The sequence below is a fragment of the Grus americana genome, chromosome 2 (assembly GCF_028858705.1).
Source record: "Grus americana isolate bGruAme1 chromosome 2, bGruAme1.mat, whole genome shotgun sequence".
NCBI lineage: Eukaryota > Metazoa > Chordata > Aves > Gruiformes > Gruidae > Grus > Grus americana.
Genome location: NC_072853.1, coordinates 155,915,341 through 156,059,519, shown reverse-complemented (window position 1 = coordinate 156,059,519; position 144,179 = coordinate 155,915,341). Strand labels below are relative to the sequence as shown.

At 38.1% G+C, this 144,179-nt stretch overlaps 2 protein-coding genes and 1 long non-coding RNA gene across 8 annotated transcripts; 2 read left to right on the top strand and 1 right to left on the bottom strand.

Moving 5' to 3' along the window:
* Positions 1-40,301: 40,301 nt before the first annotated feature.
* PFKP (phosphofructokinase, platelet) lies at positions 40,302-88,351 on the top strand. 5 transcript variants are annotated; one of them, XM_054815364.1, is made up of 23 exons: positions 40,302-40,403; positions 40,575-40,781; positions 49,271-49,344; positions 55,849-55,926; positions 58,177-58,366; positions 60,871-61,036; positions 62,734-62,778; positions 62,878-62,986; positions 63,414-63,509; positions 64,943-65,035; positions 65,405-65,530; positions 66,126-66,190; positions 66,893-66,962; positions 70,403-70,549; positions 71,416-71,486; positions 71,914-72,001; positions 78,859-79,011; positions 82,661-82,825; positions 83,863-83,924; positions 84,924-85,035; positions 86,473-86,572; positions 87,204-87,309; positions 87,820-88,351. In XM_054815364.1, exons 2-23 carry the CDS (start codon positions 40,697-40,699, stop codon positions 87,971-87,973), a joined length of 2,355 nt encoding a protein of 784 aa, XP_054671339.1. In that variant the 5' UTR covers positions 40,302-40,403; positions 40,575-40,696; the 3' UTR covers positions 87,974-88,351. The 5 variants fall into 5 exon arrangements, 4 of the variants coding, with proteins under 4 accessions (XP_054671339.1, XP_054671341.1, XP_054671343.1 ...); XM_054815366.1 differs by lacking the exon at positions 78,859-79,011 and adding an exon at positions 72,928-73,080; XM_054815368.1 differs by adding an exon at positions 72,928-73,080 and having other exon boundaries at positions 40,356-40,781.
* A 635-nt stretch (positions 88,352-88,986) lies between these two features.
* PITRM1 (pitrilysin metallopeptidase 1) lies at positions 88,987-119,074 on the bottom strand. 2 transcript variants are annotated; one of them, XM_054816412.1, is made up of 27 exons: positions 118,827-119,074; positions 118,316-118,418; positions 117,358-117,464; positions 116,237-116,388; positions 115,689-115,803; positions 115,478-115,574; positions 114,891-115,051; positions 113,507-113,633; positions 112,658-112,746; positions 111,967-112,095; positions 110,062-110,175; positions 109,527-109,623; positions 104,215-104,349; positions 102,138-102,276; positions 100,909-101,025; positions 99,679-99,811; positions 98,845-98,965; positions 97,986-98,062; positions 97,509-97,674; positions 97,296-97,396; positions 96,243-96,363; positions 95,369-95,440; positions 93,935-94,047; positions 93,262-93,387; positions 91,860-92,005; positions 90,065-90,167; positions 88,987-89,464 (listed from the first exon to the last, which is right to left on the bottom strand). In XM_054816412.1, the coding sequence occupies exons 1-27, from the start codon at positions 118,871-118,873 to the stop codon at positions 89,371-89,373; spliced, it is 3,102 nt and encodes a 1,033-aa protein (XP_054672387.1). In that variant the 5' UTR covers positions 118,874-119,074; the 3' UTR covers positions 88,987-89,370. The 2 variants fall into 2 exon arrangements, with proteins under 2 accessions (XP_054672387.1, XP_054672388.1); XM_054816413.1 differs by lacking the exons at positions 112,658-112,746; positions 113,507-113,633; positions 114,891-115,051; ... (4 more) ...; positions 118,316-118,418; positions 118,827-119,074 and having other exon boundaries at positions 109,527-109,618.
* A 163-nt stretch (positions 119,075-119,237) lies between these two features.
* On the top strand, positions 119,238-126,767 carry LOC129203681 (uncharacterized). The gene is made up of 3 exons (XR_008576109.1): positions 119,238-119,662; positions 120,524-120,653; positions 121,887-126,767. It is a non-coding gene; the product is annotated as an uncharacterized LOC129203681 (long non-coding RNA).
* Positions 126,768-144,179: the final 17,412 nt, after the last annotated feature.

The window sequence follows — 144,179 nt, the reverse complement described above, 5'->3', positions numbered from 1 at the left end:
TGAACTCCAGAGGTCTTTCCCCATCTATTTTATTATATTAAGAAGATAGATTCCTCTATAGACCAATTTATTCCATCTGTTCTGGGATGAAATGACTTACCCTAAAACATTTACCTCTCTTTTGCCTAGAGAAGCAGCATCAAAAATAGCTTATATAACTGCTAACTTGTAGATGGTAATTATTACACAAAATAAATTAATCCTTTAGTATTCTTCATCTAGGAAATTGCTTATAAAAAACCTCTATACAACTGGTGTGTTAGTTATTTAATGCCCAGAACAATCTGTGAACTTAAAAGAGAAATTCTGGAGAAAAACAAACTAATTCTTAGATGACAAGTATGAAGATTAAGAAAATGAAGGAGCAGTAATTCTATAAAAATATACTTGCTTGTTTACAAAATTAATTTTAGATATAAAAGTCCATAGACTAGTAAAAATCACAAGCTACTAGTCTATGTATCAGAAATTATAAATGTGTTACAGAACCACTCAACAATGATTTCTTTAGACACTTAAGCCTTTGAATAGATCCATTAGGAGGTGGCTTTGGCTAAAAACCTCAAACACTTGACAGCTGAGATGATTGATCAAAGAAAATGATGTTGATCTATTTGAGAATAATAGATTTATTTTAACTCTTAAGGTGATCTTTTTTTGGAGCAACTGAATAAGATACTTTCAGCAGGCTGATCATCTTTTATATATTAGTGAGGTTGGATCCTAGCCCAAAGCTACCATTTCAGCTGTCAGACATCTAAGCCTAAGCTACTAATTGTAGATTCCTTTTACATCGATAAACAAATAAACATTTCAAGACATCAATCCTGAGAGAGTGTCTAAGTGCCAATAAATCACATTCTGGAGTTACCTATTTACCTTCATCGATTGTTAAAGAAACCTCAGATGAGTAAGTCAGACGAAGGGCATATTAGTGTTTTGGGCCAGGACCATGTTTCTAAAACAAATCTCCTGATCGTAAGTGGGGACAATGCTTTCATCTGCATCCCAGAGTCATCTTGCTGCATGTGAAATAATTAATTCCTTTGAGAAGAAAGTAAACCAGAAGATACATTCCAGGATCACAACTGAATACTTCTTTGCTCATTATTTGACAGAATGAGACTAGAGGTAATCAGGAATAAAAACCCCAAAACTTGCATAGTGTAGATGTCCACTCCTCAGAATTAATTGTTTTGGTTCTACAGATTCATTCCTATTGGTTGCATCATTTTCTAATGAAGATATAGCCCATGACTGAATTTTAGACCAATACATTTAACAGAAATTAATCTCATTTTAGGAATCCAGTCCCTAACAACTTATTCATGTTCAAGACTATTCATTTATTTCACTATGAGGGTACAGCTTGCCATCTAGTTTTCAGAATCAGATGTCACTGAAGAAGAAATATGGACATAAAAATTTTTATCTGTAAATATTACTGGATGTGCAGAGGCCTGCTACTGACTGAAAGTCCCCATGAATGTCATACTAACGTAGGCTTTAAGAGCCAATTGCTTCCCAGAGGACCCTTGGGAAAGCAGTATTTTTTCTTCTTTTCCTCTCAAGAGTTCTTAATGGTTCTGTCTTCCGCTGCACAGGGAATCTGAAAATAAAGTAATTTTTCTATGACAGACAACGCAGAAGACTATGATTTCTCTTGCTCCCCATGTTCCTCAGTGAGATCCTGTCTTGTAGACATGATAATAATTCTAATGAACTATTAGGTGATTAAGCTTCACGTCAGGGAGGAACAGTCAATCAGGTCTACAAGACTTGAAACAGTTTCAAAAGCTGTACACTCCTGGTATACAATTCAGAAGAAAGTAAACGATAAATGAAACAATTGAATCAAAATAATTTTACTTACTGGAAATATCACTGGTAGATCACAGGGAATTAGATGGGGGCAGAACTCACTAGTGATGGATTTAATAATTAATTTCCATATGACTTTGTTGTATGTTTATATTTAAATTACTGCTTATACTTTTGTTATAATTTGCTTCATTTTTTCAAAGTTTATTCAAGTTTTGGTGTTCCTTTTACATTCACTGTGTCATAGATTTGTATAATAAAACAAAATAACTCCACTTATTAAAGATGTACTTAGTTTTGTCAGGTGACATTATTAGTTTTACCTCTCATGACATAATTTTAAAATTTATATTTTACTATTTTTAGTATCCAGTGGAAAGTATACACAGCAATGGTGCTAGCCATTGTATGAGTTTTTCAGTCAAACTACATAGGCCAGTGAGAAAGCTATGCAAGTCCTGTGCCTTAGTAAAGTAAAACCTAAATGACTTATTTTTCAACTCAGTTATATACCAGGAATATGAAGAATAGCCATCAGTTGCAACTGGCAAGATCCCTCAAGATCAGCCAGTGACAAACACACCAGTCCTACATGAAAGACAGTGTTTGGACTGCAGCCTTGAAACCAGGTTTGAGATGGTCAGTAGAAATTATGAGAATCTTGTAATGCCACAGGTTGCAACTCTTCCAAATGTATGGCTTCTCCTAAAGTATTCAAAGGTATTCTCTGGGGTCTTGAATCCCTCACAGACCAAATCAAGCAGCTGCCCTAAGGGTTACAAGGTTTTCTTCCAGGCTACACAGCCCAGTCCTTCCTCCTGAATTCAGCATACAGCAAGGAAATGGCCAGGGGTACTCTGGAAGGAAAAGAAAGTAAATGTGTCAGGCTTTATCTCAATCTGGAGTCAGGAAGTGCGGGGTAACTGTGAAATTCCCCAAGTTTCGCTGTTAAGTCATGGTCAGAGAAGTTCCACTTACTGCCAGGAAACCCACTAATGGAATTAAGTGAATTAAAAAAAAAAAAAAAAATCAACCCATTCTGTAATTGGCAGCAATACCGTGTACAAGCAATTTTCAATTTCATGAAATGGAACTATAAAACAAAACAAAAACTGAGCTGGGCATTAAAAAGCTTCTGGAAATTATTGTGAAGTGAGGTGTCCAGCCACTGGTTAGAGTAAAGTGAAACCACTCAATGCTACTCTGAACAAGAAAAAATGAAAGTTAGGAATTGAACATTATGATTTTGCAGAGTGGGAAAAAAAAAATCTGTTAGGCAACTGGAACAATCTAAAGCATAAGAACTTAGAAAGTTTGCTACATAAGATGTTTTAGCTGTGTATATATAGGCAGATTGTATATAACTATCCATGTCACACTAGTACCACTGCTTTCAAAGCCCACAGTAAAGCTGACTGAACTTTTATTACACAAACATAAGTTTTTCTACTCAGAATTAAAGTTGTATTTTAAAAACTTGTAGCTTTTTCAAACTTATTTATTGGTTTTCTTACCAGCTTCAGGCTGTATTTATCAACAAGTTGTGACTTAAGGATTTTTAAGATGTCATTTTCCTCTGTAGTTAAAAACAAACAATCACTATTAAAGCTTGGTTTAAAAATTTTAACAAATGCCATTCTCAAATCTTCTTGCAAATTACTTATTTTTTCTGTATAGTAAATCAACAGTGCAACTAATAGTTTTATGTATATGTATATATTTATATACATACACAGCAGTTTATAATATCTCGCAATTATATATTCACCATTTAAAACACCTTCCTGAATTCTGATAACAGCACAAATGAAAATAAACATATCTCATTTATCTTTGATTAAGAGATATGTAAATGTGCTACTTTATGCTGCTTTGAAAGATTCTGGAATTTGGGGAAAATTGTATTTGTAGCAAACTATGAAAATCATAAAGCTTTTAAAATACCTAATAATAAAATGTTATTTCAAATACCTCTTCTAAAAACCCATTAACAACTTTGTCCTAAATTTTTAAACTCATTGAAATTACATTTGTTATATATTTTCTATTCAGAAATAAAAGTTTCATATTTTAAGTTTCTAGGTTGTGTGAAAAGTCAGGTAGAGATTTCTAAAGGCCAGACTTTACGAAATGCCTTTGCAATGATGATGCATTTCCCCCAAAGTACCCTGTTTAAAAAAAACCACCACCAAAAAAGATGACACTCAAACTTGTGATTGTCACTGCAAGTCGAGACAGAGCTCCTCAGTACTGACAATCTAAAAGATTAAGTAGACTATGTATATCTTCTAAATGTCCATTTCTGGGAACCGAAAACAAACCGGCTTTATTCTCTCCACATTTATTACCTCCACTTCCCATTCATTTTGCACCGAAGGTAAGCTTTCCTGAAGTACCATGACTGCAAGGAAACAGAAACTGCAGAGTGCTTAATATATGTGTAGCAATTTAAAAATTATCTTCTACAATTTTGCCATCTGCAAATGATTAAAAAATGTTTATGAAAATCTCATGAATTTAATTCAGTCTTGCTGTACAATCAATGGGTGGAGGTAGTCCAAACCCCTGTATTAACAGGTCCCAAACTACCTTGGTTCACTTGCCACATTGTGAAAAATCCGTTTTATTATACCGATGTACTTGCCTTGCGTGCATCACTCTGTAATTTAAGCACACCGCACACCTGCACAAGTGCCGTAAACCTAAAATATTGCGTTACAAAGGAGGCTGGCACTGTCTGGATTAAGAGGCTGCACTATGTTAAAGAGAGGAGAGTTCTGACCTTAGGTCTCCTACATTTAAGTTGCAGGTTTACTCACTGGGCTTTACATAAATATGAGTGACTTGCTATGAATTTTTGAAGAAATAAGTCCCAAGTTTTCCCAAAAAAGCAAATGAAGGTGCTTAGTCTCTGGAGACTTTCAATTACACTGTATGGCAGCAAAAATAAGGTATTTGTTTTTTACTACGCGCTCGGCTAGTTTGTTAAATCTACAGATAAGAATGGAAAACAGGAGAAGCAGTCATCGTAACAGAAACAATTTCAGATATGTCCTTACTCTTCTGCTATATTTCCATAGACACAAAAAAACTCATTCTGGAGATGTACTTGAGAACCGAGGACATTAAATTTTTACTGGAAAAAAACCTTTTCTTTTTATATTGTATTATCCATTCTTCCTGGTTGCCACCCTTTCTTTTTTAATCCTCAAGCTTTTCCATGCAATAATTAGTAATTAACTACCAGCTTCTAAAATGCTGGAAGTCCTCATGACATCTCTAGTTTCATTCACCATTTAAATGTCTGAAATTGTGTAATGAAATTTCCCTGCAGGCGTGTGGAATCTTGTGAATAATGGAGTTTTTTGAAGTTACAGGTTAATTCACACTGACCAGCTATTACAGTGTACGTTACACATACATTCAGAGGAGCAGAAAAGTAGCTGTAACAGTAGGCAGTAATGTCTGCTTCTATAAAAGGGATTATTTTGGAACAATTCCAAAAAGGATTGAATTAATCTTGAATTTATGCATTATACAGTTATGTTCAAAACTTCAATTCAGGAAGCCTTAGAGATGCCTGAATTTAAGAGAAGCTCAGCTTTTTGATATTTGTTTATTCCAGCCATTTAATGTTCTCCTGTACTCTACTGAGGCTGTCCAGCATCTCTCTCATGTTTAAGCATGGCAGGGATCCAGTGTCGGAAACTCTCAAGGGAGTCAGTCAAACAGATATGCTTCGGGAAGACAAAATGGACCAGCGTTCTAGAGAAGCCAATGAAGTTTGCTTTTAAAGCGTATCTGGGGAAGAAGAGTGCCTCTTCCCCTTTGCATGCTAACAAATGAAACACTTATTCTTGAACTGGGAGGCTACGCACCTCTCGCATTGCCTGTAACTGCCTTAGTAAGCAGTGGGGGCAGGCACAAGACGTAACTAAACAGAACACTTAACACAAGTTGGATGGTTATTATGTTCATCTCTAGTTGGTACAGCCTTCCCTAATCACCAGGCTACGGTTAATTCTAAACTGAGGGACATCACCCATGTTTCTGGCTGTTCCTCTGTACACATACATTTCTTTGGAATAGAGGGATCAATTTAACATAATGGTTAACATTCCTACGTGGATGAGGGTGACGTTCTGTTATAGCATCACCAACAGTTTATCTGAGGCCAAGTTCTCTGAGCATCCCTACTGTCTAACCTTTGCAGGTCGTGGTTTGATCTACCACAGGGTAACGTTTAGGAACACTGAGCCTTTCTAGCATTTGGCAAAGGGAGCCCATCAGCCACGTTGACAGCCCACTCTGTGGAGGACTCTGCCTTCAGTCTCCTAAATCCACCAACTCATATACCACAGCCATATGTGACGACTTAACCCACCACACCACCTGAAAACCCCCGTTGTCCTGTGCCCTACCTATGACATGCCTCTGCAGGGTCTTTGCTGCATAGGCACACAGCATCTCGTTTATAACAATGCAATCACAATGAATGAGAGATGTCAATTAACATGAACACGTCAGCCAGCCAGCAGAACAAGTAATAAACCTTCACTCTCCTCTCCATGTGTACGTGGTAGCCTCAGGAGAAGTCTGAGATCAGCACCAGCACGCTCCAACAGAAAACAAGTTTACTGATGACCAGTGAGCGAAGAAGATGAAAAAGACAAACAATGCCTGCCCACGTGGGCCCTTTATGTTTGTAATCTACACTGTAAAGCAAAGTAATTGTTCTTTCCCAATAATTGGTCTTGAATCACAGAATCATAGAATAGCTGAGGTTGGAAGGGATCTCTGGAGGTCACCTTGTCCAAACCCCTGCTCAAGCAAGGCCACCTAGAGCCAGTTGCCCAGGACCATGTCCAGATGGCTTTTGAGTATCTTCAAGACTCCACAACTTCCCTGGACAACCTGTGCCGGTGCTCAGTCACCCTCACAGTAAAAAAGTGTTTCCTGATGCTCAGAGGGAACCTCCTGTGTTTCAGTTTGCGCCCATCGCCCCTGGTCCTGGCACTGGTCACTGCTGAAAACAGCCTGGCCCCATGCTCTTTGCACCCTCCCTTCAGCTATTTATGTACATTAATAAGATCCCCCTGAGCAGGCTCTTCTCTGGGCTAAGCAGTCCCAGCTCTCTCAGCCTTTCCTCATAGCAGAGATGCTCCAGTCCATTAATCATCATGGCCCTTCACTGGACTCTCTCCAGTATGTCCACATCTCTTTTGTGCTGGGGAGCTCAGCACTGGACACAGCACTCCAGGTGTGGCCTTGATAGCGCTGAGTAGAGGGGAAGGATCACCTTCCTCAATCTGCTGGCAATACTCTTCCTAATGCAGCCCAGGGCACCCTTAGCCACCTTTGCTGCAAGGGCACATTGCTGGCTCATGTTCAGATTGGTGTCCCCCAGGACCTCCAGGTCCTTTTCTGCAAAGCTGCTTTCCAGCTGGGTGGCCCCCAGCATATACTGGTGCATGGGGTTGTTCCTCCGCAGGTGCAGGACTTTACACCTCTCCTCGTTAAACTTCATGAGGTTCCTGTCAGCCCACTTCTCCAGCCTGTCAAGGTCCCTCTGGATGGCAGCATGACCCTGTGGCGTACCAGCTGCTCCTCACAGTTTGGTGTCATCTGCAGACTTGCTGAGGGTATACTCTGTCCCATCATCCAGATCATTAATGAAGATGTTGCACAAGACTGGAGCCCGTATTGACCACTGGGGTACTTGGCTAGTTACTGGCCTACAACTAGACTTTGTGCCACTGATCATCACCCTCTGGGCCTGGCCATTCAGCCAGCTTTCAATCCACCTCGCTGTCTGCTCATCCAGCCCATACATCAAGAGCTTCTCTATGAGGATATTATGAGAGACAGTGTTGAAAGCCTTACTGAAGTCTAGGTAGACAAGATTCACTGCTCCCCCACCATCTACCAAGCCTTCAGGATCCTTCACATGGATTTTAAATCCTGCCTCTTTTCAACTTATATTAACCTATTTCTTTATTTGATGGAAAGCAATGGAACTTGCTGCGTGCCTGGGAATCTGGCTGCACATGCAAGCGACACCTGTCCCCCAACAGCAGGAGTAAAAGCACAGCTCAGTAAGTACCAGACGTGACCCATCTCAAGGAAGAACGCCCATATTTCCTTTTTAGCTTAGTCTCACAGTGTACCTCATGTTTCAGAGCTGTTTTAAAGCAGCTGACTTCTCCAGGTACTGTTTCTGGAACCTTTGTGCCCAGCTCAGGAGCTCAGACTTCACATTAGGAATCATGCAAAGGTAAAGAACATGACGAGGCTTAAGAAGTTTGTGGGGATTTGAAAATTGGTAGAGTTTTCCTCTTAATAACTTTCTTCCTAGTTTTAGTTCTGGTTCTGTATTTGATTGGCCTTTCTGCTCTTTCATTAATTCTTTTCCAGAGCAGGAATTTTATCTGCCAAACACAAAACATGAGGTTTTCTAATGAGATTTTAGTGCTTTTCCACCATTTTTATACTCCCATAGGGCCGTATAGGTATTTCATGTATCCTGTCATAAATGTCAGTCTTTTATGTTTTCAACACCAAAGTACATGGCTAAATCCATCCATGTTTTAATTGCATTTACCTTTAAGTAAGTGAGAAATTATATGGAATTTGATGGGAATTAAACAGCTAATTGAACAGGATCTTAATTTTAAATTTTGAATGATGAACTGTCACACTCTGCTGAACAACTGAACTGTATAGCTAATCAACAGATTTTTCAAAGAATTTTGTATTATTTTCTGACAGAACTGAGTTATTTAATAAAAACTAAGTGCTGGCAGGGCTTATTTTCATGCACATTTTCATACAAACAGGGTGGATTCAAAGTAAGTTTTAAGAAAAGGTGCAAGGTTAGATGTGGCCATAATTTTTAAAATAATTTATTTTTTTCATATTTTAATTATTAAAACCATGATTTTCAGAGACTGGGTGATCAGCACTTCCAGGAAGCCAAGCCTTCTCATAGTGCCTCAGTATGACAACAAATAAAACGCTTTGTATTACAACATTGGTGAAGAGATTATATAAACCACAAACTTCTTCCAAACATGAACTGAGGAATATCTGGCACATAGAGCCGTGTCATTGCGTGAAAAACTGTACACAGAAAGGAGTGAGTGAGAATTCTATGAGAAAGGCAAAAGCTTCAGGAATAGAAAGCAGTGAGTATTAAAAGCTATGGAAGAAAATGATACCAAAAGTGGTAAGGATTAACAATTCTCAAATGAGGTTCAGGCACAACCAGAATGTTTAACTAATCTGACAGTTTGTACAATTATCTTAATTAGGGGGTGACGTGGTTGTGAGAACATCTGAAAAAGAGGCAGCTTTTATTTTACTGCCATTTTCTGGCTTTTGGATCACAATTCAATCTGGCAGTGTTAAAACATTCTGAAGGATGTCTCCTCCAGCCCACAACTTATAAAAAATATGAAGAAACTTCTAAAATCACCAAACCCAGCCTCCAGCTCTGGCACACATTGGATTACATGATACTTTTCATCAACTTATAAAGCTTGTATGTTAATACGAAATATACCTTATCATGACTCCAATTAGAAAATTGTTCCAGAATCCAAGAGCTCCAGAGGTTGGAAACCTTCAGAATGACAGTTAAATATCAGTATGTTTAAAATGGTCTCTCTGTAGCAGAGTATCTCTCAAAACAGCTGGGCTAAGTACACTGGAAGACCTGTCCCCTAAGGAAATCAGGAAACCATCAGTCATCTGCGCTATTCTTTAAATACAGGGAGGTTCCTTCAGCTTCTTACAAATATGAAGGCACCTGACTTGAGATCTGAGGAGTGACATCTTCAGGCCATGTCCATAACTGTCCCTCTCCATAACCTACCCCTGCCACCTAGTGACACCACGTACTCAGAGCTTCCGTATTCAAACAATATCTTGCTTTCAAAACAAATAGAACATTGGTATGCAATCCAAATTTAATCACATTTGCATTTTTTTCCTTACTAAAATGTAGCATGCTGAATCAAGACAATACTGATGGCCAAAAAACCCAGAATTAAACCCCCATCATCTTAATGCCAGGTTATGAAATCACCATTGGTCTTCTCCTTTCACTCTCTGTATTCTTACATATCTAATGTCCTAATTGTTACAAAAATATTACAACCTGTTACAAAATTTCATTTAAGTTAAAGTGAGACAATTTAATAAGCAACCGGAATTTATTTCCCATGAAGCATCAGGTACCCATAGCTGTCAGAAAATACTAGTATTCTCTCCTCTTCCTGGTAAATATTTTAGGTTTAGGGTTTGTCATTCTGAGCTATGACAAATTTGCAGGACGAGCACTTTGGGGAAACCAAAAAGAAAAATGCGTCCTGTGTAAACGCGTGCATGGTTTACATCATGCTGCAGCTGTCTCCACTAAGAATGGTACGAGTGGTTAAATTACGATAGGAAAGCGCTTACCCATGTTCACCCTGCTGAGTCTCCAGAGAGCTTGCTTCTCCTGGCTACGCTGCTAATACAAGCTCTCACCTAGGTTTTTCTGCTCTACCCTGTAACAATATTCAGGTAGCTTTCTGCAGACACCCAAACCTTCTGTTAAACTCCTCCAAATCAGCACAATCCTAACTTTCCCTGTGGACACTCTTCTAGAGATAAAAATTGAAGTACTAAGGAAAAAAGTGATAGCACACAGGTCACCAAAGTAAAGTCTGGATGTCCAGATCTTCCAAGTTCCATTGTGGTACCTTAAAGGTGATTTATAACCTACATTTATACCAGGCCTAACAAGGGTTAATAATTTGCTCACTATCCACCTTGAACTAGTGAAAGTAAATTTTTTCTGAGAGCTTTGATGCTATCATTTCATTTACAGGACTCTAGTCTGAAATTCTAAGCGGTGAGGTTAGCTGTTTAACTTCCAAACTTTGGGGATTACTTTTTCCTGATCAGCAGGAAATGACTTTCAGGCGTGGCTTTCACTTTCTGCAGATACGCTTTAAACAGTAAGGTGTGCCTTTTCAAAAAATCTAGTTCACGCCCACACTAAAAAGAAAGGAGGCAGGGTGGAGCGGAAACACCTCTCCCACACACAGCGGGATCTTCCTGTGCAAGGAATTTTTACAGTCACCTTCTGACAGAACTGAATTACCTCACTTGGAGAAAACTAGCTGCTGCTTCCTTTGGCAAACCAGCAGAGCCGGGCCAAAACATAAGAAAAATGTGGTTCCTATGTTCAATAAATATTCTGTGAAATATTTTTCTTTAGTTAATTCTTTTACAGGTCTTTTTGTTTGCAAATGCTTTAATTAGAAACACAGCAGAGCAAAAGTTTTATGACATCTTTGCTGAGCATCATGTAAAAGGAAAAACACAACAGAGGGAGAAAACGTTAAAGGAAAAGAGCATTTCAGATGCCTAGCCTCAGTCCCTCATGGAGTTCCAGTGCACAAAAGGAAGGGGCAACATTATCCTGAAGCACGAAGCCTAATGTTGAAAGCTAAGCAGTGTAGAAAAAGAAATGAAGTGGCAAATTTTCAAACACAGAAATCTGTCAGTCATCTTTCAGACCAAGAAAAGTTCATCACTCTAACAATGATGTAGTAGTATCTATGCTGTTCTCACTAAGATAGTCTAATTTTACAGGGAAATAAATTTTTAAAAAAATCTGATACTCAAAGATTTTTAGGTTCAGATAAAATTATTTACACAGCTAGAAAAAAAGTGATGTTTCCTCTCTTCATTTTCTTGCTGGCTTTTTTTTTTTTCTTCAAAAGAACATATTTGAACTCTTTTTGTAGGTACAGTAAAATTTTAGAAAGAATAGTTATGATTTAGTCATGACATACTACACAACAATCACTGTGCATCTTCTATTCCGTAGTCCTGATCTCTCAAGAAGCCACATTAGGTAAAGGAAGAAATGAGAAGACAAAGATAAGGAGCGAGAGCAATATTCATGCAACACCTCCTCCTCCCCCAAAATGCCTGTGGAACGTCCTTTGAAGGTGTATATGTATATTTTCCAATTTTTACTGATGTTGAATCAAAAGCAAATGTGATATTAAATATCACACGAAAAAATTTAAAGATATTTACATTAACATATATAACACGTATGTTAGAACCTGAAACCTAACCAGCATGGTTCCCTATACATAGAGTAATACATATTTAGCACCATCCAGACTATCTAAAACATTTTACAAAGTAACTCAGTTCAAAGGGAAATGAATATTTTCAATCTTACAAACAGGACTCACCATTTTAGAATTTCAGAACTTTCTTTATATGGTTGTTCATTGAAACTGAGTATCTAACTAGTAAGCAATTTTCTGTGCTGAATGCTACGAAATGCACGGTGAAGTTTGCACACAACTTCAGTGGTCTAAAATTTCATTCTTGCAATTTAAATTAGTAATCAGTAAATTATCGCCTTTCTTATTTTTTGTTAGGCACTGAAAAGTCAACACATCTGAATATAAATGAATCCCTAAGGTTTAGGTCCACATCTGTAGCATTAAGTTAGGCAGCCAGCAGCTCACACTGAAAGGTGTGATCACACTGAAACGAGCAATCAAGTGCAAAAATGTTCCAATTTCCAGTACTATTCTGTTCCCTATGTCCTCTTTGTCCTGTTACCACTGCTCTCGATTCAGTCCTGGCATGGCATTATGCTGAGACAGCAGACCCTGAATTTTACCCTTCCCTAGTGACTGTATGTATCTTATGGTAAATATTTAAGCCCTGTATCCATAATCTATTGCTGAAGAGATATTCATGAAACATCTCCAAGACAAGATAAAATGAGGCCTGTCTTACCAAACCCATCTAGCTACTCATGCTCAGAAAAGTGGCAAAATTTGCCCTTAATTCCAGATGTTAGGTTTCTTATTACGATTCCTGAAGAGTTATGAATGGCACATAGAGAATAAACATCCACTAGCATTAGTAAAGTAAAATCATTACAGCTGGGGAGGTATTCTGTAAAGGGACAAATTGACTAAATTCTACAGATGAAAGATACAAATACGATCTTACTGAGCTTTCCAGAAGCTGGATGTTAGATATCTAAAGGCTTTTAAAACTACAAGCCAATTCATCTAAAAAAACCTTCTAAAACCCTCGTGCAAAATCCTTTCTGTCTGCAAGTAATGCAGTGCTTGACATATAGACAAACTATCACAGAGAAACTTTGGGCAGGAAGATGAAGGGGCTCAGACAGGTATGAAGTAACAAGAACACTACATCTGGATGCTAGAGTTGCTTTGAGTTTTAAGGGGATTTAAAAGCCCCAGGGAGAAAATTTAATGAAAATATAATATTATGAGTAAGACATTTTCTAATTTGGTAGGGATTAGCTCTCTTGGAAGTTAATTCTCTTCAGTACCTTTGAATACTGCAACCTACAGTCTATGAAAAACTTACGCTGATTACTTCATAGAACTTGGTGTAACTTGGGGAAGTATCGTGTATATTAAGTACATACATGTAGGTATGCAAATGTGTGTGATGTATGTATGTGTGCATATATGCATTCGTATATTAAGTTTGAAAGTAAATATAGTACTTGTGGAATTGTAAAGTTAGATGTTCACACAGAATGAGTGCAGTTAAACTTTTTTACCGTTATGTTCAATATTACTTATACAAGCAGAAACCCCATGGAGTAAGTTATATGAAATTGTACATTCATAATGCAAACACAGAAAACAATATTTGTTCATACTGAAGAACAGCAAGTTTTATATTTTCTCACCTGTACGTGAATAGATAGAAACTGTTAACTATGAAGTTGATATAAAATCAAGTAAAATAAACACAACCATTTTTTTCTACAGACTTCAGCCATCTAGTTTTCATCTGTTTGAATAAAAACTTTAAAACGTGGCCACCCACATACTACCTGGAAATCAGCATACCTGAAGAGATGGAATACTGAAAGAAGGAAGTTTCACTTTGCATCAGCTGCTGAGAGGAGGTGGTCAGGGATTTGCAGAAGTGGGAGAAGAGCCTTTAAAAGGGACTGAGATAGCTGACAGAATGGTACCCCAGGAGCCCTACAGAAGTGCACAATCAGGAGCTGCATATAACCCACAAGGTAGGTTTCTTTGATTTTATTGCTGATATTTCTAGATGAGATTAATTTACTCATTTCATTTTTCATTTTTCCTTCACTAGTATAATACCAAATGAGTTTTATGAAAACAAAATCTGACTAAAATATACCTTACATTTAGAAGTAATTGCTTTAAATCATGTTACAAGTTACAGGTAACAAGGTTACAGATATTACTATGCAGCACTACTGCTGGGGAAAAAAAAATCTATTTTTTAATTTATTATTTAGTGGGCAATAGTTTACATTTAGTTAAATTTACTATGGCAAATAATACCAGTTTTCGAGACACTGTATATGTTTATCTGTATAGAAACAATGGGACAATAAGTATTCCAGAAAATCGGAATTGGATTTTTTAAAAAAACCACATACAACCATTTACATATTATATTAATACTATAAAAAAAAGATTTCCTTATATGATTTTTTTCCTATTTATACATTGGATAAACATAGTTAACTTTCAAATGTTCTACCATACAATCTGCACTCATTAGGCCTATCACAGCACATCAGTAAAAACAGAGTAAAAGTGACAAGCAGGAATAAATGATCAGCTGGGCTCATATGAGTCTACAAAACTGTAAAACCATCCTGATTCCATTAAGCCTTCTGTCTTCTTATTGTTCCAGAACTAGACAATGTATTGCCCCAGGAGCTGCTTCTTCCTCTTAACTGTCTGCCTTATTGCTACATCCCTTGGTAATCACCAAAGCAACAGTCATCAGTGCTTTGAAAGCGTGCAGTGGAGTGAGCTTTTAAAGGAGATTGAGAAACTGGTAAGGCAATGTGTAAAATATTGACACAATCTATAGATGTTGTTTTCAACCTTTCTTCAGTTTAGGTGTAAGGAATTCTTAAATGCATAATAATTGCCTGATTACATTTTCTTTTACATTATTAAAAAATTATGAGCCAGATGTCCCTTCTCTACAAAGCCAAAAATCATCAATTTAGGTTTTTTTAATTCAAACTCATCCTGTTGAAAATATGACATTTGTCTTCCCAAGAAGAGCTCCACGTCCTCCACACAGAAGTCCCATATTTTAGAACACAGAGTCATCTGTGATTCCTGCTAATTAGCATCAACTGAAACCATAACGTCATAAATTACTTTACCATGACATAATTCCATTCAAAGAAAAGGGCATCCACAATCACAAATTTTTTGGTACAAATATCACTGAAGGTGTTTTTGGAAATTGACTATGTGGAAAACATGCTTCCTTTCCCAATTTGGCTTCTTTTGTGGCCTGCCCTTTCCAGAACATCATACAGACAGAGCTCCCTGAGAAAAGGTGAAATAGGTAACAAGCAGCTATTTCTTCCATTTAACTAGGCTTGGGAACATGTAAGTGAATGAATCTTTTTCACACAACGTCGTGAGATATATAGTGTCCTCTATTGATATAGTCATTCATAGACTTCATTGTCAAGAGACTGATTAGTGAACTCTTCTATGAATTGTTTCGATAATAAACATGGTTTTGCACATGCTTAAAATTTATACGCTAATGTTTTCTTTAAGAACAAAAGAGGCTTTTCTTTGGAGTGTGAGGAAGTGAGCAACGAAGATTTGTGTTTCCCTGAGCAGATGCTAAAAGCAGTAAGTAGAAACAGATATGTACTTCACATTATCTCATTGTAACAGCTCTACCTCACACTGCCTATGCACCTTGCCATGAGACATTTACATGAGAATTACGACATACTGAATCACAGGTTTAAATAATAAATCCGACCGTTGACTTTTCAGTCCAAATTCTTCTCCCTGAGAGGTTGGTTACTTAGGAAAATTGCCATTTTCTTGCTTTTCCTATTATTTAAGTTACGACAGCACTTTTACAAGAAAAGGGTTAGATGCTTTTCTGTTAGTCCTGCTGTTTGAAGGGGAAAATTAGTTGGAATCAGTCTGGTAGCCTGGAAACTACCAATACCTCATGCCAACTTCAATCAGAAGCAGACCCCATAAAAGTAGCGCAGGGGTAATGTGATGTACTACCCAGCACAGGCATGCACTTTACGTGCCCACTTTGCTTTCAGTCCAGGTCTGCAATTCCACAACATAAGGTGGTACTGGGTTGAGAGTGTGCTACTGCACCAAAGCAACTCATTCAGCCCGCTTCCAGCTCCTCTCTTCAATGGAGCTTCTAAAATGCAACCATGGAACAAAAGGGACAGACAGCGTTATCAGCCTCTTCTGTATTTCCATCTTCTCTGAGACAGAGGGAGCTCCCCTTCATCAGATATGTCCTGCGGTTGGGAGGAAACAGCTGCCCATTCTCAGTCTGCTGTCTTGCATCTGACTTCAAAAGATTTGCTTTTGACTCTTGGCCTCTTATTGACTATTCCTGGTACATTGTACATATCCAAGAATATCAATGCAGTCCAAAAATGCAAGATATACTTACATTACAAAACAGGGGTCCACCTTATGACAGCAAAAATTGCAACTGGAAAATGCACATACAATTCCCGATTTTCAAATAAATACTGTCTTTGCAATTAATATTACTTTCTATAATTTTTGTACTAAAAAAATTAGAAAAGCACAAGAAAATGGTGAAAATTATTGAGGAACTTATGATAAATGGACTCAGGCAGTTGAAAAATATACCATTAACTGAAATTTAAGTGCAAACTTCAGAAATCAAATTTGTCTATATTTGTTTTTTGTCATCACAGGTTAAATATGATAATGCAGCCATTGTTCATATAGTGCATGAAATTGCTGAGTTTTTCAACAGAGCAGACACTCCTTTTCATAATAAGAACATTTTTCTAAGAGGAATGTATGAGGCTCATGCTCAGCTCAAGACTTGTGTAAGTATAATTTTTTTTTCTTTTTTTACACTGCATGATATTCAATTCAGATATTCATGGTGAATAAAACTGATAATATATATGCTGAAAATGTGATAGAAAACTTTAAAGACTACACTTATAAATAAGGGCACCTAAAACATCTGTATGCAAGTAATGGCAGGCATCTTCCAGCAATTTTACTGACCTGTATGATACAAGCAGTTTTAAATTCACACATATATATTTGTGTGCTAATTTTGAGATGTGATGCCTAAAAATGTGGTTAAGTCGGTATTTAAATTGCTTCTTCTTAAAGACTGCACTACTTCTACACAGAATTACTTACTATTCTCACTAAATACCAATTTCACGTGCTTTTCTTCAACTATTTATGGCTTCTGTCAAGACAAGCTAACATAAAGAATTACAAATTGTACGCAAAACACTTCATAAAAATATTTAGATCTGCATTCAGCCTATTTCAGCTGAGCAAACTACCTAAACATATGTGCAAATAGTTCATTTACTTGGGGTCAGCGTAAGAACTATCTACAGAGGGTGAAGCCTCAGATTTACTATAGCTTGCCTTGGAACTAATGCCTATGCCAGGCAGTAGCTCTAAAACCACAGTGCTGCTTCTGATCAGGCCAGACCCCAGGACAAGATGTGTATAACAAAGGATAATAACTAGTGCTTACTTAAGCATGTTATTATTTTTTTTTTTAAATGAATGAACATAATCACACAGGTACATCCGTAACATCGTATGTCACGTGACCACCAGTTATTCTGAAATCAGTTTCCTTCAAAGACAATATACATAAACAAAACCACTATTGTCACAGAACAAAAAAAAAAATCCATAGACCCCTTACCTTGCTTTGAACATTGATATATTCATTTCCTGATGTCTTTGTAGACATAGCAAGTGTGTGCTACACTACCTTTGACATTAACACATCTAGCAGGCTTGCATATGACAGAAGCATTACCACACTCTGAGTCATGACCATGTCTATCAGAGGGTACTGTTTTACTGAGTCATGTTGAACTTGTATTTTCTTCTCACTGTTCAAGCTAACAGTTTCTTTTCTTTTCCGTTAAAATAACAGCTGAAGTCCAGACTTAATGTAATCCATGAATCCATAGTGAAAGACTGCTTCAAGAAAATGGACAAATTTGTGGCCAAGGTAAGCAGGCTATTTCTTTACTTCCAGCTCACTTTAAGGAATTTTAGATCCAGAAGAACTTCTTATGCAGCCAGGCCCACTGCTGATCAAAGCTGTACAAATCTGTGGGGTTGTGCCCCATTACCAAGCACTATGGATTTTCACTCACACAAAATCTTTTGGCCCACATCCATTTCAAGGTCAATGTATCATCACAGGCTTTAAAAAAAACCATTTAATTTTAATTCAGTACCAAACCCCATAGCATTCTGTGCCTTTTTAGAAACACTTTACATCACATGGGTCAGGAATAGCCATGGATCTGATGATACTTATTTCACCTGGAAAAGCGATGATCATTTTATCTACCAAAGAACATTTGAATGTTAACTAGACTTTCTAAAAATTCTTAATTTTTTGTTAAATTTATTTTGAATAAATTATTACATGCTTGTTCTCAATTGACATTTTGCTTGCCATAATATTGGATGTCATTTTTTACAAAACAGTTAATAAACATTTCTTAATAATCTTTTCTTCACAGTCAAACGATCACTGCGCTTGGCAAGAGATCCATGCACAATCCAGAGAGGTACTTCAAAGAATTGAAAACTACTCTTTCAAGAGAAGAGCAACACATTAGCAAAGTCAGTTTTCATCAAATACTTTGAGGATCTACTATTATATCAAGATAAATTGTCCTATTTTTCTAAAAATTAAAGGAAGAAGTATACGCATAGTTTCTATTTAAAACTATAAATTGCTTAACTTATTTTTGTCAAGATATTTTTTCTAAATTACTATAATAACTTTAGCCTTAATAAAAAGGATGCAGAAGAGCATGTAAATATGTTCATGTTTATTTGGTTTTTTTTTTAAAAAAAAAGGGACACACACACATATACACATTTTTCATAAAATAGATATCATAGATACAGCCCTCCAAATCTTGTGTTCAGGCTAAAAAGCAAGCATATCAATCACACTACTTGATTTCACAGAACATTCATCAAGTTATGGGAATACGAACCTATGACAGCCTAATGCTTTTCCAACGCACATCTCACACCACACATTTGCACTGCTGCACTTTTACCACTGCAATTGCAAGGCTACCTAGCCATTCATGTGTGAAAAGATATGCCTGTTTCCACAATGCTGTGCCACCAGGCTTCCAGAACCATTCATGAAGAATTCTGAGATTTCAGTTTGATCACCCATATGTTAATTACATATATAAAAAACCCTAAGAACAAACCGAACAAAAACCTCTGCATTCCATTACATAGACAAGACCCTGAAAAGCAAAACACCTTTAAATGCTCGCATGGTATCTAATAGGCACTGGCAGCACTGCACACTGGCACGTTTTTCCAAACAGCTCACTGATTATTTGAAAGCCTGTAAAACAAGATAACATCTATGCAACTGACAGTTTTGAAGAAGAGAAAGGAGAGGTACTGTGAATGAACAGTGTTTCATAACATCTTTTGGCAGTGAGATAAGCCTTATTCCTGCAGTTCCAGATTTCCAGTCAGTGGTTTTCAACCTGCCTCTTCAGAGAAACACAGATGTTAAAACAAATTAGGAGACTTTGCAAAAGATTCTCATATTCATACTTAATTTAGATTGCACAAGGATGAAAAGAGTAAAGATATTTGTAATACCATATCTGTTTCATTTCCTTACCATTCTTGAACTTTTTTTTTTTTTTTTTAAATCTGGTTTGAGTCTTCACAGGCAGCCTAGCACCTCACTTCAGTATGACTTCCCCAAATCTCCAAGATCTCCTCAGCTCTCCTTTCAAAAATTGCTTGGGAAAAAATTCCTATCTTTTAGAAAGCAAAATAAGAGTAATCAGGTAATCAATATGAAACCTTTTAGACCTACTGCTTTGTCGCCAAGTTTAAGAACAAACACAGTTTTGATGTTTTGATCATCTTTCATAGCATATTCATTATACTGCCTTATTCATGCATCGTCTGAATTGGAAGCTGTTCACTCAGCTGAGACCTGTGTCACAGATCAGTGTGCGAATAGAGTGCAGACAGTGTTCCAGCAGGAGAAATAAATAACCCCTTGAAGTCACAGAGTAATCAATAAAAAAATCAAACTTCTTCAATGAATAAATTCAACTAAGACAAATAATAAATTAAAATAATGAACAAAATTCCCACATCTTTGAACTGAGGAAGTGCTTTTGCATCTACCACATTCTAAGCCAGATACTAATACATATTACAGTAGTTTGGATGTGGATACAACCTTTCCATCATAAAAGGTACATTGCTAGTGTAAGCACATTATATATACTGATAGCATTAAATATCTAAAAAGAAAATGTAAAAAAAAAATTAAATTGTCTTACCCTTACCTTTCCAATGTGATCCCTTGAATATAGTTTAAAAAATAAATTGTTTTCTTCCTCAACATGTAGACATTTGCAAACTGAGAATAGGATCGTTACGGTAATACATCTGTCTGAATATTTATTTTAACAACAGTCATAACCTATTTTAATCAGATTAGAAAGAACGCCAATGCAGAAAATATAAGCACACAAAAACAACTTTCCAAAAATAAAGGAGCAGAGAGATGCGCTGGGCTTTAAAGTCTCAGCTAATGAATCATTTGATGAATGCATCATTTTTACAGTATCTATCCCAATCTTGTACCATAGAGGAAGATATATGAGGATTAGGAAATCTTTAGGCATCTAGCAGTGATACTGTGCATTTCAAGCAGGAGCCAAAGACAGACATGTTAATTCCTGCTGGTAAACTTGGCAACTTTTAATCTTCTTAGATGTTCAATGAATAAAAGAACCTGTGTTCTCTTCATAGGAAGATATTTTTCTGTGTATTCACAGATATGCAGGCAAGTCAAGGCAATATATGAAACTAGGAAGTCTCTATCTTCTATCTGGGGGAAAACAATCACAAACCATGGCCACAATACACTGTGTATGCCAGATAGAGACAAAAAGTTTGAACTAGCCTGGGCATAAGGTTTCCATTAAGGACCATCCTCAGGACATCTCTCTGCAGCACAGGGTAGTACAAAAATACTTTGGCTAGCTTTAAAACATTTGGCCATAACATCATAAAAACTCAGGCTAGAGATAATTGTATCAGTTCTTCACTTAGGCAACAAAGAGCAGATTAACATCAATACTGATTTTATACAGCAAAACCACAACATGAGTCAAAAAATGCCAATGCATAACTTACTATCATGAGTGGTTTTTTTCCTGAAAAACAGCATTAGAATTGCTAAAGGTTTTTCTGGTTTGGAAAAAGACAGAAGTTATTCAGCAACTTCTCAAACACTAATTGTGTAGTGAGAAAAAAAGGAGGAGGCAGGAGGAAAATTTTTAAAAGGAAAAGAAATAAAAATATGAAAGAACGATCATGCTAAACATCCTATACTTTGTCTCAGAAAGGTGTAGATACAGGATTAAATATGTTGTCTTATTTAGCATATTTTTACGAAGTATTTCAACATGAAAGTATTTCAGAATATAAATAAAGCAAGCAGATTGTATACACTATAAAATAGCACTTTTGGAATAGACTAGATTTATTTTCTCTTCTATTTGAAGTCACTAATATGAACAAACTTAAAATATTGTTTTCTATCACAACTATTTGAGTCCAGCAAATTTGATTTTATCTGCCAAGAGGAATTCATAATAGCAAAATTTAAGAATAGTTACTTGCACCAGTTGAGTATTCACACTCAAAATCTCACCTTAAAAGCATGTCTGTAAAATCTCATTCCTGTGTAGTAGCCTTGATAAACACAAGACACGTGTATATCCTCAGATGTAGGAAACACAATCTTTTAAGTAAAGAACATATTTCAAGGGACAATACTGAGTCAGAGGTTGTATTAAATAGCATTTTTACTGACAGTAGATTTATTAATGAGTCTCCAATTCCAACATATGGAAGAGACAAGAGAGCTGTCACTCTTTCCAATATGAATGTAGCTCCACGATGACTTTGAAGATTTGTATGCCTGAATTCTTATTTTCACAGGCTTTTTCTAATATCATGCCATGTAATTTGATCTTAAATTCTTCCTCATTCTATATCAGATAACTAATACCACATTAAAAGTCTAGTGGTAACCTCCTTATAGCCTGAACTAATTAATTTAATGAAGCACCTTACATCATTGGGTTTGTCACTCAGATTCAGCCTGTATATTTTAGTGCATCCAATATGCTAAGAGCTTGTAGCTGTCCTTGACCCAGCTATTACTCAGGAGAAAAGGACCTGGTGGCATACAGGAATGGCAAGAATAGCAGGCACAAGTGAAAACGGAGAGATTTATGTTATCAGCATATGACAAAGAAAATATACACCAGTTATTTAAAGTTTAAAGTTTGCAAACGTTCCCTTTGCACAGAGGCATCTCAAGAGGGATGTGGAAGAGCAGTAGGAGACAAAGTAATGAATGGGAGACTTTTTCCTACTGGTGATTTTATCCAGCTACAGCAACTGAGCTGTTTAGGCGACATTAGGAAAACAGTAGTGTATCAGCTTTTTAACCTGAACTTACAACTGAAAACAAGGAGAAATGAGGACCATACACCAGTTTCTATAATTTAATGACAATGCACAGCTTTCAGTTTAAAGACCTACATGGTGCTACGAGCATTCTGAGCTAACCACAGCATCAGAAGAAAGAAGCCCTGCATTGCCGTTTTATGTGATCTTTGCTCTGAGACATACTCACAAGAGAAAAAAACTTGGTATAGCAAGGACTGTCACAAACTAGAGAAGCTATTTGTAGTTAATAAGAAAAAAATAGCTGCTCTGGTTTATACTCTAGAGAACCCTCCTTCTCCTCCGATTATAAGAGTTTGCCATTTAGCTTAAGGAGCTGAAGCTTCTATGAGGCAGACTCCACCTTACATATCAAAACTCTAATACTCTATGGTAGTTTGATGAAGGGACAATTTTGTATTGTTTTATTGGACTTTGTTAACAATACACACTTCATGTGACAACCTGTTGTGGTTTAGCCCCAGCCGGCAGCTGAGCACGATGCAGCCGCTCGCTCACTATTCCCGTGTAGTGGGATGGGGAGGAGAATTGGAAGAAAAAGGTAAAACTCCTGGGTTGGGATAAGAACAGTTTACCAGGACAGCAAAGGAAGAGCAAAATAACAACAATACTTATAACAGAATATACAAAGTGGGTGATACACAATGCAATTTCCTCACCACTTGGAAGCCAATGCCCAGCCTGTTTCCCCCAAGCAGTGACTCCTCCTCCCCAGCCAGCTTCCCCCTTACATACAGAGCATGACGTCATATGGTATGGAATATCCCTTTGGCTAGTTTGGGTCAGCTGTCCCAGCTGTGTCCCCTCCCAGCTTCTTGTGACAATTAAGTCTATCCCAGCTGAAAACCAGGACACAACCTTATTGCCATAATCATCTTAAACCAAAGTGTTTAGTCTACTTTAGATAATTTAAAATATTCAGAGAAAAAGATTTTAAGGATTTTAAACAAATATGTTGCTCCTTCCAATTTACTTTTACTACTTCATTCACTGTGATATTACAACATAATTAAATTTCCACTTCTTGAAAAAACACTCCAGTACAAGTTAATAGCCCCATTGTCTGTAGCTACATTGGAATATCAAATTGTTTCTTTCTAATGGAAACTATTCACATACAATGCCATTTCTGACAAACTGGATAGCAGTTCTGCAATAACAAGGCTGTATTTTATGGTAAAAGCTCTTGTCTGCCTAGTGGTGTTTTCATCTTTCTTCCTGCTTCACATGCATTTTCCCTGCATATACCACAACCGCATATCAGAAAAACATAGACAAGTCTAACTTAGATACCAATTCCTTTTCCAAGTAAGGCTTTTATTGCAGCACTGAAAAAAATTCTGTCACCTGTGATCTGAGTTCATAAGACTGCTTCACCAGAAATACTGAGCTTAGCTAGGACCCCAGCTTTTCCATCTAGAATGGGAGGCTGAACACAGAAGACCACTTTTACCCTTTGTCCAGCACAACAGATTCTCAGATTCTTTTTAGACTCCGCCTTGAAACTGGCATGGTAAGAGTTTCCTCTCTTTTGTCATAGAGCTATTAAAGCTGTTAGCTAGAATGAAAGCATTACTTCAGATGGTTTTCCTGATATTTAACCATTGTCCATGTTTTTGTTTTGTGGATCACAGCTGCCTCTTAAGAAACGATACAGATAATCCAGGTAAAATGCCAGTGAATAGTATACCTATTATACATAAATACTAATTATTTATACTCTTAGTATAAACAACAGCCTGCTCTAAATTTCTAGTAGGTTAAAATTCAAATATAGCCCCATGAATGTGAACAGAAGTTTAATTGTGTTCAATGTGTTTTCTTTTTGAATAAGCAAACTTAGCTCCAAAATGTGACTTACGCATAAAACCACAACACTAGCACTTAAATTTTTACTCAACTAACATATGATATCTTCTCACATCTGAATTCTTGGTTTCTGGTCAAAGAAAGTTTCTTCCTAAAGTCTCATGTCCTTGAAAGAGAAAGCCAAATGCAACTTTTATTTTTCAGTGCAATATCTACCTAGCACAATTACTTAAGTTGGAACCTATTTCAAGCCCATCTGTTAAACCATACAGCTGTGACATACAGAAATTTTAGAACATGTATGTGCATGTCACGAATTATTACTGGGAAGGGCAGTTGCAATCACAGCACAGGAAGCAACACAAATAAAAGTTGGCAATGTGATACTATTATCCTATTTCCATGTTTACATTTATATCTTACAAAGGAAGAGGTGTATTTCTTGTTACATTTCACATACAATCAGAACTATAAATGAACAAGGTGACTTGAAAATAAACCTATCTTGGAGCGATTTCAAAGGGTGAAGAACATGGTCCAGGTCACTGACACAAAAATTATAGAACAGTGGTGGCCAAGGGCACTAGAAATAGTGCTTAAAGTGTTAAAGTAGTCTTCAATGAAAGAGGAATGAAGACTGAAGATAGCTGCATTTTAGATGAATATAAATTATTGTATAGCTGTAGATTCAAGAAGAAATAAGTATCAGTATCACAGAGCCTAAATTTATGTATTCAAGTCACTGACAAAAACAACTTTTCTTAAAAAAAAAAGGAAAAAAGAAAAGAAAAGGAGAAAAAAAAAGCCCAGTATCCCAAACTTAGCACTGGTAACAACACTGTTACTATTCACATACATCTCAAAGTAACTATGGGGGTGAAAGACTACTATCAGTCAGTTTTAACAGTTGTGCTTGTTAATTAAATACAAAGTTACTAGAAAATAAAGTATGGAAGATAATTTTGTATCATGGTATCAGGTGGCCTTGCCAACCATTTCTACCTCAAACTTCTATGATCTTATGAAACTGCACTTCCATTGTGAGTGGCATAGGGAAAAAGGAAGTAAGAAATAGTTTATAACTTCCAGGTAACTGACTGTTATCTCATGCAAATGAAGTTTAGCTTGAAGCCCTAACCCACACCACAGCAGAGCGCGTGCTGCAAACATGACCATGCCAACTCATTACAAGGTTGGAATGGTTGTAAAACTGAATTAGCTCCATTACTAAAGAACAGAGTACAAATCTCCCCTCATATGCCCTCTTCATGTGATCCATGGGCTGGACACGTGCTCAGCTGTCTCTCCCTCCAACACCCATATTACGTCTTTGTTATTAAGGATGATTATTACATTTTGCCCGAGTGTTTGCCAGCTGACGGCTGCCCGAGGGTACCATGTAAGGCACTGCTGCTCCAGACTTGGCTGCCTACTGTCAGACTTACTTTACATCTGCAGTTTCATTTTCACTACTGCCCTGACTTTATAGCAACATCCTATCACTTGATCACGTCATCTACAGTAGCACAGACTCTGCCCTCTTGCCAGTGTGCACGGCTTTCAGGGAAATTCTGGCCCTAACAATTACAAAGAGAATGACTGCAATTTCAGTTATTTTGGCCTCTCCATGCTTCTAATGATTTTTTACTGTGGACATCCATCCAGGTACCCCCGGCTTTGACCCTCTTCAAACTATGAAGTGCTCCCAGTTTGCTCATTGATCACAATCTTGCGCTGACTCGTATTACTCACCTTGTTGGCTGCATAGCAAGAGTTTCCTCTCAAGATCCCAAGTTTCTAAAACTACACTGGTTCTTTCTGAAAACAAAAATATTTTCAGAGCAGCTGCAACTTGGCTGGCAGTCTAACCATGTGCGTGAACATCCTTCAGATGTTTTAGCATGTAACTGACACTCTTCTCTTCATGCAAGACGTTACACCATACCCCAAAGTACCGCCACATCCTACAATGGGACACAGGGGAAGAGGTCAGTCACATGGACCTTCCAATTCCCTGGGAAAAGAAAAGTTGAAGATAGCTGTACCATAACACTTGTGAAAGCAATGTTGAGAGACCTGTGCCAACCTTCCCTCATCAAATAAACTTAAAAAATAAATTAGAGCTTCACTAACCCAAATCTGTGACACTGGTAGGGGAACAACCTCTTTCTGGGTCGTCCTGGAGAAGGTTTCTCCATGCTACAGGGTTCCAACACAGGACTCGATCCATGGCACTGGACATTACTGTTAAGGAAAGCTACTAGAACCATGTTTCCAACTTTTACAGACGCAAAACAGTACTTAAAACAGAGCTTCTGATAATAAATTTCTATTTAAATTTTTCTGTGAAAGCATTGAGCCCAGTGACAGCTACAGACTGAAGTCCAGTGAAACAATAATAAAAGAAAACTATTTTCAGAAGGAAAGTACAAATGACAAGAAGCATAAAGAACACAACTATGATCAGTAGTTTTCTCGTTGTCTTGGAAAGAATTTTCTGCACCACTGTTTTTTACAGCTACTTCTTCATGCATACACTTGGATAAAATGAACTTTGGAAACGAGAAGAAAACAATAGCTTCTGAATACTGTTAGTAACTAAAGCTTTTAACTTTCCAAAATAAAAGAAAAACTGTTCAGAAATTTATGCCTTCAATCATCTGCTTATTTGTAAATGCACTTAAAAATATATGAATACTTGCCTTCTAATCCATACAACTAAGAAGCTATTACACACATTCATGCTCTTAGAAATTTACAAAATTGAGTAAAATACAGAATTATAAAGTCATAGAATATTTTAGGTAGAAAGGGACCTCACAAGACCTAAATTCAATCTCCTGCTCAAAGCAGAGTCAAGAGTGAATGCTGGGCTTTGTCCAGTCAGGTCTTGAAAACTTCTAAGGTAGAAGTTGTAAGAAAAGTGAATATTCCTCAGAGCAGTTCACATTCTTTTGTGATTCTTGATAAATTCTTTTTATTGGTGGCAATACGAAGGTTAAGAAGGCATTAAAATGTTTTCCCTAACAGACATTATCTCTGCTGTCTCTGTTCCTGCCTTACTTAGCCTTACATAATTAATTTTGCCCTCTGTTCTGCGTATTTAACTTTCAGTAATACACCCTGGTCTGGCTCTACATACTGGAAAATTTCAGGGTTTCCTAAGGCAGCCACCTCTTTCATTTATACGGTACATGCTTGACACTCAAGGACTTGCAGATCCCAAGATAAGGACAATGGCATTGCAGCAGAATTGTTTCTGGGATGGGAATTCCAATCCCTCTCAGTCACCTAGCAAAATGGAAGCACTTTTCACAGATGTCTGGCTTGAGCTTGGTGAGCATCACCTTATGTAACTAAAATGGAATGAAGCTTCAAAGGAGGAGATCTTGACCTCATGGAGAAATTAGACTGGATATGGACAAGCGTATCAGGGAGGAAGACTTCAAGATCTAGACCATAGCTTCCCAGAACTAGCTAAGAACCTACTAACTCTTTGTTTGTAGTACTCATCCTGCTCTGGAATTCAGTTGATCCCCTTCTAGCTCACCACACATTATTTCCCAAACTCCCACTGACCTCTCCTACTCCTGTGTTCTGGTTTAATCCCAGCTGGCAACTAAGCACCACACAGCCACTCACTCACTCCTCCCAGCAGGATGGGGGGAACAGAATTGTAAGGGTAACAGTGAGAAAACTCATGAGTTGAGATAATAACAGTTTAATAATTTAATAATAATAAAGGAAAATTACAAAAAAAAAAGGTAAATAAAACCCAGGAAAGACAAGTAATGCAAATGAAAACAATTGCTCACCACCAACTGACCGCTGCCCAGTCGGTCACTGAGCAGCGGCCTCCCCCCAGCCAACTTTCTCCCTAGTTTATTGCTGAGCATGACGTCATATGGTATGGAATATCCCTTTGGTCAGTTGGTGTCAGCTGTTCCAACTGGGTCCCCTCCCAACTCCTTGTGCACCCCCTGCCTACTCACTGGTGGGGTGGGGTGAGAAGCAGAAAAGGCCTTGGCTCTGTGTAAGCCCTGCTCAGTAGTAACAAAAACATCCCTGTGTCATCAACACTGTTTGCAGCACAAACCCAGACCACAGCCCCCTACTAGCTACTGTGAAGAACATCAACTCTATCCCAGCCCAAACCAGCACAACCTGTCTACTCTTTTAGAATTCATTCCAGCATGTCACAAAACTGAGCTAGCTGCTGCTGCAAGCTAACTTGCCTTTTTGCTTTTGATAGTAAAATTTAATTTGATCAAGTTCTGAACTCACAAAAGCAATAATGAAGAATAAATACCATGACAGATAACTTCTTATATCATGTTAATTAATGAGTTATTTTTTCATCTATGTAGAATATTTGTTTTCCTTCGTGGCAAGAAGGATTTTCTTTTTAATGTCTCCAGTGAGCTGTTGGTATTGCACCTGTTCTTTCAGCAGTTGTTTACTTTTTTTTTTTTAAAAGCAACTATTTAATACACAGCATCCATATTTTAAAGACAAGATATTGTGTGAGGCATTCAGCAGCAAATAGAGGCATGCAACATCAAAGAAACATTACCTTCCTGGAAGGGAAATGATAAGCCCGAGATAATTGACTGTAAACTTTAAACATTAAACATGCCCCATCTATGTTCTATCACAAGAATACCCATTCAATGTATTCACAATATAGTGATTATTTTCACATGATGATCCTAATGTTATTACTCAAACATATCATAAAAGGACTTTGGTCACTTGCATAAACAATCAAAGAAGTCAATATTTTTCTTTATTAGAATTCTAAGGAATTCCAAGGAGTTATAACACAAGTACAGAAAAAAAAAATCAATATGCAAGAAGCTAGATATTTAGTATGTTCTTAGCACTAGCACATACTCTTAAATACTACACTCCATATAAGTTTATGACATTATTAACTCTGTAAATAAAAGCAAAAACAATCTGTGTTTTTTCTCAGCTCTGTTCCACATTTAATTATCACAGAATCATAGCATCATAGAATGGTTTGGGTTGGAAGGGACCTCAAAGATCATCTAGTTCCAACCCCCCTGCTACAGGCAGGGACACCCTCCACTAGACCACATTGCCCAAAGCCCCATCCAACCTGGTCTTAAACACTTCCAGGGATGGGGCATCCACAACCTCTCTAGGCAACCTGTTCCAGTGCCTCACCACTCGAAGAGTAAAGAATTTCTTCCTAATATCTCATCTAAATCGACCCTCCTTCAGCTTAAACCCATTACCCCTTGCCCCATCACTACACTCCCTGATAAACAGTCCCTCACCAGCTTTCCTGTAGGCCCCTTCAGGTACTGGAAAGCTGCAATTAGATCTCCCCGGAGCCTTCTTTTCTCCAGGCTGAACAACCCCAACTCTCTCAGCCTGTCCTCAAAGGAGAGGTGCTCCAGCCCTCTGATCGGCTTTGTGGCCTCCTCTGGACTCGCTCCAACAGCTCCATGTCTCTCCTGTACTGGGGCCCCCAGAGCTGGACGCAGTACTCCAGGTGGGGTCTCACAAGAGCGGAGTAGAGGGGCAGGATCATCTCCCTCGACCTGCTGGTCACACCTCTTTTGATGCAGCCCAGGACACAGTTGGCTTTCTGGGCTGCAAGCACACACTGCCGGCTCATGTTGAGCTTCTCATCACTCAATACCCCCAAGTCCTTCTCCTCAGGGCTGCTTTCAATCCATTCCTTGCCCAGCCTATAGCTGTGCTTGGGATTGTGCCAACCCACGTGCAGGACCTTGCACTTGGCCTTGTTGAACTTCATGTGGTTCGCACGGGCCCACCTCTCCAGCCTGTCAAGGTCCCTCTGGATGGCATCCCTTCCCTCCAGCGTGTCGACCCCACCACACAGCTTGGTGTCATTGGCAAACTTGCTGAGGGTGTACTCGATCCCACTGTCCATGTCGCCGACAAAGATGTTAAACAGTGCCAGTCCCAGTCCCGACTCCTGAGGAACACCACTCGTCACCGTTCTCCACTTGGACATTGAGCCGTTGACGACAACTCTTTGAGTGTGACCATCCAGCCAGTTTCTTATCCACTGAGTGGTCCATCCATCGAATCCATGTCTCTCCAATTTAGAGACAAGGATGTCGTCCAGGACAGTGTCCAATGCCTTGCACAACTCCAGGCAGATGATGTCAGTTGCCTTTCCCTTCCTTATCCACCGATGCTGTAACCCCATCATAGGCGGCCACCAGATTTGTCAGGCATGATTTGCCCTTAGTGAAGCTGTGTTGGCTGTCACCAATCACCTCCTTATTTTCCTTGTGCCTGAGCATAGTCTCCAGGAGGTTCTGCTCCATAATCTTGCCAGGCACGGAGGTGAGAGTGACCGGCCTGTAGTTCCCTGGGTCTTCCTTTTTACCTTTCTTAAAAACGGGGGTTATGTTTCCCCTTTTCCAGTTGGTGGGAACTTTGCCGGACTGCCACAACTTCTCAAATATGATGGAGAGTGGCCTGGCCACTTCATCCGCCAGTTCCCTCAAGACCCGCAGATGCATCCCATCAGGTCCCATGGACTTGTGCACCTTCAGGTTCCTTAGATATTCTCGAACCTGATCTTCTCCTACAGTGGGCGGTTCTGCATTCTCCCAGTCCCTGCCTTCTGCAACCTGGGCAGTGTGGCTCAAGCATTTGCCAGTGAAGACTGAGGCAAAGAAGTCGTTGAGTACCTCAGCCATCTCCATATCCTGGGTAACCAGGTCACCCGTTTCATTCTGGAGGGGACTCACATTTTCCCCTCGTCCTCCTCTTATCACTGACATACCTATAGAAGCTTTTCTTGTTGTCCTTGACATCCCTGGCCAGACTAATTTCTGTCAGGGCTTTGGCTTTCCTAACCTGCTCCCTGGCTGCTTGGAGAGTTTCTCTGTATTCTTCCCAGGCTACCTGCCCTTGCTTCCACCCTCTGTAGGCTTCCTTTTTTTGTTTGACTTTGCCCAGGAGCTCCTTGTTCATCCACGGGGGCCTCTTGGTGTTTTTGCTTGACTTCCTCTTTGTTGGGATGCATCGCTCCTGAGCTTGGAGGAGGTGACCCTTGAATATTAGCCAGCTGTCTTGGGCCCCTCTTCCTTCCAGGGCTTTGTCCCATGGTATTCTACCAAGCAGATCCCTGAAGAGGCCAAAGTCTGCTCTCCTGAAGTACAGGGTAGTGAGCTTGCTGTGTGCCCTCCTCGCTGCCCTGAGGATCCTGAATTCCACCATTTCGTGGTCACTGCAGCCAAGGCTACCCTTGAGCTTCACATCCCCTACCAGGCCCTCCTTATTGGTGAGAACAAGGTCCAGCATGGCACCTCTCCTCGTGGGCTCCTCTATCACTTGGAGGAGAAAGTTATCATCAACACATTCCAGGAACTTCTTGGATTGCTTGCGCTTAGCTGCATTGTCCCTCCAACAGATGTCAGGGTGGTTGAAGTCCCCCATAAGGACCAGGGCTTGTGAGCGTGAGGCTGCTCCTATCTGCCTATAGAGGGCTTCATCTGCTCAGTCCCCCGGTCAGGTGGCCTGTAGCAGACCCCCACTACGATGTCCCCTGCCCCAGCCCTCCCTTTAATCCTGACCCATAGGCTCTCCGTGGGCTCCTCCTCCATCCCCAGGTGGAGCTCCATGCACTCCAGCTGGTCATTGACATAGAGGGCAATGCCCCCTCCTCACCTGCCCTGCCTGTCCTTCCTAAAGAGCCTGTACCCTTCCATCCCAACATCCAGTCACAGGAGCTATCCCACCACGTCTCTGTAATGCCAATAAGGTCATAGCCTTGCAGGCGCATTATGTTACTTAACTTTTTCGCTATGCCTGTCAAAGTATTTCTAAACTGTAGGTTCTGGTATATGCGATATGTTTTTTGTTTGAATTTGTTTGGGTGGGCTTTTTGTGCTACAGAATATGAGATAAGACTTTTTCTGGTGTCACTCTGAGCAAAGGATGCACAGAAATGCATTTTTACAAGAAATCAATATTAAATACATCTCTGCTAACTATTTCAATTTCACAGACAAGGAGAAATTAGAAGATGTTATTAATTCCCTTCACAGGAAGAAAACAGATTACATCGCATAAGGCATCCAGTCTGGCTTCTTGCAAATGAAAATGACTCTACTAGTCATTAAAGGCTTTTTTTTTTTTCTTTTCATTCCACAAATGGAAACATTCCATATTTTTCATCATCAGTTATGATCCCAAATCAATACCATAAAAATATTTAGAAGCAAGAATATGAAATATGTACCACTTAACTACTATACTACCAATGGGAGTGAAAAGACTCTGACATTTTTCCTGTCTTCAGTACTAATAAGAAAGGAAGAAAGAGGTGGGAAGGAAGTTGCAAATAGTGAAAGCAAGGAGGAACAAAGGAAAATAGATGGTGGAAAAAAATAAATGGAAGGAAGAAAAGAAAAGCTGGAGTGGGGAGGAGAAAGAGTGAGAAAGCAAGCGCATGCTAGGAAATGAGGTATTGACTGACCAGGAAATAGTATAAGTAAAAAGAAATACATCCTCTTGAAGAAACAATCTTTGCTGTTATATATTATTCACAACACCATTACAGAATAAAACAACAACAAACAAAAAAAAATCAAAGGTAAAGACTGCTCCTTGAAATGCAAATTATTCAGACCAAATACCTACCTTTATTGCTTTCTCTAAGTACTTGTAATCTCTCTCAGAAACTGCTGGCTGCTAACACACAAGCTCTAATGATGGCCCCAGCTACAATAAAAGTGCAGTCATATAGCATTCTGTCTATCTGAGCAATCTATCACCAATGGCTGCCTGAAGTCTCCACAACCACCTAGATTATTTTAAGCATTGCTGGAGCTTCCATTTTTGGACAAGCCACAAAACTGGAAAAAAAAAAAAAAGCAGCATAACCTCTATTGTAAAGAGTAAAATCTATCCTCAAAGGGAAAAGAATCCCATGAGAAATATATACATCAAATCCATTGTTTATCAGTACTCATAAAATTCATATAAATACTATAACTTATGCAAAAACATACAGTAAGTAGGAAGTCGAGTATTTACAATGTAACAGAGAACAAGTTCACTTGTTTAACTCTCATATTACAAACCATGCAACAATTGCAAATCATAAACCACAGTTTCAATTATTTTAATTTTAGATAAACTAAAATTCTCCAGTATCATGGGAACTGCTGCATATACAGAAATTTGGGGGGACTGCATTTTTAATTCATCATATCAGTAACTATGTAACTACATTTACATTACCTTAATTATACTGTCATGTTAATTCCAGATTATAAAATTCAAGTCTTTGTGGAAGGCAACCATCACTGTGATGTTTGTAGAACATCAGAGCTTACATTTAGAAATGAAGTTACACTTACCAAACCAATTGAATTAGATTAGATTAGATCATTATTAATACTATCATTTCTTGAGGTATAATTAAGGGTACATAATTTTAAGTAGAAAAACATTTATGTGTTTTTTTGTTGTTTTTCTCTTCCACATAAATATGATCCCCAAGGCCATAAAATAGGGGAAGAGGTTACTCTTTCTTTAAGCAACCCTAAGTTACACAAATCATATAAATTCTTTTTTATCTCCTAGTTCTTTCAGATTTTTTTCCCTTGCAGTTATTTCCATCAGTCCTGCTGAAGGAAGAAATCAGAGACAGCTTCAGGCCAAATTGCCCATTTGGCCCCAATCCACATAAGCACTTATTTGATGTGTCCTGTATTTGTGCCTTTTGGAAACAAAAGACTAAGCATTATTCCAACCAAACTCTGCTGAGGAATATAACAAATCTTCAGAGAACTCCTTGATAACATCTACTCTTCAACAGAAGTGACCTCCACGTAAAATTCCACAGTGCTCACCTTTTTTACAATATAGCCTAACAATTACAGCACATGACCAGAAAATGATGCTCCTGAGATCAGTTTTGCCCAAGTACATTGGAGCCTTCCTCCGCAATCTGCCTCATCAGTCAGGAGGGCATTTTTCTGGATGAGGACACTCCAACACTTCTGTTGTTACAAGGATAATACCATCTAATAATCAAGTAGTTTGGGCACTCATCTATAAGAAAGTTCTGTATTGTAGACAATGTCATCAGGTTATTGTTAATATTTTTATATTGAGCATTCAACAAAGATAATTCACATCACAGAATAGTAAGAATTCTCCTAGATATTTCAAGATCATTTGCACTTCTTAAGAGAAAGCTGCAGAAGTACCACATTCTGAGAATATCATGATTAGCCTATATCCTTTTAATGCGGACTACGAACACGTATACATGGCCCTACCCATTTCCCAACCAGACCTATACCTTTTGTAGCTCACAGTATGGCAAGCTTACAAATTATCCTGTGGCGCCAAATGATGGCTCACTGTGGAAGTTTTCTAGGTGAGAATGAAAGGCTTACGTACTTTTCTCCCCCAAACCAAGAGAATTAACTTAGTCAATTGTATGATTCATTAACCATTTAATTAGCACAATGTTTACTTTTAATGAAGTGTCTTAAGCAGTTTTTTTCTGTTTCTGAGTTTTTTAAACCTCTGAGCAATTATGATACATGTATGACTGGTATGGCTCAATTATTTGAAACCTAGTATATCTGACACAACGTATCTTTCACAATAACACTCTTTGATCTGCAATATTTTTGGGTGGTGCTTAGCTCAGTCATGAATTTTCCTACCCAATAAAACAAGAAAAATTTAGAATAAGAAGTGGACTCCAGGTCATGTCAAACCACAGAAATATGCACTTTTAGAGGCTTAGAACTTGGTTTTTTTCAAGAATCAAAGTTTGAAAGTTAGATAACCTAGAAATACATAGCATGTTAATAATATTTGTTTGATGGTGGCACTGAACAGTGAATTTTGCAGTTGGCAGCAGGAGGGAAAAAAAACCCAATGCCACAGAATGAACCTGCTGAACACAAATGAGAAAATTTAGTACACGTCATTTAAGAAAAGACACATGAATTTACTATGGAAGAAATAACTATCAAGCCAAAAGACCACACTGACAGATTTTCCATATAACTATTTATAGAACATTTGCCATAAAAACATGGATGCTTCAAAGCTAGTAAGAGCTGAACAATACTTCTTGGTTTTGAAGTTAGACAACACAATTCCCAGTCAAAATATTTTTGCTAGGAATTAATGTGCTACTGCTTAATCATGATTTACATTTATATTCTGAGATAAACAAAAACATTGTGAAGTAAATAACCCCTAGAAAAATACTGCCCAATTTTTTTTTTTTTATAAAGAACAGTTATAGTTATGTAAACTTGGGGATTAGAATTGTGCTTTTGTTTTATACATGGCCTGATTCAAGTATCATTAAAAAATCTTGCCATTTGATTTTAGTGGGAATTTCATTAATGCCTTAGATTAGCACCTAAACTCTGAACTGAAGAGTCAGGTACAGCAAATTCAAAGCAACAGCCATTCGACATTTGAGAAAAAGTTGTAGCTGATGTTCAATAAGTGATTTTCTTTCATGATGAACATGGTGCCATTTTACATTATCACCTCTCACTGAAAATAATAAAACATCCTTTAGTGCCAACATATTTTCCCCTTCCCACTTCTCATGCTGACTTGGGCACTTTAAATGGCTTACACTTGCCACAGAACGTTATTGAGTATTTCAGTCCCTGTGTAAAATGGGCATATTCATAGACTAGAGACACAACTCCCTCTCTTTTAAAAGCTGATATTACAGTGACTCAGGATATTATTTATCTTTACAGTGAAAATTATTTTGATGCATTTTATATGACTATTGGGAAGTAACAGACTATTATTTTTATTACCTTTTGCATAATGTCTGTACTGGTCAATTTTAAGTAAATTCTTTTCCAAGGCTGTGTTAATTGTTGCTCTCTTCCTAACAAAATCAGTACCAATTAGAGATGAAAACAAGAAAAAATACATTAGAAAATACTGTTTGAATATTTATTAAAAGACTTACCCGTTTTAGATACAATCATGTCCCCTCTCAAATCTGTGTTAGATTTCCATTGCCCTCATCTCCCTCCCTTCCTCATCCAACCATAACAGCAAGTCCCTTTTTCAAATCTCTTGGAGATTTTCCTGTCTCTCGTCTCATACTATTTCTAGATATCCTCTCATTTACACCCTATATTTCTAGCATAAAGAAAGCCTTGTGTACGTTAGTGTCACTAGGACTGCCATTATGCAAGAGAGAAATGAAAAAAACCCAACCCAAACAACATAGAATCCAGCCCCTGTATTACAGAATTTATACTGTCAGAACACAACTGAAGGGTGAAAACAAATAGGAGAGACTAAGTAGTACAAGAGTTTATATGTAACATGTAGGGCCAGTGAATATTGCAGTATTAATGGAAGAAAGATCTCAGTTCTCTTAAAGAAATCATTGTCACCATCTACCCAGAAATGGTATCTCGATGACTACTTCTTTCCTATCTCAATGACTACTTCTGTCCTTTTCAAGCTAATCTGTACATTTCATGACTAACTTGTTTCATTTTTAAATGCTGGAATTTCTGTAAATCCTTCCATCTCATTCTCTGTTCTCTGCCTGGTTTTTAATAATATTAGAAAGTTCAATATACAAAAGTTAATTGTCTTTATGAGTCAGAAGTCTCATGAAAAAACAACAGCTGGGCAGAAGAGACAGCCCCCATAAGTGCCTCAGACAAACGTGGGCTCACGTACCACTAGATGCCAGAGAATCCACATATGAAAGAAATGTCTAGCTGTAGAAAACAGTTTCAGTTGGCTGGAAATCCATTCATACATCTCTGCTACTTATGCAATAATCTCGGGTTTTTTTGACGTGACTTGTTCTTCCTAGTTTAATTTATTTTCAATGGATGATGTTGTGCCAAATGAAGTACTGGATGCATCCATGATATTGCATCCATGGTATGAACTGTTCTATAGTTCAAAGGCAGCATGTGCAATGATATTGGCACAGTAAGTTGAGGTGGGTAGCAATCCAAAGTATTTTTAAAGGGTCAATCAGGATTTCTTAAGTAGCAATAAAATTTAAAGATGTGCAGATAGGCTTGACCTAGATGGCACAGGGAACAAACAGGCAATAAGAAAAGGATGCAGCAGAGCATCTGCAGTAGTCAGTATCAGGGAAGAGTCAAAAGCCACCTGTCCTCTCCCTATCCCATGTTGGATGGAGCTTTGGGCAACCTGGCCTAGTGGAAGGTGTCCCTGCCCGTGGCAGGGGGGTTGGAATCAGATGGTCTTTAAGGTCCCTTCCAAGTCAAACCATCCTATGATTCTATATGATTCTATTTAGTGTTACAGTAAGAGGACAATTAGAGTGCCTAATGTAGTGTGCAAATTACCTGCTGAGGTTTTATTCAGATATGCAGTTTCTTTATCAGTTTGCATATCTCAAAACAGCCTATTCTCTTAGTGTCAGTATGATTTATACATGTGTACATAGCTGCATTGCAACTATATCCCACAAGGTTAAATAAGACTGTTTCCCCCAACAAGCTTCAATACTTAAGCCAAGAATTCATTCCTTTTAAGATTATAGGCAATTGTATTGCTGGAAGATATTTAATTATATCAAGACAGCCTCAGGAACAAACAGTTCCACATCTTTTCCTCTCCTCCCACCTCTACGTTAATGACTTGACACAGACAAAATACAATTCTTTCCTATGAGCTCTGCTGAAGAACAATGAGTAGCTATAATAAATTATGAAAACAGTGAAATTATAGGCAGCTTCTTAATTAGACAAAAGTTAAAAAAAAATGCATCACTGGTAAGTTCATTAAGTACCATAAGGCAATTGGAGAAAAAATACTTTCAGAAAATAACAGCTTCTCAGCATCAAGGCTGTATTTGGCAGCAAGAGGTACAAGTCTACTTCCAAAGTGTGAATGCTTTAGCTACACTGAATAAAACAAAGCCAATTCTAAAGTATGACTAAGTATCTGCACCGAACCGAACAGAATCAATGCAAAGCTTCCTCAAAGTGTTGCTCAAATGACAAACTATCATTAGTTCATGATCTTACAGTAGTTATAATAGTTCACATTAGCCAAAGACATTTCTAATGATTTTACAGGTTTTGGATCATGCCCTGATTCACTAAAAGACCTTAATTGAGCTTTTGCAGAGCTACTCTCCAAGAAACTAATGTGATTGCAATTCAAAACAGAACCTTTTTGAACAGCGTGAGACTTTATGGGGGTTTATATATTTCTGTAACAAAAGTTCACCTTTATTATCATCTGTGACTCAGAGCTCTCTTCAGATTCAGGAAAGAATACAGTAAATTTCCTGTAGAATCACTGTTGTTCAGAGTATGCAAACTATTTGGCAATGTGTCTTTTCCGTTGTCAAATCACACACTCATTTTAACCTCTGAGTAGATTTGCAAACGTGAGCTGCCTACACATACTAGGTGTAGATACCTATTTGCAGGTACAGTTTCTTCAAACATTTATCTATGAGTAATTTTGACTGAACTACTCAAATGACTGTATTTCTGCGTGTGCCTGTGTGAAAGTTGACAGGATGAGCACATGTATTTTTACATTGTGAGTTAAGTCTGAGATGTGATGAAGATGTTCAATAAAAACAATAATTATTACAGCAATTAAAATATAAAACTTGAGTCAGCGTTTTGCTGTTGTTCCTGACTCTCTCCCTGACTTGCTTTATAATTTTGGGCAAGTAACAGCCCCTGATTCTGCAAATACTTTTACTTATGCTAGGTACCGCAAAGAACTGTATTCAGGACAATACAGCTCTATTTGCTTAAGTTAACAAAATTGGGGTCTTAAGCTGTTTCTGTGACTACACACATTGCTATGATCAACAGAATTATTCTGCTGTACTCAATGCAGCGTTATAATACAAAGAGTTTAAGAAAGCGCCTGTCTACCAGTACTAAGCATTCCTGAAGAAAAAGCATCAGCGCACAAGAGGAGAACAAAAAGCCAGGCAGAAAGACTGGGATTCCTACCTAAAATAATTTCTCCCAACTGCTTTACCTCTGTTGCTCCCTTAGAGTCAACCTTTGTCTCTAAGCTGTAAATACAGCAAGTAACTTCCTTTTCCTACCTGTGCCTGAACATTTGCTACAGTTTCGAGATGCCACAGCAGCAAGACATACCTGAGAAGGGATAAGGGAGGCAAAAGAGAATGAACAGAGCTGTAGGCCTTTGGGTTTCCCCGTCTGACAAGGCGGACGTGGACCAGGCCGTGTGACACCAGCCCTGCCAGATGGCAGAAGTAACTCTTTACTTATTCTGCATTCACAGCGGACGCTGTGTTCTCTGCTCACTGATGCAAGTCTTCCGAGCAACAGGTGAGCGTGACAGGGCAGGCCAAGCGGACTCACAAGAATCGGGCAGTAAGCAACCGATATGCTGGCGGCAGACTTCCCACTCGAGCCTCTAGCAGAGACGGGTAGGCGCTCCCACTCGCGCAGCCCCAGCCGCCCGCCAGGCCTGCAGCGAGACTCACAAGGGACGGCTGGGCCGGGAGCTCCGACCAGCCTCAGCCCGCAGAGCCCAGCCCCACAAGGCGGGATCCTGAAGGCAGCCCCAGCAAAGCTCTCGCGGAAAGGGCTGCTCGGGCAGCCCGCTCTCGCGGCTCCACACGCGCGAGACGGGGACACGCGGTGCTATTCAGTTGCTACCGCAGAGAAGATGAGTTAATTCTGGCCGACAGAACTAACTAACTCCCTCCGCTGCCGCCCCGCCAGACGCCGACCATGTTTCCCACATCGCCCCCACCTCAGGCGCCGCGAGGAGCCCGCCCTCACCTGGAGCCCCTCCCATGCCACCGCCCGCTCCCGCCCGCCGCCTCGCGCCACCTACCCCTCCCCCTCAACCTGCCAGCTGCCTCCGAACGTAACTGCACTGCACCGGCCCGCCTCACCCGCCGCAACGGCTGCCGCTCGAGCTGGCAGCTCGCCTTCTCATTGGCCCTTTGGCCCGCCCGTCAACCGCCGCTCCTGAAGGGGCGTTGGAGGGCGGTGCCGGGTCGCGCCGCGTAGGGCTGTCAGCGGGGAGAGGAAGCAGCCGCGGCGGGGAAGAGGCGGGCGGGTGGCTGGCTGCGATGTGAGGGCTGCATCTCTCTGCTCTCTCCTCACCTTTTCTTCTTGGTTTCCCCCCCCCTCCCCCCCCCCCCGGGATTTTTCACACAGCCACTCCCTCCTCTCACTTTTTCTATAGAAATATACCTGTCTGTAGAAACACACCCACACCGGGATTTTTCGGGTTCTTTTTCAGCAGAGGCCAAGTACTTGATCGAGCGGAGTGTGCACCTCGGGTAGCAGGGCAGAGCCCCGCGGCCAGGGGCTCCCTCAGTGACCTCGCTCCGTCTCGCCCGCCGGTGCCGCCCCCGCAGCGCCATGGATCACCAACCGAAGTTCTTCGAGAACCTCTCGGGCACCGGGAAGGCCATCGGGGTGCTCACTAGCGGCGGCGATGCCCAAGGTAGCTGCTCACGCCGTTCGCTCCGGGAGCGAGGGGAGGAGGAGGGGAAGGAGAGGCAGAAGATGAGGGAGTGGGGGGGAGGAACCGCGGACACGGTGGAGAATGGGGGCAGCGGAAAGGGAGGGTGAGGGTGGGGAGCCCGTCGGGGGATGGTGTGAGGGAGGCAGGAGCGCCAAGGGCCTCCCAGGCAGGCAGGGCGCCCGTACGGGAGGCTGGGGAAGGAGCCGGTGGGTGTAGCAGCGCCTGCCAGAAGGCGGTGGGAAGCATGGGCTGCCCCTGGGGTGTCTGGGGGAAGCCGCGCCGGTAGGGGCACATGGAGGTAGTGGAGAGGGGGAGGGGGTGGGTGTCTGGGAGCGGGGCATACGAGATTGCCGTGGTTCTCGGCTTCCTCTTTCCGTGCTGGTCTTCGAGCTGTCTCTCTTAATATGATTATTTAAAAGATAAATCATTTTTGCGCGGCCTGGGCGCCTGAGCTGCAAACGTACCCTCATCTTTTCTCCCTCCCTTTCTCATCACATTTCCTCCGAGCCTGCCTTGGCAGGGAAGGATGTAGGAACGCTCCGGTAACTTTTACCACCAAAATGCCTTCACCCCTCGGGAGATGGTGGGGGAGAGGAGAATGAGGGGGGAGAGCGGATGGCTGATGTGAGCGTGGGAGGAGGTCGTGCTGCCTCGCACGGCGGGTGGGAGGCTGTCTGCGCTGCTGGAGCTCTGCCAGCCCTCGCCTCATCTGCTTTTCACTTGGTTTTGGCACCGGGAACATGTCTATGTTCCTACCCATGATTTAGAAAGCTCACATGGTAGTTTACTCTCTAGCCCTGTAGGAGTACGTTGGGAACGTGTTTCACCTCCTTAAATCTCTTGAGTGTAGAGGGAGTCCTAGCTACAGGTCAGGGCGAACAAAAGACCTATAGACTTTAAGAGGGAAGGGAAAGAAAAGAGACTTGATCGCAATATACTTAGTCATGAAGTCGTGTTTTCCTACACTTTCGTTTCCCTTTTCTACCAGGAAAATCTCATATAGTTATTAATAGTTGAAAGTTTCAGTTAATTAACATTTCAAATGTGCAATGCTCCATGCTATTTGAGAGGACTCCTGCTCTGCTTTTGCCAGGAGAGTTGTTTAATGATGATTACTTTTAGCTCCTTGCCTTAAATTACGTTTGTGTTTGGGGTTTGTTTTTTTTTTTTTTTCCCCGGGAGTGTCTCCAAAGTACTTTCACTCGAAGAAACGGCACTTTTATTCGCGTTTGTGAATAGAGATAGGAGGGGGAAGCCTATCTTTCGTTTTTGTGTGGGCTCGGCAGTTTAATGACCGTGTCCCCCAGATTTTTACGCGGGGACATGCGGGGCCTAGCACGCGGCTGGGGCGTTCTGCCCCATTTCCGCGGGTGCGGGCAGCAGCCTCTCCTCGCCTCTCTTTGCCGGCGCGGCCATGAGGTGGTAGGTTGCAAGGACCAGTGTCTCCGCGCTCCCTCCCCACCGCCGGTGTGTACGTGATCCGCTGCGAGTCGCTGCAGATTCCGCCTCTTTGCGTCATCTGGGCCGGGAGAAGCATCCTCCCTCCCTCCCTCTGCCCGCAGGAATAACGGGGAGCCCCCGGGTTTTCCTGGGATTATCTCAAACTCTTTCTAGTGAGGGGTGGAAGGGATTTGGTAACAATCGGAGAGGAAAATGCTGCGGTTCCAGAGAAAATGCAAGTTGGTGCGCTTAAATGGCTTCTCTTTTGCCCCTCGGTGGGGTTGCACTTGTTCAAGTTTTATCCACAGTTCGCTTTCAATGTCATCAATTCCCCTGCTAAATGATTCTAGGAGGGACTGTGAATCCAGGCATATCTGTTTTAATGGTCTGGTCGCCAAATCGCCATTTTAAAGTGTGACAGGGCATTGCCTCGAGCAGCAGTAGCGTGCTCAGCAAGAGGCTGAGCCCTGCTACTTGCTTCCGCGTGGCTGGAGATTATGTAATGCAGCAGCAGATGTATCTCTTTTTATAAAGTATTAATCTGTACTTCCCACTATGTGAATTAAAGCATTTACAGGACTGGCAGAATCCACGGGTAGCATCTACACTTTATTATCTGGCAGATCGCAACTGCAGCATATTTACACGGAGGGATAAAAAGTAATAGCCTGTGAAAGTTGTTGTCTGAGGAGTGAGGTTGTCACAAAGACCAAACAAAGTAAACTGGATGCCTTCCAAGTTGTTTTGTAGGCAGCATTACTGTCCTAACTTAGAAGAACAAGGAGGAAAAAAAAACCCAAAACATTTTAGAACTTGATCGTTTCAACTCAACACAGCTTAGATTCATAACCCTTACTATCTTGGTAACAGTATAGATGTGTAAAATATTCAACCTCAAGTCCATTTGCATGCTAGGTTAGGAGTTAAACGAGGGACAGAATGAGTCATGACTTGTCAAGGTCATTTGCCCTCTGTAGGGCAAATGTGGGAGAGAAGTGAAGTGGTGAAGTGTAAACAGAAGGAAATATGCTGCTATTACTGCAGAGTTGTTTGAAAATATATGTTCAAGCAAACTGTAGGTGAGGCAAAACTACTAACTCTGAGGTGGGTGAAAAAGTACTAATGTGAAAAAAGAGTTCCGGTCTCCTGTTTCGTTTTTTCTTAGATTTGTTAGACACTAGAAATCTTCAGAATACCTGTAATGCAAACTGAATTCACAGGAAATTCAGTAGAAAGAACAGCCGTTAGTGTTGCATTAAACTCATGATCGTCATATCAATAGTGCCTTGATTTAGATTGGGCTGTAAATCTTAGCCTAGAACAAAATATGCTTGAAATTATTTTAAAATATAAGTTACCGCCTTTGCTGTTATTGTACTTTTTAGAAGTAGCATTATGTAAATTACACAAACCTTTCTATTTATAGGACATGTTAAGTTTTAAATTACTTCCCCACATTTGTGGTATTTCCTTGTGATGTTTTTTTGTTTTCCTTTTTACTACCTATGGAATGTTAAAGACTATAGAACATGTATACGTCATACTGGAACTATTACGGTTTAGTCACCACTTCTTAAGCACAGGCATATTCTTTTGTTTGGTACAGTTAAAGAATTTATCAGTGATTTTATTTCACAGGAAAAAAGATTTGTATTTTGTACATGTGATGTTAAATCAGTACTGAACTTGGCAGTTCATCACTTTAGCTAGCCAGCTGTTAAATTGTGAACTAAACCAAGAACTTTCCACCATAATCACAAGTACCTTCAGAGTTGAAAGATGTTTTGACAATTGATTCTCAAAATGTATGGGTTAGTTCAATTTCTGGACTATTTCTAAATTGTAGTGGTTGCAGCTCAGAAAGGTGGACTAATAAATGGGTTTTAAGTCATGCTTCTGTCTTCACTTTGTGGAACTCTCTGGCCATGGTCTGCTTCAGGTCATGAAGTACACTGGCTGTATTTCTATGTAGGTTGCCAGTGGCTGCCACAGACAGTTTTGAATGCCATAGGTCACTTAGGTTCGTACAACCTCCGATCAGACTGTTTATTCTAGGACCATGATAGGTATGGCTCCGCAGCAGGAACAATGCCATCTGAAAGCTTTGGACAGAAGGTGATTGTGTGCCGTTGGGGAATTATGTGTTTGCGGCTACTTTGAGCTGTTGCCCAATTTGCTGACTCAAGATTATTGTCTTTGAATGTGACTATGTTATTTTTGAGATAAACTCAAAAAACTTGGTGTTGTGGAAGACAGCTTAAGTCAGGGATTACATGGAAATGGTCTGGAATATCATAGAACATGATTGCTCTATGTTTTAAGCATTACAGGCTTCCCTATGTTTCAAGGCATATTAAATATGTAGTGCAGATGTACTGCTCTTGTCCCAGTAACTTACAGCGGAAGAAGAAATTTTGCCACTGAACAAATACATTAAAAAAAACCCCCAAAACCAAAACACAACCAAAGACAAAAAAAAGAAAAAAAAAATCCCACACCAAAATAACCCACACTCCTTTTATGTCATCCAAATTATTTAACACTTATGTAATTCGAAGATAGTCACAAAGAATTTTTGAATTCTCACCCCCCTTAAAAGGCACCTTTTCCAGAAAATAATAGTATGTGTGTATGTATAGACATGTATAAAGTACATATATATGTCCATATATATAATACTGTAAATATAATTTTTATGTAAAAAATATAAGGAATGTAGTTATTAATGGATGAGTAACTTAATGCATTTAATATTTTGGAGGAACTGCTTCTATAATTAGTGGATTCTGTGATTGAAACTAGTCTCAAGATAATTTTTTTTAATTTGAAGATGGAGTTACGTATGTAGTCTAGATGTTATGCTATTGTAGGTATTTGTGCAGTAGAATGTTCTGATCTAATACAGTGTTACTCTTTAAAAAAATGTGTAGTATTTAGGTATCTAGAGTCATTACTGTGATTATATGTAATAAAATCTGTTAAGTAATTAAAAGTAAATGGAACAAACCCAAATTGTTTTCTTAACTTTTTTTAGTTCTTGTATTTGTCTGCTGCTTCTCATCTTTCCTTTTAATGGTTATAGGCTCTTACATCATTACTGATATATCCATTTACATACTTGAATAAAGTCTTTCTAGTCTTTTTCTTTGGTGATGTTTAGCTATTTTCCTTAGTTTCTGTGTTTTGTTGTCCGGATCTTTGTTCAGGGTAGCACTTTGCGCATATGTGCTAAGTCATTAAGCTTGCATTAAAGCCAATGTTTATCTTTAAAATTGGTGGTACTTCAGTATTTCTTGATACTTGTCCAAGATGCATAGTTTTGATTTTTCTTTTATATGGTTAGTATTACAGTTATTTATTTAAAGGTCTGTCTAGCTGACTAAAGTGAGGAAAACTTGTCTTAAACACAAAATAGGGTTTTAATTTTACTCAAACTCCTCTGTTGTAATGGTGCATATGTATATGGAACAGGATGTAGGCACGGGAAAGAAATACTCTTTTGGGGGAAGGGAGTGCCTTTAAAATAATTTAAAGATTTCTGCAGTACTGTTTGTAACTCTGTTATGAAAATTATTGCTTTCAAAGGCAATTGAATAGACAGTATCAAGAAGGACAGTAAATTATCAACTCAAGTTAATTTCAGACATTATGTAAAGCCATGGAAGTAGTTGCAGATTACTTAAATTTTGTGTCCAAAAGAGCAAAATAAATCTTTTCCTCTGTCAAAGGCTTTAATGCAAAAGCAAATGGTAATTCAGAAAGACTTTAAATAATTATGTTGTAAAAAAAATACTGGTTTTACTCGTGGCTTTCTTTTGAAGCTGCTATTCTAATCCTATATGTTTATCACTATATTATTCAGGACTAAATCCATGGTTAACCCGGTAAATCTCTTTTTCAGTAATACGCATATAGTTACATTTCATAGTTATTATGGTAATTCACAAATGCTATTGTAAGACTCCACAAATAATCAAATACAGCAACATTTTGTTAGACAAGTTCTACAGAGACTGCATGAAATTCTCTGTATTTACATACTTGAACCACTGCAAGCAGTGTATTCAGATTTAGATAGCTAACATGTAAAAGTCTAACACTTGTATGTTTTAACTGTATTTTGTAGATATCAAATTATAACATTCTTCAGTCCTCAGCCCTTCTGAACTGTAAGCCGCTTCTTTAGGAGCTTGCCAATAAACACCCAAGTGCTTTTTCTGTATAAAGAGATAAAATATACATCACCAAATAATCATAAAATGCATGCTGTATAAACTTATAAAGCTACAGTGGTGGTACTAAGAACATGCTTTCTGTCTGGAAGTTGTGGTGGTTTTTTTTTCCTAGGCTTTTTGCCCTTTCTTGCATTTTACCAAGTTTTCCTGTAAGACACACAGAAACTGTAAAGTATTTGCCAAGAAACTATGTGGCTGTATGATGAATATATTCACTGGGAAAGAATTAATGCATCTGCCATTTTGAGACATAAATGCTTATATTTTACTCTGTTTTAGAAGTATGAACATTAAGCCAAATCAACATTTATAGGCTAATTTATACATAACAAAGGTATGGCAGATCTTGACAATTTGTAATGAGAACAGAGTTATTACCCTTCTTTAAAATACACTGATTGAGAGAGGTACATAACTGAAGATGATAAAACTGGGATACATGGCCAATAAAGCAGAAATGTGAGCGAGAAACAGATAAAAGACAAGTATGTATCTTTGGTAGAAATGTGAATATTTATATTTAATGTCTTCCTATTATTTTTTTTTCCTCACAAAACTATTCTGCTTTAGTCTGTTTGGATCAGAGACACTTTTCCAAGTATCCAATTAGAATAGAGAAATACAGAGACTACTGCTGAATGAGACAACAGTCTTTATAACGGAACCTAGATTAGATACCTGAAACAGTCTTAGTGTTTCTTCTCAGGTGCTAAATGGGAGACCTGAAAAAGTTGAACCTCAAAACCCAAAGATTCTTAAAAGGGCAGTTCTGAATAGTCCTCACTTGGTGAGGATGAACTTTTTTGCTTCAGAAAATGAACATTTTAGCTGCTCTTCTAGAGTTCTGCAGCTAAATGGATAATATACAAAGTTTTTCTTGTCTCTAAAAAAAAAAAACCAAAACCAACCCTCTCCACAAACCCAAGCCAACAATGACACTCTCTTCCTCCCCCCCCCCCAAAAAAAGGCAAAAAACCCCCCACAAAATCCAAACTACCAAAAAACCTCCATATCAACCAACAACAACAAAAAAAGCCAACCTCCCACACAACATGTTGTGCATTAATAGAAGCAAGCTGTGGACTTAATAAGGAGTAGCTTGTGCTTGTGTCTTCCCTGCTTGAGGAAAAGGGCAGTGCTGTGAAGAACTGTCAGCTTTATAAAGTTAAAGGTCTTTGTCTCCACTTTTCAGGGGACATTGTGGGGGTGGGGGTTTTTTTATTATGAAAACTGTCTCAGAGGAGATAACTTTGCTCTGTGTAGTAGATTTGTTTTGATCTGAGAGTTAGCTTGCTAACTTTCTTTTCAGTACAGCCTGTCAGATGAGATTCTCTGCTTTGCTTTTGCGTCATCCAGTTCATCATCCAAAGCTGTTCTTCTAGCTGTCTTGGCATTTGAGAACTTTTTCCACCTCTGCAACGAGGCTGACTCTGAGAGAATTCTTGCTGTTATTTCCTAAAACAGAATTGATAAGAAAACACTGTACTTTTGATTTTAATCTTGAGGCTAGGTGACATCTATATGAACAACAAAGCAACTTTTGGTTTTGGCAAACTTAATTTTTTGTTTTGCATTGGGCAACTTCGGGGGCTTTCTGGTACGTTCCTAAGTAATAAATCTTTGAGAATAACCTCAGTCTCATTCTCTTTTCAGACAGGTAAGATTTCATAGCTCAGTATTTTTTCCAATAATGGTGGATATTGTAGGAATAGATATTTATGGCTTACTGTGTTGTGGGTTTATATATTCTAGTTAGGGACTTTTTACATCTCCAGGTAGGTGAACGCTTAACACCTAGGTTGAACAGCAGAGCTGACCACCTACTTTGCTGTTTTGATATTAAGTGCAACAGATTTGGAGAGTTGGTGCCCAATAGTTTGGATTTCACATTTCTGGCATCCCTTTTCAACTGATGTGCTGAGGCTATTTCTTTCAGTGTCGCCTAACTACTTCTGTCCTCATGCTTTGCATAATCTCTTATGTCTATGTGGTATGGAAGCAATTAGTTTATTACTTTTGGAAACTTCCTGAATAACAAGTAAGGTAACACAGTATCTGAAGGGGTAGGTTATAACAGGAATTCATTTGACCCATGTAGGGGGACCAGTGGAACTTTCACTGTTGCTCAGGAGGTTAAGTATTTGACCATTGGGCTTAAATGGAAGATTTTAGATTAGTATAATTTGTCAGATGTCTGTAAGCAGAGAATTCAAATGTGAGCTTGCAGTTCCAGGAAGCAAAGTGGCTTTTAGGCACTTTCCTGTCAAATGAGTCAATGCAGCATTTCTTCTGTTAATTTACTGCTGCTTCTGTCTTTTCAAGTGGGCACCTGCTCATGTCAGGAGCTTTGGCTGTGCTCCCTACAAAATACTGTGTATACACCTGTGTTACCTTGGAAAGCTCAGGAAAAAGAACTGTTACAATATAATTTCTGCTATGAAGAAACTAAAATTTAACTGGCTGAATGTTTTACGTTTCAGAAAACTAATCATTATTGTGAAATGAATTTACTTTCTTGTTTAGTAGCTATTTCTTTTACAATGCTCTTTTACAATCAGCAGCAATTTTATCTCTGATTAACACACATACTAGCATCCACATAATTATTGTAACAAAGCAAATCATGGACTGATTGCACTGTCATTAAGCAAATTTCTGTTTTAATAGATGCTGATCATTGTCTTTCTTTAGAAATAAATTAATGTTTCTTTTTTTAAAAAAATGTTGAAAATTTATAGTGTACAAAAAATATTGGATAATCTATAACAATGTGATTTTGCTTTTTCTTCCCAGGTATGAATGCTGCTGTGCGCGCAGTAGTGCGCATGGGAATCTATGTAAAAGCCAAAGTGTATTTTGTTTATGAGGTTAGTTTTTGTTTTATTCATTTTGTATTTGTCTTCTGACTATATTTGAGTTTTTGTGGAAACCTCATGAAGAGTGAATAGTATAAATTTTAAAATGTTGTAGATGTCAGTCCCTTTCATCATATCAATATTCTATTTTGTATTTTTTATTTTTGTGGAAAGTACTTTTTACAAGGTATATATTAAAACTGTTTAATTTTAAAGTAATTTTTTAAATATATGGAATTCTTCACATGCCACCAGAAGATTGAAAATACTGAGAAAACCGGAGATGGTTTTCACCCAGCAGTGAGCTGTGTATTTGTTTGATGTTTGGCCCCAAATACTGTACTTTATAAATACCTTCCTACACCTAGTTAAACTACTAATTCTTCATCTTCCAGTCCATTTTCCTCGGGTATGATAAGGCTGTGCTATCACCCTAATTTCACAGATCACACAACTTGTGTTTGATCAAAAGTACTGTCAGGCTGCTGCCATCTTTCCTGGCTTATAGGTAGAAAGTTGTAACTGAAAAAACTCCAACCAACAATCAAAAAAGACCCCACGAAAAAGCCTGTACCATCAGTAGTGTGTCCAGACATCAGAATTTTGTGGTTGAAACTTTCAACTGCGTGTGCATGAAGATTGTTAACTTCTGTAACAATTATCTGATATGAAAAAATGATGGGACAAGCTTATTGTAAATGCCAAAATAATACTATATGTGTATGTCTTACTGGAAGACTAAGCTATTATTAGACTTCCACCTGAAGGACACTTTCAGTTTTTATAAAATTTGCAGATTAAATAATACAGTAAATATACTTGGCAAGAAATCATTCTGTTCACACTGGAATTACTGTACAACTCCTTAGAAGTTTAAGGTGATTACAAATCATGATAAATATTTGATATGGGACAAAACTTGGTAGGCAATATTCCTAGCAAAATGTAATTTTAATGTTTAATATAAAAATACAGAGTACTAGAATTCATAGAAATGCTAGGAAGGTACTTTGGTTTTAGTTTTGTGCATGCAAAATATGCAATTTAGCTTTAAAAGGCAGCCAAGTCCATTTTCTTTCTGTGTCTGTTTATTCCTATAGCTCATTTACTAAAGAGATGCAAAGTATATTGAAATGCAAATGAGCAGAGCACTGTGCTCCAAAGCTCTTTTGTACTACAGTGCTACAGCAAGTAGCTCTGAATACTTAGTGTGTGCTAATTACATGGCCAATCTCTAGAATTCCTTCAGTGTTCAGCTGTTTTGCAGGCTTGCTGAAATGGGTCAGATACTTTTACAGAAATAATGTTTTTTTGGCTGTCTTTAAAGGCCAGAACGTGGATTTTTTTTTAATTATGCTTAACATGAGAATTACCATCTTTGTAGTTCATCTTACAATATGTTTACTTTTGTCACCTTTTAAAAACTGTTTTGTATCACAGAGTGTATTCAATGATAAATTTCCAGAGAAATTTGGATATTTCTATTTTTCTGAACTTACAGAATTGCACTCTTTAAGTTATCGTGTTCTGTTAATTGCTGGAGTTTGCCAATGTGAAGTCACAGATATTTCTGAATGAAAATCCATGGTAAAAATCAAGTCAATGTTGGAGTTCTGAGTTTGCATTATATATTGTTATTCTATCTTCATTGTAACAGTGTAGTCTGGAAGAAAAATGCACCTTTCACTGTAAGTATGGGTAATAGCTCAGAAAGAGATCTTCGCTTCTAGATTAGTCCATTCAGTTCTATGTTTCAGGAAGTACTGAATGCTAAGCTTTTTTCCTCTCAGTGTTAATTAAAACATGAAGTCAGTTTTCTTTCACAATGCATATCAGAGAAACACTGTTGCAAGCTTTGAAATGAAACAATTTAATTTCAGCACTTGGAAATAGGAAACAGATGCAGGTGACAAGTATAGGGGAAGATAAAAATCTTAGGTTAAGACTTGTCACTAATGATCCCCGTTATAAGCCTTTGCATGATGTATACAGAAATGTATTTTCGTATATACTTGAAGTTATTTTACGTAATATTTTTAATAAAGTCCTCTTAAATTACAGTTGATCAAATGCAGACATCAGAGTGTTAAGCAATGAAAATACTGTATTTTTAGCCTACGTTTCGAGTAGGCATTTTAACTAGACACACGTAAGTTAAGGTAAAGCAGTGCTTGTATTGAAGCTACTCTGAAAAACTGAAGAAGAAAACCAAAGTGGCAATATCTGAGAGGTGAAAAATGTTTTCTTATTTGGAGCCAGAAGTGGAGTTAAAGGTCTCAGCCTCTTCAAGCCTACTTTGCTCTAGTTGTCATACGTTCTTTTTCTCCTGTAACTTTCTCTGTCGTAAGCACTTTTTTTTTTGCACTGTAAAACCATCTGTCTTCTGCAGTGGCTAAATCTAGCTCCATATTCTAAGTAAAACAATAACTCTATTTTCCTTTTGTTTCCTAACTCCATTTTGTTCATTTTATGAACATTTTATGAGAGATTTCCAAGATAAATAAATAAAAATTGGCAATGAACTAGATAGAAGTAATTTTCCAGCCTTTTTGAAGTTGGATTTACCAAAGCCCAAGGAAAGAAACAGTTAGATATTGGAATTCTTGGGCTGTTTATACATATTTTGATTCCCAAAAGGGAAGGGGGGGGGGGGGGAAAGAACCTGTCCCCCCAAACTCACGTGAAAATTAAAACTATAAAATAGTTTTATATAAAAGCTATAATTTATAATATTTATATATAATTTATATAGTTTAAATAAAAATTTTATAACTGTAAAATTAAAAAAACCTGTGTATCTTAATGCATTGGAATTAGCACATTTGAAAATTTGGCTATTAATTTGTGGAAACACTTCTTACTCTATACCGTTGCCCTAGTTTCATACTCTATTCATGTTAACATCTTTTAGTACTTAATTTTAGTATATAAACAGTCTGTAGTCATCCTCACTGACTAGCATCACATTATTCCTCAAATCTACCCCAATCTGAATTAATATTTGAATACCCATGGACTCATTTCACTAAGAGATGGAAGATGTAAAAGTACGGTGCTGCCCTAGGAGGCTAGTTTAAATTTTTTCACTAATCAGAAGTGATTTAAGTTGGTTTTGGTTTGGAGGTTGTTTTTCTTTTTTAATTGAGGATGAGAAGAAAAAGTGATGCCTCTCATTTATGGCATTCATTTTAGAAACTGAGGTCTTAAATATAATACAATACAAATAACCTGCCCTTTTTCCAGGATTGAAGCACATAGTTCCCAGTGGATGCGTGCTCTTACTACTAAGCTATGGAACTTTTAGATTCTTCATCTTGATTAAGAATCTTTTTCTCAAGAGGCCAGCATTGGAAATGCAATGGTACGGCAGTCATGGATTTCTGTGAGGAAAACGTTATGTCTTTTATGTGGTGGTTTGTGCACTCAGTGATGCTAGTATTTTACGTTGTTGAGCAATAGCTAAAAAAGCTCAATAAGTAAACTTAAAAATTGTTAAAGTCCCAAATGTCTTGCATGTAACATATCAGAAGATGGCTTGTTCTTTTTTGAAAGCTTTTGTCTGTAGTTAAGACCGGAGCCAAAGTTAGCTCTGTCTCTGCCAGTCTCTCCAGGAGTTACAGCGTATATGTATGTACCCTGTGAACAGATGACCCACAGAGATTTTCTTTTGTTCATCTTTGAATAATCAGATTTTGGGTAGAGAAAGAAATAAGCATAAAATGGAGTTGATCTTCAAGTATAGTGCTTGCTGTATTTTTGACAGCTGCTTTTTTCCATTCTTGCCCCATAGTTATAGTATCTTAGTACCTAAGCTTCTATTCTTAGAATCTAAGTCAGATTTCAGTGTTTAAATAACTAAAGTGATAAATGGAAATCATGATCATTATTAACACTTCAATTATAATTGGTCGTCTTTTTTTCACTATAGCTTTTCTAGAAAGGTGTTTTAATTCTGTGGCTTTTGTATCTCTTAATGATGTGGAGGAACAGTGTGGAAATTCTAGCTACGTTGTTCAGAGCTAGCTTACATATGCTACTTGGCAAGTGGCACTGAGTTAGAAAAAGCTAATGTAACAGTTAAAATGGCTCAGGCCTGTTCCAAAAGCTCCCTGTCCTTACCTTGTAGTGGGAGGAATTGTTAATACAACCCCTGTATTAACAGGGGTTGTTTGCACAGAGAAAGTAGAACCAATGTGGACTCCTGGCCAGAATCCATGAGTTCTGTCTACTTTAAAGATGCATGGTGCAGGAGTCTGTCATTGCTCATCCTTAGCCTAGCTGTAAGGTGTTTCAAATCTTACAATTTCAAATAGTAGTATATCAATTTGCTTTTCCCTGTGTTTTAGATTTGTTAATAAAAAATGAATTGGGAATTTTCATCTATGAGTCTCATGAAATGTATATAATTATGTGTATAATTACTGTATATAATACTTTCTTGGGTCCACTTTCTTGTATTTTTCCTCTCAAGTAAAAATGGAAGGTGAATGATTGGAGCAGATATGTGAACTATATATGTTCTTGTCAGCTTACTATAGTCAGTGTTACAGAGTTAGAATGCAACATTACACTATTCTTTCAGGATTTGTTGCCTATGAATCTTTGTGTTACTGCAGTTGCCAACTGGAACACTGATAGGAAATGCTTTCAATCCATTACTGAGTGATATAAGTAACATTGGGTTCTTTATTTTAAAAACAAAAAAACAAGCAAACTTGTGAGAAGTAAACTTACTAGTTTATTAGCCTTCATCAAGCTCAGTTGGATCCACTGGAATGTTTCTGTCTGAAGATTTTTGCGCTTCATCTGAGAGGTTTTTTTTTAAGTTGATATGTAGTTTAAGAATTATTTCTTTTCAGATTTGCTCTAATTTTGAAGGAATTGTGCAAATAATGTCTTAGCTTCAAGTGATTATATGTATACATTAGTTACATATCAAAGTTATCTGGAGAGTGTACAAAATATTGAGAAGATCTGCTGAATGACAGACATAGACTGTTTTCTACCTAACTGCTTCTTTACTTTTACTTGATCATTTTATATGTAATTTCATTAATCAAGTCTCACTGTGCAGAAACTTTTACACTTTCCCCTTGGAATCTGTACTAAAATCCTAGAAATTCTGAGTAATTCATACTTTTGCTGAGTCCAGGTTATCTTTATATTCTTATCCTATCATGCTAGTGAGGGACTCCAAGTATGATACAGTATTCCTATAATATAAATGGCTTTTAAAGCCGGTGTAGGCTTAGTGCATTTCCAAGTTACTGCTTACTGGATAAAATCTACATATACTCTGGATCATGCCAAAGTAAGTGTCTGCAGTTTATAATGTCAGTTTAATTGTCTTCTAAACTCTCTTCTATTTCTAGTTCTACCCGAAATATTATCGAGAACCCTAAAACTAAATATGTAGAGTCTTGCAAGAACTGCATACAAAAGAAAGATTAACTAATTGTTCTTCAGCATGATTATCCACATTTACACATAACCTAAAAATGGAGACACAAACATGGTCATGTTTATTTTTGTTTAGTGGTTTTTATTTGTTTTCTTTAACCTAGCATGTTTTTTTTTCCCTTTGGATTTGAATAAATGTCAAAGTTGGATGCTAACTCCGGTTTTATTCTGGTGTCTGTATCAGTTAAGTTTTTCCAGGATAGAACTTCGCTGTATGTGTGTACACATATATATATTTTAAAATCAGTGTTCACAATATCACCTAATTGGAAAGAATCTGTAATTGTTGCTAACTTTCTGCTAGTATTTATGCAGAGAGTTAATAAAGCCAGGCATAACAAAATCCTTCAGCTGCTCACTGGCTATAGCTTTCCTTCTTTCAACTAAGTGTAGTTCTTTCCGTATTACAGCATGCATTTGTTTCTGAAGACCATTTGAGTTAAGGTATTAAGGATTTCTTAAATGCATGGCTAAAACTTCTATTTTTCTACTAAATTTCTTTCATCTCTTTATTCTGTAACTGCCTCCAAAAAAGAATAAAGATTATGTGACCTGATTTCTTCTTCCTTTATGAAAAATTTTTTGTTGTTGCTTTTTATTTTGTTTTGCTTATACCTACCTTGGGGAAAAAGTGTACAAAGTGTTACAAAGTTAGATATTTTTCAAAGATCATGACCTCAGGTTGAGGAAGCACATTTTATAACGCTTTTCAAAGTTCTTCCATCTTTGTAGTTTTTCAAAAATAACTGAATATTTGTTCCTAAGAAAGGAGAAATACATTGCCATTGTGGTTTATAAACTCTGTAATCTGTGTAAAGTATTACTTTATTTTGAAGTTGTCTTTGGAACTGATCTTCTAGGAAGAGGGTTTGTTTGGCTTTTTTCCCCCTAATTTGGTACCTGCTTGAATGTTTCATTTAAATTGAGTATTATTTTTTTTATTCAGTGTTTTTAAAAACTTAAAGTTGCATTAAAATACACAAGGTGAGTATTACTGCAGTAGAGATGTTACATAATTTTTCAAATCGGACTTCTGAAATACTTTTTCTCTTTCAGGGTTACCAGGGAATGGTTGATGGAGGTGATAATATTGTAGAAGTTTCATGGGAAAGTGTTTCAAGTATCCTGCAAGTGGTAAGTGTTAGGGGATGGGACCCAAATTCTCTCTCGTTAATCGGGGAACCAAAATTCTAGGTCCGGGCAACCACTGTAATTATGGATTCAAATTCGTTGATGACTGAGTGACCAGCACATACCACTTTTAGCAGAGCCTGACTTCTACAGTATGGATGTTTGATACTTTCTAAAGATCTTTGTATTGTCTTGTATTTGGTGCACAGAAATAATCTTGAAAACCTTTGTCCTAGATTTTCAACATTACATGTCATTAGCCTCCTAAAGCCATATTGACAAGCCTATATTTAATAAAAAAGACATTATAGGATGAAAAGATGAAACAACTGTGTTTTGTAAGGCAAGTGTTTTCTTATGAAACCCTGTTGGCTTTCTGCGTGAGTGGATTTAGAATTATCGTAATGGGTGTAATTGTAGTACAGTTCTCCAGAGCTCAAATAATACCAGTGCCTTTGTCTGTACGTTTATATTGCAATGTTCTGCAAGGTGGCCATTTGGATGTCCTTACACTTTTCCTCAGCATGGTAATGTTGTTACCTCTTCCAGAGCAGATGCTATGTTTGGCAAAGAGGCCTTACTGCTTGCCAAGCTTTCTGAAAATGATCTCCAGGTGAAGCGTGGGTTTCTTTAGAGCTTTCTGTAAAGCTAATATAATAAATATAAAGCAGTTAGCAAAGAGAAAAATATTTTTTAATTTTTTTTTAAAACAAATAATCTGGATTACTGTGAGATTTTGTCCACGTATGTTTGGGTTTTTGATGTTTTGTTTTTTTTTTAATACCCTGTCTGTCTTGTAGAATCTGTAATCTTATGATTAAGAGAAAATTGAGATGTCATGGCCAAGCCACACAGGAGTATAAGTAGGAGCAGAATGTAGACATCTCATACATGTATATAGCATACATAATATAAGAATTAACACCTTTCTGAGCCTGATTGCTGGGAATTCCACAGACCAGCAGTGGAGCTGAGGGTGCATCTTAAAGAATGTGTTTAGTTGTTTTGATAAAAGATTTTTTCAGCCCAACCTATATTTCTGTTTAATCAGAACAAGTTGTAGTACAGTGTTTCAAATACATAGTCTCTTTTCCACTTACAGCTCTGGTTTCTTTTAAGTATGAAAATATCCAGTCTAGAAATGGGTTTTTTCAGTCCCGATTGTTATTTTTAGAACATCTCCATGTGTACACTTCTGTTTTTTTGTCTGTGGAGAAAGCTGAACTGCTTCTATTCCACTTTTTTTCTCTCTCCTTCAACTAGCAGCTGTTCTGTATTGCATCGTAGATGATATAATAGTGCCTAGGACTGGCCTGAGAGCTGAAACATCTACTGATAGGGCAAATCATATCAGTAGAGCCTCTACAGATTTGAGCTTAAATTTAGATTGGTGTGACTGATTAATTATAAGGCAAAGGGAAGGAAATGTTTGTGCAAATGTGAGGTAATCACCTCCCAATTTGTATGCAGGGGAAAAAAAATGTTTTTGCAGTATTAATTTTATTTTTACTGTGACAATAAATCAGGTAAAAATTAGACTTTTCTCAAGTGACTGAACAACATAAACAGAAGATTTGTAAATAACTTTTTCAGCAAGATTCCAGCAATTTTCGGTGACAGGGTGCTTTGGTCTTTTTTGAAAATAATGACTTCCATTTTTGGAGGAAGCTTTTAAAATCATATTAATAAATACAGAACATAAATTAATAAACCAGAAAATTTAACATTAGTCAGATCTGTACAGCACTAAATGTGGATGCAGTTCTTCCTGTAATTCTGTAGAATGAGAGTAAATGCTAATTTTGAGCTTTAGGGATACATCTTTTCTGTTACAGTTTATATATTTCATGATACTAGGGGGGAAAAGTCATGCTTTGAAGTAAATTCATTTAAATTCTTAACTACTTAGTATCATGTTACTTTTGCTATTGTCATCACTTATGAGTAATAATTAGATAATTAATTGGAATGCTACTGAAATTAATCCCAAATCATTTAACATTTTCCTTCAAAAGTAGTTCTTTATCAGTCATTTTGGAGCATTTTTTTCCCTCTTCCCTGGTGTGTGTATGTGCTCTTGAAAACATAATTTCCCACAGGTTTGATGGTTCTTTATTTTTCATTACTTTTTACTCACTGCAAAATTAGAGATGGAGGTTATGCTAAAAAAAATAACTATTCATCATTAAACCATCTTAAAAATACAGTAAAATACTGGATTATAAATTAAAACTGTTATACTTCCTTTTTTAGGGAGGTACAGTTATTGGTAGTGCACGCTGCAAATCTTTTCGTACCCGGGAGGGCCGCCTGCAGGCAGCCTACAACTTAGTTCAGAGAGGAATCACTAATCTTTGTGTGATTGGCGGAGATGGCAGCTTAACTGGTGCCAATCTCTTCCGGGAGGAGTGGAGTGGACTTCTAGAAGAACTGGCACAGAAAGGTAAGTTTGCGTTTAGACCCTCTAGGCTTTTAGTCCAGTCTCCAGGGAAGTTATGTACCCTAGCTACACATATGCAAACTATATCTAGAGGATATTTCTTAAGTTAAAAATCAAATGCTTACATTCTAGGAACTTACATGGTTATTCATAAATAAATAGTTTTTGATTTCTGTACATCCTCTCTTATATACCTTAAAGATTCAAAAAGGCCAAGTTACTGGGCAACTGCCTGTGTGGCTTTTTTCCCCCATTATGAATAATTTTCAGGGCCTGAACTTCAAACCTTCTGCTTGAAAAGCCCTTTGTCCTCAAATCCAAACTGAGATGGTAATTCCTTTCTTACAAGAAGCTACACACTTGGTTGTCATTAAATTATGATGCTTTCCTGCCTGTATGTCACTATTTGTTTAAGATCAGAACATTAAGTGGCTGTTGCTAAAAGTGCATTCAGCCCAGTAGTTGTCTTTGATAGCATCCAAAAGAATGTATAGGGAAGAGTAAAAGAACAGAACAAGCCTAAATAATGCTGTGTGGATGCTATATGTTATTCATAATATATAAACACTCTTATAGGTTCCATCCATTTCTGTCTTCAGGATTTCCTGAATCAGATGCTGTTAGCACTCCTTTATAGATTTCTCTTCCATGAACATATGTAGTCTCCTTGAAAGTAAACAGATTTTTACTGAAAATGTTGTGTAGCAAGGAGTTACACAGCTTCACTGAGCGATGAAGATTGTGAAGAATCTTCTTTTTATTTTGATCCTGCTGGCTTCTAGTTTCATTTGATGTCCTATAATTTTTGTTTTAGAACAAACAGTGAAGGATCAATCCCACTTCCTCTCTGCATGCCACTTGAGATTTTTACAGATGTCTTATTTTCCCTTCGTCATCTCTTTTTCTAGATGGATGAGTCCTAGTTTGCTTAGTTGTTCCTTATATGTAAGTTCTATACCTTTGATCATCTCTGTTGCCCTTCTCTGAACCTTTTCCAGTTCTACCATGTCCTTTTTGAGGTGGGGAAGACCACAACTGCACCCAGTATTCAAGATGAGGGCAAACCATGGATCTACACAGTAGTATAATGAACTTTTTGTTCTCTGTTCTTTTCCTAATATTTTCTAATATTTTGATTTTTTTTGACTGCTATTGAGCATTGAAGCTGATTTATTAATGAAAACAGCATTATTATGTTGTTATGCTGAAAATAGCACTATTTTGTTTGTAATGTTAGGGTACATTTTTCATATGTATTAGTTTACATTTATCTACAATGAATTCCATCTGATACTTTACTGCTCACTGTGTCTTGCTAGTCATCTTCATTTCTTCTCAGATACTCCACACCTTTAGAACCCAAATAATTCAGTTTGATCAGTAAACTTTGACACCTTACTGCTCATTCCCTTTTCTAGGTTATTGCTCAGTATGTTGAACAGCACAGGTCCTTGTAGATCTCCATTGGTTACCTTCCTCAGATACAAGAACTTGCATTTACTACTGCCCTCTGTTTTGTATTTTTTTTTACCCTCTGTTTCACATTATTTATTCTATGCAAAAGCCTTCTCTCTTATGCTGTGGCTATTTAGTTTCCTCAAAATCCTTTGAGGACAGACATTGTCAATGGCTTTTTGGAAATTTATGTAGAATATGTCAACCAGATATCCCTTATTCATGCGATTATTAAGTCACCTTTGGAACTCTAGGAAAGGTTTGTAATGCGTGGTATACATTCATGGAAAACATTTTGATTCTTTTTCAGAATGCTGTATTTATCTTTATGGACATTAGTTTTTCATTATGGTTTCTACTACTTTCTCTAGCATAGACATTAAGCACACTGATATATAGCTCTTGAATCCCATATTAAAAATTTGACATGTATTTACTACCATCACATCCACAGATACTGAGGTAGTTTTAAGTGCTTAAGTGCTAAGGTATTTCATCCTTGAGATCCTTTAGAACTCTTGGATGATTCAGCATTTTCACTGATCTCTTGGGAGACACAGACTAAGACTTAGAATAGGAGCTTTTCTATTCTATTTGCTTATTAATCATGAAATCAGAGCCTTTCAGTGTTGCTGAAGAGAAGCCTTCAAAAGTTTAATGCTGGTTTTTGATTGTTTATATATGTCCATAATCACATCCAGTTTGCATCCTTTTACTTCTTCATTGCATGTCATGCACTGAGACTACAATTTGAATGCCATTATTTAAATCCAAACCACCAATTGGTTACAAAACTTGATAATCTGTTGACACTGAAATGGACTGAAAAGCTCTTGTTTCCTTCTTTACTGTAAGGAGTTCTATGCAGGATTCTTTTGGTTGGTTGGTTTTGTTTGTAGTTATGACTAACCTTTTTACCTAAAATATCTAAACCTAATTCAAATTTTGGATGTGTTTAATTTACAAAAAGTAGAGCAACCAAGCAATATGTCTAAAATGTTTTAGAAAAAACAACAACAACTTACAACTCTTTCTCTGGATATTCTTTACAGGAAAGATTGATGAAGAGGCTGTTAAGAAATATGCTTACCTTAACATTGTGGGAATGGTTGGATCTATAGACAATGACTTCTGTGGCACTGATATGACCATAGGTACTGACTCAGCCTTGCACAGAATCATTGAAGTTGTGGATGCCATCATGACCACTGCTCAAAGGTAAATTGTGCATATTATAGAAAACTATAACAAATATATGACAATGGGTATAGAATCATAGAATGGTTTAGGTTGGAAGGGACCTTAAAGATCATCTAGTTCCAACCCCCTTGCCCTGGGCAGGGATACCCTGCACTGGACCAGGTTGCCTGAAACCTCATCCACCCTGGCTGTGAACACTTATAGGGAGGGGGCATCCACAACTTCTCTGGGCAACTTGTTCAGTGTCTCACCACCCTCGCAGTAAAGGATTTCTTCCTTATACCTAATTTAAATCTACCTTCTTTCAGTTTAAACCCATTACCACTTGTCCTATCACTACACTCCCTGATAAACAGTCCCTCACCATCTTTCCTGTAGGCCCCCTTCAGATACTGGAAAGCTGCAATTAGATCTCCCCGGAGCTTTCTCTTCTCCAGGCTGAACAATCCCAACTCTCTCAGCCTGTCTTCAGAGGGCCGGAGCACCTCTCCTATGATCAGCTTCGTGGCCTCCTCTGGATTCGCTCCAACAGCTCCATGTCTGTCTTGTACTGGGGCCCCCAGAGCTGGATGCAGTACTCCAGGTGGGGTCTCACGAAAGCAGAGTAGAGGAGGAGAATCCTCCCTTGACCTGCTGGTCATGTTGTTTTAGATGCAGCCCAGGATGTGTTTGGCTTTCTGGGCTGCAAGCGCACGCTGCCAGCTCAAGTTGAGCTTTTCAGCAACCAACAAGCCATTAGAAGGGTAATGGCTTTAAGCTGAAGGAGGATAGATTAGATATTAGGAAGAAATTCTTGACCGTGAGGGTGGTGAGGCACTGACACAAGTTGCCCAAATAAACTGTGGATTCCCCATCCCTGGAAGTGTTCAAGGCCAAGTTCAAGGCCAAGTTGAATGGGGCTTTGGACAACCTGGTCTAGTGGAGGGTGTCCCTGCCCATGGCAGGGGGGTTGGAACTAGATAAGCTTTAAGGCCCCTTCCAACCCAAACCGATCTATGATTCTGTGATACAGTTGTTGATGCTTCAAGTCTTGTTTCCTATTGCCATACAATAGTGGAGGATATAAGTTAATTTTAAATAGAAGTTAGGTAACTGGTATTTGTAATATTTCTAGAGTGGGAATAAAAGCTCTTTTTTGGCTGCATCTTTCAAGTGTCTCAGTTTTCTTTTTTTCTTAGTCACTGCTCTTCCATCATTCCTGTCATGGCAGCACTTCAAACATCTGATTGTAGATGCTGTGTCAGCTTTAGGGACAGGCTTTTTTTTTTTTAATATGGTTTTTGTCTTTTCCAGACATGCTCTTCTAGAGAAAATCCAGACACTTTAAATATAGAAACAGATGCTACTTTGTACTCTTAGCTTTCCCTAGGTAAAAATTAAGCAATTAAATGATTCTTTTTTTAAATACAGCTATATCATTACAGTTCTTAACTATGGGTCTGCATCATTTACATTTCTGGTAAATGTTCACCTCTCCTCTCCTAACTGCCCTTACATGTTTTATAAGAAAGTAGTTGTGAAAATGAATTATGCACTGGAAGATACCTAATTTTAAATATGTTGTTTAATATGGTCTTCTATTTTGCTAATGAATTCTTTGTTTGCTAAGCATGGTAAACACAGGCTATTTCCTGATATCGGATTCTGATTTCAAGAATTTGGACTGGATTTTTGAGTTGCAGTATTACAGTTGATTTGTTTTCTTATTTTTACAGTCATCAGAGGACATTTGTTCTGGAGGTTATGGGGAGACACTGTGGGTATGTATTGTCTTCAGCAGTCTGTGTCTCATACATCTATAATTATGAAAGATCAAGAATCTGAACCATAAATGTCTAATCATTTGTTATGTTTATTAGGTATCTAGCTCTTGTTAGTGCCTTAGCCTGTGGTGCAGATTGGGTATTTATTCCTGAATACCCACCAGAAGAAGGATGGGAAGATTCAATGTGTGTTAAGCTTTCAGAGGTAATGTATTACTATGTTTGGGATTTCCTGATGTCTTTGCAGATGTTTGTTTGAAAAGAGTGATTTAAACATGTAATCAGGACTTTCAGCAAGTCTTTGCTTCTGTTGTCACAGGTAGTGCTATTTGACCTTAAAAGTTCATTTCCTGCATTCTGTGATTGTTTTGAAGAATTATATGACCTACTCTAGGGATTACATAAAACTATTCCTATAGATAAGCATTATCCTCATTAATTTGATATAAGACATTTCACTTCACCAATGAGAAGACTTGTATGAAGACATGTGTGAGAACTCTGAAGTGATCAAGTATAAGAAAGATTTCCTCAAATCCTAGCAGTTTAATGTATAGCAATTGCTTATAAAATTGTGCTGTAAATTTCTTTCAGTTTTTTATTATATGGATGTGCTTTTATTTTTATTATAGAATCGTGCACGAAAGAAAAGGCTGAATATTATTATTGTAGCTGAAGGAGCCATTGATTGCCACAACAAACCTATAACATCAGAGAAGGTTAAGGATGTAAGTGTCAACATCTTTATGATGCACTTTCTGTTTTGTTCTTAAGATAGGGCTTGTTACTAACAATTCTGTATCTGTAAAGTAAATCTGCTTCTGTAAAGCAGCTCATCATACAGCTTGCTGGTTGCATTTTATATTTGTGCTTTATTATCTGAATCCATAGTCTACTTGAGGGGAAACTATTTCAGTGGCTGTTAATTAGAACCTTTTCTCCTTGTAAAATAAGACAACAGTCCAAAACACCTGCATCATGGGTAGAGAGTCTGAAATCAGCTCAAATCAGTAACTGTAATCGTATCTTACTTTGTTTCTTGTAAAATTTTTAAAAACGGTCTGTCTCACAGTGAAATAATACTGTCTACTTTGGACAAAGTCTTGTTGCTTTTTTCTAAATGATTGCTTTGCAAAAAAATTTCATTGGTGTCTAAGATTAAGAAAAAACTTGAGCAGAAATTATTCTGATCTTCCTGGAATGGGTCCTTTAAGAAAAGTTGAAAAATAGTCATTGGCGGGAAGGAGCTGTGACACTTTGATTTTACCTTGGGTTTATCTGTGACTATGAAGTTTTGTTTTCCATAGCTGTCAGTTTGAGAGTAATCTTTGGCTTTTAATTCAGAATTGCAGTTTTACAAAGTAAAATTTAGCAGCAGGCGGTGTTAAGTGTACATACAGCAGATAGCTATTATGCATTTATGGAAGAAACATTACTTGCTTGCTACAAATTTCTGTCAGTTAAAACATTCGAAAACTATAAATACCAGGGATAGAAGATTTTGTAAATAACCTCTGATTTTATTTTTTTCCGGCTTATGGTATCCATTATTTATTCCTAATCTTAGGTGCTCACTGAAGATGTATTAATAAACGATGTCTTTCTGTGACTGACTTTACGTCTGTTACATATCAAATCTAATGGAAAGAAAGTCTGACTGAATGAAGTAGTTTTATTATTTTTTACTGCAAGTTTTAAAAGCCTTGTCATTTAAGATTAAAAGTCATCTTCACTAAAATTTTGCTCAGAATCTTTTGGGATGTGTAATCTTGCACACAGATCAAACATGGGGGGAATAAGACACTGTAATTTAATTTCTTTCAGGTATTCCGATTATAATGTTTAGACCTGTTTTTATAAGGCTGAGGACTGTGCATAATGAAGCCACTATAATTGCAGTTATAGCATTGAAATCTAAGCCATTTTACCATTAATAACTAAAATGTTCCTTTAGATTAGGAACCTGGAGTTTGGTTCTAAGTTAGAAATAAACAAAAGACTGGCTTAACTTTTGTAGTGTTTTCATTACTATTGACATACAAATGTATAGTATATATGGAATTTTATTATTCCAATAGTATGTAAAACAGAGTAATGCTAACACGTGTGTATATAAAATAATGATGATAATAAACCCACTATATTTTGAAACTCTTTGCAGCTTGTGGTTCAACGGCTTGGTTTTGACACCCGAGTAACTATCTTGGGTCATGTGCAAAGAGGTGGAACCCCTTCAGCTTTTGACAGAATTTTGGTAAGTGAACCTAAAATTACTCGTGGTATCACATGGTACATCTATATTTTGATTAATTATTTGGGGGTGGGCTAGTTCTTTATCTGATTAACTTGGTAAATCCAATTATTATCTCACATTAACTGTCTGAATAGCTGAAATTCAAAATAGTGAAGCACTTCATGTAAAGGAATCTATATTAGGATTAAAAAGCAAAGCTATAAGAATAATTGTCCATACTAAAGAGTACTAAACAGCCTGCCACGTTTTCACCTGTCAAGGAATAATTAGTTTCAGCTTGATTTACAGAGAAACCGTGGCCACTTCTGTGGTTGGAAGCCTTGTACTTTTAAGTGCTTGCTTGAACATTCAAACATTATCTATTTTCAGGCAAGTCGTATGGGTGTGGAAGCTGTGCTTGCCCTTTTAGAAGCTACTCCAGCTACCCCTGCCTGTGTCGTGTCCCTGTCTGGAAACCAGGCTGTCCGTTTGCCTTTGATGGAGTGTGTGCAGATGGTGAGTTTCTGGCAAAATGCCAGTCTATAGTTACTCATTAACTACAACAGATTGCTGTGTACAATAACAGCCTATTGTCATTAAAACACTGATGGGAAAGTGTGTGGCAGTTTTCTGCATTTGAGAATAATGAACTTCATGTGTGTTCTCTATGTTATTACTCATTTGCGAACTACTAACAAACAAGAAATACATATTTTTTAATTTGTTTTAAAATTAATCTCAGATCTTTTTTTTATTGCTACAACAAATTCTTCAGATGCTTGCATCCACTTACACATCATACACGATAGTCAGGTTTCTGCACTAAAACTCTTCAGCTTAAACTAAAAAAAGAAAATGTGAAATAGATACATTGGGGGTTTTTTTTATTTTTTTTTTTTACCCAGGAAGGCTTTAGGTGTCTGCTTCTACTTTCCTCTTCTCCTGTCCACTGTAATTTATGCTAAGAGGTAGCTCATAAATTAATGAAATGTCAATACTTCTTTTTTCACTTTGGAAAGCTGTTTCAGAATGATCTATTTACTGGAATATATTAAATAATCAACTTCCTGTGTTTTTTAAACACATTGAGTAATCAACTTGTTTTTTCAAGACTCAAGAAGTCCAGAAAGCAATGGATGAGGGAAGATTTGTTGAGGCTGTGAGGCTTCGTGGAAGGTATGGCCAAAAACTTGTGTATTAATTTATTTGCTTTAGAAAAGCTGAATTGCTTTTCTGTTCTGCTGCCACTTGACATTTTATTTTAAATAATGTAATATCCACATGGTTTATGTATTCGAGAATAATTGAGGAGACAGAAGAAGAGTTGCTAAAATAGAATAATTGAAATTCTTATCTGCATAAAAACATACAAACCAAAGAAAACTCCAGTACTGTGTCAGGCTAGTAACTGATACTAGGATAACTAGTCACAAAGAAAAGAGCTGCTGTGTTGTATAAGATGACTGGTAGCAACCATATGTTTGTTTATTCAAGTTTTTGAGGCCAATCCCATGAGCTTGTTTGTAAGTAGCTGGTAGTTTTCCAACAGTAATGTTGGAGGGAGACATTCTGTGCTCTTATGTGTCAAAAAAGCATTTTCTGTCTCAAGTAATAAAACACTTTATCACCAATCTACAAAACTCATTTGCCAGCTATATAGTTATTTTATATTTTCTCACTGTTATCTTACAGGATTGAGTATTTTCCAGTGTTCTTTCATTTCCAGTTTTTATTGTGTTTTGCATTTGTAATAACTTCGGTCTAAATATTACATACCTGGTTTTAAAAGTTTCTGAAAAATTCAAATGTTTCTTTAAAAAAACTGAGTTGAAAAATTTACTATTTATCTTATATTATCTTATTTACTTATTTATTTAGGAGCTTTGAAAACAACCTTAACACCTACAAATTGCTGTCGCACAAAAAACCGGATGCTGAGCTTCCGAAGGTAAGGGGGGGTTTTGTGTAATGCATGTCTGCTTCTGGGGTGTCTTAACAAATAGTGTTTTTCTTCTTCTGTCCCCCTCTTCCTGTCTTAATACTATTTTCAAATCTATGCCATAGGATACTTTATAAAATTAGTTAAGTATTGTAAAGCAGAAAGAGCAACACTCAACTTTATTCTAATAATAACTAACTTTTTTTTTTTAAAGTGAAATACCATTCTAACTAGAAAACTTCCTGCCTATATGGTTTCTTTTTGTCTTGGACGTGTGTCTGGTCCTAATAGTTACTGTTATGCTATGTGTTTGTTAATATGGAGGGAAAGAAAGGGGATGTAATCATGATTGAGTCTAAAAAAATCTTGGGATAAAGAAAGAAGATTCAATATAACAGTATTCTAGCCCTCCCTTTTGAAGGGCAAAACCGCTCCAAGAACAAGGGTAAGTCCAGGAATTCATGGGATGGAACAGCGAAGACAGATGCGTCACACTTACCTGATCTAATAAGTCACTGTGCATGATACAGCAGTGGACATTTAGTTCTTTTCTGTGTAAGTTGTGTATAAGAGGAAATTTGGATTTATTATGAAGCAGACACTAAATGTATTGTGCAAACAAATTTCAGACAGGATTTTTTTGTTTTCATTAGTGGTTTACTGAATAATTTTAATTTTGACCATAGTTGGTGATTGTCACCTTACTGGTTAATTCCTTTTTTAATTGTGTTTTGTGATGCTTTGTTACCTTATTTGCATGATTATGTTAGTTATGGGGTTTTTTTTATTTTATTTTATTCCAATTAAATATTTGAGTAATGATTAACAGTATCTTCTCAATACTATTAAGGAGAAAAATTGCAGTGAAAATAGGAAAAGTTCATTTGAGTAGCTGACATCTGCTTGGAAATTCTGTGGATAGCAAGTAACATGATCACAACTAGCCATTTCAGTTGACAAAAATTACTGTGTAATAATGTCATGGAAAACTTCACACAGTAAAGGAAACTTGGTTACAAATGAAAAGTCATAGTAGGACCTTTCAGGGAGACTACAATAAAATAACTCTAGTTTAAATTATACTTTTGCTTAAACATAAGTAAGTATATAGACCAGAGTTATTTCATATATACCTGCCAAAATAATATATATTTTTTTTTTTTACATAAGGACCTAAGTTTGACCTCCAAGAGATCAAAGAATTCACAAATTTTTTGGTGGATATTCAATGTTTGCTTTATCAGATCAGGTGTGCATTTGTGGGGGTTTTTTATTCACCAGTGTGAATGTAGGATTGTTAGCATTGGGCTTTTGTATTTTGTTTTAAAATAGTTTTGCCATATCTTTTTGCAATGGATGACATTAGAAGGAAATGTAGGCCACTTGTAATTATTAACTACTTGGATTTGACCACAGCAGCCAAATCTGTGTGCTTCAATAAAAGGGCTTGGATGGGAATTAAATAGTAGATGAAATGTGCATGTCACAGGAATTGAGGAAAAGGCTAAGCTGATCAGATCACTAGAGCCTGCTGAATGTTTTGCTTCAATAGTAGTGTTGTACACAGATATTTCGCTGCTTCCTTTGTGTTTTTCTACACTCCTTTGATTGTGCCAGAGCTAAAAAAGAAACCACGTACATCCTGGTTTGGGGGTGTGGGGTTTTTTGGTTTGGTTTTTTTTTTTTTTTTGGGGGGGGGGGTGGATTGGACGAGATGCCATGATCACTACGTAACAACTGTTCTGTTTTTTTGTTTTGTATTCCCATCTTCCAGGATAAAGCTAATAACTTCTAGTTCTTCTGCAGTACCAAAGTGTTACAATTCTATTATAAGCAACTTAAAGTCATCCAGCTGACCTAAAGCATGATGAATTTTAGTGTATAAGCTCAGGCTGTCAAGCTTTCTTGCATTTGTTTACTTAGTTTGCTATCATTTAAATTCTGTTTGCTAAATTTATACACATGGTTTAAACTTTCCCGAAGGTCAGGCATATAAAGTTTTAATTCTTTACTTATATTTTGCTCTTAGTATTAATTTCAAATCTGTAAAAATAAAACAAAAATAATAAATTGCAGTGCCTTCTTCATTTTTTTGGTAATGGATTATATTTTTATGTGTTGTAAATCAACACTTATTGATGTCAGTGAAACTCTATTGATTTCTTAATCAAAGACAGTGGCCCATGACTTATCTGGAAATAAGCCTTCCATTTCAAGGAATACATCATATACAGAAGATCTGCATTTTATGCTTTGCAGTTAAAATTTAATCCAAAGATGCTTATTAGCATTTTACACACAGTAGCACTCTTGCTTTTTTTACCCTTACAGTGCACATTTATGAGTAATTTTTCTTTTTAATGAAAGTATTGAAGTTTTTTCCTCTGGGAAAGAATCCATGAGCTGAATGATAGTGGATTTATCAGTGTAAAGTAGTAATTCCATTGAGAGTGTTCTTGATTTGAAAACTGTTGTTGTTTTAGGGCTGTATCTGTTGTAACAAGACAGAAGTTTTTAATAGTATTTTGTAGCTAGATTGTGTGATTTTTGGCCACTTGTATTATTGTTGAAGTCTCTAATGCTTACATCCATTTAGATGTAGTTGTGTTATCTAGAGTACCATTGATAACAAAGCAACATAAATGGGGACTAAATGCATAGGTATGGAATACATGCTATATACACCAAAATATTATTTCATGTTATATTTTAAATAGAATCTTCTCTCTTACGTTGCCTGTGGTTTAAATTACAAATTTGTATTTGTTTATCTCAGACTTGCCATTTCAGTAGATTAGCTGCTTACCTGGCTTACTCATTAAACTATGGAAGACACTGTATATAAGCACAGTTACTTTAAATCGTTAGGAAATGCTTTAAAAACTGCCATAATCTGAAAATGTATGGTATCGTGAAAGATGCCGAGTGCTCCTGTTTACTACTATATTGTCAACTGCTCTGAAAACCTGGCCGATACTTTAAATTAAAAGTTGTTGTCTGTTCCACTTTGCACGGTACTGATGATATACACCTAACCACTATGATGTACAATCAGTTTCTACTCTTCTCTTGGCTATTCTGGGTGGTTTTGCAAAAAAATACTGCTTTGCGAACATGGAACTGGTTGAATAACACAGGGTATTTTATGTTGCTTGAACCTAGCTGAGCTAGAATATAAAAACCTGAATAACTTAACCCACAAACCAAATAAAAATGTGATAGTCTTATTTAAAAGTGGACATTCTTTTTTTAAAGTATTTGTTTCTACGCAATATTCTGCGAATGGGGAAATACGTGTATGTATCTTCTAGTTAACTTCAAATTTTGGATGGGTTTAGGGGCTTTGAAATTTCCTTTCCTACATTCCAGTGTTTAGCAACTGTGTATGATGGACAAATTAACCATGGTGTAGAAATTAGTGCTTACTAAATATTATTTTTCTCTTGCAGACTAATTTTAATGTGGCAGTTTTAAATGTTGGTGCCCCTGCAGCTGGAATGAATGCTGCAGTGAGGGCTGCGGTGAGAGTTGGCATAACTGAAGGCCATAAAATGTTTGCTGTCATTGATGGATTTGAAGGTTTTGCTAGAGGGAAGGTCAGTATTACATATGTGGATTACATACTAGTATGTACCCCATCCCATGCCCTCACCTTTGTTTATGTTCTTAGAAGGTATGTTCTGTCATAGCTGTTATGGGAACTGATTCTGTAAGTAAGTTCTTTTATTTATAAAGATATATAAACCCCAAATTGTAACAGCATTTCTCAGCTATTCTAGTCAATAGATTAATTAATCTTAAGTATGCTAATCATATGTTGCAGAGCTACAAAATTAGTTCAGGTGAATCCTACCTTCAAGTTTTGGTCAATGTTTAGCATATGGTAGGTTTTCCACAGAACAACAGAAGAGTTACTGATTCTGTGCGATGAATTGTTGCATCTGTGCTTCTTTGCTATAAAACTTTGGAGTTGTGCTTGTTGAGGGAGGAAGCTCTCCCCCCCAACCCCCAGGTGAGTTAGATTCTTCTGTTCCCCTGTTTTAAATGTTAAACCATCAGCTGGTCTACTGAGGAGAAACTGGATAGAAGCTTTGTTTTCTATGCCTAGCTGGAGCCATAGGTCCCAAAACTAATTTCAAAGATCTGGTTTATAGATGTTTGTTTCACATTCAGTAGGAGAGGATGTGAAAATAGGATCATGATATGAAACAAGGAGGTAGGGTTCAGCATGATCTGGAGGAAGAAAGAGCAAACAGACAGAATGGGAAGGGATTGGTAAGAATTCAGGAGAAATTAAGTTAACCTCTTGTTGCTGTTTTCTTTCTCTGTCGAGTTCATTTTTGGTGCTGTCTGTGCCCAACAACTTGTTCCAAGAGCTTTAAATTAAGTAGTACCTGGTGTTTGCTGCATGTCAAGAGAAGTAATTGGATAATTAACAGAATCTCATTTTTTTACTTCAAAGATAAAGGAAATCAGCTGGGGAGATGTTGGAGGCTGGACTGGTCAAGGAGGATCAATTCTTGGTACAAAACGGTAATGGTCAATATTCTGCCAATTGTTATGATGAATTCCAGTATTTTATATAACCAGTATATGATTCCATGCTCTTTTCCTTCCACAGAATGTTTTAAGTCCTCAATTTTTTTTTTAAATCGTTATGTTCCAACTTGGGTATCTTTATAGTATTGTACCAGTTCTGAAAAGAGAATGAAAGTAGGAGCTGGGACCTCAACTTAAATTTCCTGGGATCCATACACTTCAAAGGATTGCACACCTGTAGTTTCTTTACAGTTGACGTGATTCCTTACTGGTTGTCAGGAAGAATTATTTGTATGGATAAATATGTAAAATGAAAAATATTGCATTGCCTGCTCGGTTTACTGTTTCAGCTTAATAATTAGTTCTTATTGCTGCAGTCTGTAAAATGTTTTTATTTTTCTTTTGGTTTAATAATTTTTAGTACTCTTCCTGCAAAATATTTGGAGAAGATTGCTGACCAGATGCGCACTAACAACATTAACGCCCTTATGGTTATTGGTGGATTTGAGGTACACTGAAATGTCTAATTATTCTAAGTAGAGTAGAATTCCTAACAAAAGGAATAGACAATTTTAATTTTTACCCAATCTTCATGTAAAGTGCATTTGATTACAACTCTGTTTGATACACAGTACAAATAGTGTTTAGGGTCAGAAGTATTGTCAATCACTGCTTCTGTGGAAAGTTCGAGACAGTGACTAGTAACTGCAAAAGGGGATGTGCTAAATGGATAAATGAGATAGCATGATAGTATTTTTGTATTTTAAAAAAAAATAATTAATTACTTCAGTAGTGCAAGTTCCAGTCTATACTGTATCAATACTTAGAACATACTTCCAGGAGTTCTTGACCTTTAGTAGTAACTGCACTGTGGTCCCTTATTTAAGCCACTCTTTCTCACACAGTGCATTTCAAAATCTGTCATTGATCTAGAGAAGTATTTTCTTTTTTTTCTGTATTTCATGTTCATTTCATTTTACCAAAATAAATTTATGAAATCTTGATTCAGGAAAGTATTTTGCCAGCTCTTCCCAGAGAAGAATATGCTTATTGCTTCTTGATAAGGAATGAATCATCTGTTTTTTCCAAGCTGTTAGGCATGGCTCTAGTTCAGAAATGTTGAGATTTTAAAAGAGGAGTAACAATACCTGAAGATTGGGGCACTAGTTTGCAGGTGTCCTACAAAGCACTTTGTTATGTCTAAATTTTATATTCTCTTGAACATGGATGTTCTACTTGTTTATTTTCAAATGTATTCTTGTTTTTAATGCTTTCTTTTTTTTGTGTATATTAGATTTTAGTGGTTCTTTAATGCTTTGACTTGAAGTGTGCTGTGGTAGAAGTGGCTCCCCCTGTGGCCCCTTCCATTTTATCATTCCAACTTCGCTCTTATTTTATTCATCCTAATTTTTCACCCAATGCCTGTGCCCAACAGGCATACCTCGGACTTCTGGAATTGTCAGCTGCCCGAGAGAAATATGATGAATTCTGTGTTCCAATGGTTATGGTTCCTGCAACTGTATCCAACAATGTACCGGGTTCAGATTTCAGCATTGGTGCAGATACTGCTCTGAACACTATAACTGATGTAAGTCTATTCTGGTGTGTGCGCTTACTAACAAAGCAGTTCTGGTTAAAACTGACTGAATTGGCTAGAACTGGATATTTTTATAGACCAGAACTTTGGAAATGTAATCTGGAAAATGATACAGTTACTTGATATGGCCATATTCATGATACTTTTTTTTTTAAAAAAAATGAGAAAATTAGGATCCCAAATGCTTCCATTAGGTTTCCTCTGAAATTAGTGACCTGTAAATTTGCAAAAGCAAAATAAGATGGCATATATCTATTGTATATGGAAGAAAGAAACCTAAAGCTAAGACTTGATGATCATTTGATGCACTGTAGAGGGGGGAAAAAAAAAATCCCTATTATATGTACAATATCAGTATACCTAGCTGTAACAAACACTGAGTGAATGTTGTTCTGTTTAGAAAGAGATCCTTATTTAAGTAACTTCTTTAGTCCTCTAATAGAGAATGTAAGATCCATATTTTTCTAATAATAGGAATTACATGTGCTCTGCTAATAACAGATTTAACAAAAAGAGTTGAGAAATATTATGAAATATTTAAAAATCAAATCCAATGATATGCTAGAAATTAAAAATGCATTGATTAATACTAAATTCAGTTGGACAGAAAGCATTGTCAAACACCATACACATTAAATTGTCAGGCATGCACATTTACAGTTCATCTGCATCACTTAAGAAGCAGGAATCTGTCACACATCTGCTAAGAAGAGCAATTCTATTTCTATATATTCTGACATAATTTTGTTTCTGAAATAATAGCAGCAATATTAGACTTCCTTCAATTATATTATTTTTTTTTCTAGAATAGTCTGTGGACACATATGTATTACAAATATAGTTGCAGAGTGTCCATAGTTTGTTTAAAACACAGCAAAGACCTAATAAAACATTTGTCTTCAAAATTGAATTTACATTTTCACTTATAAAGAAGCAGCAGAATTATTTCATAACTTGGTGAATTACAATGAATTGCCATATTATATTACAAGTTATGTTTTCTGATTTTTTTCTCCAGCCATGTTGGAGCCAGAAAATTGGAATTTTTCACTGATTGTATGTATTGAGCTACATTTTTAAAAAGTGAAAAATAACGAGCATAGTGGTCATAAGAAGCGGGAAAGAATTTCAAGTTGCTTTTGAAAATTAAACGTCATTTAGTCTATCACTTAGATTTATTTGAAGATTTGAAGAATTCCTCAAATGCTATCAACTTCAAAAGCACTAAAATAATTTTACCTGTTCAATTTTTGTTTTGTGTTTGCTTTTTTTACTATGCGAACATAAATATTTTTATTATAAGCAAAATAAGCCCTTGTTAGGAAATGTCAGTTTCCTTAACTGTTGCCTTGAACAAGACTGTAAGCTAACTAAAATTTATCTTGAAGGTATTCTTTATAGACAACTTAAGTTGTAAATATTGATGTTGTTTCCAGTTCTGGTAAATAAAAATATCTCTCCAAAATGATTGATCACAAATTAAGGTGAGTAAAATGATTGTGCATAACACCTACTTTTCTTCTTTTCTTTCTTCATAAGCTTTGTTTACCTAACTGACTTCTTTTCATAGGTTATTTCATGTAGAGGGGATATATTGTAGTCAGTTGTCTCTCTCTCCTTGTTGCTGTGTTTTGCTTTATATTTAGGTTTCTAGACATCATCTGCCTTCATTAGATAGTAAAATGTCAGTATATATCTGTATTTTCAATGTAGTAGTTGAACACTTCTCAAAATGATATTCTTTTACTAATAGCTTCCATCTTGTTTTTGCATTTTATTTTGCCGAGACTTTTCTCTGAAATAAGTATGAAATGTAATGGCTTTGCAAGGTTTAGATTCAATCCAATGGAAAATTAAATTTTGTTCTTTTTTTGGGAAGGAGCCGACTTTTGTATTGGGGAAACATTTCTGCTTGATATCTTTTCAGTTTTCTACTCTGATTGTTTGAACATGATTTACTAAAACTGCTAATGAGAAATATATCCTTTCATTCCTGTGTCACATGTACAGATCAGGTTCAGTAGTGATGATGCCCCCTATTAAACATGACTTATAGGCTCAATACAAGTCATGCAATTGACTGTGGTAAATGAAAGTAGCAGATGGACGTGAATGTCCATGATACCTAGTTTATAGCATTTTTATTTCTGTTGCCGCTATTAGGTCAATAAATGCATCGTAATTTTCAATGCTGTCAGATTAGTACCTCTTATGAACAGCAACATGTCATCACACTTAGTTTTTCTGTGGTACTGTTCTTACTTCTATGTTCTTGACAACTTTTAGTAAGGTAAGTACATTTTTGCTAGGTGATGAGGCCTTATTAGTGTTTGGCATTACTAAATGCTTGTCAATGTTAAGCTGTTTGAAACTTGTCAAGGCATGTGAATGGTACCTTGAGACATTTGCAGATAAAATGTGTTAAGATGCTGCATTTGTAAAGAAAAACAATAAAAACCAGACCAACAGATACATAATTTCTGAATGAGAGATTAGGCAACAGTGTGCGTTTCCCTGAGTCCTAGATAGTGGATGGTACATTTATCATAAATTAGAATTTAGATTCTGTAACAGATTCTGTGACTCTCTTGAAATGTTCCATTTTTTCCATTTTTGTTTTAAAATATAAGGTTCTAGTCAGTTGAATAGTAGAATTTGGTTTGTATTTTGAATAGTGTTTTAAATTTATGATATCCTGTATTTTTCACTTAAGTTTTCAGAATATGAGTGAGAACAACTGTCAACGAAAACTCCAGTATAAAATATGTGGGGAAAGCTGGATGTTTCTATACCTGAAAAGGGTATGCTTAAGGCTTGTATATCTAGATATACAAAATAAATTGTTTAGAACTGCAGGATAAGAACATGGACTTCTGTGAAAAGAATCATCAGTAACATAACTACCATAATAAAAATACCCATATTATCAATTTCATGTTGCTAATCCAGTGAAATGAATAGAATAATATTTCAGATAACAGACCTCTGGAATATGACAACAAAGAAGCGTTAAATGTTTTCGTATGTAACCATGAAGGATAGAAATTTCTTTTTAAATGAAAGTTGGATTACTTAATATTGATCAAAAAGTGTCCTTAGCAGGTGGAACTAAAAAGCAGAAACCTACTCTGTAATTAAGCAGAATGAATAAAAAGTTAGACTCTTTCAGCTGCAGAATATGGAAAAGATTAAAATTTAATTTGAAAACAAGCCTACTGATGGGCTAGAGGAAACTGATGGAAAGAGGAATAAACCAGAACAAGGTATGGAAGAATATTCATTTGATTTAGGAGTTGTAGAAGTCAGTGGGGAAATGAGGGGCGGAGGGGGAAAGGTGTCAGCTGGAGATGGAGAAGAATAGAACCTGAAAAAGGAAGAGCCTAAAACTCATTAATGTGTTTATTTTGACAATTTTTCATCAAAATGAAAGGGGTACAGGCTGAACAATTGGTTTTGTGAGAAGAATAGCAAACAGCCACTGAGGAGCAAAGCAAGCTACGGTTAGATTGCCTTAATGCAGTCTCCATGCATTTCCCTTGAAAAACAGACTCCTGTACCCTCCTAGTGCTGGTACTAGCATATGTGGCTCCACATTAATCTGAACTAGGAAGCTGAAAATTAGCCTGGCCAAGCTAGCTAACAAATTAAATTTTCATCCACTTCCATCCTAGCAACAGCTGGATGTGGAGCTAGGGCAGTAAATCCATTGCTTTCAATGACCATTTGCATTTAAATCAACATAAACTCAGCAAACCATATTATCTGCTTGACTGCATGTATTTTTATAAAGCATCCCTGGTTATGGCAATACCCTTTTTAATAACACAAATACAAAAAAAGAATGGGAAGTGATGAAATAATTTTATTGACATAGCACAGTATCCCTCCATAATCTTACTGTAGTACTTTTTTAAGAAAAATAATTACAAAGCAATTATTAAAACCACCAATCACTTGTCTACCCTTTATAATTATTGTGACCCTTTATTGAAAGCATTTTCATATTTTGCCGTGGTGATGCGAAGATGTTGCATATAGTCATCTAATGCTCATGCTTGGTGAAGGTACATTCTTTGGATATGTTTGCTGGTATCACTTGCATCAAATAAAATGGCAATATTTAATGCAAGTAAAACATATCTTAACTGCATCTTAACATATCATAAATGCAGACTAACCAGTTGTGTTAGTTATTGCTCTAAATCTCCCTTCAGCTTGGTTTCCCAAAAGTCTCAATATAAAACTTTTTAGAGAAACTCATGTTTTGCAGATCTCCAGGAAACCAGGTGGTTTTACCAAATCAGTGCAACTCAGTGTATGTCTTTATTTTTCAGAAATAAAAATTGCAAGCAGCTTGAGCTGGGTTGGGCTAGGCAATTACTGAAATTTTCTCAGTGAAGTCTTGTCAAGGGGAAAAAAAAAAAAAGACAAAAATCCATTTGTTGTTCCTCTGGCTATACTGCTGCTCAGAGCTACAGGTCTGAAAGAACTGTCTTTAGACTGTGTTTGAGACTTAAAGTGGAAATGCATCCTAGCACTGAGCTTAATTGAAATTTCATACTTACAAAATGCATGAGTAGAGATAGACTTCAGAAAGTCAGTTTGCACTTATGCACCTACTGCCCTCCTGTCCTCCTGCTGACAGGATCTGCTCTATCTTGGTCAAAAACCTGGAGAGCAGAACTTTCACAAGTGAATTTTTTTCCTATTGCTTTCTCCTAAGTTACTGCTTTAATCAATCACTGTATAGGTATTTGTGGTGATAGCTTGATAGCTATCTAATTTTGATCTGCAATAGTTTGCTTCTCTGAACTGATTTGAGAAATTGAAATGATGAGACTTCTGTGAACATCAGTCCTTTCTGGGAGAAAGATTAAGAAAAATGTAACATACTGTGTAATCAGGCTTTCTTGTGGAGAGTCATTACATAGGTGGTTTGATTCATTGCCACACGCCATGAAAGATGCTGATTAGTTTAGATTAGAAATAATTGAAATGATGTAATTAAAAAAAAATGTTTACTGACTTAAACCAACTGCAAAATCTTAACCTTTAGGTATTATTTTGATATCTATTAGGAACACCTAATCCTTTTCAGGTGACTTATTTTGTAGTGTTTGGAATCTTCCCAAGGACCTACAGCTGCTTTTCAAAGAATCCTTGAACTATACTTGCAAACTTTATTAACTAATCCATGTGCACATATTCCTGGATCTTTCTGGGCCTATGTTCAGTCTATGTGCACAGAGGCAGATGTGTGATGTTGATAGTATCCTGGAAGGCATAGGCAAAACTTTTTTCCTTGGTGGAAATAGATGTGTGTCTTGACTTTATAGGATAACATAGTTTTTAAAAAAGCAGCTTTCTTTAAGCATTTCCTTCAAGTTGTAGGTGTTTTACTCGTTAACTTTCTAAACTCCTTAACATTTATCAAACTTTGTTCTTTAAGTGGTTTCTTGTGGAATGATTTCCAGTCTACCTTTATGCTGTCTTTTTCTGTCCAACTGCTTCATACTTCTCTGCTGTGCACACTTCACGTTCACTCTGTATTAACTTGCACTAATCTTCTGCATTTCTTCAAAGAGCATTGTGCCAATGCAACCCCAGTGCACTGTTGTGGTATGTACGGGATATCATGCCCCAAATAATTTCACCAATTGTATTTACTTGGGCCAAGGACAGCCAAATTCACCATCACATGCAAGGAGTCATTAGCAGAGCAATCCAAAGACAAGGAATATATCACTCATACTTGTACCACCGCTTCAGGCCTATGAAAGTTGTCTGCAGCTACATGAGGCACGTTCCCGCTTTGAGGAGTTTTGCGTACCTATCTGTGTGTTGCCTGCTACTATTAGCAACAATGTGCCAGGCACAGACTTTAGCATTGGTGCTGACACTGCCTTGAATGCTATTGTGGAGGTAAGACTGCATATCTTTTAAAAGTTAAGATGATAAATGCATAAGATGAGGGTACCTAAGGACCTTGAAATGTCTAGTTTTCTAAACTAATTCAGTTACTGTGGGTTTTTTATGTTTTATAGTTAAGTTTTCCAAGACTAATTAAAGATTAACCTAATAAAAATTAATTACGTTGGATGTTTGGGGACTTTTGTTATCTGCATTAGTGCTTAGGACACTTGCTTTCACTGAGAAAAAAGATATTTTGCTTGCTTTGATTTTGATTTTTTTTTTTATCTTACGGAGCTCTTCAACATTACTTTGATGAAAGAAGAAAACACGTTTTATAAATAAATGCTACATTTATTGCATGGGCTAATGACTGAACTCAGTGCAGCAGAGTATTTTAAGTACGTAGTTAACACTAAACACATGAATAATCCCATAGACTGTATTAGGCTTAACATATATTAAGTGCATATAAATACATGCATAGTATAAGCAGTGAAGTCTACCACTGACTCTAACAAAACAGTTTGAGGCCAGAATTTGCTATGAATGAGTTCTCCATTTCAGAGTGATCAGTCTTCTATTTTTAGTCTGCTATAGCTTTTTCCCTTGAGTACAACTGCTATAGGAACTCTTGAAGTTCTTTACATTCCTGTTGAGTCTGCTGGAGCTGCAGCAAAGGGAACTGAGTTGAGGTCTAATGCAATCAAATGAGTAAACCTCTGAACAGCTCTGGGCTTTATCAAACCCCTCATTATCAAGCCATTATGAAGTAATTGGCCAAGAAAGTCAGAATAGAGATCTGGGGGTTTGAGAAATGCAGGTTTGTTTTCCTGCTCTGATACAGTGTTATTTATTTATATAGAGTGAAAAACCTCTGGTAGGTAATTGAAAGAGCTATGTCAGAATATATTATGGCTTGGTCTTTGGGAGATGCAACACAGCATCCCTAAGGTGAAGATAACTTAAGATGTAGTGTGAGTAAACTGTACCGATACGTTCGTAGGCAGGACGCAGGTACCTTTACTACTATGTTAGCTGCTTCCCCCTTACCTACTTCTATAAATGTCAGGCTAAGTCTGTTAATCATGACTGGTATCACTTCAAACCGTGATGCACCTGTAAAAGTGAAAACATGAAAACACAATGGAAAAAAAAATGATCGTATATATTGCTGCTTCCTCTTATTTCACTGTTTTTATTATTAATTTTAATTGCAATTTGTACAGCTTTCAGTAATGTTCTCAGTAAAAAATGAAATACAAATGGTTGTATCTATTGAATTTCATTATGGTTAGAATGTTTATGCTAAAAACAGAACACTGTTGATTTGATGAAGTTTTGAATATCAGATTTTTCACGAAGTTGGCTCAGCTCATATGAAAGCTCAACTAGCACTGGAATTCCAAAGAGTACTCCAAAAAGAGTCACCATACCTCTGTGTTTAAAACTTATGAAACTTGCTTCAGGCATTTGAGCTTTGGCCTTTCTAGCCTATGGAGTAGTATATGGATTAATGAGTCTTTAAAATCCCTCTGTGCCATTTTTGTATTTGGGTATTTCTGTCACAGTCATTCTGAGAGAGCAAGAATAGTAGAAAGTTTCTGCTGTCTCTTGTGTAGTCAAGAATAGAAATTCTTCTAAATAAATCTAAAGTGAGTAATCCCAAAAGCAACTAATGATTTACATCCTCGCTTAGAGCTTAGTTTCTCAAAAGGCAGAAAAATTCATTCTGCTACCAGAATTTTTTTTTTTAGAAAGCTTAGCACTTACAGATCTTTTAAGTCTCTCAAAATGAAGGAAATCTTCACATGTGTATTTATTTCTACAGTGTCTAAAGCCAAGATTTTTTTATATCATAAGCTAAACACGTACTATCCATCTAGTTCTAGGCAGCTTTTTTAAAATGAGTTAAAATTGGTTCGGTGCTGCATCTGCCACTATTAAAAGTAATGGAGATTTTTATAAATTTGTTACTGTTTATCATATGCCAGTATTGCACAAAAATTCTTATGAAAACCACATCTGGAAGGGGAAAGTAAAGTGCTTGAGAACATCGTAAAATGCAAGACCGGTAAAAGAAAGTGTCATTTTGAAGAACTGATGAAGTTCAACGTAGGCTTTTGTGGTGTAGTTTGTTATGTATCTTTTGGTAGCTGGACCTAAGTAAATGCATACACTGGTTTTAGTCCTTCAGTGCATTAAACCTTATGATGTTAGAAGTTCTAGGCTTTTATTATTTTAAGTTTTCTCATGTATCAATTTATTATTTATTCTGTGGTCTTAGTTATATTTTTAAAGACCATATGGCTCACAATCTTCATTTCAGCCTGTGAAGTATTATTTTCAGTTAGCTGAATGAAGGTTCTGTTTGTAAAGATCTGTGAAACAGAAATACCTCAAATATTACAGCACCTGCAGTTACTCATTCAGAAGATCAGCAAGTCATAGGGATTTTTTAATGTCACCATAATTCAGGTTTCAAGATGACAAACTTCACAGGTACTTTTATTTCTCAGGTATTTTTTTTTTTACTAAACAGAACTGGTATAGGGACAGTACATCAATTCTGGAAAATTCTTCTTGTCACCAAGTCTGGTGACTTTTTTTTTTTTTTTTTTTTAATTTTTAACAGAAAGAAGGAAATAGTATCTTTTCCTTTCTATTATATGCTTTCTGAAAGGAAAATACATTATCTGATGACTTTAAAATAACTTTGAAGGGTAGAAAAATTCATTCTAGGAAGTGACAGTTTCTCAAATAGCTTTTCGACTATCATTAAAACCTGGCCATGCATAGTAACCTAGTTCCTAGGTTTCTGTTTTCCTACATTTCTATGATTTCCTAAATTTCCTGGGTCCTACCACGCTGGAGATTTTCTCTGGTATTTTTCTAAGTCTCTTAGGCAGCTCTCATAAATATTGGTGTTAATTGGTGACATGTAAGCAACAGATGTCTTTGCAGAGAACTTTTCTTTTGCTATTCAGAGTAAGATTGCAAGTGGAGATTGCAGTCTTTTTATAGTAAGTATGTACCTATTAAGAAAAAAAAAAAACAAACCCACTTTTTTTTTTTTTTTTTCAAAAAAGGCTCCAGTAGTGCTTGAAAGAATTACATTTATGTGGATATCATTATTGGAAAGTAAACAATAGGGCAATACATGGTCAGGACTTAAGTTTAAGAAACTGTAACTGTTAAGTATGGTTGGGAATGCAGTGAATTTTAAAATCAATACTAGGAAGAAATAAATTCTTCAGTAGTGAATAGAGTTAAAGCGAAGAAGAGAAACTTACTCATACCAGAGCTGATTAAAAAGCTCCTTTATATCTATTTGTATCTCTGTTAGAAAACTATCACAACTTCTAATTCCGTGCACCAAACAAAATTAATTCTTGTTTTAGTATTTGCAGGAAGCAAATAAACATGAGTTGATAGTACCAAAATATTTTAACTGTGGTGTTCAATGTATGATTTATAAGAATTACTTTATTACTTGGTAATTATTATAGTTACATGGATTATGCTATGTTGGAATTTTTAAGGATGTATTTTTTATAAATTCTTTAAATTCTCTCACCAATGTGACATAAAATTGCATGACATAAACCCACAGAAATTCAGATATTTTTATTTAAACTTACAATATTTTGTCTTTGATTAGACATGTGATCGCATCAAACAATCGGCCAGTGGTACCAAGCGTCGTGTATTCATCATTGAGACCATGGGTGGTTATTGTGGTTATCTGGCTAATATGGGGGCCCTTGCAGCAGGAGCTGATGCTGCATATATCTTCGAAGAACAGTTTGATATTCGAGAACTCCAGGTAGACAGCATTACAAATGTTTTCCTCATTTTTAAGTAGACCCTAAAATTGTTGTACACATATAGTATAATGTATATATTTGAAGCAGGTGTCTCATGTTACAAAAGCCCCAAATGCTTAGATTGTATCTAAAAGCTACGTTTGTCAGTAGCACTTTCATATAATGCGGGTTCTTATGCCATATTATATAAAGGAACATACACCAGTTATTCTTGGCATCAGACTCAGTTAACTCATAAAATTACTGCATTAGTCATTAAGCACTACTAGGTGAGTTGTTTCATTTTTAGACCTGGGCAGTTTTAAAAGAAAAACAAAAATGGGGGGGGGGGAAACCCAGCTTTTCCATTTTCCTATTCATGTCAGGAATTGAACAGTATTTAAGGTATAATAGATGCCAGCTTTGCTGCCACAACTATTCAGAGCGTGTTTGGAGATATTACTAAAATAGACATCTCAAGCTATAAGGATTACAGATTAGGGTGTAAGCTGATATGGAACTTGTCTACTATGAGGCTTTCACGCTTCTGAGGCAGTTGGCATTAGCTGTGGTCATGGACAAATACAAAGCTAAACTGATAGAAATTTCCTGAAAGGAAAATTGGCGTGAAATGCATTGTAATTCCTACCCACTCATTTGCCAGTGGCATGTACTCTTTGTGTCATATATGGGAGTACAGCACAGCAGTACGCCACAGTATCCATAATAGGACTTTTGCAAAGGCAAGATACGATCTTTTGTATTTTTATGTATATTGACATTATCCAACTTGATGCTATACCAGTACAGCATACAAAAAACCAACTGCGTGTTGCTATTAAAATCAGTTATTTGTGACATGGAGGAAGAAGTCAGTTTTAACCCAAGATGAATAGCCATACACAGTATATTATCCTAGATGTCCAAAAACCTGCTGATTATTTGAATTTGCACATATTTGATGTGCAATGCTTTACAGAAGTTCTCAGGATATGTAGGCTCACTAAAGTTGTTCGAGTTCTGTAAGGCTTGGTAAAAATACTTTTGTTGTTTCTAGGCTAATGTGGAACACTTGACTGAAAAAATGAAAACCAGTATCCAGCGTGGTCTAGTGCTGAGGTAAGCAGAAGTAGTTTTAATAGATGACATCAGGGATGCTGAGCACTTCCAGCCAAGTAGGCTGTTTGGCCACTTGCAAAGGCACTCTAAGTCTATATTCCTTGATTATTTCTTTAGCATGAGATTGTTACTAAAGCTGTAGCTCCAGAAGGCAAGTCTGGGAGCTGTGTGGTGCTCAAGTCCAAAACTTCCTTCTTTCTGTGTAAATATATTTGCTTTATAATCTAATATTTTATCCTATTTTCTCATTGTCTTTGTCTTTTATTGTAGATTTTTGCTAAAGAGAGTGTGAAAACTAGCATACACATGTACACATATAGTATGGACTTTACGATAAAAATCCTACTTAGATTTTAGGAGATAACGCAAAATATCTTTCAAAAATCGAAACATTTAAAATATGTTGATGAGCATGTTTTAAAATTACACCTTCTTAGGCAGCATGAATCAGGCTGTAGCTTCTCTCCTGAGCATTTATTTTCAGTATTCTGAGTAGCAAAGGGCTGAAAAATGAATACCACAATAAATTGTATGAAGACACCATAATATTTGTTCAGGTTCTACTAGTTATATGACTCAGGTGAAAAAATACCCTGCATTTACAATATTGGTAAGGAACAGCCTAAGGTACTATTCATTATCCATGCTTTTTATAAAAGACAAAATGATGATATTGGATGTCAACAATTTTTTGTTTTAATGCAGTTTTTCCTCTGCATAATAAACTTGTCAGACCTAAAATTATATTTTTCACTACCTTATTCAACAATGGATTGCAAGTGACCTGCCAGTGATGTCAGTGCAGTAAAAGTAATGCAGACTTCAAAATCATGGGCATGTTACATGAAAGTGAACATATGTGATTAGATGAAAATACCCAAGCCATGATTAGTGGTATCAAAAAAAAAAAAAAGGGAAAACATTTGTCTTTCAGTAGCTGTGAAGACATCCACTACTTAATAGTAAGTTTCTAACTGTATCTGGCCTTAATTGTTACAGAAATGAGAACTGCAATGAGAATTACACAACTGACTTCATTTACCAGCTGTATTCTGAAGAAGGAAAAGGAGTGTTTGACTGTCGAAAAAATGTATTGGGCCACATGCAGCAGGTAAAAGTGACCTTAAAATTACAGACAAGCTAACTTTGTATGAACAAAGAGCATACACTATTTAAACATTTCAAGCAAGTCTGACTCAGGATTAAAGAAAAAAAAAAAGTGTGTGGATTTTTGTTTTTAGGTAGCTCAGAAGTTTTTGTTAGGATTATATTTTATTGCAATTCTTTCTTAAAAAATCTAGGGGAAAAAAACACATTAGATTCCTAATGATTTTCATTTTTATTTCTCTCCTGTCTATATTACTAAAAAAAAAATACACTTTTTTTTAATAGATAATATAGCTATCTCATTATTATTGTAATACATCCTTAGAACACGCTTATCTGCCCATCCATAATGTATCTGGCTTCTGAACCCTGGAAGAGATGAGATTTCATTAAGAAAATACGTGCAGGTGGATTGTTCTTGTAGACAGAAGTGAGCTACTCCTTGTGGTCTTTGTACCTTGTATCTCTTTATCTCACTGTACTGCTTGTTAATGGACAAAGAGAAACTTTCTAATTTGGCTACACTAACCACCAAGACTGAGGTAGAGGAAAAAATACATGTAGAACTGAATTTCTCAAGCACTAGTACTGAAACGAATGTCTTTTAAGTCATTTCAAGTTGTACATATATTCGCCTTGCTCATATATTTTTAGATTATTCAACAATGAGGTTGGCACTTGCTGCATAAAATTGAGAAAAGTTTATTTTGAAGGTCAGGACCAGCATTAGTTAAACAATCTGTTTGGAGCTATTTAGAACTGCTTCACATATGATTTGAGTCCCATCTGCTGCATTGAAAATGGACAGAAAAGTCAGACTTTATATCATATAGATGGAGGGTTTAAAAAAACCCAAACCAACACTTTTGTTCCCAGAACTATATAAAGGCTGCTGTAACACTTGGAATGAAAGCAGTCAAAAAAAAAAAGTGATTATTAGTTTAGGAAGCGCCAAGGCCATTGTTTCCCCCTAGTATCACATGCATGGCACTGTGGCCTTCCTCCTTCTCACTGCAAGTCAGCTATGGCTATGCTTCCCAGACTCCCTAGATGACAGAGCATTGGTGCTTGCATTTCTGGGGCTCCATCTGACACCCCTCCTTCAACTGGTGCCTGCTTTATATTATGTTGAAACCAGGTTGCCCTGTGGCAGCTGGGCAGTGCTTTAACATCAGCACTAAGGGGGAGTGGAAGGAAGGGAAAACAGTGCCCTCCCTTTATCCAAGTGAAAAGTATTATTGATTCAATGAGAATTCTACAGGTGCTTAATAAATTTTAAATGTTTTACCATGATTTATGTGGTGGGGTTTTTGTTTTGTTTTTCTAAGTGGGGGAAATGGAAATAAGATGTAAAGCAGGCATTAACAGAGATGACTAATAAAAAAAAGACACAAATACTGGTTTGATAACTAAACTAACCCACACTTAAATTTTCACTCAGGGTGGTGCACCTTCCCCATTTGATAGAAACTTTGGAACAAAAATTTCTGCAAAAGCCATGCAGTGGATCTCCAAAAAACTGAAAGAAACCTACCGAAAAGGTGCAGAAATATTTGGTGCTCTCTCTTGTTGCTGTCTGTGATTAGCTATTGGTATATAGGACTATTATGCAAACATATGTATATTAGTTTGTTTCCCTTGTGATGATATTTTTATTATTCAATAGTGCCTTGCTGTGCTTCCTGCTGTAAGATTTCCCCTCAAGTGAGGTCAATAATTCAGATAAGAAAACAGCTTGCTTTCAAACAAAAAAAAAAAATGCTAGTGTGATTGCAGTTTTTCATGCATGAAGGAATTGATGGTTATATAGTTACATCTGTTCTTCCTTTTTGTTTCATGGTGGCTACATGGGAGACAGAAGAAGGTAATATGTCTTCTTTGGGAATTTTTGTAAAGCACTATTTACTAAAAGCTAATTTAAAATTGGATGTTAAAATTCAGTCTTATTGTTGCTTAATTAAACTATATTTTCATTGCTAATCACCAAAGCTAAATTTAAAAAGTGGAGATCTCCTAACCCTATTAAAGTACTAATTGATGTTTTATCATTACATTATTCAGTAACTGGAATTAAGCTCCTGTAAGCTCCCTATTCAATTTAATTACAGAAAAAGGGTATTTGTCCTTACAAGTGTAAGTAAGAAAGATCCTGAATTATTTCATTCTTTTTAGGAAAAGTATTTGCCAATACCGATGACTCAGTTTGTCTGCTGGGAATGCGTAGACGCAACCTTGTTTTCCAACCTGTGGCTGAGCTGAAGAATGAAACAGACTTTGTGTACGTATACACTGCTTACATTTTAAATATCTCAGCACAGGCTTCCATTCACCACATCAAAGGAACAACTTCTCCACAGCACTGACACACAGCATTTGCCAACCGTTTTATTCCACTTCTGTCTTTGGCCCATATTCAGCCACTGATTCACTTTGATTGTTCGTCTTCTCCAAAAACCTTTCATTCTTTCTCCTCATCCTCCTTATACTTGGAAGTCTCTTGTTATGAATTCTGGGACTCCACTGTCCTTTTAAATAACTGTTTCTTAATTGGCTAGAATTACTTTACTTCTGGTACAGTTTAGCGGGGCAGCACTTTTGTGCCAGTTTGGTATTACACTTACCTATAAAGAACAAATTCCAGTAAAATCTATTTATTCCTTCAGTATTTTGTCCTTATCAGGTCAGTGTTTACATCCCACCATACACGTCAATCTCTGATCCTATTTATAAGACAGGCCATTACTGTTAGTAGTCTCATCTCTCTTTTCTCACCACACCTCTCATGCAGGCACAGGATTCCCAAGGAGCAATGGTGGCTGAAGTTGCGACCACTGATGAAAATCCTGGCCAAGTACAAGACGAGTTATGATGTTTCAGATTCAGGCCAGCTGGAGCATGTTGCTATGCACAGCCCAAAGGAAGCAGAAACCGGAGCCATCTAAAGAAATCACTTTTAGATTATTGTAATAGATGCACATTGTGAGTAACAATGCTTTAGAATCGTTACAGCTTTGTTTTGTAACATTTAAATTATTGTACCAGCACTTTATGTGAAACAATTCAGATGTCACACAGAGTTTGTCCTATATTTGTGTTACGTTTGAAACAAACCCTAGCATCTAATGGACAAGCACCATTTACTGATACTCCCCTTTAACAGGAAGTGCAACACTGTTCTATGCACTCTGTAAGTTACTCATCTACCGCACTTTGTTTCAGAGTACTTACACCCAAAAATTGTGTAGATGGCTAGCTTTGTGTTGAGTTACAGGATGTGCTTAATCTATCTGAAGTGAAATAAAGTACTGTTGCAAACATCATGAGTGATGTCAGAAATTGCATTCACCTGCTTTTAAACAGTGGGAGGAAATAATGCTCTTCACTGGAGCATAGAGAGAATCCTTTGTGAAGCAACTGCCCTTGTCCTTCCCTAGCCAGACTGGAAGTACTTGCAGCAAGGGAAACTGTTTTGCATTGCTGCTTCAAGATGAGGCTAGAACTCTGAATCCTTTCTCCTTGTACAGGGATGATAAAACTATTTTTCAGGGGGAGGGGGAAGAAGAAAAGCTTTAACAACTTGAGATTCAGAAGGGTGTGACCTGGTCCTTGCTTCATGTTTCCTTTCTTTAAGACTATTAAACCCCATAATCATGAAAAAGTATAAAATTGTGGCTGACAAACACAGCCAAAAATGTTTTCTCAGGTCAGCTTATCTGTTAACTAGACCTTGACAAAAAATTAAATACTAGGCTGTGTCATATCAAAGTATAACTGAATGCTACCCAAACTGGCAAGGTAAGTTGAACTTAAAATCCACTGTATGCTGCTTTGTTGGTGATTTACCCACTACACTGCAGTTTACTGCAGCTGGAAGGTACTGTCACAAAGGTCCTCTACCCATAGGTGCCTTATGCAGAGGAGGGTGAAATTATCACACCAAAGAATGAAATCTGCAAGTATGAGACATAGTTTTTATATATCCAGCAGCAGACATGATTTCAAACACATACACTTAAAACTCTAGAGTTTTACATATAGAAAAATATTTAATTTATATAGTATTCATATGCAATTGAAGGAGTGAGGCCTCAGTATATTAAGGTCTGTCTTTGCCATAACAGAGCAAATCATTCTTGTTCTCCAGTACTGTATGTTAGAAAATTTTTCACACAGTTACTTCAAGAAAGACAGCTTTTAACTGGTTTGTTGGATACTTGTTAAAAGCAGCAATGAACACTTTAAGTTGGACCATAGCACAGTTTAGAGTTACTACTAAAGCCTAATGATATAGTCACACAGACTGGCTCATTTTGCACTAGCTTGGATGTTCAGCAGCAATTCATCGTTTGACCCATGAGGGATCTTTGACAATATCTGCATTTTCTGGGCCAAGGACAGCTTGACCACGAGTGCTCTTCCCAAGTGCAAGATACCTGCAAGAAAAGAGCAGAAATAAATGAGAATCTGCTGCATGCAGTTATCCATAACTCTGCTATACAGGTTAAAAATATTCCTATCTCAGGAAAAAGTGCTGTTTGAGATGTACCCATCATTTGTTTTCACAGCATCATTTGTATTTGCGGTATTTTTTTCCCCAGTCATCACAACAGTCTCCTAAGGCACAGTCCTGACTAGCCCATCTCCTTTGCCCTGTCTTCTTCAGCGGTGGGATTGCTAAGCCTAAAGTGGAATTCAGAAGTCTAAAGCAGGACAAAGTGTTACAAGTCAAAGAACCAGCTCATGTAGCCAGGAGCTGGACATGCAAGTGTGCTCCTTCTCCAGGCAGTTTCTGACCCTTCAGAAGTAAAACAATGTAGGACAGTGTTACACCTGCTCAAATGCAATAAGCAGGACATAATTAACCTCTCTCTCCAGGTTACAAAAGCGAATGGCAAAAGTAGTATGAAAGGCCAAGGGAAGAAATCCAAGAACTTTATTATGACAGCTTTCACAAACACTTTTCTTCTTCAAATTTGGTTTTTGTTCTGTTTTCCAAGTAAGCATTTTCCTAAGTAAGTTGAGCACAGACTTACTTGTTTGATACATCAACCAGGTTATCGCTGTTGACAGCAAAAAGTTGTTCTCTGTGCAACTGCTTCATTTCATCTGAAATCCCATATAAGAAATGTGCCATTCCTAGGGAAAAAATAAAATGAAACCACACACTGCACTGGTGTACTGGAATCTGTTACAACTAAGTGCACGAATGAGCACAAACTAAGACAGGCACATGTGCTGGAAGGGAAGAATAGAGACTACTGTTAGGCCATTGTTCTGAGACAATAGCTAACTGTAAATCAAATATCAAAGGTTAGAACTAGGTAAATTACTTTTCTGATGTAGTAAGAGTTTTTTGTTTAGGAAAAAAAAATTCATATTCTCTTCTGGCAACTGATTTAGTTTGTCAAAAATCTAAGCACAACAGTGGTCCAGAAAACCTAAAACACCCCAACATGATTTATTCTAGAGTCAGTACTTTCTAACAACGTTGAGCCAAACTGCATTTCACAAAGCTTCTATTTTTATTGTGGTTTATAACAACAAACTCTTAGAATTTGCAATCAGTCACAGTATATGTGCAAGACAAAGGTTTGATCACCTTTTTGTACAACACACAAATCTGCATACAAATGCTTTAATGCTTGTGTTGGAATACTTACCTACAGTATTTTAATGTTAATATTAAAATTAGTATTATAGGTCTACGAACAACCAGAGAACTCCAAAATAAGCACAGAAAAGCTTTTTGTCATTCAAATAATCACAGGGGGGAAAAAAGTGGCTTGGGAGAACATCTGTCAACTAGCCCAAGCTCCTGCCCAAAGCAGGGCTGACTCCCAAGGCAGAGAAGGTGGTGCAAGTCCTCGCGCAGCACCCAACGATCAACAGGACAGTGGCTTCTCCCTGCAACAGCTCGCAGGCCTATCAAGCAACGCCCTTCTATTCAGTGTTTCACTACAATTGCCACAGCTCTGTTAAGATGTGTATTAAAATAACGAAGAACTTAAATCATTACTCTCCAACATCAACATTCAACATGCACGCGTTTCACTCACATGCACCTAAAATTATTTTTTTTTAATTGCTGAGACCAAAACCAAGTTCCATCAGCTGAAAGTCTGCTTCATTCTCTTGTTTAACAAGGTAGTGTTAATACAAGCACATATTAAAATAACGCTAATTTTAACCTTATTATTCCTTTATATATAGGAAAGGAATATATTCTAATTTAGCAAGTTTTGGATTGAAATTAAACTGAGATTAGGGGAGGGAGGGAAAAGCAAGGAAAGCAAAGCAATGTGTGAGCAAACTGAACAGAGGTGAAGATACTACCAAGCCATCATAAGCTGCAGATATGTAAAGAAGATACAGCGTAGCATAAAGCAGACTTTTATGCTTTAAATTCTTCAAAAAAAAGTATGCACAAAAGGTTAGTGACATTCATAGTCAATACGCATACTTGTGTCAGGAAAATAATCCTTCAACTTTTTTTGGAATCAGGAGACCAGTATTTCTTTTTCTTTGCTTCCATCTAATCCCCTTTCCAAGCCTAAAATTGTTCCTTTAATCTACCTCCGCCTCCTAGCTGTATTCACCTGACATCAAGGAGCAGTATGAATACAAAAACCTCAGTAGAGAGACTGAAGGCGTGTGGTATTTCTGAAAGAAAGCACAGGAACCGACTGCTTCAGTGAAACTGCAGTTGTCTTACATCTGCCAAGTACAGATTTTATCGTATGATACAGTTTAGCAAACTATTTTCTTCCCTTCTAACTTAAATAAAAAAAATAAAATATTGCCAGTGCTGGGAGGCTGGTGAGAATATACCTTTATCTGAAGGAGCTATTGGTGCATCTACAGCTGCAAATACTGCTAGCTTAGCTTCATCGATATCTTCTTGTGTGAATTCTCCAGATTTGGCCCATTCGACTGCTTTTTCAAATGTTTTCAATGTGGCTAATGAATTTGGGTCTCTTAGAAGAAAAAAAAAAAAGTAAAATTAATTACTTTAGTCTTATAAAATGAAATACTGTAATCACTCTGTTCTTGTTTCATTCATAATTTACTATGCGTCACACATACATACAAGGGGATTAAACCAAATTATAAAATTACTTTTTGTTTACAAAAAAGAAGTTTTAGGTTTTGTGGGGTTTTTATTGTTTGGGGGTTTTTTTGGGGGGGAGGGGGTGGGGCCGAGAGCTCAGAAAAAGTGTTATAAACAGGAATATTTTGAATTTTAGATACACAAATGCAGCATGTTCAGTTGCCTAAAAGTAGTTCCAAGGCAGCGTGTAGAGAACTGGTATTTAAAAAGCTGGTATACCCACACTGTTTACAACACGCTGTCAATTTGCTGCAACAGCTTAGTAAGCATAATCGCCATTAATATCAACAATAGTAATATTTATGATATGCCATATCTTCTCCAAGTTGTGTTTCCTGCTACACCTGTTCCTGCTCTCTGTAAAACAGGTGCGACAGGTTAACAACTACTGAAATACTAATCAGGACAAGCCCTACCATGTTAAAGCTTCACAGAGGAGGCAAGGCTGCACAAATTTTAGCTAGGAATCCTGACTGAGCGCTGTGCTAGGCTGCCTTCAGTCTAGGAAAATGATTCAAGCCAGGACTCTAGCCACACGACATTTTTCAGTGGGGATTAATAATGAGTCTTTAACACCTCCAGTTCAAATTTCATCCAAAAGTCCTTTGGTAAGACCAATGTAAGGTAACTGTTCTGGACTGGGAAAAGAGGAAAAGAAAAGAAAGCAATTCTGGCTCATCATCAACAATGCTTTCTGCTGAATCTCTGATGATTCCAGCCAGTCACCAAAGGAAGCTGTGTATTTTCAAACTCAAGACGTTAGGGAAAAACATCATCTACTTCCTGGTCTCAAAGTTAGAATAGTCTTGAATTCCCTTTTTTAGGGCCTGCTCAACCCAGGAGGAAACAAGTGAAAGCCAATTGTACATAAATCTGCTACCGAGACAGTAAACACCAAGGACAGAAACCAGAGAAAGCCAGGAGGGGTTTATCAACAAAACAGATATACCTTAAGCAACTAATCTGAACATCATCAGCACTGAATCACTTCCTTGTGATTCAATGCTCTTTTTATTTCACTTGATCTTGCAAGAAAGCGACAACTAAGTCAAAGAGAGATACATGTGAGTGCAGCCAGCGGCCCCCTCAGACTTGAACAGGAAAGACTGAACCTGCTGTTACCTGTAGGAGTAGAAAGTGAATATGCCACTGTGACTAAGTTTAGCACCTCCACCATAAGCCCCTCCTTTCTCTCTGATTTCTCTATGTAGGAATTTAGCTGTCATCAACTGTGCAAGAATTCGAAGGCTGTAACGAGAGAAATATCAACAGCAAAGACGTTAAATGAATTGGACAACAGTAACATTCATAACTTCCTCTAAAGTTCACAAAGATCCCCATTTTCAATGCATTGCTTCCTGTAAGCTGCAACAGTAATGATAACAATACTCAATATTTAATAATAGCTGAATAATATGATGCCACTGTAAGAGTGGCACTGCTTTGGAACATTCCATGATCATTTCCATTTATTTCACTTTAACGAAATACGAGAGCAACCTCCTAAACTCTGTTTCATGCAATAGGATTGTCAACTCGGACACATCCAAGTAGGCAGGGCTGTTTATTCGGAAGTGAGGGAACAGTAGCCCCCTGTTACTTCATCTCAGCATTTACTAAAACAGGGCATTTCTGGACCTAGCCACGCAAAGGCTGCTCCATAAAGAATTTGTGACAAATGCACTGCAAAGCATTTTCTATCAACACTCCATCTTCTGTGGTCAGCCTAACACTTTCCATTTTGTTTTGTGCTATGCAACATACATAGAAGCTCCCCGTTGATTCTGTTCCCCACCTCGCATAGTCTGCAGCTGTGTAGGGAGCTGTTCGAATGCATTCCCCAACATAGTTCACTGGGAAGGGAAGTACAAAATGGGTCTTCATCTGGCATGGTTTGAAAGTAGGATCCTAAGAGAAAAACGCATTATTGTCACAGTTAGCATAGATGAGAATTTATCCATTTGAGAACTTTGGTGTTTTTGAGAACTATAAACTTCTGCCAGACAGACAGACACACAAATGCTAAAGCTGCCACTTGACCAACACTGCAGTCACTGACATTTCGCTTGTGCCCATATTAGCAACCCAGTACACAGAATTGCCTTGGGACACTCAAGTACATGGACACCATACGTCAGCCACCCATCCTTGCACACCGGCTCCTCAATTGTGCAGGCCTTGCATTATTACCAAAGAGTTTTGACTGCCATGCTTCCCCTGCCATGTCTTCACTTTGACTGAAACAACTGTTCAGAACTCTCCACTTCTATGCCCACATAAGTGCATGGTCACCACAGCATGTTTCAGTCCACCTACTCAGTTTTAGATATTGAAACCAGATTCAGAAACTGAAACCCACAAAAAAAAAAGCAAACGAAGAACAGCAGCAGCCATTTGAATTTCTGCTCAAACATCCCCTGCAATAAACTTGATTCTTCCTTACACCCCCCCTTGAAAACTTCCAGCCCTCTTCGTGTCTCCAGCCCTCTGCAGCACTCACTGTTTTGCCTCTTTCGCACATACACCTGCTTAGGTGCTTGCTTAAGCACGTTCAGAGCCTCACACACCTCCAGTAGCTTTGATGACCCCATTTCAATACTCCCAAGCCTTTCTTAGCTTCAGAGGCCCACTTCCCAGCCCCTCACAGATCTCAGGCTGGCTGGGCCAAGCACAGCAGCATATACATGAGTGGTCAAGCGAGCAAAACCATGGGGCTGAGCTCTCCTTGCCCTCTTCGCGAAGGAGAGCTCAGGGTATGCTACGGTTTTTTCCTCTCCTGTAGCCAAATACAGCTTTTAATTCTTACTTAATTGCCACCGATGCTCTTCTGTCAGGTGTCATTCACATTCAGAATCATTTAGGGCAGAGAGGAAGGAAAGGAAGGGGCTAACTGGGAGCAACACCACACAAGTCTGGTTCTGAAACCAGGATAAAAATAAAATAAGCATCACTTACAAGACACAGCACAGGCATGTATTTGCCTGCAAACACAGGTGTGAAGTTCATTAAATGAGCTTCACGCCAGAATCAAAAAGGATTGCATAGAAGGACGAAGAAGTTTGACGGCTAGTTTAAAGAAATGATCCGGTTAGAGGGTGGAACTGAAGGGCACGTTATGTTTTGGTGGCGTGCTTCTAAATAGCAAGAGCATCTGTAACAGCTTAAGACAGACCATTAGTATCAGTAACAGCCCTCTAATACCAACATTCCCAACCGATAACGTACTTACATTAACTAGTTTCCTTGTGATCTGCAAACCAGTAAGCATTTCGCTTCCCACGTGTTTGACTTCTGAAGATTTCTACAAGAGACCCAGCCCTCATATTAAAAGGTGATTCAACAACTTAGACGAATACTACTACAAATGCAACCCCTACCCTTCAAATCTCTTTGAAACCACCATCAGACCGTGTCTTCACAAACATCAGCAAGCTTTACTTCTTACGTTACTTCTTTATATTTGGACTTCTAAGCAAATGCCAAATAAACTTCCTTTAAAGGAGTAATTTGGCATTGAAAGACACCAAGACATAGATTAAATGAGGCCCAGAAAGTTTCAGACTGTGATTTCCCTCATGGGTAGGGCAGCTTATTCCAGTCCCATGGGAGCTTATTCAAGTCTCACCAGAAATCAAGACAGATCTGCCTACTGACAGAGCAGATCCTTTGTCAACTCTACTGAGCCAAGCACATTTTGTGCCAAATGTCCTGAACATCCAGACAACAAAACACATTCCTACACAACTGAGGAACTGCATGTTATGTCCCCTATTTCCTTTTGGCCAACATTTCACGTAAAGCTCAGCTAAAAAAGAAACTACAGTTTTACATGACACAGAAAGCAGAATTTCTTTTTCCATATCCCACGCAAAAGCAGTAACCTCAGGGTAAGGCTTGACAGCTGATCTACAGGATTACTATTGTCTGGTTTACTGAGGTGAAGGCAAAACACATCGCAGCTTATCACAGAGCTGATTCTTGCATATTTCTTCAGACATCTTTGTAAGAACATGGTATCTGAGTTCCAACGATCTTCTCCCGATTGCACAAGATCACATCCAACTGTGTTTGATGGCCTACTCACAAATGAAGTAATTTCTTACCTCGATCACATGAGGACGAACAGGTTTTCTCTCTTTTTTACTTCTAGCTATGCCCTTTATAAATTTCTCTACTTCTTTAGATGCTTCTGGTATCTGTTGAGGTGCTGCATTCACTAAACATCTGTTAAAAATACATATCAACTTTTTAAATATGTTTTTGTGTTTTCAGAAAGTCCTTCACAATTTGCACCACTTTGTCTTTCTAAACATTTTCTATAAAATCATCAGAGTGTTAGATCTGTGGTCACTGATAATCATTATCATAGACAAAAAAAAAAAGCAAAATACTCAAAGAAAAAGTCACAGCCCAATTGCTTTTCTTTTGCTTGCCCAAACCTTCAGACCTAAACTTTAGCAAGAGCTGTCAAACCATTTCTGTGCACAGGACAGGATTACATCAGTTTTGCAAAATATAAATGTCTCACAAAGAAACTAATCTTCTCTGTATTCTCTCTTTACAGGCAGACCTACCATGGTTTTGAACAGTATAGATATTTCCATAATTTTATTCATCTTTTCATGCTTTGCAAAACAGAACTTTGCAACTTATGTCATTTCAAATGGACTTATTTTTGGAACTAATGCCTCTGACACTGAACACCTTAAAGTGACCTCTTACTTTTTCTAATATATGCATAAAGCAGATTTCAGAATGTCGCTATTTAACTTACAGGATTAAAAAAAATCCAAAACAAACTCATTCTACTGTTACAATACAACATAATATTACTTGTCTCTTGGGCACCTGTACGTAAAAAAAAAGGCAGAGTTTTGAGTAATTCTGTAAAATCCCATTTACACACATTTGGTACACCAGCTACAGATGAAATTTGCTGTAAGTTTCTCCTACCTGTTAAGAACTGAACAAAATAAGCCATAGCTACCACTTTGTAAGCAAGGAAAATTTAGAGTAGTAACATTTTTGTAGTTTTTCCCCAGACGTCTTGTTTCACAAAACCCCAGTATTCCATGAAGCGCTCTGAGAAACGCACATTCACAGGCCATGGCCTCTCTTTAACCAAAACGCCCCTTTTCTTTTCAGCTGGAACTCACCTGATGTTGTCGCTATTTAATAAATACTTCTTAATGCGTGGCAGTTTGCGCAGTATTGGTTTAATATCGGACATTTCTGCTATTCTCTTCATCAACTTCACCTGTGCGGGAAGGCAGAAAGACTAGAGATTAAGAAAGAATTAGTGAAAACAAGCACCATAATTCCCAAGTCGAGTATTTGGGCCTCGCTGAAGGATGCCATTAACTTTTCACCTGATCCATCCCACTGAACATTTCTTGCAGTTCTCCAGAAGGCGTAAGGTTTTTGCTGGCTCTAATAGAGGCGTATAAATGCCCACAATCCGGAACACCATTTGACAACTCCTGGGCTGTCTTCTTAACCAGCACTCTGAAATGTTCTTCCTCCTCAAATCGGGGGCTGAAAAAGAGTACAAGCAGGTCTCTAGGTCTCATGCAAAAGCACGCCAACGGAATTTATAATAACGAATTATTCATCATCCCAAGTTCAACAAAGAGCTCTTAGAATGTTAGCTCTCCATTTAAGTCACTATATAGTCATGCAAATGATGGAATGTTTAGAAACTGAAAGCCACTCAAAGATACAGTTATTAAAAGAAATCCTGAAGTAGGATCTCTAAGAAGAGAAGAATGGTTGGAGGAAGAGGGAGAAAGAGAACTCAAAACACATGCAAAAACACAAACGAACAAATGAAACCCAATGTACTGTACTTGTTAAATATTTCACTCCATAAATGCATCATGTCCGGCAGATTTCTATCCAAGCATAGAGATGAAAAGAGCACACCCTGAAGGAAAAAAGAAAAACAAAAGACAAAAAACCCACAACCCTTCACACAAGACAACCAAAGCAATGGCCTGAGAAACACACAGTACCTTTTTATGAAAGCAATGCAATGATGCTACACATCACAAAATGACTTTAACACAGGCTGCGCTACTAAAATCAGAGCAGACACAGAATGTGATTGTACTTGACACAAAGCAAGCCTGTCGATTCCTCCTCCTCAACAGTAAGTAGCAGTTTAGAAACAGAATTTCCTATTTTTCACATGAAGAACAAGTAAAACTGTTCTGGGGATAGCACCTTTCTGCAAAGGGGTCCCCCTAATTCAACTCCAGGATCCATAGGAGCAGACCACAGCAGCAGACCCCAGAAAGTCTGAAAAAGTCTTAAGAGATATTACTGGGCTGTTATGTCCAATACTAAGATCTTGCAAACATTCCATGTTTCTGAACCCCATTAACAGTGACATACACACATTAACAGCACTCTCTATGTAAAAACACTATACCATTCTGTCCTCTATCCTTTGTTTTCAAAACTTTTTGCAGCACTCAAAAATATGGTGACAGATGCTAGTGAAGCACTGTCTTAAAATAGATAATCACCCCTTAAAACAAAATACTAATTTACTGTGTCAAATGTTTATCTCATGCTAAAAGGCACGAGTCCTGTCATATGTTTTCAATGTACATTAGCTGACCATCTACCTGGAAGCCCTGACTGACCCTTAACTACAGAGCTGTTATTCCAAGTGTAACGTCTTGAAGTTTATGATTAATTTACCTGTTCATACACATCCAGGTGTGAATCATCTGGAATGATATGTGGGCTGACAGACATCCCACCTGTTTTTAGTTCTATTTTCTGGGCTTGTTCCCTGTAATCAAGGGCTCCACATCCCATCCTGCAAAAAACAAGAGATTTATTTCCATTTTCAGAGTATGCCAAAACCAGGATTGATACGCCATTTGTAAAGATGACCATTTAGGCCAATACTAATTTAGCAACTAAACAATTTGGGGTGCTATCAAGCAAACATAATACTTGACACCTTATGAAAGAAAAAATAATACACCAAGATTTGCAATTAAAGCATCCTGTTAATTCAAAATGGTGTATTAAAAAGTGTACTTTATGTACAGGCTTGCTACCAACACCCATATGGAACTACAGTAGTAACACCACATAAGCTGTTATCACCAACAAAAATAACAGATTCCTCCCAGCCCAGGTGACTTGATCTGCCCTGTGCCACTCTCCCCCCTGTGATGGGGTCGGAGTTCCTGTGACCACATGGCAAAGTTAGACCAAAAATCTATCCAAGTGAAAATTTTAATTTCTGCTAGGCTACTTTTAATTTCTACCAATTTTCCAATCTGTTTGGGGAACGCTTGTGTTGATGCTGGGGAACAAGGCAATGCAGAGACTGATGGAGAAGGGGGAAGAAGTTAGCAACTCTGGGGGGAAGAGGGAAGTTCACTGTTTCTGCAGGACACCAACTTATCAGCGTTTCCGTTCTATAATCAAAACGGTTGCTGAAGATATCAGAAGCAATATTATTTCAGTAAGCTGTATTATATCTTATTGTTTTAGCTTCTAAGAAAGTAAACCTCTCACTTTGTAATGACATTGCAGAAGAGCGGCACATATGGTTTGAGCTCCTCGGGAAGTGTGTTCAAGCTGGAAACAGCTCTGAAATAAACCACCCCATTGGTTGGCTGAGCACAGTACTGGACAGGAACTTCATCAGCTAGGGATAAAAAAAAACAAAAGCAAAGAACAACAAACAGCTTCTTACTATAAACGCATAAAAGCAAACCCATTTCTTACAAGAGCTTCATATTGGGAGTTATTTTCTGTTGGCACTTCAGAGCCACTTCTTTAAACTTTGCACATTGCATTGAATACTGGACTGGAGGGGTTTTATTGTTTCTGTCTATGGTAAAGTAATGGATTCCTGGACAATTCGATGAGATAATTCTGTTTACAAAGGCCATATTTTAGAGGTAACATTCAAATAAAGAAATGGTAATTCGTTTCTCAACAACTCAAGAAGTTTTTCTCCCATATTTTTTGCCTTCATTACCTCAAAAGTTGAGGAAAGCGGGTTCCCACACTGTATGTACTATTCTGAGTTAGGGCAATAGAATATACACATTAGAATTTTCACAAAACCAGGTCATTTTAAGTATCAAAATTATACAGTACTTAACTCTTGCTGGCAATTTTTGCTGGAAAGTGTCTGTTAGAAATATTCTACAGAGCAGTATGACCTGCAAGATTTTGACAGAAATATAACAAAATTGAGATCTACAATTTCTTATTTCATCAATCCAAGGGGTCGCCACTGGCAGAGCAGGGGGAAACTTGCACTGAAGTTATGAAGAATGACAATTTTTGTTTTTTTCCTATGGCTCCCATCCATCATATCCTGTAAAAACGAGGTAGGAAGGGAGAGCAGTAAGGAAGGGTGCTGCACCCTGGGTAAGTCTTTGGAAAGCAGGGAGATTGCTCAAGAGCAGAGGAACCTGCCACCTGGAGACTCCCCTGACCGCAGGGCAGGGCGGGCAGTGAGTTAGCAGGCAGCGGGGAGCTCCCACCAGCAGCCGGAGCCCTGGGAAGGGGGTGGCTGGTTCAGGCTGAGAATAGCCCCACGTTGCCCCTCAGAGGCAATGGCAAGAAGCGACTGAGATCCACTGCAGAGGTGGTGGGCTACAGGAAAAGGACCGTAACTGGACAACAAACAGTGAACACGTATGCTTCGTAAAGAGCAAAAGAGAGCAACAGCGGCAAGGTAACAATCCAATAGCGTTGCTCTTTTGAGGATGAAATAGTGGTTACACCAACCTGCGAGCGTTGTCTCCAGCACAGTGAATGGGATTTTGGGCTCAATGTCGGACACTTTTAGAGCGGGGAGACAAGAAGTATCTTGAGGTTTGCTTTGAAGAGCAAGTAATTCCAAACCTAGTTAGGAGGGCAGAATACCAGTTTGTCATTTCCAGCTTTTAGTAAAAGTGCTGTTAAAACCTACTGAGGTGATGCAGATCAGAAAAAACACAAAAGAGTGTGAAGCCTAGCAGTTTCTATCAACAGTTCTGTTTCAGTTTTACTGAAACAAATGCTGCAGATTAGCACATCACAACAGCAAACAGAGCACTGTATCTTTGTAAATTCTCTTTCCAACCCCCCCCCCCCCTTCCCATCCTGTTTACAGTAACGTGCAATTTACACCCTGAAGAAGTGGCATCTGCAGCCTGTCCTGTCACCCAGCTCTGAACACCAACCCAGGCAACCCAGACCAGGTAAGCAGCTGCTTCTTACCCATCTCCCCAGTTCTTACTAAGTGCTCTGTCAGTACACTGATGCAGCTAAATCGTTGTGTTTAATTTTACATTTCAGCCTCTTTCAGATTCTAGCTGGTCACCTCTAAGTACTCTCCAATTTATCTTCTGAAGTAGAAAGCCTCATCTGATTTTCTGCTCCACTATCCCCCGCCTAGCACCAAAGCTTCAGAAGATTAACGCCACTTCTTTGGAGGATTTCTACGATTAGATCACTGTTTTCACAAAATTAGATGACTGCCCAGGGTTTCCAAGTTTAAGTTATTGCCCAGACTAAGTTAAACAGAACAATATTTTTATAGCTGGCTTTTTAAGTAGAAAAAAATAAGAACTACAACTACAAAATATAAGTTTTATAGGAGCATGGAGGAGACCCCATATGCTTAAAAATAAAAATCTTCAAGGTAAATGGTGGAATTCATCTTGTACTTAGTGCAAGTTAACATGGGAAAGAACAAGCAGATCAATATTTTAAAACTTTCTTTTGACCTACTGGAGACATTGGCCATTAGTGTTAAAACTAATGGAATATGCCAATCATACATTGTAGTGTAAACACTACACTGCATAGCCCCCTAACACATACACACAAACTTCAAACAATAAAAAACATCCCCTTCAGGGTAAATGCTGGAGAGTGCCTGAGAATTCAAGATATTCTACAGAACACGGGCTAAAAACCTGGCTGTGTTTTTAAGCAGTTACCCCAATAAAAATATGAAACAGCATGTTAACCTTTTTCAAAGATTTGGTTTTTTTCTTCTTCAGAAAGAGCATTGACCTTTTTTTCCAGCTTTTCTGCTTCCATTTGTGCTTGTTTATCGTAGTAGTCTTTCTCTGGACTCATTGACAGAGTCAATCTATGTGGATTATCCTGCAGAAATATGTCCCAAAACAAAGCATTATTAGTTTTGAGGGCAACTTCCTTCTGTTTTGCCTCAGATTATTGTTTCGTCAGCAGGAGATAAAAACAGTTTGTGCATCGTTTGGCTTGTAGATTATCAAAAGTATCACAAACAGGCAATTTGAACTCTTCACACAGAACAGCCTGCTGCAAGGGTGGGGAAGAGAGGCAGCTTACCACAAGGACAAGCATGAACAACCTTCTGTGAAAACTGAGTAGAGTCAGAATCCCTCAACAGCACGTAGTACTCATTAGTTTAATTAAATCAAGGTTAAACAACTGTACATAACGCTACAGAGCAGCATGCCACAAGTTTTATCTGGAGTGTTCTAAGATGGGGAATCTGGTTAAATGCAGGAGGGTTTCATTAAACACCTCTTTCAGCCTGCCCAAGCTTGAGCACACAGAGATCCCGTATGATGTAAAATCTGCATGCCTTATCCTGCTCAGAAATGCTTTACATTGGTCTTGCTGCCAGAGAACTCCATGCATTATGCAAGTGTCAGAATTGCTGTTGGATTTCTCTTTGTTTATACTGGACTGTGGAATTTCAATAACAAAATTACTCAAGCGGCTTCCATTTTATCTAATACTGGGAGGCTATTCAAAAAATAGTGACCTCAAAAATCGCCCATTTCAAAGTAGGAGTCAAACAGCAACATCTGCCACTGACAGACACTGCCAATAATTTGGGACAATGTAATCAGATTCTGGTTTATGAGTTTCTCCTGTGCTTATGTGGAAATACTGTGGAAACCTGATTGACTACAGACTTGAAGGGGGAAATGGAAAATCAACCAGGCACAGTGAAAGGGGCAGGATGAACAGCGTTCTCTCCCTTGCTCCTAGCCTTCCTGCTTTATTAATCTCCAGGCACAGTGTACAACAATGCGTAATCTTCCAATACAAAACCACCCAACTGTTCTCATTAATTCCTACTGAGTTATGGTTTTGCCTTAGCCCCCTTAGCAGAACTGCATAGTAAAGGACATTCCCAAAAATACTACACCTGTACTTGTTCCCTACAAAAGCCAAAACCTGAACAACTCCCTACTACTTCCAGACACTAATAATGCCTTTAGGAAAACAGATTTCAATTGATGCCACTAAGCATGTGAGAACCAGCATTTATTCACTATTAAATCAGGTTGGCAGTTACCTATAATAGGTCTGCCCTTCAAAATAACTTGAACAATTTGACTGGAAAAAACCCCCAAGCAAAAACCCACCAATGAAACAAACACCGACCCCCACTCCCCCAAAAAAAACCCCAAACCAAACCACTTTTGCACTGCCATCACCGGATTTTTTTTCCTTTCTGGCATTAGCTAATTCAGGGCTTCAGAAACACACAATGATATCATGCCTTTACCATTTTTAATCCTTCAAGAACTCCGGTAGAACGCATGGAGAGGAAAACAAGAAAGAGCAGAAAGCAACTAGCACTGACAGCAACGTTCAGACAACAGCTCAGCAAACACGAGGAGCACCAGAACAACCTTACTTATAACCAAAATCATTTAAAGGAAGAAGAGATACATCTTGTCATGCCAATACAAAGGAACACATAACTAGGTCTTATAATTCCCTGTTCATGTCTGAGCTTCTCATTAGGAAACACTCATGTGCCCTTCTATAGCATCAGGGATCACAGTTCAGTAAAACATTACCATTTTATCAATGTTCTAATATGTATGTTTCCAAATGTCCAAACAGACAATTTCTCTCATTTTGAAAAGTCTTCACTTCAACCATTTAAAATTAACATGCTTCATTCAAAAGTGCTGCTGTTCATCCACACCTAAGAATACATAGTATGGTTATAAAAAATTAGCCTTCAGTCTAATTTTTAACTACAAACTGGCTTAAAAAGTAAAACTGCAGATATTTCTCCATAAGTTTTCCTACCTTAAAATATGTTTTAACTTTTTCCTGAAGGAATGCGGGGTTTTCTTTAAGGCACTGCCTGAACCGAGAGACTTTATCTGCAATCTTCAGAAGCTCCACTGGATCCCCATCTTGATTCCAGCAGGAGGCTATATACTGAATGGGAAAGAATAATTAAGTAAGCAGGACAATCCATCTGCATTTCTATAACTGACAGCATCTGTGTTCCAAAACAACCTTAATATTTATATTTTAATGGCACATATAATGAGTAGTTTAATATATCTGAAGGGAAAAAAAATCTGAAATCTCTGTTTAAAGAACTATTCCATCATCATCTGTCCCCTGTTCTCTCCATTCTCTCTAATTTTATCATATCAAACCACCTTTTTTTTTTTCCCCCCTCTTTCTTTCTTTCGCATAGGTGTGTCTATCTGTATTCTGGAAATCTATTGTGATATTCTTTTCATTCCTCCCATTTAAAATAAATTCATGTTTCAGCCCAAGAAAGAAGGAAAAAAGGAACAGGTAGTAGAGACAAAGAAGTACATAACAGTGTACTCATTTACTGTATCAGTCAGATGAAATGATTTATAATAAGGTACCTCAAACACATAACATAGATAGGACTTTGGAGAAAGAATCATAGAATCATAAAATCGTTTTGGCTAGAAAAGACCTTTAAGATCATCAAGCCCACCACTAAACCATGTCCCTAAGCACCAGGTCTACGTGTCTTTTAAATACCTCCAGGGATGGTGACTCAACCACTTTCCTGGGCAGCCTGCTCCAATGAAGATACTAAATAACCAGAAATATCCCAAGGATATTTCTTTTGGAAGGTTTTTATTGTTGTTTTCTTCTCTACTTTGAGACTATTAAGTTTGCTTGAGTCGCTATTGAAAATTCTTCAAATACACCCATAGGGCAAGATATCAAAACCTTCTCCATTTCTACTCTGTACCAATGGGGAAAAATGAAACAAAGCAAAATAAAAAAATCCCAAGACATTTGAAAGAAAAAGCCCTTAAAAGCATACAGAAAACAAAAGCATCGGAACTGTCAAAACTACCTTCTCTTTTCCTACCTCTTTAATTATAAGCAGGTATCACAAGCCTTCCAGACTTTTTCAGTAATATCTGTGGAAATTCCCTAATGTATTTTAAACAATAGTATTCTTTTAGAATATGCTCGAGTTAATTCTCTTGAAAGAAAAGTCATCTACTTATTTGAGGCTTCCGTGGGGTCATTACAACAACCCATTGCCAGTTCTCAGTAAGCAATCTAAAAATTTAACCATCTAAGAGCATTGTCCAAATGCTTCTTGAACACTGACAGGCTTGGGGCCATGACCACTTCCTTGGTGTCATGGTTTAACCCCAGCCGGCAGCTCAGTTCCACGCAGCCGCTCACTCACTCCCCTCACAGCGGGATGGGCGGGGGGAAATCATAAGGGTAAAACTAAGAAAACTCGTGGGCTGAGATAAAGACAGTTTAATAGGTAAAGCAAAAGCCGTGCACACAACCAAAGCCAAACCCAGGAATTCATTCCCCATTTCCCATGGCAGGCAGGTGTTCAGCCATCTCCAGGACAGCAGGGCTCCATCACATGTAACAGTGACTTGGGAAGACAAATGCCATCACTCCGAACGTCCCCCCCCTTCCTTCCTCTTCCCCCAGCTTTATATGCTGAGCATGACGCCATATGGTATGGGATATCCCTTTGGTCAGGTGGGGTCAGCTGTCCTGGCTGTGTCCCCTCCCAACTCCTTGTGCACCCCCTGCCTACTCACTGGTGGGGTGGGGTGAGAAGCAGAAAAGGCCTTGGCTCTGTGTAAGCACTGCTCAGCAGTAACAAAAACATCCCTGGGTCATCAACACCGTTTGCAGCACAAATCCAAACCACAGACCCGTACCAGCTACTATGAAAAGATTTTACTCTTTCCCAGCCAAAACCAGTACACTTGGGGAGCTTGTTCCAGTGCTTGACCACCCTCTCTGTGAAGAATCCTTTCCTAATATCCAATCTGTACTTCCCTGACGCAGCTTAAAGCCATTTCCTCGTGTCCTATTACCAGACACCAGAGAGAAGAGACCAGCACCCCCTGCTCCGCCTCCCATCATGAGGGAGTTGTAGGCAGCAATGAAGTCACCCCTCAGTCTCCTCTTTTCTAAGCTGAACAAACCTAGTATCCTCAGTAGCTCCTCATAAGTCATGTCCTCTAGTCCTTTCAGCATCTTTGTTGCCCTCTTTTGGACACGTTCTAATATTTATGTCTTTGTTATATTATGGAGCTCAAAACTGCACACAGTACTTGAGGTGATGCCACACCAATGCTGAGTGTAGTGGGACAATCACTTCTTTCAATTAGTTAGCTATATTGTCCTTCATGCAACCCAGGATATGGTTGGCCCTTTTTGGCTTTATGTGACTCGTATTGAGCTTACCATCAACCAAAACCCCCAGATACCCTTCTGCAGGGTTGCACTCCAGCCTCATCCTCCAGTCTATATGTACATCCAGGATTATACCATCCCAGGTGCAGAATCCACATTTGTCCTTGTTAAATTTCATACAGTTTGTGATTGTCCAGCACTCCAATCTATCAAGATCTCTCCATAAGGCATCTTTATCCTCAAGGGAATCAACAACTCCTCCTAATTTAGTATTGTCAGCAAATGTGTTTAATGTGCATTCAACTCCTGTGTCCAGGTCACTGATAAAAACATTGAAGATAACTGGCCCTAAAATTGAACCCCAGGGAACACCACTAGTTACTGGCTGCCAGCCAGACATACCCCATTTACCAAAATTCTTTGAGTCCCACCCTTCAGCCAATGGTTTACCTATTGCACTATGTTTTAAATAAATGCATCACACAGAGGAAAGTCCTTCTAATTGTAAAGCTAGAACAGCACTGGAATATAGCTTGGAAGTTAGAGAATCCTTACCACACGGCATTTAAAATTACACAGGCTGTCATCAGTGACATCCAACATGGCTTCACAAAGGGTAAATCACACCTGACTAATCTAGTGGCATTCTACAATGGAGTGACTGCATTGCTGAATAAGGGAAGAGAGACTTACGTCATCAGTCTTGACCACTGTAAGATCTTTGACAGAGTCCCACACAACATCCTTGTCGCTAAACTGGAGATACGTGGGTTTGATGGATGTACTATTTGATAAGGAATTGGCTGGATGACCGCATCCAAACAGTTGTGGTCAATGGCTCAACATCCAAATGGAGATCAGTAACAAGTGGTGCCTGTCCCTCAGGGGTCTGTATTGGGACCAATACTGTTCGATACCTTTGTTAATGACACAGACAGAGGGATCGAGAACATTCACAGCAAGTCTGCAGATGACACCAGGCTGAGCAGTGCAGTTGATACACTCGAGGGAAGGGATGCAATCTAGAGGGACCTTGACAGGCTTGAGACGTGGGCCCATGCGAACCTCATGAAGATCAACAAGGCCAAGTGCAAGGTCCTGCACATGGGCTGGGGCAATGACCAGTCATCAGTACAAGTTGGATGATGAATGATTTGAAAGCAGCCTTGCAGAGAAGGGCTTGGGGATATTGGTAGATGAAAATGCATATGATGCCACAATGTACACTTCCGGCCCAGAAAGCCAACCGTATCCTAGGCTGCATCAGAAACAGCATGACCAACAGGTCAAGGGAGGGGATTTTCCCCCTCTACCCCGCTCTTGTGAAAACCCACTTCAAGTACTGCATCCCACTGTACAAGACAGACATTGACTTGTTAGAGCAGGTCCAGAGGAGGGCCACAAAAATTATCAGAGGGCTGGAGCACCTCTCCTCCGAAGACAGGCTGAGAGAGTTGGCGTGGTTCAGCCTGGAGAAGAGAAGACTCCAGGCAGACCTTATTGCAGCCTTCCAGTACCTAAAGGGGCCTACAGGAAAGATGGAGAGGGACTGTTTATCAGGGAGTGTAGTGACAGGTTGCCCAGAGAAGCTGTGGATGCCCCCTCCCTGGAAGTGTTCAAGGCCAGGTTGGATGGGGCTTTGGGCAACCTGGTCTAGTGGAGGGTGTCCCTGCCCATGGCAGGGGGGTTGGAACTAGATGATCTTTAAGGTCCCTTCCAACCCAAACCATTCTGTGATTCTATCATTACTTTAGCTGTAACTAGATCCCTTTCAGACTCTTTTCAAGGTCAACTTCTAAAATATGACCTAAGGGAAACAAACTGAAATATAACCCTCCTCAATGGGAGTATTAACACCGAATGCTGCATGACTGGTCTTTAAAAGCAAGAATTGTTTAAGAGTATTCTGTTCTAGAATTAAGTCCAACAGTTGAATCAACTTCAAGACTTAAAAGTATTGAAAGATAAAGCATATGCATAAATATTTCATTAGACAGAATTACTCACATGATCTGAACACATGCTGGAAAGTATTGGCAATCAAAGTCAAGCACATTTTGCCAGATCCTACTATGATACGTGACAGGCAATTAAATATCCACAATTTGTCTGTTTCACTATATGGCAATCTGGTTTGAAACAGCTCTTGGTTGTGCTCTCCCATTTACAAGTCTCATTTTAATCCAGAGCTCTGCTTCTTTACCTAACTTGGTATGCCAGAGAAATGAACTGTACATGCTGAAGAAGATACAATGCTTAAGACACACAAAGCAGAAGAGCTGCTAAGCAACTCAAGCCACTGCAGAGCGGGGCGGGGGGAAGAGGACACTGGAGAATGAGTGGCAGCAGGCAGCCCTGATTTCCAAACTTAACGTAAATACTACAGCTAATTCATTCCCAAATTTACAACAAATTGCAGACTTCTCAAAGACACCACATTCTGCTGTGGAAAACATTTTCCGTAACAGCTTTGGTATCAAAATTTTAAGCCAAGAATTGAATTAGTGTAAATTTTCACTCATGAATCTTGAAATTAAGTTACAGCAGTACAACGCTAAATCCCATAGAAAAACATCATCCTTCTATTTGACTTTTAAAAATACATAGGCATCTGGCCAAAACATACAGTTCCAAGAGCCAGTATGGCATGCCTCTCTTCAGAAGTAATCAGTGCTATTGCAATCAAAGCTAGTATTCAGGCAAAGACAACAGGCCCACTGCCTGATTAAGTCATACAGTGGAGCCCAGCAATAGTTTGAAGGCTACTGAAAAGAAGGAAGGAAGATGTACATGAGATGACAAAAGAAAAGCTCTTTAAGTGAAAAGTTTTACATATCAAGAGCCTACAAAATGACCTCATATTTCATAAAGATGTAGACAGTAGGTTTCTTAACTGTTACGAACAAAACACCACACACGGGCACACATAGACTTACAGATGTCAGAGCAAGTCCAAAACTCGTAGACTGATGCTTCAGCTGGATTTCAATTTTGTGAAGTAGAGCTTCAATCCTATCTTCCTCAAATCCTTCCCTTTGGGAAGGGGTGATGAGAGAAGGAAATCATATCCATTAACACTAATCACTTTAATTGAAGTTATAAAAATGAATTATAATATCAATAAAGGAAGCAGTACAACATAATGTCTTCTACACCAAATTAAAATTGATATAAAATAATTTTATCATCCTGTGTCATTTAGTGAAACTGCACTAATATCATTAAACTCCTGAAGGCTATGCTGACGAATATGTTACAACAGGGGAAGTAGCAGTTACAAGTTTTAAGAGTATTGACCAATATTACTGCTTCTTTGGTGAATTTATCTTAATATAACATAATTTTTAAGGTAAGTTATTATATATATGCCTGTATTATTATATGCCTATATATTATTATATTACTAATACCTAATTGCAAAAGACTGTATGAAAGAACTAACAGTATTTTCAAAAATTTAGCAGTACTCACGCAATAACTTCATCAACTGTTCTAGCAATTATCTGTTTCACAGTATCAATGTCTCTTTCAGCAATACCCTGGAGACCCACACTGAAGTAAGCTTCTCTTGTTGAGCCATTAAACCTAGAATGAAACATATTCAACTCAGTGACAAGTACTAGAACTTAAGCATTAAACCTGCTGGCAAAGGCAGAAGAAGGGGAAAGACGCCCATCATTTCCACATACACACACACAGAGGATCTTAAAAGCTAGATAGAAAGAAAAATAATTACCAAAGAGGCAAGAAATAGAACTTAAAAGCATTTTTTGTTCAATTTCAGTAGTAGTAGTGCACTGTTAAGAAAACATATGGCATATGATATTAGAGAAAGAAAAAGAGTTACAGAAGAAAAGCTGGTCTTTTCTGTTCATCTTCCCATTCATCTGTAAGTAAAGAAGTTTCTTTTTTGAAGGTGAAAGTTTTAGCTGCCTGTAACACCAAACACATACATTCTACCTAAGTAGGTGAATGAAACAGGACTTTTAAATTTGTACTTTTAAAGCAGTATCTGTAAAGTAAGCGGTGAAGGTGAAGTGTTCCATGCTTGTTGCAATTATTTTCAATGGTACTTAAAAAAAAAAAGAAGATAATATTGTTCAAGCTGTCAGCCAGGGTTAACCATAAGAACTCATCTTTAGAGACAAATTGATACTTGCAGAAACACAGAACACCTAGCAGTTCGAACCAAAGCCAACAAAAAGAATAGTTGCTTATTAACTCTAAACATCCACTATTCCATGTCTAAAAACCACGGAAGGAATTCTATGGCAGACTCAGGTGTTGAATTCTGCAATACTGATCTCTGGACTCAAACTTACTCTTCTAGATTGATTCATCAGCACAGTCACTAAGGCAAATTAAAGCCAACTCTCTGTGTGGCTCAACACCATATTAACATAGTCAACCTGGAAAAGGCTCAGCAGACAGAACATACAACAACTGAATCGCCACTTCAGGGTCTAAAGATGGATTTCTACTGCCATGCGCTGTGGTATTAATATGTCTGCATGGCACTGCACGCATAACACAAGACTCGCAGGAAGCCCGTGACTTCACGCAGAGACAGCTCAAGCCAGGCAGAGTACCCTAAGGCATTAAAATCATACATGAGTATATCAAGGTTTCCTACTCAAGCATCTGAGACAGCCAGTGGAGACAAAGGCATGATTTTTGTATCCTCAAGTCTAAAAATCAGTCAGATGTATCATGCCCCAAAACCACCTCTTTCTTTCTGCTGACAATAAAGGCAAACTATGATGAGCAGCTTGCCTGTAGTTAGGTGAAGACAATCCACCCACCCTTAGTCTGCAGCGCAGAGTGAACTCAGAAGACTGGCTGCAAGAGCTACAGCTTGAATAAGTAAGTGTGCGCAGAAGTACCCTTTCGTACTGAGGTGATGGCAAGTTAATGGCACCTAACTGCACAAAAACACGTTTGTGCCAAACCTGACTACTACTAAATCACAGAATCAAAGCAAAGAAGCAAAGTAACACAGTACAGAGAAGAGCTAGCAAACTCTTCTGAGTAATACTAAATGACCAAGATGAAAGCCCCACGTAAATTAGGGCACTGAAGGTATATCATGTTTTTATCTACCCATTTTTCTTATTCATAAGCTTTAAACAGTATAACTTCGTTTAAACTAACACAATTTCTATCAAGTTATTTTGATGAGCCAAAATTACACTTGAGAATGCTTTATAGTTCATCAGTAGAAACTCTCAAGATGTTTTAATATTAAAATAAGATTATTTTGTCATAAACTGCCTGTATGAGAGATGACTTCTCCCAACTTAATAGCAGGAGAAGTATTGAGGTTTGTAACTTTTCTAATACTGCTTAAAGCGATGAAATGTAAATTGCAACACTTACCCAACATCAGGAGAAAAATCCGTACCAACACCAGACTCAATTAAGGCTTTGTAGAAAGGAGAATTCGGCCCATCAACCAACAGTGAAGACAACAGGCTTAATGTGAACGTTTCAAAAGTGTCTGTAATACTGAAGAAAAGTTAATAGCTCTTAAAAAAATATCAAGCTATGATTTTGTGACACCCCAGCATAATCACCGAGTTCATCTCAGAAGAATTACTTCTATAAAATAATGTAGAGGCAGCAAGGGAGAAATATTTATCAGTTATGAACTCTGCACCAAATCTTAGGGATCTAAAAGAATTCTGCATCTTTCACTTACTGTAACTAGCAGTAAAGCAAGTTAAATTAGGCTGCAAGCGTAGATACAGTTACTAGTGGGGCCACACAGAAAAGCTTGCACGTGGCAGGAAACTGAAAGACAGGAAGCCAAGGTTCCCAAAAGTCTAATCCACTGCGTAGTTCTGTAAGATAATGGCTGATTTTCCTAATGTCTATTTGCTAAGGAAAAAGACAGGAAGAATTCTGCTGCTTTCATTTACTAACAGAGGATTTGTCTAGCTTTCCCATGACACTATTTAACTTAAAGATGACATTTATGAAGAGGGTTGGGGGACATGAAATACACCTGCATCTTGCTTGAAGTTCTAAAATGAGCCTTTGATTCACAACTTCATTTTGATACACTTACTCTGTCAACAAGTAGCTGATGCTGACAGTTGTCTGCTTGGAAGGATCAGCAGCAAATGAGTCTAAGCCACATGTTACATGGTGTTCTCTCTGTAAAGTACAATAAATACATTTGATGCAGACTAAACTCAGAGCAGGAATTACAAATAAAAAAAATGACTGGTTACATCTTCATAGCATCTTCCTTCCAAAGATTCCAAATAACTTTACAGATACTCATGACATAACTTCAATATTCATGAGTAAATACACAAACACAAGATATCTTGAAAAATATGAGTGGTATCTCAATTTTTTTTTTTTTTTAAACAAGTGGAGAACAGAGGAGAGGATCAAGAAAATCTGGCCATAATTAACAGTCTGAACTGGGTTTCAAAGAAATGCTTATGCTTCTGGACAAGCCACTGAGGAAAAAGGGGAGAGAATGGAAAGAGTTATTTTTGACACCAATGTTTGGAAGTTTAGGTACCATTAGAGGGCATATTTCCTGACACTAAGTATCAATATTTCTATCAGTAGCACTGAAAGCTTTCCATTAATTTTTTTTTCCATTAAAGCTTCAGTGCTCCAAATGCTGAGGGACTTGAAAACTGGAAATAAGAAAAACAAACTGCATGCAATCATTACATAACTGAAACTCAAAAGTAAATGTAGTTTTTCCCCCGCTGTAACCAAAACCAAAATTACTTCAGCTCATTTACACACAAATACACTCCTAAACAAAAAAACCTAACTCCAGCACACTGGACTAAAATGTTAACCTGTTATATTCAGTTTCTGCAATTCCAAGATTGCATGTGCACTGTTTCTTTGTTTGTTTCATTTTAATTTTTTTTTTTTTTTAACTTACCGGCTTTTCCCAGAGTTTCTGTTTCGGGATGTCAGTATTTGATTCAATTCTTTCAAATTTTATCAATGCTTCCTCATGTATTTGTTTCAAATGTTGCTCCAGTGGAAAATTACCATAAGTGAAAAATCTGCATTTTATATGAAAGACTGGGATTAAGCATCAGATTTTACATGAAATTTACAGTAACAGCTTTTATTACGTATTCTGAATTTCATGTGTTTTCCAGTGATTCAGTCACATCTAGAATAGAACATGCTCTGTAAGGCGCCTAGGTTAAAGACCCACCAGTTTGCCACATACATAAAACTCACAGAACTCCTGGTAAAATACCACATTTCTCAGCTCCTGTTTTATGCTTCGGAGGCCACAAAAAACCAGAATTCGTTTAGTTGCAGCAATACACAATGTTTGAAAAAGAAATATTAGAAATTGAAGCCAGAATCCAAGTGCTCTAAAGTTTCAGAAGACAAAATTCTTATGGTCCTCATACATAATGCCTGAAACGTGATGATCCATGTCTCAGCTGATCTACAAAACATGGCTGGGTTCTGCAGGTCAGTCTACCAAGCACACTCCCAAGAAACACTACTGACTTCCACTGGATGAGCATGAGGTATGTTTCAGGTAAATGCTATTTCCAGATTAAAATCTAAACACAGGTACAGTAGAATACTTGGGATGACAAAACAAAAGATGGCAAATTCACTATCATGACACAATCTTATGTTCCATAAGTGAATTAATCAGACTGACACACTGACCACAAAATTTGTACAGAGGAAATGATGATACTATAGACTTCCTTCCATATCACTTTCAAATTGACTTTTAGCTTAAATACTTTATTAGTACCAACAGAATTAGTATCTGACTCAAATGAGTACCTATTATTTAGAACCTAATACAGCAATGTGTGATTCGGCAGCAAATGAACAGCCATTCATTTGTAAGTTCTTTTTATAACTTTTAATCTGGGCTGACTTCAAGGACAGGAATCCCTAGACTCATTTGCGCTACTTGTATCATAACTCCCTAACATTACTGCCAAATACTTCTTAGTATGTTCCATTTCCCCACAAGCCATTTGAGTTCAAGGTGAAACACCTGTAAACAAAAATCCCCCAAACAAATCCTCAGAATCAAGCAGGCAGATAGATGTACTCTAGAAAAATCAGCCATCTCTCTTTGAGTAACGCCTGTTTCCAATTCACCCTTCACTTCTCTCCCTAAATTCCTTGCTTCAATGCTGTCCTGGCTGCTGGAGGCCACAGGTTAAGCTGCTGGCCATGTGAATGGAAACACTGTATTGCTGGTTTTCCCCTCACAAAAATACAAACACAGTGCTAACGCAATATACAACAAGCTAGTCACAAGTTTCAGATACCTGGAATTGCTTGGATGATAATGCGTGGCATGGAACTGTTTAAGCTGTTCCCATGTAAGATCAGGAATACATAATGGATGTCCACCAGATATTACACCGTAAGTGTGATCAGGAAGGATTTTATTCTGCAAGTGCTGTGCAAATATCCTCTCATTATCTGTCTTAAGAGGAAAACATCACATTTCAGTAAAAGTCATCAAAACACATTTTAAAAATAAAAGGTGCTGAATAATAAGACCTGAGAGCTCTAACTTACACAAGAGCTCCTCCTCACATAACCATTTTGTTCTCTAGTCCAATGGATAAAACTAGCTATGTTATCATGTCAATTTAAAAGAAAATTCTACAATAAAATCCATTAGCAAGGTGGTCTTTTATACGTAAACAAACTTTCAACATGCTAACTTTAAGAATAACCATGTAACAGATTGTTGACTCTACTGATAACTTAAATGTCACAAAGGAGGAATGGAAATCTCTGGTGCAACAATGTCATCGATAACCCACACCTTAAGCCACTTCACCACATACAAGATCTTCAAACAAACAAACAAACAAACAAAAAAAAAAAAAATCACAAAACTTACAAATGCCCCTTTCATTTCATTAAAAACAACTCCTTTGAAGACTAGAGGTGTCTGAGGATCAGTTGGATTCTCATGTTCTAACCTCCAACCTTCTTGCCTGAAAAAATTAATAACAGGATGTGTTGGGACTTTGAGGGATTTGGGGTTTTTTTGGGGGGTGTTTTGTTTTGAATTTAAGGTTTGCATACATCTCAAGCTGTCCACATCTTACCAGAAATCTAGTTGCTGCAAACATGGAAAGAAAGCTGCATCCAAGTACACCGACAGGAGATTTTGAAAATCCTTGGGATTTTGTGTTGAAAATGGATAGAGTGTGTAATCACTAGCTGCAAATTAATAAACGTAAAAAGATCAGAATTTTGGAAAGCCTGAGATGCATTTTGGTCTTATTTATTTTTAATCTCACCTCTATATAAATAACTGGAAGATTAGAAACTTACTAAATAATATGTATTTTTCCTGAGGAATACACAGAAGTTTAACAATGCAATTATTTTACCATGGAAACTTTGCTTTTGCCATATATATAACTAATTAAATGCATTGTTGTATACTATAAAGATCCACCTCTATTGGGACTTTGTAGCTGCCAAATGAACAAGATCTATTTTGTTGCCTTGCCTTGTTAGTTTTTTTAATCTCTCACTCACAACATTCACACTTAATAATAATGGCTCTCCAAAGGGAAATTAAGGACGGACAGCTCTACTGCAATAAAACCTCGTGCATTTTAAGTGGTATTATTTACTTTTGGCTCACCTGTGAATGCATTCATGAAAGTGGACAGCGATCTATTTAACATTTTAAAGAACGGATCTCTGCAAGGATACTTTTGAGAACCACATAAGACAGTGTGCTCAAGGATATGCGGGACCCCAGTGTTGTCCATTGGAGTGGTTCGGAACTGTATGCTGCAGGAGAGAGCACAGGGAAGAACCCAGTTGTTTGTGATGAGAAGCCCACCCACCTCCTATCTGCAGCTGAGACCTACAGGAACATTATCACTGTCTAGTAACTAACCCGGCATACAGCAGGATGGCAGAGTTACTGAGTTCTTAAGAAAGACTCTTCAACTGCTCAGCCACCTCTTCTAGAAAGCGTACAACCTCTGCACTTCTACTTCTGGAAGCGGTACAGAAGTTTTCAGCACGTAACTAAACACATTTCTTTTTTACTCAAAAGGCTCAAACAAAAACTTCATGGAAGGTGATGGAAAAAAGAACTGTTTACATCTTGCAACTATAAGGCAATTTATCGGAAAGTCCAGTTTTTGGCTCACCAATACAGAAGAGATGATAATAAATTTGGAGTACTTTAGTGGAGAGCCATAAAGATGACTGGAGCCATGCCCTGCGAGAAGAGGCTGAGAAAATTGGGCTCGTTTAGCCTGGAGAAGGAAGGGCATGAGGGGACTCAATAGCTGCCTTCCAATACCTACAAGGAGGTTATGATGGAGACAGGTTCTTTGCATAGATAGGCATGATAGAAGGACGAGAGACAATGTTCATAAATTGAAGCAAGAGAGGTTCCAACTTGATATTAAGGAAGAAAAACCACCCCAGCATATGGACAGTCAAACATTGGGAACAGGTTGCCAGAGAGGCTGCATAATGTCTGTCTGTGGAAGTTTTCAAGGCCTTCCTGGATAAATGTCTGAGGAACTGCACCTGAATTCAGCGCTGACTCCGTTTTGAGCAGCAGATTGAACAATGGACCTCGAGACACCTGTGCCAACCCAAAAAAAATCTAAGGAAGTCCCTCAAAGGAAGTACTAGCCTCTTTGCTATCACAGAAAAATCCAGTTATGAAGCTGGATTACAATTTAGAAACCACAAGGTGATGCTGAGATGGAATGTGCTATACCTATATTAACGTTTTACCTGAACAGATTATTGGAGTCCTCACGAGCCACATGTAAATACCTGGCTCCTGTACTGTCATGACTAAGCTTCACTGCAGTCAGGAACAGCTCAGGAACAGCTGTCACCTGCATTGGAAGAAAACATCTGTATTACAGCGTGACTGCAACTAAGTCAAATAAATCATGGGTGATACAGCAATGACCAGCTTGTTGATGCTGTATTTAATACTGCCATATATAGTATTAAATAAATTCTTTGTTCCTATGGTTTGAGGAGGGTGGTGGGGCACGTGGGAAAGAAGTACGCGAATGGAAAATAAAGTTTAAAAAAATAATTAAAATATACTACAACCAAAGAATTATACTCTTCTGGTATAGATATTAAGACCTAAACAATTCGATCAGAAACACAAAGAAAAGGCGTATGTTCAAATGCCAGTGGTTAGGACAGCAGAAGAAAGATCAAGGAACCCAGTTCTACCACAAACTCTATCACTAGCAATCAATTTTGCAAATTACCTTTACCCTCTCCTTCTATTTTTTTTCTTTAAAGAAGTGAAAAGAAATTCGACATACTATGTCTATTGTAGGTCCTTAACAAAAGTGTTAAAAGCAGCTGAGGAGATAAAATATTACTTGAATGTATTTCATAAAATAGCACACAGTGAAGTTCAGTTATCTGTCAGGACTTCTGGAAGACCACATCAAATCCCCAACATCTGCAGCAGACACAAAAACTCCTGGGGTGCGTTATTTACTCTAGAAGAGGTAGCTCCCTGTAGTAACATGTGCTAATATTACTTAAAGAATTTGGTTGCAGAGAGAAAATTACGAGTAACTACTCTTTTTTTAACTGACCACCCAAAGCACCTACACAAATATTTAGCGTGTAGGCTCCCAGCCTCACTTCGGCGCTTTCCAACCATGGGAGAAATTATCTATACAAACACAGGAAACATAAAGAAGGGGATGCTTACCTGCTTTATAGTGAACCCGTGGATTCGCTCGCCTACGCGGTACTGCAGCGCTCTTTCATTAGCGGAAACGCTCTTCCACCGCCACGACTTCCGATTCAAAGCCCTGCAATAACACTTCCCGTTAAACCAAACCCGCTCCCACCAGCGGTGCTACAACAGCGAACGAGACCGCGGCCCTCCCCGCCGCGCTGCGGGACGGAGGCGGGGGGAGACGAGGAGCGCGCAACGGCCTGGCCCGGGGTCCCGCCGGCCCCCAGCGAGGAGCTGCCCCCCGGGAACGGGGACTCCGGCCCGCCCGGGGCCTTCCGCCAGGCACACGGCACGTCGCTCCCCGTCCTTCGCCTGAGCACCGAGTCAAGCGCGGGAGCCGGCTGCAGCACGGAGCCCGCCCAGGCCCGCGACTGGGCCCGGCGCAGCGGAGGGCGGGCCGCCTCCCCCGCCGAGTGCCGGCAGAGGGGCCGGGCAAGGCGGGGAAAGGACTGGCGGCCCCCAGCTCCCTCCTCGTTCTCACCGGCCACGGCTCAGCAGCCCCCCGGCCGCCCGGTAGCGGCTCCACATGGCTCAGCGCCTCAGCAGCGAGACGGGCCGCACAGCCAGGCCGGCGCAGGCGCCGCGGCCCCCGTCCACATTGGCGGCGGCGGGAGGCTCCGCCCGCCCTGCCGGGGGCCCGCCCCGCGCTGCGGCGGGCCGGTCGGGGAACGGGGCTGCCGCGGGACCGTGCCGTGCTGTTTCGGGCTGTTTCGGGCTGCTGCAGCCCGGGCGGGACCGCGACGGAACCCGTCTGCCGGGTCGCCGGGGGGCGGTTAGGGGGCGGCGGGTGCTCGGGCCCCGGTCCCCGGCAGGGAGAGGTCTTGGGGGCGGCGGGCCCTTAGCGGGACGGGGGAGCTGGGAGGGAGGGGGACACAACCCCGAAACATTCGACTGTTTGCGGGTGAGCAAAATCTCTTGGAAGTGTTTTCGCCTGTTCAGGAAGTCCTCAGGAAAATCAAAAGCTGTGTTGGTCGTAAAGGGAGCGACCTTTGAGTAGAGCCTGTGATTTGCTTTTTCAAATTAAAAAAACCCACAACACCCAAGATAATTGCGTTTCAAGGGCTGCATCTCTCCTTGCCCACATCTTGCCAAGGCATCTTAATATTTTTATGCAAGGATTTTGTGAGGTAAACGAGCAAAACTAAACCAGGCTTTAACGCAGCAGTTGTGGCTGTGTGCAGAGCCTTTATCTGCTGCGCAAGGCCTTGCACGCAGGGACGGCACAGTGCAGATAACCTAGCACGGACATAGATCTCCCAGTCAGCGTCCTAACAGGGACCTCAGTGAAGATTCACAGGACCCACCAAGAAAGTGCTGGTACATGCCTAGGCTTTTATTCCTTCCATTTTGCAAACTGATAGGATTTATAGATAGTAACTTGAGAATTGATTTCATATTGCATGTTCATGAGGTTTCCCAGAAGGCTGGCATCTGTGAAATATGACCGCCAAATCACCAATCCCTCATTCCTTAATGTAAGAGCCCGATTATCTATTTAGACATGAGGCCTGATGCCAAAAGATGAGACTACGTGGGATTTTAAACAAAACCAGAGTGAGCAATAGGTGCTCGGCACATCCCACGCCGCTTGTCCCCAGTCATTTGGCTATGATGTTAACTGAAAAAATGGGAATTTAAAGTATCTTGGGAATTTTTGTCTCTGCCTTCTCTGACCTCTTCCTCCTGTTCGCTGTCTGGCATGCCGCTGCTGCCTGGGGTCGCTCACGTCAGGGTTTTGTCATCCCTGCGTGACTCAGGCCTCTGCTGCCTTTCTGCCCTCCCTGCCCCAAGCACCTCTTCCATCTATCTCCCCGTAGCTCCTGGTTGCTCCAGCGCCATTCATTTCCTCTGTTTTTCTCATTTGTGTTTTCCATGTAGTTTTCCCATTTCATTAATTTTTAAATTAAATAAAAAAGCCAATAACTTGCTGTAGTTAAAGTCTGGATGTTGTGCATTAACCTCTATAACCTGTCATCTATCTTAATTACATATCTTTCTCCTTCTTTTTTAAGGCTAGTGAAAAGATCCAGTAACTTCCATGTATAGCTTAGATGCTATGTACTAGCGAATGCAATTTGTTTGCTTCCTGTTTTCATTATACCTGATTTCCTCTCAGCCTTCTACCATTTCACCTCCTGCGTTTTTTTGTCTTTTTTTTTTTTTCTGTATTTGTTTCAGATTGAAGTCACACCACTTTGATAGGAGCTGCTTCCAGTATATGTTTCTTTTTGGTATATATTTCCAGAAACTATATGTTTCTAACACCATGAAGAACCAGTCCTGATGGGAACTTCTACATTTTTCCAAGGTAAAAAACAACGATGACATAAACATATAATGAACAATGTTCTCAAAAGAATAAATGTATGAAAAGAAGTACTTCTGAGACTCACACGGAACCTTAAGTTTAGACTGCATGGTTCAATGTTCAAATATTTCTAAATATTTTCATATACTTATGGGTTGTTATTAGTCACAACAAGGTTAACTTGCAGCAATTTTTATTTTAAAAGACTGTTGACTGTTCAGTTCCTTGGTTTTACTAACAGTTTCTTAATTTGACCAGAAGCTACTGTCTTTTTACAGATTTCTTGTCATCAATATTTAGTTTGCTTCATGGTTTATAACATTCATCTTGATGGAACATCAGGCTGGCATTCTGCTACAGACATTTATTTATTTTAAGTTGATGTTTATATTGGAAGGCTGATTTACTGGCTGTCTGTTTTCATATTGCTGACATAGCGTTTGACAGGCAACCTTTCACAAACTTAACCAATGCTAGTGGGCAGAGTTTCAAAATACATTCAACATCATTCCTAAACTTAAATTTAATCACAAAATGGAAGTCTTTTATACTACCCCTTAGACAACTTGAAAATATTTTTTCTTTCTCCTGCTATTGTCTTTGATGTATTTTGTACATTTTGTACATTTCTTCTGGGAAACAGAACAGAAACTGATCTATTACACTATTTTTTTCTTTGTTTTCTTGCGGCGTAAGATTACCGCTGCACTGGTAATGTAAGAGTAGTACATTATATTCTTTGTGAATGTACAGGCACACACACGTGTGTGTGTATATATAAAAATAATTTTGTGAACATGACTTTTGCGTCTTAAGGATAATTCAGAAAATCCTCACTGCCATATAAAAGCATAACAAGTATAAAATGATCTTGGTTGACTTGTCTTGATAAATCCCATAAAACAGTTGGGATTACCATGACCAGATTTTGCTTTCAGTTATTTAGCAACAAATTCTATTTAATTGCAGTTACTTCAAAGAGTTTTTCCACTGGTGAAAATGAGATAACAATTTTATCCTCAGTGTTTGACTAGAGAGATACCTTTACTTAGTGTTATTTTCCTTCAAAAGATGTTGTTTTCAATCACTTACAAGTTTATCTAAATTAAATATTTGGGCTCTAGTCCCATGCCTGCACAAGATGTTCCTTTAAAGAAATTCAACTAAAATGGTTCAGGAATGAAAATGCTATTTTGTGTTTCACTAAGAAGTTTCATTCTTTATCCTCTGCAGCAGAGGTTGGTCCCTCCTGCTTGTCAAGTGCATCTTTTCTTATCTTCATGGACAATAAGGCACAAATTTTGCTAAGTTAAAAATGCTTAGTAGATGCTTGTTTCAGCTGGAAGACTATATTTTCTATGATGTCCCCTACGAAGCATGCTTGGATCTCAACATTTCTCCCTGCACAGAGCGTAGACTGTGTCTGCACCTTTCTTCTAGGGTTTTCTCAGGGCTAAAGTTAATAAAAATTATTTCCTCTGTGACTGTTTCACCCTCCCAGGGGAGAGACTGGTGATTTTCTGCACAGCCCTGTACTACATGTTGTCAGAAGCAACATAAAACTGCTTATGAAAGTCAGCAAAAGTTAGGGGGAAAAAGGCTACGCTCAATGTCTACTGAAAGAGAGAAATTTAAAGGAGATACAGTTGGGATGTCAGAAATTGTACTTTGTCAGTAGACTAATCAGGACACTATCTGCCTGTCAACCCTTTTCTGAAGACCATGAGTAAAGACTCTGTGAAGGGAGTTCACAACAACGGTGTGGCAGCCAGTGAGTTGAGAAGAATGAACTTTCTCATCCCAGATGCCAGCCTTTCTCTTCCCCAGTTCCCTGTGATCACCACCCATCATCTTCCTGAGAGAGGCTCTGGTAAGAACAGGTCTTTGAGAGGATGTGAGCACGACCCCAGCTCAGCTGTATCTTGAACATCACTGACCCCTTTGCCTGTGTATCAGGTTTTTTTCCAAAATTGTTTATGCGAATTCCCATTTTTAAGTGTATTCTCTTCAATAACAAAACATTAGCAAGCCAAGGGTTTTGCACCATGAGTGTCAGCCAACATTCAGCGGGGCACTGAAATCAGTATTTTACAAAGCCACGTGGAGAGAAAAGTTTCCCAGGCCTCAGCACACCTAATTTACTCTCCATATTTTCTTCCAGACAAGATTGCAAGTAAGAGCAGAGACAGAAGCTGATGGTTGTACTGCTGCTGGTTTTCTGCTTCCTTCCTACCTTCACAAGCATCTGTTTGGCCTGCAACTTAGGACTTGGGGTATCCCAGAGATCATTTGCCCATTAGGAGAACTCCTGTGTGTGGCAGCTGGAAGATTGGCAAATGAGTACATGGTAGTGTGAAAGAGAGGGAAATGTTCCCCACAAAGATTTTACAGTAGAAAATGGAATGTAAACTGAGCACAATGTTCAGCGCGGTGATTTTTGGACAATTTATCCCAAAGAGATCCCACAAGGTGGACATAGGCTCTCCACCGGGCTATGTGACCCAATGCAGGACTGAGGCTGCAGACCCTGCTTTGTGTTGTACTGTCAGAGAACAGGATACCTCCCATCGCTACAGTGCTAGCAGCAGGTTTGTTCTCAACCAATGATTTGAGAGGAAGAAAAAAGGAAAATTGTGTGTCTTACTAAAAGCCTGTGGTGATGTAGTGTATCACAAGTGCTTCTGTGTCTTAAGATTATCTTAAGCAGACTGGAATACCTAGTTACAGTCGAGATTAAAACCTTGCTTAATAGTTTACATTTCAAATAATTTTACTACCCTCCTTCCCATCTTTTCCTGAAATTTTATTGAAAAATTTAAATATTTTGATTGCTTCCCCTGCTAACAAATAGTGTGCCAGTGAGGAATTCAGGGACAGGAAGGAGAGAGGAAGGTAAAAGGAAGATAGGGGCTGGGTCAAGTTTGACAAAAATTATGTGATTCTGTATTACTATGCATACACATAAGTGAGGAAAGCTAAAGTCACATGAATATTATTTGTATGAAAATTTTACAAAGGATTGTCACTAACTGAAAAGCATTGCTATAGAATATCACAAGTGTAGGCATGGAAAGTTGTTCAACACCTCACTTTCTCAGGGCTTAAGCAGAACTTCATGTACAACTTCTTGTGTCCTGCCTCCAAATTGCAATTAAATGCTATATCCAAACTCTGTACAAGTCACTGGTTAACAGTGGCAGCTGAAAGAGTATGAATCTCAAGGATAACAAAAACTCTGAATTAGCAAAGTGGAAGCATTTTATTCCGTACAGTGTGGCTTAAAAATTTATAACTTACTTATCTTCTAAGGTGATTCTGTTTGGAAGGATCTTCCTTTGCTGCTTGCTTATAATACCCAGAAATATTCAGCTGCATGGCTTACACATCCTTATCAGTCTTTTCATTCATCTTTTTACAAACAGTTTGGGAATATCTCCACTTCAACTATTAGTAATGTTACTTGCTGTAGGAAGATAGCCTAACATAGGTAACCACGAGTTAAATCAGAGTCCATTTTTGCCAATAGAAGAAAAACAAAAACCTCATTACTGAGAAATTCCACTGTTGTTGTCTCAGGCCCATTCATAAACTGTAGTCCACAATATCAAGAGGAGGATAAAAAAGTTCTTGATACTGCAGAATGATCCACATTTTATGAATTTTCTTTTAGCCTTACTTGGGTTACATTCCATTTCTTGACTTTTTTGTTGCACCAGAGTGAGACAAGCCAGAATAGAGATTAATGCTGTGCAGATGTGGTTTCTAACAAGATACCTCAGTCTCGCTCCTGTCACCCTGTTGACAGAGAGCCTTTATTAAGTCCTTAACAGTGCAGATACACGTTGGCATACCTTTCATTTTGGGGAGAGGAGGGAAGGAAGATAAAAAATATTTAACCCTCAGATTTCTTGCATTTTTTTACATACTTAAGTGTCAGGGTAGCAGGGGATCTCCATGATGAAAAGCATCTTCTAATTGCAAAGCCAGAGAAGGAAGGTTCATAAAAATTAAGGTACACGCTTGGCCCTTGTTCTCCTCTGGTCCTTATGTAGCCCTAAGACATAGCTGAGGGGAGGGGAATTTCAGTTAAAATTGCCTCCAGTAGTGAGAGAGCTGTAGTACCGCTTACTGTGCAGCATCCTCCCGTGTGTGAGAAAAGCGCCTTGAAGAAATCTGAGGGTGCAGAGCCCCAGGATTAAGTCAGAGGGTTGTGTAAGGTGATGGCAGCCTAACCCGGTAAAGTCTTGGTCCAGCTGCCTTTTAGAAGAGGCCTTTGAGCAAACTGTCTCCATTATCTTACCAGATTTTGTTTCAGGACTAAGTTATTCACTCTAACAAGAGCCTGAGAGTGAATTAACGTTTGTGTGATCTGAACCATCAGGGGATGATGCAGCCAGAGTCTGTAATCCAACAGCCAGAAGAGCAATTCTTGACTAATCTTCAACTTTCCTTATTTGAATGCTTGTTTAAACACTTGGTGTGCTCAGCTGGATGTATTCTGACATGCTGAAGTAGCAGTGGCCATAAAAATGGTATATTTGCATCTGTGACTACTTTAGGTGTGGGAAGTTTGTTATGGGAAGAGGCAGGTGTTTAGACAAGTGCTTCCATGACCAGCAAGTATAACCAAATATTGTTTCTTGTTGGCTACATCCAATACATTGAAGTAAAGCAATTGCCCATTGTCTGTCCCCGTATTGCAGTGCCCTCAGGATGCTCTCATCCCTGCTATGATTTTGCATTGCCCGTGCAAGCAGTGTAAAATCATATGCGCTGGCTGATTTGGAGTGATGCATGGACAGATTGCTCAGCAAACTGAACATATAATGGATGGGCTCTTCCTGCTTTTCCCTCATCTGAGCACTTAAGTTTTTCTGCTGCTCATCTGTCTCTTTTAACAAAACATGGAATTTAATATCCCTGGGATTTCTGCTCTCGTCAGGTTCTATTGCAATTAGTCAGTTGGTGGAGGAGAGGGGAACCCAATGATAGACAGGAAAAGCATGAGCTGCAAGTCTAATTTTCTTAGAAAACCAAGATGTACAAGTGATATCAAGTTAAAGTAATCAAAACATTCTCCAGTTCACTGACTGTTTCTGAGAAAAGCAAAGCAGTGTTATATTTTAAGTCGTACTTGGTTTTCGATTTTATACTGGCTTTTACACAGCTGTTCAAAATGCAGCACAAAATGCAACTTGACTTAGACTTTGTTATTACAAACAAATGCTAAGCAGAAACCATCTGTATCTTCCACTGTTAATGTTTACATGGTGCTGCAGTTGGCCAACTCTTATAATCACATTCTAGACATGAGACACAATTGTGATTCTTGTTAAATGTCTGTACTTCCTGCCATCATTTTGTACCATTGAAGTTAAACTTCAGAACGCGGGTCATTGTTCTGAAGGTTCAGAGTCAAAACACTTCAGAAATGGTGAAGGCAGTGCATAATTTTTTAATTTGCTCAACAACCTTGTTTTCAGTTAATCTTTAAGTCTCATGGGTCAAACAATTTCTGCTAACTTACATATGGTGCAGTCAGTCACACTGACATACAAACTGGCATTTCATGAAGTAAACATCAGTGAAGTGTTGCCCCACGGCTTTTGTTCTTTATGGCACTTTCTACTTATCTGTAGCTGTAATGATAGCCATCTGGAAGGGGAGGTGCACAAGTACCATTACCACAGCTCTGCACTCACAGAAAGGCAGAAAAGCGTGCCTGCTGCCGGGCAGCTGCAGCTGGTCTAACCCCTGCCTTTCGGCCAGGGTACGCACAGCTCTCATTCCTGCAGCAGGGGCTTTCTGCTACGTGTCACTGGGAGATTTACCCACGTAAGGTTGCAGAACTGAGCCAGGGGTTTTATTGCATACATTTTACTTTTACTTACAGTTTTCAGGACATGTAAGTCTCTCTCCTTTGAATAATCCATAAAGTCTTCAAATAGGCAATGTGACCTAATGCGCTGAATGATCTCATGCTTTGTCAGATGTAAAATATTATCCAAAGTGAATGAAATGTGATGGTTTGAAGTTTTGAAAAGATGTCTTTGGAATGTATTAACGTATTTATTTCATCTTCCACATGTAACCCAAATAAAGAGCCCATTATGATGTACTCCACATAGTATACAGTTCATTATGTGTAGCAACATGTCTCTCCCTTCTTGTATTAAAGCAAAGTATTCTCTTTCATCTCTGTTCCTGATAAAGACCTGCCACCTTTTACTGCTTAATAATTGAAGGCAACCTACTACAGAAGCTTAGTGTTGGATAGCTGCCTGCACCAATAATATGAAAAAGAATCGAGTTATTATTTTTGATGCCTTTAGTAGTTATTAAAACTGAAGACTGTATGTCATGACTCCAGGAATCTTTTAACTCTGCCATTGACTTACAAAGAGAAACCCTGGCCTTGCTAAGGTTAATAGTGACTTCTGTATAGCTATAGTCTCTACTTCAGTCATCGAGTCTCTCAGTTACACAGTTTCCTAAGGAAATCATGAGTTAAGATTGCTATTATTATCTATTTTACAGATGAGCTAATAGAATGTCATTAATTAATCAGTGGGACTCTGGAACAAGATTAATTTCTTTGTCAGAATCACATAGCACCTATGTGTTGACATATATGGGTGAAATATCCTCTGGAGTTCCTGTAGAATTGGCACACTTTCTACAGATATGCAAATTTATTTGTATATATTTGAAATTCAAATATGTTTTTATCTTAATCCTTCATTATGAGTTTCAGAACAAGGTAATTTTCAGAAATATTTATTTTGCTTAAATGGGTCTTCTGAACAAATGGATCTGGTTTAAACAAAGACTTCTCAGTTCCTTCTGTGGTGGTTTTACACATTTTGACACCTCTTTTTTTTTTAGTTAGTTTTCTTGGGAGCATGAAAGCTAATTCAGGGGTCAATCTTTCACAGGACCAGCAAATTCTCTAAAGCTTGCTTTTGCTCATTTTGACCAAAACCATAGTAAAAACAGTGTAAAAAGAACTCATGAAATTAGCATTGTAGATTCAGTCTCCTACATTGTTAAAACCCAAACAATATTTCAGTATGGCTTGCATCCATACGTATGTGGCATGTATGTGTCACTCAGCTTTTTATCTATTTGGAAGGTCGTTTCACATGTCTTCCACAAACAAACAGAGAATGAAGAGGATGGAAAAATTGCTGATCAAATCAAGGATCACTCTGCAAATAGGATCAGCACAGCAAGGTTTCGTATGCAGGCTTGTCCTTTTGTTTGATCGGAAGTGATACCAAGAACTGGACTGCACTATGACTACATGGTATGTAGTCACAAATATTAAAAATACAGCATGTAGGCGTGAGGCTATGACAAAAGGGAATGAAAAATAAATTGGAAGAGTCTAATTGAAAATGTGTAGCTATGAATAGTGAATACTTGAAGCCCTCAACTCTCAACACTTATTGTCAATAAAATATGTATAATATTTTTCATTTCACCCATACTATCACATTTCTGTACTTAGCAAGTCTGAAAAAGACACTCTCTTTCTGGAGCATCAAATAACCATTTTCCAATTCACCCTATAAAATGAATACCTAATACAAAAACTGGAGTCAGGCAGCATGTAAGTGGCAGAAGACTATCCCTAGAGCAACAGCTGAATATAAGTGAACATCATAATAACTGTGACTTATTCAACTCTTAAACATAACTTAGGGTGCCATTGCATTCGGATGAGACAATGTCTAACTAAGCGTACAGAAGTGCTGCCATGGGCCAAAGCTTTTGCTGTCTTGCAGTTTGTGTACCATTATTATGAAAAGCTTTTCCATTGTGATAACTCAAGCACATGCAGTTTGCCATTCAAAACAGAACCAACAAAGCTTTCAGTAAACGGAGTAATGTATATGCTGAATGTCAGATACAACATCAATCGTCGGAAAAATCACTGTACATGCAGAAATCATTGGCCTGCTTACAGATATCTTTCTTTCAATAGTTTATTGATAATAGAGCTCACCAAACACACATTTTGCCTTCAGACGACCCTGTTTGGCTAAGATAAAATATTTACCTGTGTGCTATGTAATGTATCAAGTACCTATGTATGTATCGTACATGTGCAAATAATTTAAATAAAATACCAAACATGCAAAGAACACTTCCAGTTCTAGGTTATAGAGTCTGCTATCCTAATGTTGGCCCCAGACCTTCTTCTGGTACATTGATAGTTTTCAGAGGGAGGCTTGAGGTAATTAAATCACAAGAAGAGCTGCATTTATTTGTAAAACTGGACAGTTACATTTTTTGACCCTGCTTAACGCATTGTTCAAAATAGAAGATATTAACTCCAGCCAGGAAATCAAATATATTTTCATTTTCAAAAATAACAATTTTACACAAATAGATTTTGGAATAATATCTCATGGGTAAGCTTGTTTTGAGAGAAGATTAATTGGAGAATTACATAATGTTGTTAGTAAGCAATTAAAATTCAACTGAGCCTTAAAATTTAGGCCTTAGGGAACCCTGGTTGAATTTACACATATTTCAAAAATAAAAGTACAAACTGCTTCCAAAGTGCCATTACATGCCATGCATATTTAATAGTTTTCTCTTAAATGATTTGTTTAACCTTGCTTAAAGGATCTTGGGAATACTCTTTTAGATTGCTGACTTTGGAACTATCAAAAAATGCTTTGTCCTCCATGACCAGGTTTTGGTTTTATTCTACCCAGCACGTTCCTTGGATGGCAAATTTTGCTTTCTTCACACGTATTAATGGCTCAGTTTTCAGGGAACTGATATTGGCAGTGGAGAATTTTAGGTCACCGTGATGGTAGGTTTTGGATTAGTGAAAAATTAAAAAACTTTCCCATCATCCTGGCTTTTTGAGACTGTGGATGAGGTAGAAGGAAAAATATAGAGTGCAACAGAAAGCCGATGGAGACTTGTGCCACCCGTGGGGAAGTTAACGCTGGCCAGGGAAGGGGAAGAGAGAAGAGGTAAGCTGAGGCTATGCCATGGGAAAGGGTGGTAACAGCAGTCCTCAACAGAGATTGAGGAGCGTGGCAGAGTTGTTGCTCAAGCAACGCTATTGGAAAGTGACACCTTCTCTGACTTGTTCCAGGACAGTCACAATCTGCAGGTATATATCTCCAGAAACATCTGAATCATTTCCAGATAGCTTCAGTGTTCAGACCGATAGCAGTTTTTCCTACGACGGCTTCTAGCAAAGGGCGTCGTGTTTAGCCACGTCCTCTCTGGCTTCTCCACAGCGCAGGGAGCACAGCAAGGCTGATGCCAGGGAGGAGGAAGGGCTGCAGAGGGAATTTCTTGAACCCTTTTGCACCATTTACAAGCTGCAACGAAGCATCTGTGAGTTGGACAGAGCAAGGGCTGGCTGTTGGTCCCTAATCCTCTAGAGGGCGAGTGCTCCCTGTTGCATCCTCGAAGTAGGATTTTGTCCTGTGTTACAGTATTGCTTCTACCCTTGTCTCATTTAAAACTGACGTTATCACCCCTTCTTATGGCAAAGCCTCAGCTTAACCCTTGCTTTCTTGCCGGTCACACTGCTGGTTTTAGCTTCCTTCTTTTTACCGCTCAGATCGCCTTATTGATTGTGCCGCCGGCCAAGGGACCTTCCTGTTGACACAGTTGGCAGTGAGACAAGCTGTGCACTCAGAGCTCATTAGGTAGGTGGGATTATATTCTAAAGCTAAAATCTGACACTGCAGCAAAATGATAAAACTCCTCCAATGCTATTCACTGTCTTCTCTGAAATTTCAGTGTGGTTATTGTATGTGCAATTTATAATTTGCTTTGTAAATGATCTGGGTTGAGACATGGATTCCCACAGAAATCATGCAAAATTTGTAATCTATGGTCTAGGCTGGGTTTTTATTGTTTGCCTTTCTACAAAACTGGACATGCCATGACAGAGCTTTGAAATGAGATTATTTTAACTCGAAACTGAAAGCAAAATCTGGTGGGTTTGCAAAATTGGAGCCAAAAAGAACTATACTTTAAAGGGCCATAAAAATGCTGACTGCTCTGAAAAATCAAGCTGAAGATATTTCAAGATCGGAACAAAAATGGATAGTCTTTTTCCTGAAACAGGAACAACAATATCTACTTTTTCATAGCGTAGTGAAGATAAGGCCATGTTTGTGTGATACAAGGCAACACTGTGTTCCAGATTCCTCTGCTGGCTTCAAGCAGTTTGGTATGGCTAAACAGCAAAGTGCATTCCCCTGCGGAGATACTGCTCTGAGTTACAGAAACACTGTGATTCTCATACCGTGGCAAAACCAAGTCCGTAAGACAAGATGCAGTGTGACACTGATGCGTTTATAATGCTTCTAGTTTTGTGACTAGCCTGTCCAGCATTCCACTGCTTGGTGCGGACATGCCTAGAGTTAATGAATATTTGTGATAAACTGAGCTGTGACTATGAAGAACAGCATGCAAAGGCCCATGAAGAGTTGAAGCATCCTATGGACCCTTACGGCTTTAAACAGCATACAGTAAATACAATTACAACACCGAGTGTCCCAAGGATTGCTAGGAATACCAGTTTACTGTGTGCTATCCATTCTCAGCAATAAACACCACTGTGGAAAAAATAATATGTGATCAAAGAGAGTAGTCATTAATTAGCAATTAGCTAACAATCTTCGGGCTCATGTTTTCTGTGTGCTTGGTTTTGTATACCAGTTAAAAATCTCTTAACTTAGTTTTATGAAATAGGTATCTAGTGAGTATTTCTCTAAAGGAGACAGGACCTAGGAGAAATGCCGTACTCAGCAGTCCGGGAAAGGGGTAATTCGGAAGGAAGATGACTGAATTATGAAGAAACAACCTGAAGAGTCAAAGCCAAGACTGCGGAGGCTCTGTTAAGCTTCCTGGCTGTTACAGATCCAGAGGGAACAACAAACCAGAAGAGAGCGGAGGCCTCTCGACTTCAGGTGTAGGAAAACAAAGTTTGGGCGCTCACTGATCAGTGAATACTGCCCAGTGCAAAAAAATCATTCTTTAGTTAAAACTCTTCCTGTCTGCCAAGGGAGAGGGCACCATGTGGTTGAGCTGGCAGCTAACTTTAACAAATAGATTGTAGGATTCTCTATATCAATATTTTCTTAAAGAACTGGAACATTGTGGTGGAAAGGAATGAATGTTGCTGGCCTTTGCACCCTTCAACAGAGGGAAACGCTAATTGTCCTATGAGGCAACAGCCAGCTAGGTTTTCCCATGTCCATTCAAGCTCTTGCATATCTACACAGAATTAAATGTTATAATTTACAGCTAAAAATATATGTGTATGTAAACTATGTATTTGTTAATTGTAGTTGTGTTTAAAGGCCATGATTAAAGATCATAATCTTCTTGCCTGAAGGACTTCACATGAAAATGAAAGGACAGTCTTTGTCCCCCAGACTGGCCGAGTGAAATCCAATTAAAATATTCCCCCATCATGAACTATAAGTATGATTAAGCAATGCCTTGAAATAAACATAATGAAAACATTATCCATCATTTTCAATTGTGGTTTTCCAATTAAATCAGGGCATAACCTATTTGACAATTAGCATGCAATGATGACTGTCCCTAGTGGTAAATAAATATCAGTTTGAGTTTGGTATGTTGAAAGCTTTTAATTTTTAACCGTTGAGGCACGCGCGCGTTTGGAACAAGGCTGCGACAAAATACATCTAACTGGAATATATACCCTCTCGCTGAACGGAAATCTAGCGTGGGGTGTTTTCTGTGGGCGAAGTTCAATACAAAGGAAAGGGAAAAGGGGCCGATACTGCAAGGGATTTTGAGCTGCACAGAGAATAAATACTCCCTGCGCGTTAGCAGCTGAAATCACACGGCCAAGCGCTGGATGACGCAGGGGGGCAGCACAGATCAGCAATACGCGTTTCTGCCCGCTGAAAGGATAAGAAACCCCCCGCGTCCTCCGTGCAGAAATTTGTGATTTTTACTGGGGCTATTTTGTTCATGCCTTATTGTCACCATATGATCTTCTTTAAACGTTGTTCACCTTCAATTGGATTGAAGTCAAGCTAACCTATGGCTCGGTCTGGCTCTAAATGAAATCATTAGTGGGTGAAGAAACCAGCTCCTAGAGAGCGTTTGTCTTGGAGTGGGTAAAGTTAGACGTCCCAGGTGAAATACTGACATTGTCGAAATCAAATGAGCGGTTTGTTATTGACTTTAATGGGCCTCGGATTTCAATGCTGGGCTAGGATTTTCAGGAGATCAAAGGAAAGGACAGTAAGATGCAGGCACTTAAATCATTTAGTCACTTAGGTTTGAAGGCAGTGTTGCAGAGGAGTGATCTAACTTGTTTGAAAAACCTAATCCCAAGTCCACATTCAGTCACTTGCCTAACTGACCTGGTTCGCAGGGGTTTTGCATGTTTGCCCTCTCTGTTGATTTAATGCAAATATGTTGAGGAGGTGTGTAACGCTACCTTTAGGCAACATTATTACTGGATTTTCTATACTTTAAAGGGTTTCAATTTGCAAATTTAATATATGGTTTTAATCTCCTTGCATTCCTGTTGCGTAATGACATCCACAAGGTAAAATCACGCTACCATTTCCAGCAGAAGTAAACTTAATACTTATTTCTCCATAGCTAGTATAGAGAAATTCAGGTTAATTTTTGTATTCATATCAGCTGTCTTATGTGTCTGGGTTTCCATCCCACAAAGGCTTATGCAGCTTCTAAACTTTAAGCATGCCAGTTTTTCCATTACAGTCACATGAAATTACTTCCATGTTTAAAGCGCATGTTAGCAGGATCAAGGACCTTAGGTAATACAGCATGAGATAGTGCACATTCTCTAAATTCTGTGACACAGTGGGGTGTAATAAATGAATAATGACCTTGCATTTTCATGCCACAGCGTCAGCATTGCTTTAATTTAATCCATTGTATTTATTTCCTCAGGAATAAAAATCTCATTTAATAGTAATCTTGAAAAAGAAAAAAAATGGGGTTTTCTTTCGTTCTCTTAGTCATTTGTTCTTCTTTTATGTGCATTCAGCTCTCGTCCATCCTGAAAGATTCTATGGTAACTGGAGATACAATGAAATTATGACATCTCAAGAGAAAAGAAGCTGAAATCTGAACAAATGAGAGAAGAAAGAATTTTTAGCCACTGTTCATAACTTTTTTCACTTGTTTTGAATGACATCTACTGAGCAGCAGTGTGTACTAAACATTATATGAGAAAATAGGTTTTACTGTCTTGCTATAGCTAACACTGAAAATAGGTGCTTTTTTACACATTTTATTTCTTGTCTTTTGAATTAAAAAACAAAACACTTCACCTGTCCTTTAAATGCTGCAGTGAAGATAAAGGTCAAGTGCTTTATCTTCATATAAAGATGATTACAATAATCTCCTTACACATTTCTTTCAAAAAGCTGACTTTTCAGTGCCCTCCATATTTGTCTTGCAGTCCTTCTTTGCTTCTGGACATTCTCGTTTCATTCCCATTTACTGGGAATGCGTATAAGCACCCTGCTTTGGTCCAAATGACTGCACATTGCACCCACTGTCATTAGATACAGTCAAGATAATAAACAAAAAATAAGTTAGGGATAAGCAGGAAGAGTTCTGCGACGAGTTGAGGCAATCTGTGTCAATGTCAAAAGGAGGAAGGACATTTGCACAGCATACATTATGCAGCTCTAAACACTTTCTTGAATATACATTCTGAGCGCATAGTCCTTATGACAGAGGTTGTAAGGGGATTTTTAACTTTTATTCCTCAGGGCTCCATCCTGCAATGTGGTGTTGAAAGGCTGCAACTCCTTCTGAAGTCATGGAAGTGGTGGCAAAATATTAGCTGATGTAAATTACCGTAGATCCATTGAAGTCTTTCTCCTTATTTCAGTAACAGTTTACACCAGCAAAAATCCTAGTCCTTAGAAGAAAGAACTTAACACTTCCAGAAGTTGTTCAGCCCGTTACAGGATCAGATCAGCAGCCATCAACAACACTATGGAGTGTATTCCCAAGGGACAGCTGGGATTTCATACATCTTGGGTATCTGTAGGAATTCTTCCCATAATTTGAAGAGGGAGAAAAACCTGAGAAGTGACTACTTTGCTAGTAATAAGGGAGCAACTGATATTTGAAGGTCTAATGCTGTCATATTCTGATGTTCTCAGATTAGACAGTAAATGAATTTTTAAAGTAGTGAAGATGGCTAGGGATAATTACAACCAAATTGTCCTCAGTATTATTTTTTTAAAGAATGGTTGATCATTTAAAAAAATGCCCAAAATAGGGCCAGCTATATTATCTCACCTCCAAGTAAAAGTACCCAAGATAATTCCAACAGCACGTCGGAGCACTGAGATTTTTTATGGAAATGTGAGGTATAATGGATAATCTGACAAATGTAACTATTATGGTTTGAGCACACCACCAAAATAGCTCCCTGCCTTCTGGAAAGTAACAGTACGTTTTAGAATAGTCCAGACTCAATTCATATCGATCCACATAAAGAATAATGACTAACCACACTGTTTCAGTAGAATTAATCCAATCTCTTTCCCTACTTCCCTTGTTGAACCCTCAAGAGAGAATTATAGATTTCTTATACTGTTATGCTCATTCACTTGCTATGTGGCAATGACCTACTTTCTGTTTAACACAGTGAACGTGGGACTCAGAATGTACGAACATACAGCATTAGGCTTATGCATATAGAGTTGTGATTGTCAGAGATAAAATCTGACATCCAATAAATCTTTGATCTTGGAAAGAAATGGTGCTTATTTGCATCTAAGTACTTGCAAGAAATTGCAGGTAATCCAAATGGAGAATCAAAGCCGGAGAAGCTTTTTGTGGGTAATTCACATTTAAAAATTCTAGGCAAAAAGCAGTTTGGGTTTGCTTTGCTCAGAGAAGCACGGGCACTGAATTTGCACAAGTTCATAAAAACAGCTTCTTTGCAACGCCCTATGACCTTGCCTTTGGTCATTGCAAAAGAAATGCTAATTAATGGAGCATAAAGCGATATTTATTTGTTCCTTGTAGTCTCTTACTTGAGAAGGATGCAACCTGGAGGGAATGTTGATATTGGTTATTATAAAAAGCAAATAACATGTCTCCTCAAATGCTACAATCTTGCACATGTACTGGAAGGAATGGAAAGCCAGGTAATGAATAACACAAAGGTTTGGCTGAAAGGCTTGTGAACTGGAATGTAAACATCATACCTCAGAATTACAGGCACATAAGCAATATGTTTGACGCATGGTATGCTGGGCTTTACGTCATGACTGCTTTGGTAAAGGGCAAAGCTGTAATAAGCCTGCACGGTTTTATGCCAAGAAGAAAACCGATTTGCTTGAAATGTGGAAAATTAGATGATCCCACTGTCAATGAGTGATGTCCTTCATGTGAAGGCAAGAAGGATCAAAAAAATCAAAAAAGGATTGGGAGATGTGAAAATTTGGCTTGAATAGAAGAAAACTTCAACTGCAAAAATTCTCTGCAAATGGAATTTTCACTGGATGATTTTTTTTTTTTTAAATGACAATCTGACTTTTTATAGAAAGATCATTTTAAAATAAATATCAGTATTTTGCTCAGAAGGACTGGACAATACCTTGTGACACGGATAGAACTTTCTTTCAGTTTTCTTTAATTTAGATTCCTCAAAATGAATGCAGACTGTGGTACATACAGATTTTGATTGAACTCATATTGCAAGGCAGATTTCCATACTTTTCTTTTCAGTCAGCATTCCTCCAGTGTCTTCATAAGACTTCTGGTGAAGCTGGGTGTTGCTCACCATAGATAAAGTTATCAGGCTGGCTCTAGGTGAGTAATTAGGACTTATCTACAAGAGAACATTTAGCCAAAGATAGAGTTGAGCTACTTGTCCTAGTGTGCATGTCCTAGTTTTCTACTATTGTAATCTTGTGAATGATGGCTGCTCGACAGTGGCTCTATATAAAAATGTGTGTCAGAAGTTCCTTTATTTTCTACTCCAATTGTTTGAGAAATGTAACTTATTTTCATCTACACAAAAAGAAAGGAACTATGAACATTTTTTTTAAAAAATCACTTTGTTTTTTATATAGTCTTATGATAAAATATCAACAAAACCTTACATTTTTACAATTTCTGGAATATTTTAAAAATTAATTTTGTTTTCTTTAAATTGCTCCCTTTCTCATATTTAAGAAAAAAGAAATTGTCTCTTGGAAATGAAAAAATCTCCGTAATAAATGAAAAGCAATACTGCCAAAAGACATTTTTGCTGACATATGCTTAGGTTTACTTTTAATGCACATATACAACACCACATTTTTAAAAGTTCAGAGTTATGCCTCTGTAGCTGCTACTTGCCCTGTATTATTTGACAACCAAATCTTTTGCAGCGCCTCAAAGAACGTGATCACTAGTCATTACTGACATGCCAAGTTTCAAACGCAAGTTTATCTGCTCTTTGAATGATCTCTCTTGGGGGGGGAAAGTGCTCATATCACTATTTTTCACAGTTCAGAAAAAGTATGTTTTTTCACCTTCTCATAATTCAAAACACCTAACCAACTTTACTCACACTGTAAAAGTTAATTAGCGGCTATTATAACATTCCTTTTACTTTCTGACAAGCCGTATGTATATAATTATAGTTTTACATCCTTTCATTCAGCGCATTGCATCATCTGAACCTGCATGGTAAATGAGAATTATTGTCTCTGTGTTTTCTAGTGATATTAATGTTCAAAGTCACAGTGAAATATCCTTCATATAAAGAAGTTTAATCCTAGGGTAATTAGGTTCTTCTTTCATCTTCACTCACAAGACGGAAAAGGAAAAAAAAATCCAAACCACTAAAAACATACAGTCATTGAATAAGTCTTTCCATGATGGCTGTAAGCGAACAGATAGACCGCAAACTTTTTGAAACAGTCGAAAGAAATCCTTTCATGTGGTCTGGATCTCAGCAACCATGTTTGAAAATATGTCATGTATGAAATGAATAATGTTGGAAGTAAGACTGCTACACTCCAGCGGCTTTGTTCCTAGTGCTTTCTAGGTTGATTGAAAACAATCAGCTGGAAAGACCTGCGTACACAGGGAAACGACACAAGTGGCCCTTACTAAGATATGTAATTTTCCTCTTATTATGCTAATTAAAGAAAATTGCCTTCAATAATACAAAATGATATATCTATATTGGTTCAATTTAACTAATGTTCCATAGCTGCATAGGCAATCCGTGAAAGCAAATAAAAAGATATTCAGCTAGAATTTATGGTGCGAGTGTTCAAGCAACTCTCGAAAAGGAGGGCTGAGGTTTACACTTTCCCCACTACAGATCCTGCTTTATGTTGGTTCAAGAGATTTTCTAAATTCTTTTTCTAATTTCATAAAATAACGATTACTGACTCTCCTGATAAATCTGATTCAATGGAGGCAATATTGCAAAGTGACAAATGCTATCTTTCCCCTTTGACAGAGAAAGCCCGTATTTTTTTGTCAGAATTATGTAATTTCACTTCCGAAGAACAAGAAAAATCTCCTTTAGGTTTGTCCCAAGCTACTCAAGATTCAATGGGTATCTTTTAAGTTAACATTAATAAAATTTCAATCTAAGCTGCCTTAACTCTGATTTAAAGTGAGTAAAATAAGTTATGCTGCAACTACATTATGCAATGTGGAAAATAAAATGGTTGTGGTCAGAACCATAGTTTTACGTTTCCTGATTCATTTCCAAACTCGTTATTATATCTTTGCGATATACTTTCATGTAATTTCTATTTGTTTTAGGAGACTAGAAGATGGAGCAAAGTGTATGGTTACTGAAGTGTTCCCATTTCTTTTGAACATAGAATCATTCTTTAAATCAAATGTAACTTTATTGATTGCAATGATCACAGTTTATGTTCCAGCAGTAATTATAGAAATTTTTCTCTAAATGCGGGGGATAATGAACTTATATAAAAAGAGGTGCAGTACTTAAATTTTGTTGATGTTATGTGGTGACCTGGTAACTATTGCAGCGTAACTTGGCTGTCTGCGAACGTGTTAAGTGTAGGTGTGTTAGGTTTGGCAACCATAAAGCTTATACCATTTGAGGGAGGATCCATTGCTTTACTACATGTTCGTATTTTCCAAGCAGGAGCCTTAAAATACACCTACCACCAGCTAATGAACTGTGGTGGTAAAGTTATGACACTGTTGTTGTTAACAGTCCCAGAGCAACTGCCGAGAAAAGTTAAAGTTAAGCTTTAAGTTGTGAGCTGAAGCCCACGTGGGAAGTGGGAGGACTCCCAGCGATTCCAGCTCGGGAGCTGAGCCCGTCATCTACAGCAGCGGCAGGACCTTCTGCACTCTTTGACACCTGGAAAAGATTCAGTTTCCAATCCTCTTAAATCTTAACTTGTTTTGCTTAGATTGCCAACAGGTCTGCCAGTAAGTGCCAGTTACAAAGTGGTTTCCCGTAAAAGGAATGAGGTGCAAGGTGTCAATGAATTTCATAACCAGCCCATGAAAGGAACTTTGATTAGGTTTTAACCGGTAATCAAAGTTGAAAGACTCTGCCCAGATTCTAGTTTCCTAAATCATTAAAACACCCACCTCTGAGCTAAACTTATCAGCAGCAGCTTGTATTTAAAGTTAAATGAATATTTGGAAACTTTATTTAAAACAAAGTGACAGCAGGATGAATGAATTAATTTATTTTGTAGAGTTGGCAGAAAAATGGAAACTGGACAAAGTTAAATATTTCAGATTTGCTGGCAAGAGATGCGCAAAGGAAGACTCTGTTTGTAAGTAGTCTGGGTTTTAAATAATGCACGTAAACTGTACCTTGGGTTGCAGTCAGTTCATTTTTCAAGTGACAAGTTTTTTTGCAAAATCTCCTATTTCTCAGAGGTAGCTGGAATTCACACTTTGTCCTCTGACTATACTCATCAAAGCTTTATCTGTCTACATTTCTATGTCAGCATTAATAGGGTTTTTTGTGACCATAGTATCTAAACACCTCACAAGATTTAGTTTTACACTTAGAGCACTTCTAATAGGATTTTTTTTCAGAATTTGGCATTTATTCACAATTCAGAATAAAAATTCTCCAATTCTCACAATTCACCCATGTTTTGAAACCATAAATTTCAAAGTGACTGTATCACCTGCCACTCCCTACCTACGTCATTCCTACATCAAATCATTTATTGATTGTAATTCTTCTTTTTTTCTTTCCCCTGTGCAACACTAAAAACCTTTTAGAAATCAGTGAAGGACCAACAGCTTCTCTTTCCTTATTTAGTTATTTACTCTATTTACTTATAAGCAGAGGAGAGAAGAGGGCAGAAGAGCCAAATACCAGAAGGAAGAAGACTGCTGGTAAATTTTCTAAGCTCAGAGGAGTGGCAGATCAAGGCAGGTTTCAGATGCACAATAAATGGGGAATCAATCTCATGCCCAGATTGCCTGGATGGCAATGTGCTTTTAGTATGCAGAAGGGTAAGTGTGGGCTGATGGCTTTTACTCTGGATCCCGAGAGCGGATCCACCTGCTGTTATGAACGTACGCCCTGTCCAGTCAACTCTACATACTGGTAGTAGCTACTGTTCTCTTTTGGAAACAAATAACTGCTCTTCTCCAATTTCTTCAGCATGCTTAACCCCATCTCTGCCGAATCCATTCAAACTGCCTGGGGAAACATTTTGCACCACGTGTATTCGTGCAACACACTGGGCATCCAGGCAGTCTCGTGCATTGGTGTGTAGTGCCCACGTGAATCTGGGTCTGACATTGAGTTGAGGCCATGCTCATCTGACCATGGAGATGACTGAGGAGGGAGGGAGGAGAGGAGGCATAAACTGTAGCCACCTTACTGAACTGTTGTGTAGCTCTGGAAGAGAAAGCTAAGCCCTGGGGACAGGTGGAACATGCACACTTCTTTCTGCAGTGTGCTTACATGTGTACTTGACTGGGGCAAATCTTGGTCTTTGCACGTGGTCATGCCTGTAAGGCACAAACAGATGTGGGGATCTGAGCGAGGCTGTGAGCCTGCACAACTCCCAACTACAAACTGAAGGGAATCTGTGAGAAAAAAAAATGACAGTTGTGAAATATGGCATAGTAATGCCATTTATCCATAATCTGTGGAGTTGATTTACTCCTCATATTGTAAATTCTGCCAAAAATAAACTGCTCTGATGAGGAAAATAATAAAAAAAAAAAGTATGCAGAAATGATAAGCAAAGCAGCAAAGATTTGCAAGAGGTCATTTTGTGTTGAGAGAAGTAAATGATCTTATAGTGACTTCTAGGTCAAATTGTGCAAGTTTACCGATGTTTTCCTCAGAAGAGATCCACCTAATCTCTTACAAAATCTGTTTTTAAAATTTCTTAGGCTAGCTCTCTTTAACTTCATTTAGCGTAAAAACTAGTTCTGATAGATACCATGAAGACAAAGAGATATCAAGAGAGAAAAACCTGTGCTCTTTAGTGAGATGATAGAAATTCATTATTCACAGCTGCATACACACATGATTTTGAGTTCTAACAGCCAGCAATTAGTTTAAACAGTAATGCCACCAAGGGAAGCATAACTTAGTTAAAATTTACATTTAAATGAGATCATTTAGAGAAATCAAATGCAGAACAATCTGTTATTTTTATATAACATTTCATAGTAGATTTTCTTAGTAAGGTATTCCTCACAATATAGTTTTATTACTTGCTGGTCTGAAATTACCATGATACATTTGTACGTGTAGGGAAAAAAAGTGTCTCACTTACAATTTGTTCATTAACAACCTGATGCAGAAAATTATCTCTGTTCAGGAAAGCATATTAACCAAATTTAACTTAAAGCTCGTGCTTGGCCCTGCTGAAAGCTAAGCACGTACTTATGTGTTTTTCTGAACATGAATTGAAATTCTAAATGCATTTACTTGCTTTCTTCAATCATGTTCTCAACCTACAGTGATAGAAACTGTTTCTGTTATGAAGCTCTTTGAATTTGTCAGCTATTTTTAATCTTGTAACCAGTTAAAAAGCAATGATACATGATCCTGTAGTAAGACTTTTATGCCAGATAGAAATCTCTTGAGATTTAATTGTGAACTTTGAAAACAAGATCTTCTTCTTCTGGGAAGCTCCTGCATTTCAGTCTTCTCCCCCCCCCCCCCCCAAATCTGATTTTTTGGTCATTATTATAGTTAAAAATTTTCCACAGAATAAAAAATTTCTAAATAGAAATTCTTCACATTCCAAAGTGAAAATAAGTCCATTCAGTTTGGTTTTGATGTTAAACATTAAACTGCATCTGACAATGAAGAGGGAGTATATGAAGGGGGTTTCTGAAATCTCCTTTTCCCATTTTCCTCCATAGCTGGGCTTCCTGTCTGGATTTTGTAATGGAGAATATGTCATTTTTAAGGACTCTCCAGAGTAACTGGCTCTCCCTGTGGCAAAACAAAATTTCCAGCTATTAGCTTAAATAAGATCCAGGCAAGGAGCAGGGGAAAGCTTCAGAGGCATAGCACTCTGGAAAAATACCTTCCAAACAGATTGGCAGAATAGGACCCTTGACTGCAAACCACCCGGGGAGGGTGCACTGCCATCCAGCCTGGGCACGCACAGGTTTCTGTTCTGGGGGCTGCTCACCGGGGTGCCTGCGTCATTCTTCGCCTGCGCGGGCAGGTAGCAAGGGCAGCCTGCAGGCAGCGTGCGGAGGCACCCACAGGAACGTGGCTTGTGCAGTTTAGTGTCGAAAATACCGTCAGCCAGGACTCTATCTCCTACTGGAAGGGCTGCAAGAGTGTCTCATCTATGTCCATGAGCCACTTTTCTGCTAAATAAACTGAGTAACTCTATGACAGAGTAGACCAGAAGCACGTAATGGATTACTTCATTATCCATTCAGCAAGTGTTTCATATAGGATACAGAGTAAGACGGGTCCGTGACAGCAAGCATTTATATAAAGACATGACGGAACAGCTAATAATGAAAGAGTTGCATACACAGAATAAGAACACAAAGGTAACTGAACTGAATTTATATTAATAGTGAAGAGTTCTGTAATCTATTAATTATGGAAGAATCTCCTCTTTCATTTCTTATTTTTATCACTTTTATTTCTTATTTTCCTCCCTTTTTGTTCCATTGACTAACTGCAGTGGTTTTTAATACATCAGCGGCATGGCATTCTTTGACTAAAGGCTAAACTGGGCTCTTTGAGCTTTCCTCTCACCACTAGACAATGCTAATAAAACCTCTCTTGAAAAGCATGAGGTAAACCTATTTTGAGATGGGTAGTTGGATGGGGATCAATCAGGACTGTGCCAGCAAAAAAGTTAAAAAACTTAACAGTGAATGGTCAAGGCCAAAAATGATGTAAATTAATGAAAACTTGGCCATCCTCAAACCCGAAACCCAGACTCATCACTCATTCCAGATCACTGCTGCAAGCTCCAGTGTAATAAAACAGAGTTTTAAACAGTCTCGTTTTGACATGTTTATGCATTCGTGATGCACTCTTGTCTCTATGTGAAAACGACCCTCTGGCAATGTCAGCAGACAGAGAGACCAGGAGTGGGATAGGCATGGAGGCTCTCGTCTCTAATGGTCATCCGTCTGCCCTGGTCAAGAGGGAGCAGGGCATTAGAGGGAGGCAGCCCTGATACCGCTTGTGCTGGCCTCGTACTTTGGTCTCCGTGTACCCAGCTGTGCCACTTACAGAAAGCACTAAAATTCACAATTAAAAATGTTCCTCTGAGGAATTTTAGCAGCTGACAACAAAGCTCAAAGTGATATCATTTGTTGAGTTGAGAAATTTCTTTTAATTAGCAAGTCAGTCTTTGTTGCAACCTCTTAAATGTGTGGTTTCAGTGTTTATTTTCTTTCTTTCGGACAGGTCCTTGCATAGAACCATAGCTTTTCTTTCTTCTTTGCAAGCAGAGTGACATCTTGTCAGGTTTTATTATAACAGTTGCCAACAGTTTTAGCTCAGAGTTACCGGAAACCTGAATTTGAATAACTTCTCAGGCTTTAGCATTTTCTTTATGCAGCACAGACATATTATGGAACCAGGCGGTCAGGCTGGGCGGAGTTACATGTGATAAATATTTGACTACTTGTCTTGACCAGTTGATACCAACTGAGCACATTCGTAAGTGTGAGAATGCTGCAGGATGGATGATTCATTCTGTTTGGGGGCTTGAAGGCCTCCTGGCTTTAATGGGCTTTGGATCAGACCCTGAGCTTCCAGCTGACCTTCAGATAGCCCTTCTGCTGAGCATCTATGGAAGGGAGTGGATGAGTTAAATTAGAATTAACTCCTTGCTATGAGAGCATTTTACTGCAGATTGTCCATGTGGAAAAAAATAGTCTGAAATGGCTACACAAGCACTGGTCTTTAAGAGTCAAGCTTTCTTCATTATGTCACATATGCAAAAAAATTAAGCTTTCTGCTATGCTGTTGCAGCTGGCAAGCCCCTTGCTAGCGGATCCAAACATAACTTGAATTTGCAGTCCCCAAAT

Coding starts and splice junctions, on each gene's coding strand:
- PFKP (XM_054815368.1), top strand. CDS start 40,697: ATGGATCACCAACCGAAGTTCTTCGAGAACCTCTCGGGCACCGGGAAG. Junction 71,487..71,913: donor TCAATTCTTGGTACAAAACG/GTAATGGTCAAT, acceptor AATAATTTTTAG/TACTCTTCCTGCAAAATATT. Junction 82,826..83,862: donor TTGATATTCGAGAACTCCAG/GTAGACAGCATT, acceptor TGTTGTTTCTAG/GCTAATGTGGAACACTTGAC.
- PITRM1 (XM_054816412.1), bottom strand. CDS start 118,873: ATGTGGAGCCGCTACCGGGCGGCCGGGGGGCTGCTGAGCCGTGGCCG. Junction 109,624..110,061: donor ACAGTTGATGAAGTTATTGC/GTGAGTACTGCT, acceptor CCCTTCCCAAAG/GGAAGGATTTGAGGAAGATA. Junction 99,812..100,908: donor GCTGGAGACAACGCTCGCAG/GTTGGTGTAACC, acceptor TTTTATCCCTAG/CTGATGAAGTTCCTGTCCAG.